This window comes from Vitis riparia, chromosome 2, assembly GCF_004353265.1.
Source record: "Vitis riparia cultivar Riparia Gloire de Montpellier isolate 1030 chromosome 2, EGFV_Vit.rip_1.0, whole genome shotgun sequence".
NCBI classification, from domain to species: Eukaryota; Viridiplantae; Streptophyta; class Magnoliopsida; order Vitales; family Vitaceae; genus Vitis; species Vitis riparia.
In genome coordinates this window covers 18,138,965-18,277,538 of record NC_048432.1, presented here as the reverse complement: position 1 = coordinate 18,277,538, position 138,574 = coordinate 18,138,965, and the positions used below count along the sequence as shown (strand labels likewise).

Below are 138,574 nucleotides of genomic sequence, written 5' to 3'. Positions count from 1 at the left end.
CTGAATGTATCTGCATTTGTCATTATTCAAAACTTTGTTTTCTTCGTTTGAACAATTACTTGGAGTATTCCATTCACTACCCCAGATTGGAAGACAAGACATGTAGTTATTATAATTAGATGAGATGTGCTTGGTTTGGCAAATTAGAGTGGCATGTGCATTTGGACCTTAAACCCCAAATACTATGTCTGGAATTCGACTATCGGGAGTCGAGTACAGGTTCTTGCCAATCCTATAGTTATATGCATATTCAACTAAGCTTTACTGAGAAGATGGGAAACCTGGCATAGTGTAAAATGAGTTTCTGGTGCAAAGTGCCACCTATTCTGTTACCACCTCCATCACTATCCTAAGAAATGCCATAGACCCATCCAAGCAGCTGAATTCTAATTCTGCAATTTTAAATTATCATATATATGTGTTTCTTAAAACTGGACAGATTACTGCTGACCAATCTTCTGAACCTCACGATCCACAGGAAAAATATTATGCCAGTTCCCCTACTGGATATCATTTTATTGGCACTGAGGTTTTCTGCTCTATTATCCTGATGGATACCCTTTGTTATATTCTTGTTCCAGAAAATTCCTCTGGTCATGGCTGGACGGAGACCTGGCGATGCTGAGATTGTTTATGCATCAACAACCAAAGCAGAAAAGGAGTTGAACTGGAAGTAAGTGCTACCTAAACCCTAATAATTGATTTTTTTTTTTTTAATGCAAAATTTCAGATACCTATATGATTATCACTGAGCAATAATGATCGCATAAAGTTTATCAAAACCCATGATCAAAACAGTCTGATTTTGGATATCTCTGGTCGATTGAATCTAATTGAGTTGCACTATAATTACAACTCACGAAATCCTGGTTTTTAAATTTCCAGAGGTTTGGCATCCATGTCTATGTTCTATAATGGAATGTGATGCTAGAAATGTAATGGCCAGTATTAAGGAAAATTCATCATAATATCCATTATTATGTTTATTTCAGATACAACTACTCGGTTCAGAGAAATTCTGATCCTTCAGTCTTAAGTTTTTATGGATCCCGAACCATACAGTAGCTGAACCTAATAACCATACAGTAGCTGAACCTAATAAGGTAGCACTTACAAGTTACAACCAATGAAGTAACCACACCAGATATAGAACATTCATATTTACCCTCTGACAGGAATAGAAGTTCAAAAGGAATATTGTATTACCTTTTTCAAATTAATCATTTAGATCTTACATTCACAAAAAATTAGTACGTAAGTCGAATGATGTTGTTGGAAAGTCTTGGTTGTACGTGTAACCATGTAACATGTGGGAAAAATATCAATGAACATGGAAATCATTCTTTTTGTGATGTCCCTGCAGGGCAAAGTACGGGATCAGTGAGATGTGTCGGGACCAGTGGAACTGGGCCAGCAAGAACCCATATGGCTACGAATCATCCCCAACAACAGACTAAAACATCTCTTATGTATTTCTATTCATGCTTATGTTGTATTCTAAGATTAGGGATGGATCGGTAGAAAGGTGGAAGAATCTGGGATACAAATGTGGTTGTTAGTTGTTACAGGGAAAATCTACTGAAACAGTCATACTGGAGTAGGGTACATTGGGATTCCTTGATGTTCCACCTTTTGTTAATGGTAATAATAATAATGGTTTCTTTTATATGGCTGCTCTTCATCAACGATATATTATATTAGCTCTGGGGGGAGTGGTAATCCTATTTAAAACCTTCAGAAGTAGCTACCTATGCGTACCGATCAAATAATCATGGAAGTTGACGTCCCTCCAGGTTTGTTCCTTTCCTATATTACCCTTTACCCACCTGAATTCTCAAATCTGTAGACGTCTTCTGAACTGATTTGGCAGAGGGCCCTGATTCTCTCACTAGAACTTATGTTTGTTTCTTACCAAATTTGAGGAAAAATGCAAAAGAAAAAAAAAGTAAAAAAAAAGAAAAAATGAAGACAAATAAAAAATAGAGTTAAAGATGATAAATTATTTTTATTTACTACTTTAAACTCATTTTATTTATTTTAACTCATCAATATAAAAATTAAATAATTTTAAAATACATAAATTTCTAACTAATTTTAATTATATTTACTTTTCTTTAGAATATTTTATAGGACAATAGAAAATCATTTTCCTTTACATTTTTTTTCTTTCCTTTGTACTTTCCAGGAACCAAACATAACCTAATTGTATTGAATCAATACCAATTCAACAATTCATCAATTAGGAATAGATTTGATTCTTTCACCTATTCAACAGTTGAACTCTTTAAAGAAACATATTTGGTTGCCAAAAAGAGGAGGAAAAAAAATAGAGAAAAAAAAAACCAGTGTTCTCTGTTTTTCTGTAATGGGTGCGATCCTAAATCCTGGGAGTTTAGGTTTATAGAAAAATCGATTGTTCAGCAAGGAAGCTAAATCACCTATACCACAACTTTTAGAAAAGTTGATAAACCGGGCCTCATACCTCAATATACGGGCTTCATACTCGCTCCCAAGTTCAGAAAGTCACAATGCATCATATATCTGATGTTTAGGATCATCGATTTGTCATATGACAAGCTTCCACTGAGCGATCGAAGAGAACACCGTCAGAAATAATACACTTTTATATCATCTTCAATATATATATATATAAACTGTGACATGTGATGACAATGAAAAATGTCACTCGGGTGGTAGGAAAAAAATGACAAATCAGCTATTGGAATTTGGTACACAAAATAAAGGTAAACCGATTATAAAGAATCACGCCACCAACTAAAGCCAAATTCCAAGTAAGATACATGGCTATCTACTTAGACCAAGCAACTGCGTCAATTTCAGCTTGAGCGCTTCTGTATAACTCGAGCCTCTTTGCCAGGGCAGTGCGTCTTGCCATGACTGCTGGATCCTCGTTCAATAATGATGCCAACTGCTTGGGCTGCAAGTATTTTTTTTTTTTCCCCTTTAAGTCAGTTGGCTACAAAGATTTAAGTTTCACCAGAAATATAAATTATAAAGATAGGAAAGGGAGATCCATTCTAACCTCCAGTTTACCCAACTCAGTAAAGAAATGGTCGAGTAGGCTGCGTTTGGCCTCACGCACTTGACAATAAACAATGGACTTTGGAATGGAGTTCCGAAGAGTGGCACACACCATATTGACGTAAGACAAAACTGTTGTTCCTGTTTGAATAATGGGAGAAAAAGAAAAGCTCAATATATATACCAAGGCTAAGTCATTGCAAAAGCTCGATACATATTCCAAGGCTATAAATGGGGAGTATCTATTACTTACCTATTCGCCTAAGATATGAGTCATTGTATCTATCAAAAATTGAATGCGTCGGGTTGCCGCCTTTCTCAATATCTTGAGGAAGCTTCCTGAAGAAATCAACTGTCAGGTAGCTGCACTCCATGTCGACTAGCTTAAGTGTTGCTTTCTTGCTTTCATCCCTCATCCTATCAAGTGAATCACAAGCTGCATTTGCAACCTCAATTCTGAGAGCAGGGTATTGCTTGAATTCCTGTAAATCAAGTAAGAGATAATTTATCTTACCAGCTCAAAAAACTGAGGAACAATATCCAATTGAATGGGAAGCAAAAGAAACCCAGTTCTAACTTCCAACAAAAGCAGCAGAAGTTTGTGATTTTCATTAGCCAAAAAGCAATTGCATGACAATCCTAACCAAAAAGATGGGCAAACGGTATCGATCTGCGGAACATAATGCATGCAGGTCTTCTGTTTGTGCATGTCTGCGTGTGTTTTGTCATCTTCATAAATGGACAGCCAAGTGAAGAAGGTAGCCAAAGTTGGACAAAATTTGAACCTAGGTTTATGGTACAATCACTGACAAACTTTACTAGCCGAACTAGCAGAAAAGACAAGGTGCCAGAAGATTTCATCCCTTGAGTTCAAGATTTTATTTTATTATTTATTGGGTAAAGTTTTGACTTCTAAAGTATGGATATGGGTGAGAATTCACATCATCTATTGGTTACTTCTTGGATTCCAAATATTCCCATGGTGTACAACGAGTCTGAAGTAGTATGCAATCCACATTCCTAATGTCCATAGAGTGCTTTTATGATGGTTGCCTACAACTTTTAATTGTTTCCCTAAACTTCCACCAATTACTTCACTCAAAATTTAGAAGAACACTAGAGCACAAACCAAGAGTAAATGGTGTTGCCCAGCCCCAAAACCCAATAAATAAATACAAAATGACGACATAAAAAACAGTAGAAAAGTTCAAATAAGTAAAATAAGTTTAAAAAAACATATAAAAATAATTTATAAACTTCAATTTTTTTTTTTTCCTTCACTTTTTCTTTCCTTCTACTTTTCCTCTCTATTTTCTCTCTCATTTTCCCTCAAATTTTCCAAGAATCAAACATAGCCTAAATGACTAAAGATTTTCTCCATAGCCATCAAGAATAGTCAGTGCTTAAAATGAAAATCACAACAAGTGTTGGCCCAAAACGAATAAACAAAAAACCAAAAGGAAAAAATAGAAAAAATAAAAATTTCGCATGGTCAGTAACGTACTGCAGTCTCACTGATAGCCTTGTTAACCATCTCCTTCAATATGGCGTGAACCTGGAATCATGTGAGTGAGAGAGAGAAGAATGATCAAATAGTGGTCTTTGCTTTGCATTACAAAAGAAGTGAGCACAAAGTAGTGTGATCCATGAAAAAAATCAAGATTTTCAAATAAAGTGATGCCTAAAATTTGAGAAAACAATATTAAGGGTAGCACTACTATACTTAATCCACCAAACCATCAGAATTGATCTGGGTTGACGTGGAGGGCTGTTAGCCAGCTAGCAGAGTTCAGGTTTTCTCAAGCTGGAAATTGAGTGCCCAGACCAACATTTCCTGCCATTATTCTCTACCTGGGGTCCATGCAAAAAATTGATTCAAGTACTGAAGGGAAAAAAATATAAGCATGCAGGTCTGGCCATTGGTGAGAACATTTGAACTGACTGCTCGATTTCAGAAAACTGATGCCAAAAACAGGGTATAGAAAGGGGTAACATGCTTCTATGGATCAAGGAAAATCCTTGAAAACTGTTAAAGTTGGCATCTGCAGATTGCTTGCAATCTATCTTCCATAGGGTTTAAACCAAGTTGTTGGTTGGACAAAAAATGGAACCATCTTGAAAAATCCATGTACATACAAAACACACAAGAAGATAAAAGGACGAGAGATATTATGAGGGGCATCAAATGTGTCAAACAACCTTCACATGGTTTGAAAGTAATTTCTAAAGGAATTTCTTACAAATTTTAAACCATACCGCATCAACAGCTGCCTCAGCAGGACCTCTGATGCTAACTATTGAAGATTCAATGAGTCGACGGTATCCTTGTTCAGGAGCTATTAAATGGGGTTGATATCCATCAGCTTCAGTAATGAGCTTTCGTACATTCTCCATTGAGAGTTGCTTATCAAATTGCAACCTTTTCAGAGCAGCAGGAAGTTGGTTATCAAAGACATGGTAAATTTTATCACCACCTGCGCGCCTGTGGATGGAAATGCACATATCAAAGAGGGATTCTTTTCAAACTAATAGGATAGATTTAGACCTGAGAGGTAAAATTGAACTCAGCTGGGCAGAGACATTTTGCATAATTATGAAAGGAAACCAAAGTGTGATACATACACGCCATCGAGATGCTCTTTGTATATCTGATCGAAGACACGAGAAATTTCCATGATCATGTATAACTTTCCCTGCATGTAAAAAGCAATCTATCACTAATAATTCTTGTAGAATTATTAATTGAGGGTAATCAGATAACAAAGTGCCCCACAAAAAAGAAATTAAAAAAAAAATGGAAGCATATTTGGTCAGTTTGATCCTTACAAGGCAATTACAGGTTGTGATTGATGAACTATGCTTAAAAAGGAAAACACAAAAAGAGTACACTTACTCCAGCATCAGCAGCAATAGGCTTTCCAAGGCGACTCAGTTCAGCTTCAAGTTCAACTATTGTTTTGTTGATAAGGGATTGGATGCTTGGGATCCTTGACTTGATTACATTTTCCAGATGCTGAAAAATTTATCATTATATGTAAGTAATAATAGCAATAGGAACAACAGAAAAAATAGCAAATTACGATTTTGATCCACACTAATTGAAAAAAATATATACAAATAGTGCCACATATTTGTTTGCATACCTTTGAAAGCATCTTTCCTAGATGCTCAGAACCCATTCTGTGAGCAAGATGCTTATATTCTGGGGTATTAGCAAAATACTCACGCTCTCTACGCCGAGCAGCAATCATGTCAACACTCTTGTTAATATCTGCTTGGGAACGGTTCACAACACCAATCCAAGGAAATTGCAGCCGATAAGATTTTCCTTCCAGTATCTACCCAATTCAAAAAATATGATTCAGAAAAGTGTGTACCAATACTGAACACTTTTGATGTACCAACTCTTATCTAAACCCTCTATGTATTAATGCAATATAAGGAAATACATGAACCATATGCTGTCATATTCCTACAGAGGAGCAAGAGAGTGGCAGATTTCTTTTCACTTTAGTTTCTAAAACTTGGGGTAATATATATACATACATACACACACATACACACATATATATAGGGAAATATGAAAGAACGGCTCATTGGAGAGAAGAATCAGAAGGAATTTAGTTCTCAAATAAAATGCCAGAGAGCAGTTTTTCTCTCACAAAAACATTTCCTAGGGAAACCAAAGCAATCTTCTCAACATTTGGTTGAAAAGCAGTTTCCTGAAAATTTATTATTTGTTCACTATCAAAACAAGAAAGTAAGTGGGCTTACATCAACTGCATCAGTACCCTTATCCATAAGATCAATCTTTGTCAGGACCCCAAATGTCCTCTCCCCTGAAAAGTCAATACCAATTGAACTGAGAATCAAACAACTAAAACATCAAATATGCTCATAACTGGGAAAAACAATATTGTCAGAGTGCACTCGTTAAGTTCAAAAGTTGAAAATTACTTTCAAAATATGTAACATGTAATAACAACCAGTGGTTGAATTTGAGACTTTCATCAAGAGGAAATCTCTTCTTGGTAAAAAGATAATAACCAAGATTAAAGCCCAGGAAAAAAAAAAAATGCAAGGTAGACAATAGGATATGCATCTGTCATGCCTAGAAGAAGAGATACCAAATGTTACCTTTAGGATCTACTTCACGGGAAATTTTAATGGCATCTGATGTGGCAAGATCTTGATTGGCCGGTGATATTGCTAGAATAATACAGTTAGGCTGCACAAAAAAGCTTACTTGAGCAAATAAAAGAATGCAAAATTAAAAAATTTCATCTATGTATAAATAATAGAAAACCATAGACTGAAATTCAGTAGGAAACTAAGTTACCTGAAAAATGGACCAGCAGAAAAGAAAGTCATTACACCGCATTGACTAGAATAATTTTTTTATATATAGAAAAGAATATTTTGTGCAACATTAAGAGTCCATTTGACAATGATTTTAGGAAATGCTTCTAACCTTTCTAACACTTGAAAAGTTTTATCAAAAGAATTGTTTTCAAGTGCTAGAAAGGCTAAAAAACAAGCTTTATGCTTCTAACCTCCTATAACCTTTATGATTCAAATAATTAATTGCTCCAAATTCAACTCCAAAGAATACTAATCCTAACTTAATTCTTAATTCCAACTAATTGGAAATTCATCCTCATCACGAGCCCTTAACGTTTGGGGTTTCCTTTGGAATTAATCTCTCATTGTGTTCCTAGTTATCTTAAAATAAGTGGTGCATTCCAAAAGAATATGAACTGTTACTTCCCTAAAAAATTTTAAAAATGAAGTCAAAACAATTTTCCATCTCTTGGTAAAATTGCTACACCAGAAAATTTAATTGTCTCCACTGTTAGAGCTGCAACTTGGGTCGGTCCAACCTGAGGTTTGGGTTGGCATGAGCAAGGTTTGAATACGGCAGGGTCAGGGGGGGATGTGGGTTTGAATTTTTGGCAACCTTGAAAACCTGCATATTATTATTTATCTATTATTTTTAAATTATATTATGATTATTATCTATTATTTTATTTACAATTTTTTTTTTTTTTTTATAGGTAAAGAAAAGATCTATTGAAAAGAGATGCCAAAAGAGCGACTCAAGGTCTACAATACCTATACACCCACCGCCAAACCGGCCAAAAAGAACAAGAAAATGAGCGCCCAATCGGGTCAAAAAACAACCTTAACCAGAGCCCACCCAATAACAAAAACTAACTAAAGTTAGAGGGTGATCGGCTATAAATAACTTTGTCTTTGACCAAAGAGAAAAAACAAAAAGGTATTTGAGTCTCTGGATCGAAAGCACATCATCATTAAAGGTCAATCTATTTCTCGCCTTCCAAACTGTCCAAAAGATGTATAGAGGAGCTGCTCTCCACACCTTACGCTTTTTGCCCACAAAAAAACCATGCTAACTAAGGAGAATCTCTCTAACTGGAGAAGGTAGCACCCAAGACACCCCAACCAATGTAAAGAACAAATTCCACAAGACCCTTGTTTTAGTATAGTGAAAAAGCAGGTGGTTTATAATCTCTTCCTTCTCATGGCACAAAAAGCATCTATTTGCCAAGGTCCACCCTCTTTTTTGAATTAAGTCCAAAGTTAAAGCTTTGCCCCACATAGCCTCCCAAGCAAAGAAGCTAATCTTAGGTTGCACCCACAAGCTCCAAATGCAATTTGAAGGAAACAAAGAAAAGCTGCCCAGCTCTAGAGCATTGTAAAGGGATTTGACCGAGAATTTCCCACTCTTTGTTTCAGTCCAAAACACCACATCATCACATACTTTCTTCCCATGCAGCCGCCTCAAGAAGCTTTCCGCCTCCTCAACCTCCCAATCATTAAAGGATATTGAGAAACAAAGGTTCCAACCTCCCTCAGCCAAGGGGTCCCAAAAATCCACCACCCACACCTCCTTATCAATAGCTAAATCAAACAAGGTTGGGAATGACACACTCAAAGGAGAATCCCCACACCACCTATCCCTCCAAAATCTCACCTCCGCCCATTACCTACAGAGAAAAAAATCCTAGTACCCACAATGTCCCAATCCATCCTTATCCATTAGCTAAGATAGGTCAACCACAAAATGAAAAATATAAAAAAGATAAGGAATAAACTCTAACATTTTTCACCTTTTAATTATCCAAGGCTATGGTTTATCACTCTTTAATTATCTAATTGGTTTATCATTTTTGTTTAATTGTTAAAATATTTTAGAATGTTGAAATTTGAGTTTGTGCATTGTCATTTATGACAAAATAATAACTAACAAACATAATTTCAGGTTTTGAGACATTTAACTTTTAACCTTTTATTCTATAATATAGTTTATGCGGAATAAACTTTAAAATAATTATTTTATTGAGTGACCCACAAGATTGACACAGTTGAACATAATGATAGTGGATTTGACACGTGTTAGACTTCTAACCCACCTAAGTTGCAGCCCAATCCACTCTCGATGCTTACATAAGTAATATGATGTTAAAATAAACAATAACATTCCATTTTCAACAGCATCTGAGAATGAGGAAAACAGATACATAAGGGGAGAAAAGAAAATTAAGGCAAGGGAAGGGAGGAGGAGAAATCCTTTGAGACATATCTACTTATTTATTCATAGTTTTGGACGCCTAGAGGGTAAAGTTTCCCATCTATGGGAATTCAGATGGTGGAAAATAACTTGTTAAATAAATAGATCATTCCCAAAGCACTAAATTTTGAATTACCTTTTCAATGAATGAGCGAACCATATTCTCAATATCCTGCACAACACTGTCAGGTTGACCCTCTACATTGCCCAAGGTAAGTCGTCAGTGTCATGTTAAATGATATGAATACAAAATCACAAAGAGACAGAGTGTGAAATATGAATGACATGCCAAACCAGTGGAAGACTTATAGCTTACCAACAGCAACTTTAGTAAGCCCAGGAAGATCAATCAGTGTCAAGTTGACAACTGCCAAGTTAAAAAAGTAAATCATGAGAAAATTGAGAAATCATAAGAAAAGAATAACAAATTTAACAACTACAATAGTATATGTGTGAGATGCCGATTTTAAAATGAAGAAATGTTTGTCAAAATTTGACATGAAGATTTTAAAATGAGGAACTGTTTGACACGAGGGAGATGATTTTAAATTGAAGATGCGGGCCAAGGAAAATTTGAATGGGGAAAAGGGTATGTGTGGTGCATAAGGCTGTGTGAGTTAATTAAATGTCTTCCTCATTAGCAGAGCATAATAGCATTTTTATTCAAACATTGAGATTGCACTGTGGAAAAATAAAGACAATGCTTCAAAAATGGGGGCCAGTAACTGTCAAGAAAATCCAAATTCATAAATTCACAAAAATACAAGTTCATTTCTAAAATTTACCCCCTGCTATCAATCCATGGCCTCTTTCCTACTAAAAAGAAAAATAGAATGCTAAATAGGATAAAGACATGAAGTAAAACACATCATTGTTATAAAAGTGAGATCAATAGGGCATTAGCTACACAAGATCCACATCCATAAATTCTTACCATTAGGAGAATATATACTAAGATGAATCGGAACGCTAGAGATTTGCTTGGTGCGACCAGTCTCTCTATCAGTTTCATCCGAAATCTCTTTCCTCACAGCAGCTACACAAACATAGTTCAGATCAAAGTGTGTATTAGAACTAATATGGATTCGTGCACTAGTAAGTAAAACACACCAGAGCATCATCTTATGTAGAAATCATGATAACACACAAAATATCATGTGACTAAAAGATGCAATAATATATGGTGGAAAAAATGTTAAGGTAAAATCTGCTCAATACTGTCATGCACATAAGAGAAGGTTGCATGGCAATATAGCACTTTTTCAAACTATAAAGAATCCAAACAAATCAAAAATTGGGATAAAGGCAAGTAACTCTACCAAAATCAGTGAACCTTCTCCTTGGGAGGTGAAGGAACTCAGCATATTCTCTGCCTTCATCAATCTTATGAAGCTGCAAGACAAGAGGGCGCCGAGTGACAATCCCTGCATATATATGTGCATTTATCATTTTCTCAACTTTTGAGAATAAAAATTGCAGTGAACAAGTAAAGCCAGAACCATATATTGCCCTTAATTACCAGATCCACGAGGCAAGAAATCCTTTCCAACAATGCTCTCCAACACTGAAGACTTTCCTGAGCTCTACAATACACGACAGAGACGCATGAGGATTGAGGAAAAACATATTGAAATGAAATGTACTCAACAGATCCTCAAGATTTTGACCATCTAAGTTCCACCGAAGATCTACAAAGCACAGAAGAAAAGCATAAACCTAGGTTTACAACTTGATTCTTAATCCACTTCGATCACCTAATAGAACACATATTATAACTCCAATCTACACGAAAGCATTAGTTGAAATCACATCAACTATGTTCGGTTGCCAAGATAAACACAGGTAAAGGAATCGACGGCCTTATTTTTCCCTATCTCAAAAATCAAACTCAGCACAACTCAACTAAGTCACTGTCCAAGACTCACGCGATTTGCTGATTCAATACTTTCCTTCCGTTTCTGAGCAACCAAACAGATCAAAAAAACAAATCCACAACAAGAGAAGAGAAAACGAGCTGACCTGGCCTCCGACCACCGCAATCGCCGGCAACGAGTCCCACAGAGTCGGCAATGCGCTCTCATCGCCGTGGTCACCAAGAGCCGTACAAGCTCTCTGTATCTTGTTCACCAAAGAGATCAAATTCTCCATCTCCGATCGGTAACGGCGAAAACGTCCTCAGGTCGAGCTCCGACCACCTCTCACCGAAGATCGGAGATCTGCGGTGCCGACAAGAGATAGAGAGAGTTGAGGTGAGAGAAAAGAGAGAGAGAGAAAGGCGGTGGGTGAAGCAAACCACTTATTGGGTTTTATTATATTTGTGGCTCAAGCTTTGGACAAAGAGATCTCAACAAATAAGTAAATAACAAAGACTGCAACGCCGGTGTTTTTTCTAGCGACGAGGATGTGATCCAGACTTTCGAGTTCAAAAGTCACTTTCCAGCACTAAGGACCTGTTTGGCCTGTGGGAAAAATTTGCAATTATACGTTTTTAGAAAAATTTGCCCGGAAAGGTCAAACAAGGGGGAAATTTTTTTAAATTTATGCACTTTTGAAAATTTATTTTAAAAATTTTTGGGAATCAAAAAAACATTTTTAACTTTAATTTTTTTTTTTTACCATAAAACAAATAATAAAAATAAAAATAAAAAGTTATCAGACATGATTTTCAAAATTTTTAATTATAATAAAAACCAAATTTAAAGAATAAAATTTCAATCAAACGAATCTAAATATTTTGGACGTATGCATCCTTAATCAAACATTTCATATATTAACATAAATTTATAAAGTTGTAGGATTTTTAAATTTTGAAATTAATTTTTAAAAAATCAAGTTTATTTGGATAATTAATAGTGTGGGGCCTTCAATGGCTTCGTTTTTAACGTTAAATGTGGGGTTTTGTAACATTAGGGCATGGAAGCTTTGTTTTGATGACAACGTTCTTTAACACATGCAGAGTCCAATAGTCTTGTGTTTGTCTTTGAAGAAAACGAAACCCTTCATAAATTTTAGTTCAGACAAAAATGAAGAAAGTTAAAACATGGAGAATGATTTTCAATTTCAGAACAAAATTTGAAATAAAATAATGTTTGACAATTTCATAATTTTTAAGAATAATTTTAAATCATTTTTAGGTGTTTTTTTATAAAACTTTACTAAAAACAAATAAAAGTGCAAATAGGTCAATAAATTTTTACACTCTTAAATAAAATAATTTTTTTTAAACATGTTACCCATATTTAATAAAATGAAATTTTGTTTAAAAAATTAAATTGTTTTTATTTTATTTTTAATATTTTAAATAAATTTTATATGTAAATGTTTTTATATAATTATTTTTAAAAATTAATTATTAAAAAACAAATAAAAATAATTCGAAAATGTCATTTAAAAAATCATATTTTCTATTTTAGAAATAATTTTTTAATTATCAAACATATTTTTCTATTTTTCTTATTTTTTTTAGAAAACAAAAATCCAAACGGTTTTCAAACATGCCCCAGATATTTGAATATGCTCTTAAAATTCAGTCTTCCATTTATTAATGCCTCAAATTCTACATATGCAAGTATCCAAACGGAGCCTTGAGGTTTACGGGTCTAGGACCTTCAAATTTTGAATTTAAGACTCTAATCACTCAGGGACCACTATCTTGAGAATTTGGAATAAAGGCACTAAAGCTTTAAAATTATAGAGTGTGGGATGGGCAGGGGAATTTGTCAGCCAAATTCAACTTTCATCATTTACCTCAAAAGCTTTATTGGGTCTTTATGGTTTAAACCATTCTTGTGGTTTTAGTATTGGAATAGAGATGCGTTCACCACTTCTCTCAACACTCCTGGCATGTCTTCCTGGGTTTGGAGTTTTTGCATTTAATTATACAAGTTGCAAAGTGCTAGTACTGTGGCTCAAATTCTAAGCCCATGGCTCCAGGATCTTCTGGCTCCACCCTAACAGGGTCCACACATTCAAGGGCCTCAGTCCCGGCACCACCCATAGGCCTCAGCCCCACCAGGGGCTTAAGAATGCGGGCACCGACAAAGGTTGGAGTAAGTTTGATACCGGTTTTGAAAGTAGCATTCCTAATTAATTTTTAACAATTATTCTCTACTAGAATCTTCACCATTACATTACTAAAAATTGGTAACTATGAAAGTAGACCAATCATATATACTGGTTTTGGGCTAAAATAGCTCTCCTATAAAGAAAAAAAAAAAATCAATATTAGGCACTTTGACCAATTGATTCGAATTTGGTTTTATCAAATTTCATATTTAATGATAGAACGAAAGTATGAAAAAAAAATATCAATTTTATTTATAATTTCATGAAAGGTTTATAATTAAAGATAAAGTGTTGATATTTAATAAGTTTTTGAGATAGAATATCGGGTTTTTAATATGAGAAAATAAAGCGTAAAACACATCAAAGATTGAGGGTAAAATTTATTTAATCGTAAAAGTTATATATTAAATATTTCTTCAAATTTTCGAAGAGCTTGATGGGGCGACTTCTTGTCGCGGCTGATTTCCATCCATGGGCGCTATGTTGTACTGTTCCTCGTCACTGCCCCTGAACCCTATTTTGGAAGTTTCATGATCGCATATTTTAAAAGGGAAAGACCTAAAATTAAGATATGACAAAAAAAATCTCAATGCATATCTTAGAGATTATTTCTCAACTGAAATTAAAAATACAGGTTTTAATAATAAGAAAATCTATATATTTAAACTTAGTGTAGTATTACTTCAAATAAATAAATTTTGAAAAAATATCAATTAATCATTATTTTATTTATCAATAAATTAATAATTTTAAAATAATAAAGTTACATGAATAAAACAAGGCAATACAAAAACCAAATCATATAAAAGTGAAACTCCATTTGTTAAATGTGATTTCAATCAAAAAATGAAACTATATTTGGTAAATATAAATTTAATTAAAAAATGAAGTTATGTTTGTTAAATGTGGTTTCAACGTAAAATAATAATAATAAAAATAATAAATAAATAAGGTAACTCTTCTATGACCGCAAAAAAATTACTTTGAACATTAATTTGTCAAACCATATCACTTTGTAATTACATCTTGTTGGTTTGTATCTCAATCTTATTCTTTTATACTTTGGCTTCATTTGTTTGAACTTTACCCCTATCTCGTATATTTGTATCCCAATGCAACGTTAAAAATGGCAAGTTCAGCAGCTATGGAATTTAAAACTAAAAAACAGGATATTTTTTCTATAAGAGCACCTTGTATTTACATGAGATGCAAACGTTCACCACTCATTCTTTGTGTTTTTAGATGTTTCCTTAATTCTATAGGAAAAAACTTCGAAATAAAAAACGGAAAAAGGGAAAAACATTTTCGATTCAAAATTTATTCAGTATATAAACAAATAGTTTTGTAACTAAAAAAAAAAAAATCCTTAAAACACATTTTTAAGAACAAATTCAAGATATGTCTTAATATTTTTTTTTGTAAAGCATTCTAAAATATGAAGAATGCTTTGACAACTTTTATGTTTGTCCGTAGGCATAATGGCATATTCACAAAGAATAAACCTAGAAAATTGTTTTTCATGTTTGTTCTTAAATAGAAGTTTGTTCCTCCGAAAACTGCTTTTTAAGAATTGTCTTGAAGAAAGGTTTCCGGCTGCTGTTTTTTTATCTCCTTTTGTCCACTTCAGCCAGAAGAATAAAAGCCCAGTTTTATTGAGTTATGGGATCAGAAGACTCCCTAAACGCAGATTGAAGCATCATTGCTCCATCACACACCGCAAAAGGGACGATAAACACAGCCTGATGCACTTGAAAAGAAGTTGTCATAAAAGTAAATGGGTGGGTAACAGGCTTTACAGGAGACCAGCCCTTAAATGCCACTTGAATTGGAGAACTCAGCGCAGCATTACCGGGCTTCTATATCCAGAAGTATATCATCACATTATAAGTTGTTTGACATGGTTGCAGAGCCCTAATCTAAGCATGAATAAAAATACATGGATTAGAGGTGGATTAGAGGTGTCCAGCCTTTAGTCTTGTGTTGGGGACGATTCGTAGCCATAGGGGTTCTTGCTGGCCCAATTCCATTGGTCCCGACACATCTCGCTGATGCCATACTTGGTCCTGCAGGGACATCACACAAATTGAAGTGACATAAGACTCATTTTCATGTATGGTTACAACCAAGATTTTCAAACAAAATCTTTCCACTTATGTTCTAATTCTTTTTTTTTTGTGTGTGTAAGATCCAAATGTTCAATTCGAGAGAGGTTATAAAACTATACTCCTTTTGAAGTCCTGCTACTGTTAGAGGGTTCTATCATATTCCATCAACAACATGAAAGGGCAATAGAATATATCTGGAGTGGAAGTTGGCCAACTTTTCAATTGGCAAATAGGAGGTTTCCAAGTCCATACTCAAGTACTTATTACTAGTTGAAATTGCTATCTTATTAGTTCAGCTACTCTAGTGGTTTTGGGATCTGTAAAGCATTCTGATTGATGGTCAGAATTTCATTGAACTGAGCAGTTGCATCTGAGATGAACATAATACTGGCCATTACATTTATTACTAGCATCACTTTCCATTATTAAAAGAGACGTGGATGCTAAGCGTGTGAAAATTTCTAAACCATTATTTCTCAAGTTGTGATCATGGTGCAATTCAATTAGATCCTCTCAACCAGTAATATAAAAAATAAGACTTCTAATTATGAGTTTGGGAAACTATATAGCTATGTTTGGATCCCGAAAAGTACTAAGGAAAAAAAATATTAAAAAAAATGATTTTCTCATATTTAGTTTTATAATGGAAAATACAAAAGAAACTCAAAATATAATTAAAATTAGTAAGAAGCTTATATATTTTTAAATTATTTAATCTTTATATAAAGGAGTTAAATAAGTGAAATAACTTCAAATAAGATTGAAGTAATAAAAATAATATATTGACTTTAAATCTATTTTTTATTTTTATTTCCTTCTACTTTTCCTCTTTACTTTCTTTCCCTCACATTTTCCCTCAAGCTTTATGGGAACTAGCCTATGTGATCACCCATTTAATTTATTTGTTAAGTGACAATCATATAGGTATCTGAAATTTTGCATTAAAAAATAAATAAATAAAATTCTATCATTAGCACGTAGGTTAGCACTTACTTCCAGTTTAACTCTTTTTCTGCTTTGGCTGTTGATGCATAAACAATCTCAGCATCACCAGCTCTCCGTCCAGCCATGACTAGAGGAATTTTCTGGAACAAGGAACATCAGGATAGGTGAGAAGAAAGGCTCAGTGCCAATTAAATGATATTCAGAAGAAACTTGGCATAGTATTTTTCCTAGGGACTGAGGTTCAGAAGATTGGTCAGCACTCATATATTAAGAAACAAATATATCTGATAATTTCAAAATTGCAGAATTGGAATATTCTGCTGCTATGGAATTTCTTTGGATGGTGATGGAAGTGGTAATGGAATAGGTGGCACTTTGTACCAGAATTTCATTTTACTTTGTGCCAGGTTTCCCATCTTCTCAGAACTTCATATTTTGGTGCACAATAAACATTCCCTCTCCTGAGCTTAGTGAAGCTCAATTGAATAAGCATATAAAATTTAGGATTGGGAAGAACCCATACACTACTACTCCTGATAGTCAAACTCCAGACATAGTATTTGGGGTTCAAGGCCCAAATCCACATGCCAGTCTAATTCGCCAAACAAGGGACATCTCAAGTGATTATAATAGTTACATGTCTTATCTTTCAATCTGGGATAGTGAATGGAGTACTCCAAGCAATCACTCAATTGAGGAAAACAGGGTTCTGAATAATTATGATAATGGACAACATTTAGTAATCTGGAGAACCACAACATATATTCAACTTAGAAATAAAAAATTCTTAGAAAAAGGTTCAATCTTTTCTTTGGGAGTTGGAAAACCAGAAAAGAGGAATTAAAATAGGAAATGTTAAACTGTTCAACACCTTTCCAGATGCCTTCTCAAATGCTGCAACCATCTCCAAAACCGATGTTCCTTTTCCTGTTCCCAAGTTGTACACTTCACAGCCTGCAGTTAGATATCAAATGAAAAACAATGTTTACAAGTTTAAGCAGTTAGATATCAAATGAAAATCAATGTTGACAAGTTTTACTTCCATTTGCTCAAGTAATTTATAGCAGTGTTGTCACTTAAGACTGTGTCTCCTGCATCTGCTATTAATAAAAATTCTTACCTCTAAAGGAGTTAAAATTATTTTCACTTTTGCAGTGACTTTCTCACAATTGTACTTTTCACAGACATGGTCCTTTATGGGATTGCATAACTCTCATATATGCAGTCATTTAGCAAATTGGAAGCAAATCAAAGAAGCAAATTTGATATTTTCACATGAAACCAATCATGGACAAAGAACAATTTCAGAATACTGACCTATTTCTGAGTTGAATAGCTTGCGCAAAGCTGCAATGTGCCCATCTGCCAAATCAACAACATGGATGTAATCACGTACCTGAAAGTGAAAATAGGTAAGCATCAACACATTATTAACATCAAAACCTAGGTCACAAGCAGAAAACTAGAATGCAATATAATTCCTATATCACCTAAGCCTCCAACTTCCATTCTAAGAGGGTGATCAATACACACTGTTGAAACTACCATAAACCACATAGAAAACAGTGTATAAGACCTGATACATAATGACAACAGAGAACAGAAGGCAATGAAGAAAAGACATATATTTGTGTGTGTGTGTGTGTATAGAGAGATAGATAGAGAGAAGAAAAGGAAACCACAGCCATGTTTGCGTCCAGTTACTATTTTTATATTATACATTGTCTAGGACTTGGGAAAAAACCCATTACTCAATACAACCAGGTGATTCCGATTCCTGAATACTTCTCATCATTTTCACACTGGCTCTTTGAATAACGCTTCCCCTTGTCCAAACATTCAAAGCACATTTCCACATCACATTTAATAGTTCACAATATTTACTACATAAGCAAATCTAGACACACATGCAAATAACCAAAGAGATGAATAACGTAACATGCTGACAATGCAAAACATACCCCGGTACCATCCTTTGTTGAATAGTCACTTCCAAAAACTGTAAGTGCAGGTCGCCTGCCAACAGCAACTTGCTGCACAAAGGGCATAAGGTTGTTTGGGATTCCACGAGGATCCTCACCAATATGGCCACTAGGATGTGCACCAACTGGGTTGAAGTATCTCAGCAACACTATTTTCCATTCAGAATCTGAACGGTAAATATCACGGCATATATCTTCAATAACAAGCTGAAAGGATCAACCTCATCAGTTGTTAGAACAGATGCTAATAAAGAAGAAACAGATTGTAAAGGTTCTAACCATTCCTTTATGTGCAATCTGTTTCTTTAGTATGCCTGAACCGAAACTATTGCCTCTGTTCATTGCCCAAAGCATACCTTGGTTCGTCCATATGGATTTGCAGCACATAGCGGGAACTCTTCTGTACATGGAACCTCCTTTGGCCAACCATAAACAGTAGCTGATGATGAAAAAACAAGCTGAAATATTGAGAAATTAGAAATCAGTGAAGACATTTGAACAGAGTTGCATATAAACAGTAACATCACAAGAAACATGCTAAAAAAAAGGCATGCATCTCTCAATCAGCTTCACATAATAGTCGGAGGGCTTTTATGTTGGTAAATGAATAATCTCATACTGATATCAATTGTTAGCTGCAAAAAAACAGTTCATTGATAGTGTGCATGGTCTATTAGAAGGCAGAGTACAAGTTCTGTAAATTAGAAAAATAGCTGAGACATTACATGTGTCTACTCAACAAGAAGCAAGAGTTATGAAAACAACGCATTATGAATATGAATAGAGCAGCAGTGCCAGAGATAATACAAGCTTTTTGCATCCATGGGCAGCCATGACTTCCAATAAAGTAATTGTGCCAATAAGGTTGTTATCATAGTAAAGCAATGGTTTTTGCACACTTTCACCAACTGCCTTCAACCCAGCAAAGTGAATGACAGCATCAAAACTGCAGTGGAAACAAGGTGGCCAAAGTAAGAAAGAGTTATAAAACATAAAATTGAGCAAGAAGCACAAATTTCTACATGTAACATCAAATCTATTCTTCAGTCTGTATACTTGTTCTTGTGGCGTAATCTCATTCATACTGGATCATCAATAAAACCTCTGTCCTCCCATCTTAATATTTTGAATAAAAAATGGAGAGTTAGATGGATATGCAAACAATGCATTAGACATTTGCACTTGATGGTTCGCATGCCATAAAGATCAGCATATCCAGCTAAAAGATTTTGATGTCACAGATAGCAAAAATGTCACAGCTAAAAGATTTCCAAAGCATGAGAGGACCTAAGCATTAAGATCGATCCCATCCTCAAAGAAAACCTATTCAAAATATTCAGGGATGAACAATTTGGAGGGTATATCCAATTTAATCTCTACTGTATATGGTGCAAAGCAGGAGCTTCTACCAAAAAAAAAAATGCTTACTTTGTTGAGGCAAAAAGTTGTTCAAGCGCTTGTTTGTCCCTTAGATCCAACTGCATGTGAAAGCACAATTTCCAGATAAGGCCATCAAACAACAAACAAAATCTGATTCTAGTTAAATGAATCGCTTATACAACACAATTTGCCTCTACATCGAAACTTAAAAAGTGAAATTTGTATTAAAAGCATGCCATATTTCAAAAGCTCAACTTCATCGATAATTTTCCAACAGACTACTCAAATGAAAGAAACGTCGTTTTAATACACTAAACAAAATAACACTTATATCAACTAAGAAGAACAAAAACTCACGCCTTGAAGCACCAATTGAATCAACGAAATCAGAGGGGGGCAGAAATTGAAAATGAAAAAAAAAAAAAAAAAAAGACAAGAAAACCCGCAAAAAAAAACCCCTCAAAAAGCACCTAATACCCAAAAATTTCAAAATGATGAACATTTTCACTTTTCAACTTTTTCTTTTTGACAGGTAACATATTCACTCTTAAAATTGCCGCGGCACACTCAACAAAACTCAAATTGTAAGCGCACACAAAATCAGAAACAAAAAGGAAACCCAAAAGGCGATCAAAATTTTCAAATTGATGAACAAACTCACTAACGCCCAAGGCTCAAAAACTTCAAATTGACGCAACACACTCAACAAAGCTCGAATTGAGGCAAAATAAAATTAAAAAAAAAAATCGTGAGGGCTGAACCTTGTGGAAGACGAGGTTGTCGCCGAACTCAGCAGCGAGTTCTTTAACGCGGTGAATGGCGATTTCGGAGGAGTTGTCGAGGTTGTCAACGACGACCGCCCTGAATCCGCCCAACAGAAGTTGAAGAACGGTGTGGCTGCCAATGTATCCGGCACCGCCGGTGATCAGAATGGTTTTCGCCATTATCGCCGAGTCCGAACACTGAGAGAAACAGAGAAAACTCCAGAAATAATAAATATTATAAAAACAAAACAAAGTTGGAATGGAAGAGGGAAAATAGGGCACTTATAGAAGCCTTCCTCTCCGCTGATATTTAAAGATTCGGATATGGTGAATTGACAGAACTAACCCTGATTAGCGCCAGGTCACGAGATTGGTGAGATCAAAGCCGTTGATTTTAATTGAGATCACGTGGAATATTCTGTTGGCTTTTTCAAAAAGGGGCGGTGGAAGAAGGTTACGTGGAAGTTGGAACCACGAAAAAGGGTTTATTTTTGGATGATAACGGAAGAAAGTTTGGTGTTATTGCCTTATTGGTGAGGAAGAGCTGTTACGACTTTGAACGCTTAGGGCTTTGTAACGAGTGTTTTACACTTGTCTTCAGCTACTTAGGAATTGTTTGGTTAGGTGGTTTAGGTAGAACCTCTGTCGTTCATCTTGTTTCTTTAAAAACAAACTACTCCCCCACTCCACCCCACCCCCACCCCTACCAAAAAAAATTGCATCATCTCAGACTATATTATTAATTTATCAAAAGCACCTAAAAGCATTATCAGTATCTGGATTCAAAAATTATTTTTTTGATTCATATAGAATAAAAATATATTTGAAAACCTAAAATATTTTAATTTGTTTTTAACATTTAAAAATAAATAAATTTTATGTTTAGTGTTTTTATTTTTTAATAATTTTATATATTTTTTAAAAAGGCAAGTAGTGATTTTAATGCATCATTACCTAATTAGGCATATAAAATCAATTCAATGAAAAGTAGGCTAAAAGTTAGTGTGGGCCTTGGAATATTTATATAGTGACTAAATAGAAAAGATTGATAAAGAAGTTACGTGAAGCATTTAAAATTATGAAGAATTTCAAATAAAGCTACAGTGCTTTTATTAGTAGATTCGTATTGACAAACGACTGAAAACTTATTTTTATAATGTTTTCGATGTAATAATCATATAGCAAAAAATTATTTTTTTTTATAGTGTTTTAAATCAATTTGAATGATTTTTTTATTTTAAAAATAGTTTTAAAAGATTTATTAGATTTTAAGTTTTTATACAAAAATGATATTAAAATTTATTTTTTAATTCTTTTTAAAATTAGTAAAAACATGTTTAATAGTAATTTTAAAAAATATTTTTAATATTTATAATATTTAAAAAAACTATCATTTAAATATTAAAAACGTTTTTTAAAATCACTTTCAAATGAAATATAAATCTCTTAATGATACGTGAGGTCCAATATTTCTATATCTCTTAATTACGTGAGGTCCGACTATAGATGGAGTGAATTCAGGTGATCTTAATAATGAAGGGGGACAATAGAATAGAATATTACACTGCAACAACGCACCAAAAGAAGGAACAAAATCAAAAACTAAAAAAGTTATTCGACGTGAATATTTAATAATTAAATTCACGACTATGGTGGAGGAGAATAGGAAGAGAATATGGGGCACGAGGGCACGATAGGACAGAGCCGTGATGCGAATGTGTCAGTGATCATGATTCCATGGGCCAAAGCCAATTATATGACTATGAATCCTAAACTTGATCTTGGGCCTACTCCGTTTTGGATTGCTTCACACACTGGTCACGTGAGCGACATCTAATTGCCATAGGGCTGAAATTTGGGCCCAAAAATCTCAAGTAATCGACTATCCTCGGGAATGCACTTCTGACATCACGGAACTCCTTCAGCTGCTTCGTGACATATCAGGGTTTGTTTGATGTCTGTTTTGAAAAACAATCTTTTGTTTTCAAAAAGCGTTTCACAAAAAAAAATGTTTTTATTCTTAAAACCAAAAAAAAAAACAAAAACAAAAACTACTTTCAAAAAATATTTTTTAATTATTTTCCATTTATTTAAAAAAATTTGCTTAAAAAGTAATTCTACATATAAGAAGAATGGTTGTACAAATATGTTTTAAAAATTACTTTTAAAACATAAAAAATAAATTAAAAATATTTTAAATTTTTATATTTATTATATAAAATATTAGATAACAGTTTTTTTAAATTAGCTTCTAAAATTATTTTTGAGGATAGGATCTTCGATTTCTTTTACATTTTTTTTAATATTTGTATAATTAGGAATAAGTTGGGGCGGTTGATTCTAGCCTATATAGAGAAACAAATATTGTCGTTGAAGAATTTCCCACACCTTCTATTGATAGAAACTATATGTTATATAGAGAGTGATTGAGAAACTAGTTTAGGAAACATATGCTAAATCTATGCTACTATTACAATATACAACTATATAATTTAAATTTAGAAACAACACCTAATATAGAATTGAACGACAAAATATTTGGCATGATTTTAGGCTAGGCATGCCCTGTTTTGGTTTGAGTTGGATCTACACATACTTCCCTTATAACCTAATGGTCTATGATATAAATTAGAGAAGATTAAAATGAAAGTAATTTATTTTCTTAATTTATAATTAAAAATATCCTAAACAAGTTATTAAGGTATCATTTAAAATATATTTTTTTTCGGTTTTTTTGTTAGTAATCAAAATTAAAATTAAATTCATAATTTTAAAATGGTAATTTTGGTATGATAAAATTTTGTATTTTATATCAAAAAAATGTTCTACATAAACTAAAAAGAGGTTCTAGAAAATACATATTAAACTATTCTTTACAATAAATTTTTTTTTGATAAAGTTATGCGTATATATGAAAAAGCTATTATTAAGTTTAAAATAAAAATTTTGATTTTTTAAAGGTTAATCCAAATTAGTGAGCTAAAAGTTTTAATTAAACCTCGTTTTCCTTCAAAGTATACAATATGATTATGTATTTTTACGTGATAAAAAGAATCATATAAACATAAATAAAATTTTTGGATTTCCTAAGAAAATATAAGGTTTTATTTGGTAATTATTTGCAAAATTGGTTTTGGAAAACCGTTTTCAATAACAATTTTTTAAAACTGTTCTCTAATATTTTGTAAAACAAAAATTTGTTTGAAAATTTAATGTATTTTTAATATTTTTATAATGTTTTAAAAATATTTTTTTACACCTAATGTTTTATTTTTAATCATTTTTAATGTTTGTATAATCATTTTAAAAAATAACTCTAAAAAAATAAGTGAAAATAATTTGAGTTTGTTTGATAACCGTTTTTTAAAACAAAAAAAAAAACTGAAAAATACGCAATTATAAACTGTTTTATGTTATTAAAAAAAAGAGTATTTTTAGATAATATCTTTTAATTGTTTTTATTTATTTTTTAAAAATTGTTTTAAAATAATTATTATACAAACATGTATAATGATTAAAAATAAAACTCTAAATATAAAAATTATTTTTAAAACTTATTTAAAAATATTAAAAATAAACTAAAAACATTTCAGGTTCAAATAAATTATTGTTTTATAAAATATTATATAACCGTTGTTAAAAATTGTTTTTAAAAACAATTAATAAATAGAACTTTTGCTTTTTGTTTTTAAAAACAAAAAATAAAAAATAGTTTTATAGTTACTAAACTTACTATAATAGTTGTCAAATATAGCTTAAGGCCTTCCTCTATTTTTTTCTATATCAAATATTGGGCTCTAAGACTATTTCCATTTACAAATTCATGTCTCAAAATTTGTGTTTTAATTTTTTTTTTCTTTTCTCTAAATCTTTCAATTCCAAACATAGTGTTGAACTCATTCTAGGATTATCACAACAAATAAGATGTTGGGAAAATATATCATAATAATTAAGAAAAACCCTGAAATAAAATTACCTTATTCTCCTCTCTCATGGGTGGCTTATGCTGGGGACACATGAAAAGCTTCTTCAGACACTCCATGAACCCAGTCAAGCATTCCGTGAACGAAATGAGAAATCGCCCTGCTTTCACCATTAAGAAAATAATAACCAAACATCTTCAGTAAAAAAAAACAGAAACCCAAAAATTAAAAGCTTTCATTCTTTCAAACTCTCGTGTACTCACCACAAAGACAAAGTTGAGAGGAATGGTTGAGGCTCGAAGAAGCCATGCAGCTGCAGTGCTATGTGGAAGTGAAATGAAGAGGATCGAGGAGGAAGGGGATTAGGGAGAGATGGGAAAGGAGAATATGAAAATGTGAGGGATTCTCGATTCTTGGCTTGGGAAAGGATGTGAAAGAGAAGGAAAGAGGAGAAGGCAAAAGGTGGGAGAAGAATGAAAAATAAATATGTTAATGATGGTGTGTTGGCATAAGCAAGAATAACTTTGAAGACGGAGAAGGAATGCAGAGAGTGAAACGATGAAGAGAAATACAAGCTAATTTTGGCCATTGCGAGGGTTCTTCTATTTTGCAATTAGATTGTTTTCAATTTGTTTTATATTTTTTTTTTTTATCTAATAACGAGCAACAAAAATGAAAAGAAACGTGCAAATTGTGAAAAAGTGGGTTTGTCCATGACGTTCGATAAATCGCACTTTGATATCATATTAAATTATCAATTTTTTTAAAAATTTAAATTTATAATTCAGACTCGATATACATATCACGCTATAAATTTGAACCTTTAAAACGAAAATACGTGAAATTAAGAAAATATAAAAAAAATGAGATAGTATTTATGAAGATACAAAATGATAGGAGTTTTTTCACCACGTGATGTTTTGGATTGGATGGAACTTTAGGGGTATTGAAAAGACTATGGTACCGATACCAAACTTTTGCCCTCATAGTAGTCGTCTTTCTCGATAGGGATGTAACTACTGGCCCAAAACCACTAGACCCAAACCCTGGGTTTGGCCCATTTTACACATCACAAACAGGTTCAAAGAGGGTCGTACTCTTCTGGGCCAGTTGACCGATAGGCCCAGTTTCTGCAACTTCCACCAAACCCAAACGGCCCGGCCTGGCTACCTTGGGTCCTCCTTCGAGAACAACGTGAGAGGAGAGAAACACCCGAACATCAGATAAAACCAAAACGACGTCACTTTGTGACGTTTCACGAACTTTTTCTCTTTCGAAACGAACGAAGCTTTCGTGGTTTAGATTGAAAATGAAAACAACAATTTTGATTTTTCATCTTCCACTCCAAATTGATTCTGAAAAGCTTTAACAAACATCTCAGATCTGTTCTTCACGTAGTTTCCCGAAGGTACATTATTTCAATTTTGTATATATATATATATTCTAATTTTATTTTATTTTGTTTCGAATCCAACCCAGTTCATAAACCCATAAACTGGTGATTATAATCAGTAAAATGGCGGATTCTGGGTTGTCATTCTATGTCTTGATCCGAACCCTTCTACGATTAGGATCTTGAAACTGTTGACTTGACTGTGTTGTTTTGGAGTTTGTCCATTAGCTTTTGGATTAGAGTATTTTTAATTATTGTAAATAGAAAATTCATAAAATAATGCCCACCAACCTTCAAGAGGCTTCTACCAAACAAGTCTTTGCGCTTTTTTTATCATCATTTTTTTTTTTCCTGTGAAGAATAGATCAAACGATTTGTGTTGTTCTTTGGGAGGTTTGGTTTTGATTTTTGTCTTTGGTGCATATCCTTTATCTACTTTGCCGAACTAAGGTAGAGTTTTCACTGTGAATTTGTTTTTTGTTTTTTTAATCTTTTGTTGGATTGATGAGAAATTGTGTGAAATGAGAAGAAGACTTGGAATCTTGTAATGGGTTGAAGTTGGATTGGCTATTCTTGGTGAGATTCCACGCTTTTATTTGTCTTTTTGTGTGATTTTTCAGTAATTAAACGGGGAATAAAGGGGAAAAAAGGATGGGTTGTTTTGGAACTAGGTATCTCTTGTCAAATTCCTTCATGTTTGGTTCAAAGTGCTGCTTTAATTCAATGACACGAGTCCAAATGCTAGAGGTGTTTGATCAGTGGGTCTGTATGGTGGTCGAATGATCCAGCTATCAGGTTCTAAGTTTAAGGATCAGGGCAGTTTGGGAAACTGCAAAATTGGCACTAATCATGATTTTGTGTTGGTAGATGTGGATAAGCATATATTTGTTCCAATTTCGGAACAACCAGATTTTTTGAAAAACCCAAAATGAGCTAAGCCCCACTCTATTGGTATACTCTGAATATGTTTGGGAACCAGGTCACATAGTCCTCTAGTAGTTCTTCAATTGCATCTGCTATGTCACAATTTTAATTGGATGTAATCAAAACTGAGCTTTATGAGAGCATGTATGAATCTTTTATGAATTTTAGTTTAGTTCTGCATAGCATCACTTGGATTATTCACCTGGCCTTGTATGCACATTTGTTTATGAACTGTCATCACTTGTTTTGTCATAACTTAATCCACATTTAGGTAGTTGGCAAAGCAACATAGTATCAGGCATTCTCAGTGGGTTGCAGATGGTATATGTCATGCCGTTGTCATCATTTTCTGATGAAGATATGGTACAGTTTCAATATAGGTGCATTTATTGTTTTATTTTTCATCTAAATAATCTTGGTAACTTGGTGTCAACATTGAAAATTTGTGTATTTGCCTCTTTTTTTTATGGATTATCCTGCATCTGGAATCTCTTTATTTTGCTTTCATTTTTTCTTTCTTTTCTTGGTACTGGGAGTGTAATGCTCTTATAATGACTATACTTTGGAGAGTTCTGTTTTTATAATAAGTCATAGTAAAACCTCCCTGGAGGACAAAAGTGCACCAGAGAATGGCCATGGTATTGAACAATGCACAAATCTCTCTTCATTTTGCTTTCTTTTTTAAGCTATACAAGCATGAAGCATGAGAACTAGCAAGTGTTGGGAGTGCACTCTGAAAAGTGATTTGGGGGTTGGACCTCTTAAAATGATGAAGAAGATGATGGTGTTAGATTTTAATTTCAATAAAAGAAAAGGAACAATTAGATTTAATAAATGCAGTTAAATGTTTTTATAAAGGTCTGAAACCTAAGAAAAAAACGGTTGTTTTTATGTTTCTGGAATTTTTTTTATAATCGCAATTTTTTTTTTCGGGGTAAAATCGAGTTGGTTTACTAATAACCACTTACTGGCTTTTCATTATCCTTCTTTGCAGAACGGTTTCCAAATATATCAAGAAGAAAGAAATTAAGGAAATATATGGTGTAATGCCATCTGAGAGGGAAAATTTCAACCTTTCAGGACCGTTACACCTGACTACTGTTGACTGGTAAGATCTTCTACCCCATTCTTTCCCTTTCCATGCTGAAGGAGAGTTTCATCAAGATAGAATGTAGGGCATGTATGTATTTAATTTTCCTCAGGCAGCAAGCCCTTTGGAGGTGGGGACGTGGAGGTTCTAGGTTCAGTTCCATGCATCCACCAATTATAAAAATGCCTGTAAAGAATCTTTGTTAAATGTTGAACTTGTGCAAGGAAATTAAGACTTGTATCTTGGAATAATAACTAATCCTTGTATAAATGATTTATATTTGAGCTTTTCCGAAGGGTGCTTTATGTTTTACTTTCGTATTGACAAGAGGATGACATAATAAACCTTATATGTTACCCAATGTAGGAAGAATACGCACCATCAAAGATCTGTGGCTGCGAGTTTGGTTCAGGGTGTCTACATTCTAGAGCGGGACCGCCAGGAAAAACGTCAAGGGTCCCAAGCTCTTGCCCCTCCTTGGTGGGAGTTCTTTCAATTTCAGATAGTTCGCCAGCTTGTGGATGATGCTGATTCCTGTATTTTTGGTGCCATCTATAAATTCACACCCCAAGCGTCACCTAGTACTCTCTCAACAAATGAAAGTCCACATTATGTCATTGCCTTCCGTGGCACCATTAGGAAGCCACATTCTGTCTCACAGGACTTGAAGTTGGACCTCCAGCTCCTCCAAAATGGACTTCACCGGACATCTCGTTTTGAGATTGCAATGCAGGCTGTCCGGAACATGGTGGCTGCAACCCAAGAAAATAATATCTGGTTAGCTGGCCATTCCCTGGGTTCAGCCATGGCAATGCTTGCTGGAAAGAATATGGCTAAGATGGGCATTTTTCTTGAAGCTTTTCTCTTTAATCCACCATACGTCTCAGCCCCAATTGAGAGAATTAAGGATAAAAAAGTGAAACAAGGGATCAGAATTGCAAGCAGTTTGATCACAGCAGGACTAGCTGTTGCTGTGAAAGGTACCCACCAAAGGAACCGGTTTGAAGATCAATTTGTGGCTTTGTCTACTTGGGTTCCATCTTTGTTTGTTAATCCAGCTGATCACATCTGCTCTGAATATATCGGGTATTTCAAACACAGGAAAAAAATGAAGGACATTGGAGCAGGAGGCATTGAGAGGTTGGCTACCCAGAACTCAATCCATGGTCTATTTATGACTGCAATGGGAAAGGAGTCAGAACCACCACTTCACCTCATTCCTTCAGCAGTTCTAACAATTAATTCAATTCCTTCCCCAGATTTCAAACATGCCCATGGAATTCACCAGTGGTGGGGACCTGAACTTTACTTGAAATCCAAACTTTACAAATACAGTTAAATTTTTGGTACAGCTACTGAGACTCTCTTTTTTTTTTTTTTTCTGTTTGTCATTGGAAAAATGCTTTTTTTTTTTTTTGGTTCTCCATGTGAAGGATGATAGTATGGTATTAGCATATGATCAATGTATTTTCCGACCAACCAAACACTCCTTCCATTTAGTTTGCTGAAGGAAATGTCATTTTGCTGGTTGTTAGCTTGTATATTTGCGTATTGACTCCAAAACTAGCATTGATCTCTCAGCTGTTGGAATCCATGTATTGATTAAAGGAGTACTAGTACCCTATTTCTTGTAGCTTTCAGATTGGAGATTGGTAGAATTGCATTTTTGCTGTAAAGAACAGAAAACAGTTCTTTAACTTATGAAGCATGTTTGACAAATTTTTGACTGAACTGTTTTCTTTCTTTCTTTCTTTCTTTGTTTTTTCTTTTTTTTTTTAGAATTTGTTCAAATTTGAAATGTTTTTCAACGTTTTTTTAGCGGAAATAATTAAAAATATGAAGAATATTTTGGGAAATTTTGTCTTTTACGTAAGTATATAATGCTCTCTCCAAGAGTGAGCCAAAAACTATTTTTCATATATGGCATCCTATTGTAATTCAATGGTCTATAGTTTCAATCTCCAAAGCCCTTTTGGTGTGATTCATTTCATTTAGCAATGGACTAGAGGTCTGAATTTGAGATTTTTTCTCTCTCTCTCTTGTATTTTAGAGGTGTGAGGCTAAGGAACAGACTCTTATCCTCTAGGAGAAATGGTTTGCTTGTTCAATATTGGTTGAGATGATGTTGCAAAAGTGCTTAAAACTAGGAATCTAAACAGCTCATAAGCTGAATGCTTTTCTATACTTTTTCCTCTACGCTTACCCCACCAATCAACAAAAGCACTTTTGCCTGTTGCCACCAACACCCCACTTCCACTTGCTTTTCAACAACTACAAAACCTATTTGCTTTGCTTGCTGAATCTTCTGCCTTTTCATACCAAAATCCCAAATATTATTTTATAGTTTACTAAAAGTGGATTACATATAGGATATTCATCTTGTTCCCAGAATCCTATAGGCCATGTGGAATAATTTAGTTTCAAATACTCTCTTTCTGCAAACAAGAGGAATAATCACAGTTTGCAGTTAGTACCATCTAATTGGGTTTTGTAGCTTCATCTAAAAAAGTAGGATAATTCTATACCCATTTGGGGATTTTTGATTTAAATAATATTAGTTTTAAAAAATATTTTTAAAAACACCATTTTATAAAATATTTTAAAAAATATAACACTCTTAAAATCATTTTTTTCAAAAAATGATTTTCTAACTTTATAAGAGTACATATTCTTACAAAGAATATATATGAGCTATTTGTTTTTTAATTGAGAATTTGACTTTTTCTATCTAACTTATTAATAGGTTTAATTTAATTATATTGGTTAAATATCAACTTTTTATTTTTGACTTAATAGAAAAAGTCAAATATTTTATTTTTTTATTTAATAAAAAAATATAATGTAAATAAAAATATAAAAAAATTAAATCAGGATATAAAAAAGTAAAATTAAAATAAAATAAAAAATGATATCAAAATAATGTAGGGATGATAAAAAAAAAAATTGAATACTACTTAATCTAAAACACAGAGAAATAAAATTTGCTTATCATATCATATGACATTTTTTTTACTGATACCCAAAAAAAAAAAAAAAAAAGGGAAGAAAAACCTGAAAGGTAGGTAGGGTGGGTGGATGAGAAAATTCAGTCTACAGTGAGTCAGGAATCATTCCTCAGGCTCTAAGAGCTCCATTTTCATAGACTCTGATCTGTTCTAGAGAGTGACATTGATCGATTAAAACTTTGGAAAAAGTTAACCTCTTAAATTTTTTTTATTAGAAATTGACTTTTATATCTTGTCATGACCCGCTGTTTAGGGCGGATATTGTTGGGATTTTTCTAAAAAATTATTTAAAAATAAATATAAAAATATAACGCTTTTGATTAGTTATTACTCTCTCCTATTAATTTTAATAGGTTTGAAGCTGTTCTTTTAGAATTATTTTTTATTTTTTAGAACAAAAAAACATGAAAAATATATTTAGTAACTAAAAATTGTATTTTATTTTTTATTTTTAAAAACAAAATAATAAAAAACAAATTGTTTTTAGATAATATCTTTTAATTATTTTTTTTATTATGTTTTGATGAGTGATTTAAGAAATAATTACATAAATATATAGAATAATTTAAAAAAACATCGGATAAAAAATTTATTTTTAAAATATATTTAAAAATATTAAAAATAAGTTAAAAACATTTTAGGTTTTCAAATGTATTTTTATTATAAAAAAAAGGTAAAAAATGGTTTTTAAAAACTATTTTTCAGAATTATTTTGAAAATAGACATCAAACAAACTCTAAACTTCTCTTTCAAAGAAAATAAGTTTATTTTTTAGGTTGGATTAATTTTACTCACCATTTTAGCTAAATATAATTAGCTTTTATTAGTTTGAAAATTCCTTCAATACTTCTCTTATTTTAAATTAGAGGGGAGATAAATGAGAATATCATATAAAAAAATAAATAAAAATATTTAATGAAATTTTAAATTAATGAAGATTAAGTATATTTAATCAAAATCACAAGTGAATGAAATTAACTCTTTCAAGTTTGATTAAGGTACTGAATGATGCTTTTTCGATTTCATCACTTGAAGTCACATCCATTAGGAATTTAGGAGCAACTTATATAGCATAACAATTTGTGCATTTTTCTTATATTAAACCCATTTAAAAAGTATATATATATATGATAAACTTATATTTTGAAAGGATGGGTTCCATGTAGAACTCAATTTGACATAAATTCCAATGATTTATAATTATTTTTTTAATAAAATATTTTAAATTTGTTGTACTTGCACAAAATCAAAGCCCATTCAATTGAGTTGCATAATGTTAATGGACTCCGATGTCATGTCACCACCACCACCTGCTTAGCACAAATATCCATCATGTAACAACACATTAGGACCACACTTTCAAGTATAGATGTCGTCGTCCATTTTGATTTCATCGAACCCCACAAAATTTTCAAACTTGTCTCACCTATTTGAAACGTCACCCCTAAATAACACACAAGGTCACATGTGTTTCTTCAAGGAAGACGAACCAATTTTAGGATTTTAACTCCTCTTCTTCTATTTACAAATATGCCAAAAAAAAAAAAAAAAAAATACCCTCTTCACCAATGGGTGTTTCTTAGGGAGAATGGTAGAGTGTGAAATGAAATAAGTGAGGCCAAGTAGTGGGGGTAAATTAGAGTGTAAAAAGTCTCAAATGGAGCTTTCCCATTCCCACCAAGTCAATAAAGCTAGCCCCAATCCCAAGGGCATTGGCCCCATCTCCACTCAAGATCCCCACACACACAGCGGGAGTGAAGAGGAAGAAGATGGACATTGAAGAAGACAGACGCCATGTTCCACCTCGTGTCAGATCCCACATGATCCAGATTCCATTGCCTTCCACTCTCCACTAAACGGTGTCGTTTTGGACCATGACACATGAAATTAAACCCCGCCTTTTTAAAAAAATTATTTTTTTAATTGTACTTTTCCACCGCGGCGTCTAATTATGTATCTGAATTCATGGCTTTTTGAATGCTTTTGAAAACTTTTGGTGTCTTTTTCCAAGTACCCAAATGGATGAGCTTCAATGCTCAAAATGCATGTGAGGGTAGAAAGTGAATCTCAGTTTGGGAAAAAAAAATGGAACACAACATTAATAATTAATTCAAAAATTAATTTTTACACTTGTGGATCCAAATTGGGCATCAGAATTCCACACCCAAATCACAAAAAATAAAATAAAATAAAAATTAAACTAGCAGTGAAACCCTAAAACAGATCCATCACTCACAGCAATGGAAACCCTACAAACAGCTCTGGCATCCACATGGTGCGTGAAGAAGTGCAGAACCCTAACCCTACCCGCCATTTCCATCCTCGACTCAATCTCCAAATTGGGTCCGATTCTGAACCCTCCGAGGCCGTCGGTGATCGTGGGTCCCACGGACTCCGGCACCGCCCCCAATGGGAAGGACTCCACCGCGAAGGTGGCAGCCATGTACTGGGTCCGGCCGGAGCCGATCTTCCCGGCGGGAATGAACATGAAGCCCACTTGATTCCCACCGTAGAGCAGCTGAAGCGTGCTGTCGTAATGCGAGAACTCCGCCTTGTTAGGGTTCTTCACCGACACGTACTGCGAGAATGTGAAGTTGACGGTGCCATTGGAGATTGCGAAGCTCGGAAGCTGCACTGCATTCACTGAAATTATGGGTTCTTTGGGCTTGAACACAGAGAAGAAGACGATCAACACAACGATGATGATGAAAATCAAGAATATTGTGGCCACAACGCATGAAGCTAGATTCGTACGGCCAGAGGGTGGCCTCTGTGGTTTGACCATTGCTGAGCTGCTCGACTGAGCAGAGAGAGGGGACTGAGAAGATAGATAAGAGTAAGAGTAAGGGGTTAATAATTGGAGCGTTTGGATGCCGGGATGTGGGCCATATAAGGGGGAAAACCGGAAAAGGGCAGGAAAAGAGAAAGCGAAAGGAGGTGTCTTGGGGACAAAGGTTTGAAAGTGATTGCCAGTTTCCTTTTTTCTGTCTTATTTTTTATTTTTTTCTTTCCTTTATTTATTTATTTTTTCTCAAATTCCTTTATTTATTTTGGTTTTTGATTATGAGGGCACTTGGTGGGACAGCTTCTTTTGGAAAAAGGATCTAGGCTTCTATAGTTCCACCACTCATAACTCATAAGGTGGTGGGTCCACCCATGGAAATAGAAAAATGAAATTTACCAATATATATATATATATATATATATATATTTAAAACATATTTAAAAATATTAAAAATAGGTTAAAAAATATTTCAAATTTTCAAAAACATTTTTATTTTTCGAAACAGTTTTCAAAAAAACTATTTTAAAAAATAGTTACAATCCATATTTCCATTTTTGCTATTTTCACATAAAATAATAACTAATTGATTCATAATTGGAACTCCATCCATCAACTCCTCGATTTGTCATTTTTGCTATTATAATAATAATAACGATAATAATTACAACATGTGTGTTAAATTCAAAGTCAAAATAATCTTTAAAAGTTAAAAACAATTTTTAAAGTTATTTTAAATAGAATTCTAATACTATGGTCTACATTTTCCAATTTTCTATTTTTTTTTCAAATTACTTGTGAAAGCTTTTTTAAAGAAAAAAAAATAAAGGAAAGATTGAGAAGAAAAACGCCAATTTTTATTTTTATTTTTTTCAAATTATCTGTGAAAGCTATTCTAAAGAAAATAAATAAATAAAGAAAAGATAGAGAAGAAAAACAAATGTTAGGGAATTAATTCAAACTTTTACCGTTAAACCATACCCAATCATACCCATAATAATGTGATTATTATATATAAATTGACCTTTGTCGAACAAATGAATGAACACAATTAAATAGAATTAGAAAAGAATAATGAAAATTAAAGTATGTGGGTCTTAATGAGAAGGGTTATTTTATTAAAAGGAATATTAAAAACTCAATTATAAAAATTTAACCTTTTAACCATTTTTTCTTGATTTTTTTTTTATAAAATTACCCTTATTTTTTATCGTAAAAATAACAATTTCTTTTAATAAATACTTGAAATAATTAAGAACATTTTTGTTAAAAATAAATTATTTTTTAAATAAAAATATTTAAAATTTAAATTTATAAATATAAAAATTATTTCATCTCTTTTAACTAATTAATTTCTAATAAATAAAAAAAGAGTATCATTTAAAATCAGGGAATTTTGAATATTCTTAAGTTATAAGGTAAACAAGCATTGTGCAAGAATTCATGATACTTATATTTTTATTTAATTAAAATATTTAAAAATATGAAAAATATATGTAAGTAACATTTTCACAAACATAAAATCAATCATTGCTCATTCACCTGAAAAGTAAAAGTTAAAGGCTGGGAGGGCCCAAACCCTTAAAATAAATAAAAAATAAATAAAATAGAAAAGTAAAAAAGTATGTTTAATTACGGGAATTTTCTTGCATACTTTTTAAAATTTATTTTTCTATTTTTTTCTTCTATATATATATATATATATATATATAAGAAGTATTAAAAAAAATGCATAGATGATTTTATTTCTATAAGAAACCAAAATAAGAAAATCTAAGGCATATGCTTAGCAACATTTTTCTCAAATATTAGTTTTCCAAAATAGTTGTTAAAAAGAATGTTAGTTTTTTATGTTTGAGAACTCAAATATTATAAATAGTTTTCTAGCATATTTTTCAGCAAAGCGTAGGGGCTAGTTTTGAAAAATACAAGGAAATATATATATAAATTAAAGTAAATTAATTATTTTTATATATTTCTTTAAACTTATTTAAGTTATTTTCCTCCCATATATAATAATTAAATAATTTATAACTTTTATAGTTTTCATGATAAATCAAACATAAAAATAAAATAAAATTCCTTTCCTTATACTTTTCAAGCCAAACTATTTTAATATCAATTTCCAAAGGGATTTTTTTTAAAAAAAAAAATTGACTTCAGGTCTTGACAGTAATTGTAGAAAGCAATTTTTAAAATTTTGATAAATCACTTGTCTGACAAACTTGTTTAAACAAAATAAATAAATAAATAAACATTACAAATAATTTTTAATAAAGCCTATTTATTTGTAATGTGTCTCAAACAAACACCTGACAGGTGATAAAATCACTTGTTTTGGCATATAAAACCTTTTTTTTTTTTTTAATAATAATAATAATAAATAAAAAACATCTGTCAAACATGTTTTCTAAATCTTCTTGAAAAACAAGCCCGTTCTTTTTTTTCCCCTACTTTTTCTACCTCTTCAAGTTTGGCTTCATCTTTTCCTTTACCAGTCAGTGCAGTCACAACCTTTCCTGTCTTTTTTCCGAAAGTGCATTCGTGATAGGAAAATCAAATCTCCTTCAAAACCATTTTTGAAATATGTACATGATATCTTTAGGCTTCTCTTTGAGCTCTATAATTGTAACCCCCAAGTTTTTTTAGGGGTAATTTAGGAAATTACTAATAATTAATTAATTATTTATTTATTTTAATAAAATAGAAGAAGGGTGAAAAGGTAATTTTACGAATAATACCTGTGGACCCCGCATTTCGGCTTATGCGTTTTCCACTCGAATGGCGAGCTCGATTTTTATTTGAAAAATTGATTTTATTGATTAGGAAAAATGACTTGGAGTCGCCACTTATTTTTGTTTTATTTTTTAAAAGGGTAAACAAAATAAGAAAAAAAAACCCTAAGTGTAACTCCTTATTTTGGAAAAGGTGGTCTGTGAAAAACCGGATCGGGTTCGGAAGTCAGGTTACTTATCGGGAAGGTACGGTACAGACCGTAGCACCCCTTTAAGTCCCTAAAGTCGGGTCTCTACTAATAAAATGAAGCAATCATGGCAATTGATGAAGAAATCAATGAATACTCAGAGTGATCATGCACACGTGAGAATCTAAACATGCATACCGAAAATGACCAGAGTGGGGAGGGATGCGTACCTGGGCCACGATCCGCCATGCGCTATCAATAGAGAGGTTAGTGCACAATTTAGGGATAATTTCTAGCATGCATGTCAGAGAGCAAGATAAATCAATCATGTATCATAATCAAATCGATCTATTAGCCAATCAATCGATCAGTCACATATGTGGGGGCCCCACCAAAGCCCGTTTATTTTACATGAATTAATCCCATAAATTCTGTTATTCGGAATTACGGAAAATTCGTTCACGCTTATTAAAATCAAGAGGAGCAGAAGATTGTTTGAAGACCAGAATGGAATTAAAGCTATTTGAGAGTAAATCGGATTTTTTGAAATTCATTTGAAAAATTGGAGTCTCGAAGGTTATTTAAAGAAAATTAGGATTTTAGAGTTTATTTGAAGATCAGACTTTCAGGAATTAAATGTGAGAATGAGAATTTTTAGAAATTAAATTTGAACGAGGTTGGAAACTTGAAAATGATTTGAGAGTTCGAGATTTTAAATGAGGGGATAAGCGGATGAGTGAATAAATAAAGGAATGAAATAACGATGGTGAAATAATAAAGTTTAGGTAAATAATTACGAAAGATGGAATTTTAGAGATTTGAAGATGTGAATTTAAAGATTGAAAACTTAAGAATTTATTTAGAAATGAGATCTTTGGTATATGAATAACTAAATAAGTAAGTGGATGGGATAACATTAATAACGAGAATAATCATTAAACGGAGATATATGGACGGTGGAGTTTTTGAGATTGGAAATTAGATTTGGAAGTCGGATTCCGATGAATTAAACTTTAACGATTAGAATAAACAGATAATATGGAATAATAATGCTAATTAACGGAAACAATATTTTAAACGAATAGAAAAGGAGCAATGGAATTTTAAGATTGAAAATTAAGTTAGGACGTTGAATTTTTGAATGAATAAAAGGATAGGGGATAAGAATTCTAGTTAACGAAAATAACATTAAGGCGAATAATAGAATTTCTAAGGTTGAAAGTTAAATTGAGATTTTTGGAAGATTGGACTTTAAATAACTAAATAAATACGAGATTAAAATTCTAATTGATGAAAATAAGATTTAAATGAATATTTGAAGAATTAAATTAAGACATGAGATTTTTTTTTTGAAGGATTAGACTAGATAGATTGAGATTTTTTTAAGAGAAATAAATAGACAAGTATGGAATAACGCTGCTAATTAATCAAAACGATATTGGAACGGATGAAAGTGAATAGTGAGATCTATGAAATTAAAAATTAAAAATTGAAAATTTGAGTTTAAATGATTGAAATTTATTATTATTATTATTGTTATTTAAAAAAAATGAATAAGTAAATACAAAATAATAGTAATAATATGCAAGGTCTAAAATTAAATTCGGAAATGTGGGATTTTCGGAAAATTAAATTTAAAAATTTGGATTCTTGGAGAATTAAAGTTAAAATTAGAATCTTAAAAAAAGTTATTTTGAGGATAGAACTTTGAAGGATTAAATTTAAAGATTGAGTTTCAAGAATTTGAAGTGAATAAGAAAAATAAATAAATAAATAAATAAATAAAACATGAATAAGTGAATAAATTTAGAGCTTCAAAATCTTAGGGGATTTTTAAGGATAGTTTGGGAATATGCAAGACAATCAGGGAGAGTTTTTTTTTTTTAAAAGAAAAAGGAAAGATTTTAAAATGCATAGTTCCTTCACGTGTCAATAAACCCATTTCTCTTTTCTTTTATCAACCAGTCCATGCATTGCTGTAGCCCATTTTATGCCTCTTATCCATTTCTACCCTTTGCCTCACGCACGTGGTCTTCTCTGCCCTACTCTCATCTGGCAGAGATGGAGATGGGGTCGCATCCAGCCGTGCTAGAGTCTCTAAGCGCCTGGGCCTTCATGATTCTCTCCATGTTAGCAGTCCACCCATACTCTCCTGTCATCAAACAGCAAGGAGAATCCACCACCCGGTCAGATACAACCACCTTCTCTGCCCTCTTTGGTTGCTGAGACCAGCTTCTTTCCCTCAAATTCCTTCAACTGACCAATAGCATTCACCATGTCGGATCTATGTCAATAACAAGAACACCCAAGGCATGAGGTTTGATGAGAGAGAACACGAAGGAGGGTAGTGGGGGAATGAATATTTGATGTGGTGAAGAAAGGGAAAAGGTAATGGAAAAGAAAGTGAAGGGAAGTGGATTCGGTGTAGAGAGAGAGAGAAAGTGTGGTGGATGAAAAGTGAGATGGGTATCAATGGAATTGATAACACATATGGGTATAGAGAACGGGTATTCACGAGGGCATCATGGGAGATGGCCATGCATGTGGGGCTGAATTTAAGGACGTGGAGGGTTTGCATGGATGCATGTAGGATGGATATGGAAACAAATGGGTGAGAAAGGCATGAGTTGGAGATGGTGGGTATGGAGGGTAGTAATGAGCAGGTTAGTGAGAGAAACAGGTATTGGTGGTGGGTATGATGATGGGTTTTGATAGGTATGAAAGAATGGCTTTGGAAGGGTGGCCGGGTTTGCATGGTTCTCATGCACATGGATGGGTGAATTTGGAACTTTAAGGAAGGCTATGGACGACTTTTGGGGGTCATGCATGATGAGAGAAATAAGGTATGGGTAGGGTGGAGCATGAAAGGTACGTAGTGCAGAGAGGAGGGCATGGTGAAATCACTGTTCTGGTGATGGCGAAGGCGCTTCGCCGTCGGCGGCTTGTCGTTCGAGGGCAGCTTTGCTTGCTTTATTTCTTTCTCAATTCCTCAGCGAACCCACTTTTTACCATGTGGAACCTGTGGCCTCCATAGTTCCAGCCTGTACTTCTTATGTTTGCAAAGAATGACGAGCTTCTTATGCCTAAGAGTACCGATGACAAGTAGCTTCATATACCATTTCTTCTCAAACCTCAGGCAGCCCCAACAGGTGATTCACACATTTAAAGAGAAAAGAATGTATGGAAATAGAAATAGCAGAGGGTAAAACACGGTAAATCCCAAGAAACGAACGAGAAATACCAAATAACAAATATATTGAGCCTCATTTCAAATGGGAATCCATGGGCTACGAACAGGGGAATGACAGAGAATGTAAATATGATTCAGATGCTTCCATATGCATAATATCCTTAAATGAAATCACAAAGAACAAAAACATAAGAGAGCAACAGAATCATTGCATCCAAGTAGTGAATGAAAGATAAAGACAACCAGGAGAATGCATGAAGAATAATGTAAATAGAAAATAGGAATGGAAAACCCACAATGCTCTCACCCGGGTGTACTCCTTCTCAATAAAAACAATTCAGAAAACCCAAGAGTTCATCCTCTGTTCCTTTGCTCTTCGTTTTCTCTATAAAGACCCTTTTTCCTCCGTTCAAAACTCCTTCTCGTCTTCCTCAAAAACCCGGCCTTTTGTTTGTATCTTCTTTAGCAAGCCATCCTCGGCTCCACTGCTCCCCTCGTCAGCAAGGATGGGCTCTCTGACCACTAGCACGGCCGACGTCTCTGCCCCTTTATGCAGCTCGTCTCCTCTGTCGGGAAGGGGTCCCCCCACTTGCCTAGGGTGCTGCCAGCTGCTAGTGATAAGGAGACACTCTTCCAATGTTATTATTAAAAAAACTAAAGTCCCCGGCTCTTGAAAATGGGTCTACAATACCCTATGTATAAATTAGAATTTTATTCTTTCTGTTCTTTTCTTTTCTGAGAGTTAGATTTCAGAGTTTGAAGAACAGATCTTTATAGGTAAGATTCTAACCCCTAGATTAATATTTTAAATTCAATAGTTAATTTCAAACACATTAGATATTTTTTGGAACATCCAAATCTAGGTTAAGGTTTGTTTATTTAACTTTTAGAACAAAATGTTTGAAAATTTGCAAGTATAGGTTGATTTGTTGACGAAGATAGGAAAATTTCAAAAATTTCAATGGAATAGAAAAATAAATAAAAAATTTAAAATGAAAAAAAAATTAGAGGAAGAAAAGAAATTTTAGATTTATATAATAAATAAATAATTTGTTTGGGGAGACTTTAGACTGAAAGGAAAATAAATAAATAATAGGAAGAATTACATGATTTCTGGACTTTGGAGGGCTGATATAGATACTTGTATTTATTGTATTGAGACATTGTAGTTGTGTGCACGTTGCTGGATGAAAAAAAAAAAAAAAAAAAAGAACCGTGTCAAGATTAAGAAGGAAAAAAAAAAAAAAAAAAAAAAAGGCAGTGTGCATTGGATGGAAGGAAGGCCTTGGAAAAAAAAAAAAACAAAATATACATAAAAATAAATAATGAATCATCATAATAATGATGATAGCAATGGGAAGTACCTGTTTTGCTTTATTGGTTTTGTTTGTACCGAGACAAGTGGGTAATGGTTTGAGTGGCTATTAAATTTGATAATTAATAAAATAATAATATTTAGTTTTAAATTAATAAATAAGATAATAGTAATAATGGTTTATTGTAATAAATAGAATGAGAGATTTAGTAAAAAAAAAAATTATATAGAATTTTTATAAAGAAATAAAATTGCAATTTAATTAAATTAGTAATGTGTTATTAGAAACAAATTGGGAATTTGTTAATTTTATTTAAATAAGGAATAATTTAGTTAAATGAAAGATAAATAGTAATAGTTATTTTTCTTATGTTATATTAGATGAAGAGTAGATTTTCCAGAATTATTTTTCTCCCAAGTTTTCGAGGACTTCTTTTGAGGTAAGAGAAATTAATGCAGTTATTATTATTATTTTTGAAACAAATTTTTATATACATCTTTGGAAATATTTTGAATTAATATTCGTTTTATGCATGGATCAACTGTGTTTTGTATGAAGAGTATGTTAGAACTTTATATTTTGTTTACAATAGAGAAATGTGGAGATATTATGTTTTGTAAATTCGAATAATTGAAATAAGTGTTTGGCTCTGATTTATTTGGCCCTTGTCAATAGGATATAATAGTTGACTTTTACATTTCTTGGTAGAGAATGTAATTGATTTGGACCCCGACTTGTAGGGGTCTGGTTAGAGTTTATTAGTACTAGTAGTATTTGGTTCCGTCCACCTTAAAGGAACAATTTGAGGCTAGCCACCTATTTGAAAAGTCTCACTTAACTGGGCACTATTTGATGTTTGATGACCAGAGAAAATAAATTATTTGAATGTTGTGATTGAATTTGATATGAAAATGTTTGAATCAGAATTGAAAGTATACAGTTAAAAGTTTTGAATGTATTGGCAAAATTGACTCAAAGGTTTATGAAAATAATTAGTTATAATGTTCCTTATTTTGCAAGTGATTTTGAAATGTTTGATCCATGGATTGCATTAATGTTCCTTATTGGGCTTTGAACTCATTCTTTTGTTGATAATTTTTCAGGTATCCTTAGTTCGAGTGAGGAGTGATGGCTAGGTCGGGGAATGGTCATCATTAGGATTTTTTTTTTTTTTTTTTTTTTTTTTTTTTTTTTTTTGCTTAGTAAGTTAATTTTGGACATTGTTAGCTTATAAGTTATGTTCATTTGGATTATTTGGTTTTTGGAAGCTATTTAGATTTGAACTTACAATTTTTTTATGATAGCTTGAAGTTGAGATTTGGAGATTATGAAAATTTGTTAGCACTTAATTTGTTAAGTTTGCAATCTATTTAGATAATGGATTTTGGTTGATGGATGCTTAGTTTTAAAGTTAAGTTTGAAGATTTTAGAATTTTGTTCCGCTACTCTGAACAAGTATTTGGTAATTGGTTACTTCCAATTACAATTTGATTGTTTGGGTTAGGTTACACTTTAAACCTTCGTGTTTGAGGTGTGAAATGACCGTCACGCCCTTGGAGTGGGTCTTGGGGCGTGACAGAGTGGTATCAGAGCAATAGGTTGTGATCTTGATGGGAACTTGTTTAGTTTACCTTTGGGAATAGATGAGTGACGCATTAGTTTAAGTTTCAACTTCATCTAGTCTGATTCCTTTTATTCCTTACAATTCTGATTTGCTTATTTGACTTCTTAGTGACTAATTTAGTTATACCTGCTGCTTTATAAGACACCATACCACCAAGGAGACCTGCATTTTCCCAAAATAGTCAGGCTAATGATAATATACCTCCTCTACCTGAGGCTTTGCCCTCTATGAGTACTGAAGGGCTTTATAGATATTTAGGGACTTTGGCTGGCTTGGTTGAGCGTCAAGCTAGAGCTATTGGAAGTAATGGTCAAGGACAATCCTCATCTACTAGGGGTAGTTCCTTTGACGACTTTAAGAAGTTTGGTCCCCTTTATTTTTCTGGTATTTCAGATCCAACAAAGGCAGAGGCTTGGATTATGAAGATAGAGAAATTCTTTGATGTTATTGATTGTTCTGAGGAGCAAAAAGCCTCTTATGTAGCATTTATGCTAGACAAAGAGGTAGACCATTGGTGGCTCATAACTAAGAGGCTTTTGGAGGATCAGTGACCTATTGTTTGGAGTCAGTTTAGGGAGGCTTTTTATAAGAAGTACTTTCCTGACAGTGTTCAACGACAAAAAGTGGGAGAGTTTGTCTGTTTGGAAAAGAGGAATTTGACTGTGGCCTATATGAGGCTAAGTTTACCGAACTATCACATTTTTCCCCACAGTTGATTGCTACAGAGGAGGAAAAAACAGTAAAGTTTCAAGATGGACTAAAACCTTATCTGAAGAATAAGATATCAATTCTGAAGCTTAGTGTTTATTCAGAGGTGGTAGACAAAGCCCTTATTGCAGAGAAGGATAATGAAGAGCTTCACCAGTATAGGGAACAACAAAGGAAGAGAAATAGAAATGATGGTATTCATGGTAACCAAACACATAAAAGGTCTGCTCCAAGTAGAAATCAGAATAAAGGAAAAATAGCACAAAATTTAGATGGGATTTGTCTTACTTGTGGCAAGAAGCATGGAGGTAGACCATGCTATAGAGAGACAGAAGCTTGCTTTGGTTGTGGAAAATAGGGACATATGGTTCTGGATTGTCCAGAGAGTAGGAAGTTTGTATTTGGAAAGCTTAAGGAGGATAATAAAAAGGATAGATAGAAGCCCAGGGCTCAAGGGCGGGTATTTTCTATGACTCATAGAGATGCTCAGGCTACGTCTGATGTAGTGATAGGTACTCTTCGAATTCACACCTTATTTGCTAGAACCTTAATTGATCCTGGTTCAACGCACTCTTTTGTTTCTGTATCTTTTGCTGGTTTGTTGGGTATACCGATTGATAACATGAACTTTGATTTATTTGTTGCTACTCCTTTGGGAGATTTTGTTGTGGTTAATAAAATACTTAGAGATTGTTGTGTGATGATTGGGTATAGAGAGATGATAGTTGATTCAGTGCTTCTTGAGCTCCAGGATTTTGATGTGATTTTGGGGATGGATTGGTTAGCTTCATACCATGCATCTGTTGATTGTTTTGGGAAAAGAGTGACGTTTAGCATTCCTGGTCAGCCTGATTTTAGTTTTGAGGGGAAGCATGTGGACAAACCACTGCGCATGATCTCAGCCTTGCGAGCTAGTTCTTTGCTCATAAAAGGTTGTCAAGGCTTTTTAGCTTACGTTGTGAATAAGGAACATGATTTAAAGTTGGAAGACATACCCATTGTAAAGGACTATCTTGATGTCTTTCCAGAGGATCTACCTGGCTTGCCACCAGAGAAGGAGATGGAGTTCACCATTGATTTGGCACCAAGGACAGCTCCTATCTCTAAGACCTCTTATAGGATGGCACCTATGGAGCTTAAGGAGTTGAAGATTCAACTTTAGGAGTTGCTAGATAAAGGCTTCATTAGGCCTAGTGTTTCACCTTGGGGAGCTCCTGTTTTATCTATAAAGAAAAAAGATGGATCTATGAGACTCTACATTGATTATAGAAAGTTGAATAAGGTGACGGTTAGGAACATTCCTCGGATTGATGATTTGTTTGATCAACTTCAGGGTGCATGTGTGTTCTCTAAAATTGATCTTCGGTCTGGTTATCATTAGTTAAGGGTTAGAAGTGAAGATGTACCTAAGATTTCTTTTTGAACTAGATATGGGCATTATGAGTTTTTGGTTATGCCTTTTGGTTTGACTAACTTACCTGTTGCTTTTATGGATTTAATGAATAGGGTATTCAAGCCCTATCTAGATCAGTTTGTGGTGGTTTTTATATATGATATTTTGGTGTACTCGAAGAATAGGGAGGAGCATGAACGCCATTTGAGTATTGTATTGTAGACTCTCAAAGATAAGTAATTGTATGCTAAACTAAAGAAATGTGAGTTCTGGTTAGATAAAGTCTCTTTCCTTGGGCATGTGGTGACCAAGGATGACATCTCTATTGACCCTGGAAAGGTAGATGTTGTGTCAAATTGGAGGAAACCTAATATTGCGACCGAGATTCGAAGTTTCTTAGGATTGGTTGGTTATTATAGGTGGTTTATTGAGGGGTTCTCTAAGATCGCCCTACCTTTGACCCGGTTGACTCAGAAAGAGGTTAAGTTTGAGTGGTCTAATGATTGTGAACGTGGTTTCCAAGAGTTAAAGAATAGATTAGTGACAGCCTCTATTTTGACTATCCCTTCAAGCTCAGGAGGGTTTGTGGTGTATAATGATGTCTCTCATCAAGGTTTGGGTTGTGTTCTTATGCAACATGGGAAAATTGTAGCTTATACTTCTAGGCAGTTGAAGTCTTATGAACAAAATTATCCTACTCATGATTTGGAGTTAGCTGTATTGGTTTTTGCACTTAAGATTTGGAGACATTTTCTTTTTGGTGAAACTTATGAGATATTCATAGATCATAAGAGCTTGAAGTATTTATTTTCCTAAAAGGAGTTGAACATGAGACAGAGGAGGTGGATTGAACTACTTAAAGACTATGACTGCATTATTCAATATCACCCAGGGAAAGCGAATATTGTGGCTGACACCTTAAACAGGAAATCTGTTGGCTCCTTAGCAGTTATTAGAGGTTGTCAAAGGCAATTATTGGGAGATTTGAGGAGTATGCAAGTCCATATAAGAGTTTTGGACTCGGGAGCTCTTGTGGCGAACTTTAAAGTGCAACCAGACTTAGTTTGGAGAATTAAGGCCCTACAAAAGAATGATTTGAATTTAGTGCAACTTGTGGAAGAGGTTAAAAACGGCAGTAAGCCTGACTTTGTTTTATCAGATGATGGGATTTTGAGGTTTAGGACTAGACTTTGTGTCCCAAATGATGGAGACTTAAGGAGAGAGCTTTTGGATAAAGCTCATTATTCTAGGCTTGTGATCCACCTAGGAGGGACAAAGATGTACAAAGATTTGAGACAAAATTATTGGTGGTCAGGTATGAAGTGAGATATTGCACAATTTGTGACTCAATCTTTGGTGTGTCAACAAGTGAAAGTTGAGCATCAACGACCAGTAGGGTTTTTGCAACCACTTTCTATTCTCGAGTGGAAATGAGAACATATTTCTATGGATTTTGTGACTGGGTTACCAAGGACCTTAGGGGGCAATAATGCAATTTGGGTGATTGTTGATTGATTGACAAAGTCTGCTCATTTTCTACCTATGAAAGTTAATTTTTCTATGGATCATTTTGCTTTTCTTTATATTAAGGAGATTGTGAGAATGCATGGTGTACCTGTTTCTATAGTATCTGACAGAGATCGTCGTTTCACTTCCAGATTTTGGCATAGTTTACAGAAAGCATTAGGTACTAAGTTGAGTTTTAGTACTGTTTTTCATCCGCAGACTGATGGTCAATTAGAGAGGGTAATTCAAGTCTTGGAAGATTTGTTGAGAGCTTGTGCTTTGGACCTAAAAGGTAATTGGGATGATTATTTGCCCCTAGTAGAGTTTGCCTATAATAATAGCTTTCAAGCTAACATTGGGATGACACCTTTTGAGGCATTGTATGGTAGGAGATGTTGATCTCCTGTTTGTTGGGATGATGTTGGAGAGAAGAAACTTTTGGGGCCTGAACTTGTGCAGTTGACTGTTGAAAATGTCTCTTTAATTAAGGAAAGATTGAAAGTAGCACAAAGTAGACAGAAGAGTTATGCTTATAATCGCAGATGAGATTTGGAGTTTGAGGTGGGTGATCATGTTTTCTTGAAAGTTTCACCTATGAAGTCTATAATGAGATTTAGAAGAAAATGGAAACTCAATCCTCGTTTTGTGGGACCATTTGAGGTATTAGAAAGAGTAGACACTTTGGCTTATAAATTGGCCTTGCCCCCAAGTCTATCTAAGATTCATAATGTATTCCATGTTTCGACATTGAGAAAATATATTTATGATCCCTCTCATGTTGTGGAGTTGGAGCCTATTCAAATTTCTGAGGACTTGACCTATGAAGAGGTACCCGTCCAAATTGTGGATGTGATGGATAAGGTACTACAACATGTTATTGTCAAGTTGGTAAAGGTCTAGTGGAGCAATCATAGTATTCGAGAGGCCACTTGGGAGTTAGAAGAAGAAATGAGAGAAAAACATCCTCAATTATTTCAAGACTCAGGTATGTCAAGTTTAGAGGACTAAACTTTTGTTAAGGATGGGAGGATGTAACGCCCAAGTTTTTTTAGGGATAATTTAGGAAATTGCTAATAGTAATTAATTAATTATTTATTTATTTTAATAAAATGGAAGAATGGTGAAAAGGTAATTTTACGAATAATACCCTATGTATAAATTAGAATTTTGTTCTTCCTATTTTTTTCTGAATCACATTCTTGTTCGCAGAGAGTTCCTGAGAACGTAAGATTGGAGTTGGATTTCAAGGTTTGAAGAACAGATCTCTATAGGTAAGATTCTAACCCCTAGATTAATATGTTAAATTCATTAGTTAATTTCAAACACATTAGATATTTTTGGAAAATCCAAATCTAGGTTAGGGTTTGTTTATTTAACTTTTAGATCAAAATGTTTGAAAATTTGCAAGTATAGGTTGATTTATTGATGAAAATAGGAAAATTTCAAAAATTTCAATGGAATAGAAAAATAAATAAATAAATTTAAAATGAAAAAAAAAATCAGAGGAAGAAAAGAAATTTTAGATTTATATAATAAATAAATAAGTCGTTCGTGGAGGCTTTAGATTGAAAGGTAAATAAATAAATAATATGAAGAATTACATGATTTCTGGACTTTGGAGGGCTGATATAGATACTTGTATTTATTGTATTGAGACATTGTGGTTGTATGCACGTTGCTGGAAGAAAAAAAAAAAAAAAACAGTGTTAGGGTCAAGAAAAAAAAAAAAAAGAGGCAGTGTGCATTGGATGGAAGGAAGGCCTTGGAAAAAAAAAACAAAATATATATAAAAATTATTAGGAATTTGAGGCTAATCCAACCTATGGTAATCACCCTAGAGGGGGGGGGGGAGAGAGAGAGAGTGAATAGGGTGATGGTTTCTTTTCGCAAATTTAAACAAGTAAATGCAAGAGACACTTATATGCAAGTATATAACAATCAATATATAGATAATTGCATATAAATTAAAGAGTAGGGAAGAGAGAATGCAAACACAAGAGTTTATAGTGGTTCGGCGCAACCCGGCCTACATCCACTCTTCTCTAGCTTTAATCCTGAGCTTGAGGTTCCACTAATTCAAGGCTTCCAAACCAAGCCTTCAAGCAATACAATTGGATTATGGTTCCAATTCACCATCTTGGACTTTTGACTCCAAGCACCCATTACACTTCTCAAGAGATATCCCACTCTTGAACAACCCCTCAAGTGATACCCCACACTTGAGAAACTTCATCTCAAAGATTTACAAATGAATGATCTCTCAAAAATCCTAACACAAGAACTTTAAACTCAAATGATACAAGAAAAACTAGGATTGAATGGTGCACTAAAGATATGCAAGTTTTGAAATAATGGTGCACTAAAAAATACTCTTCCAAGGCTTAAATATAATCAAGAAACATTTGGAAAAGTTAAACTCTTGAAACAATGAAGATTGGAGCATTTTTATAGAAGAAAAAAGCCAAACTAGCCGTTGGGGGTTCGACCGGTTAACTAGCCGTTAACATTTAATACTTGGCAAGTGACCGTTGGGCCTCAACCAGACCTTAACCGGACCTCGACCGGATCTTAACTGGACCTCGATCGGACCTTAACCGGATCTCGATAGAACCTCAACCAGTTGAGGTTTAACCTTGACCAGGAAGACAAGGCAACTGGGAGAGAGATAAACTTTTTGGCCTCCCTCAACCAGTGCTCAACCGGACGAGCACAACCGATCGACTGGTTGAACCGGTTGAGCCATTTTTTGGCTAAACACCCAACCTTTTTCAACTTAAAACCTTTTAACACAAGTTTGAAAATCATTTAACACAAGGTTTTAGTTGAAAACATGAAATCATCTAATTCTTAAGATATTTAAAATAATATTACTCTTGGATGATTTTGGTGCATAAGTAAAGAATGAAATGCATGAAAGTCTTAGTGTACCAACAACCTTACAAAAAGATCTTATGAAGCTTTGGTCTTGAAAAACTCTTCTCTTTGAGGTGGTCTTCTTTTTCATGATTTCTTCTTGACTTAATTTGTCTTTGTGATTGCCACTTTGGAAATCGTCTTGCCTAATCACACTTGAAATATGATCATTAATTCTAAACCTTGTTTTGTTATCATCAAAATCAAGATTAACCAAACCTTGGTTTCACTAATGAATCATCATAATAATGATGATAGCAATGAGAAGTACCTGCTTTGCTTTATTGGTTTTGTGTGTACCGAGATAAGTGGGTAATGGTTTGGGTGTCTATGAAATTTGATAATTAATAAAATAATAGTATTTAGTTTTAAATTAATAAATAAGATAATAGTAATAATGGTTTATTGTAATAAATAGAATGAAAGATTTAGTATAAAAAAAATTATATAGAATTTTTATAATGAAATAAAATTGCAATTTAATTAAATTAGTAATGTGTTATTAGAAACAAATTGGGAATTTATTAATTTTATTTAAATAAGGAATAAATTAGTTAAATAAAAGATAAATAGTAATAGTTATTTCTCTTATGTTATATTAGGTGAAGAGTAGATTTTCCAGAATTATTTTTCTCCCAAGTTTTCGAGGACTTCTTTTGAGGTAAGAGAAATTAATGTAGTTATTATCATTTTTTTGAAACAAATTTTTATATACATCTTTGGAAATATTTTGAATTAATATTCGTTTTATGCATGGATCAAATATGTTTTGTATGAAGAGTATGTTAGAACTTTATATTTTGTTTACAACAGAGAAATGTGGAGATATTATGTTTTGCAAATTCGAATAATTGAAATAAGTGTTTGGTTTTGGTTTGATTGGTTCTTGTCAACGGGATATAATAGTTGACTTATAAATTTTTGACCCTTGTCAACGGGATATAATAGTTGACTTTTACATTTCTTGGTGGAGAATGTAATTGATTTGGACCCAACCTCTAAGGGTTTGGTTAGAGGTTATTAGTACTAGTAGTGTTTGGTTCCGTCCACCTTAAATGAACAATTTGAGGCTAGCCACCTATTTGACAAATCTCATCTAATTGGACACTATTTGATGTTTGATGACCAGAGAAAGTAAATGATTTGAATGTTTTGATTGAATATGATATGAAAATGTTTGAATCAGAATTGAAAGTGTATAGTTAAAAATTTTAAATGTATTGGCAAAATTGACTCAAAGGTTTATGAAAATAATTAGCTATAATGTTCCCTATTTTGCAAATGATTTTGAAATGTTTGATTCACGGATTGCATTAATGTTCCTTATTGGGCTTTGAGCTCATTCTTTTGTTGATAATTTTTTAGGTATCCTTAGTTCGGGCGAGGAGTGATGACTAGGTCAGGGAATGGTCATCATTAAGATTTTTTTTTTTTTTGCTTAGGAAGTTAATTTTGGACATTGTTAGCTTATAAGTTATATTCATTTTGATTATTTGGTTTTTGGAAGCTATTTAGATTTGAACTTACAATTTTTTTATGATAGCTTGAATTTGAGATTTGGAGATTATGAAAATTTGTTAGCACTTGATTTGTTGAGTTTGCAATCTATTTTGATAATGGATTTTGGTTGATGAATGGTTAGTTTTAAAGTTAAGTTTGAAGATTTTAGAATTTTGTTCCGCTACTCTGAACAAGTATTTGGTAATTGGTTACTTCCAATTACAATATGATTGTTTGGGTCAGGTTACACTTTAAACCTTCGGGTTTGAGGTGTGAAATGACCGTCACGCCCTTGGAGTGGGTCTTGGGGCATGACAGTAATATCATAGACAATCCTACATACATGAAAACCGAACAGAACGGATATTATTCATAAGCTTAATCCTCTGTTCAACTTCTTAATAGTCTCAACAATGGAAAGAACAGAAGTGAAAAAAAGCCAAGGCTTTACCAGTGTTGGTCAGAAGCCATTGGCATTTCATACAACTCAGCGGTCCACCCAAAAAATGGACTGGCCGTTTCAACTCTACATACATATATATGGTTATATACCTATAATATAAACCCCATGACAATTATTTCATAAGCTTGTCAAGTCGGGTATCAATCAGCTGGGAGATGGTCTCAAGAAATGCAGCTTCACTCATTCCAGGAAGCAAGGAATCCTGGGCTTCCTGAACAATCTCCTCAATGACAGATTCCTTGTTCAAGGTTACTCTGGACATGATGCTTCCAATTACAAAAGGAGTAAGACCCCTCTGTGCACCTTTCTTCAGAAGCATGGTGGAGATGCGAAGCGTGCGGGCACATTCAAGGGAAAGCTCCCAACCACAGAATTTCAGAAGCGCGATATCTTGCTCAGCATCCAGTGAGTTTATGTAGTCAATGGTGTCCAGGGAGAAAGGCTGGCGGGCTTGTGGCCAGTAAAGCCAATCAAAAGTGCAATCTTCAAACTGCAAAGAGGGCAACAATGTGAGTGTAAAGAGTCAAAATAGATCTGAAAGGTTGTGTCTTATGCAACCAATACTGAAACTTTGGTGTGGTAAGACATTAGGCCCTCCAGCCATAAAGGCTAACATGCCTCAACGTAAGACATGGTGTCCAAAATCCAAGTTCAAAACCGGGTTTTCACAACAGATGCAATGCCTTTGAAAAATTGAACCTCAACCCTTTTGACAGAAAAGCCTTCAGGTTGTAGACAGAAAAGTTGTTTGAAATATGGGATTTGTACCAAGACTTGATATGACAAATAGCTCTTACATGAGTCGATTTTTACTACCCAATATTTTTTTTCTGCTTTTCCCAACTAGTAGGCCACAGCTTAATAGCATTTCATCAATCAAGATCAGTTTCCATAGGTCCAAAAGAAGCATTCCATGGCGAGTATAATTGTGAAAACAAGATAATATTTGCTTGTTAATGAATGAACTATAAAGAATAGAAAGAAGAAAAGACTCACATTCTCAGGCAAGCAATATCCGTGATCAATTGGAATAAGCACAATCTGGCCATCTTTACCCTCTTTGTTCACCAGAATATTCCCAGCATGCCTATCTGTATTCGCCATTCTTATATCAAAAACACTAATCTTATGGACCTCCTCTACAGGGAAAGCCCCAGGGCCCATGTCCTCGCAACTTCCATGGCTGTTCATGAACTTCTGCAATGATCCAATCTTGACCTTCTCTTCTGAGCACTCATACCCTTCTGGATGGTTAAATCCTTTGTGCAAGCACTGAACCATTACAGTAGGTGGAACACCTGCAAAGCCAATCTCTTCATCTGAAAACAATCGAGGCCCACTCTTTGGATGATCCAGTACGTATGCTGCAACTTCCCTCACTGCTCCTTCTCCTACTCTTGTCCCCCTTTTCAATCCTTCACCATTTGAGGATGCAGGCAACCCTCTAGGATTATTAACAGCCATGGGCTCCTCATCCATGGGCTTGAAAACAGAAACATACTTGAGACCCAACGAATCTTGCATGAAATAAGTTCCTCCAGTTCCCTCAGACGATAAGATTGGGTGGTTCCCACTGTCCAATCCATCAAATGTGGAGTTGATCAAATCCCAAATGAATGAAGGGAACTTGAGCTTCGGATTAACAATGATAGGTTCCAACCAGAAATCTCTATCTGGTGGCTCCTTCTCCACAACCTGAAGCTGCTCCTCAGATCGATTCTCTCCTTCATTGGCTCCATCTCTTGTCCCTTCATTTCTATCTTCTGCAACAACTGATAGCTCAAAATCTTTGTCAACAGGCTTAGCTCTGACCTTAGCCGATTTCTGAACCAACAGATGAATGATAGGATCACTGGTACAGATATCATCAATGAGAACCTGGTCATCCAGCTTATTTCCATTGCAGAAAAATTCATGATCCTCAAGATCAACAAAGCATTTCCTGGTTTTTACAATTCGTTGCTTGAGGTACCCAACATTACTATATCTATCCACACGAAACTCGAATTCCTTCCCACATGTGGTTCTAACGGTGATGGCCAGGAGATCTGATAGCTTAAGAACCAAATGCAGAACATTCCCACTGGTGACACCGTAATCCCTAACAAGAGAATCGTTTCTTGCTAACTCTCTTCCCCCAAAAACTAGCTTCTGTTTCTTCACTACAAACCCTTGACATATCTGGATCCTAAGTTTCACTGACGCTATCGAATCGGACTCCAAAACACGCAGAGGAATCACAGAACCGGCGACAGTGAGATAAACTAGGATTGATTCGCTGGAGCAAGGCTCTGGTTGGCCATGGAAAAAACCCGGTGAATGTACCGATTCACCGCGAATGGGACTCGATGCAACAGCAGCCACAGACATTTTTCTCAGAGCCCAGAAACCCTGAACCTTCTTTTGCCTAATTCAAATTACAAGCTTCAGTACCCATCAATCAATAGGTATGAATGATTCAATACAACAAGACCATTAACAATCAAATCCACTGAATCCTTCAAACCCAAATACACAGAACATCAAAGATACAAAGCTATACACAAATCAAAAGTTGGAAAAAGGCGAAAATCTAAAATTCCCAACAAAGGAATTACAATTCCAAAGATTCAACAACTCAAACTCTCAAAAACCTCCAACAGCCTCAGGAATCGAATTGCATCACTCAAATCAACCACAATCCAGATATCAAATTCACAAATTTCAGCTCCCGGGGCTTCCAAACCTATGAAAATATGTGCATTAAGGGTTTCAGAGAGTGAGATGAACTGGGAAATTTTGATAACCTAGAGAAATGGAAATGGAGAGTGGATTCTTACCAAAAGGGGAAGAATCAGAGGCCAACGAGTGAAGGATAAGAACTTATATTGGAGAACAAGAAAATGAAAGAGAGGTGCTGCAGAGATGGCAATTGATTGGCGATGAATCGAACCGATTTTCCACTTTTTCCAAAATTAGGCTCGTTTTGGTCACCGATTCACAGGTGCGATCTTCGGCGAGTTTTTCTCCTCCGGGTTGAACGTCGGTGACTGAGCGAGGACGGACTTTTAGCCGTTGGTTTGGGTCTGTGTATTTGCTTTGACTTGGCTACTCTGACGGAAATTCATTTCATTTTAAAAACGATGACGTTAACGGTCAAATAAACCGCCGTTTGCTGGTAAAAGGAAAGAAATTGAAGTTGCCTCCCAGGCTCCCACCAGTACGCTCAGAAACTTGCAAGAAGCTTCTATTCTATGTACGAAAATACCCCTCACCATACTTTTTGTTTAATTTTTTAACTGGAGAAATAGAATAAAAGAAAGAAAAAAAAGAAATATTACACGTCGTTATAAAATTAATTTACTAATTAAATAAAATAAGAAACTTACTTGAACCGTCTATGATATTTCCTAGAATAAAAATCTATTTCATAAATTGAAATATTTTTTTATCCATTTTCACCAAAGTTATATTTGATTTTCTAAAAATATTAAGAAAAAATATATATTTAAAAAATAAATTTCTCATATTTAATTATATTAAATTAAATTTATTATAAAGTTATATATTTTTAAAATTATTTAATTTTTATATTTAATAATTAAAATAAATAAAACAAATTTGAAGCAAGTCGATACTATACTCTCTTTTTTCTTCTTTTTTTTCTTCAAGAACTTTTAAAAGTGATTTTTGTTTTCGATATTCACCAAAAAAAAAAAATTATTAATTAACGATTCAGATTTGATGGTTTACTTTCAATGGTGGAAATTGAAAGTACCATGGCTTATTAAAAAAGTACCCTGGATTTTCCCAAAAGGCAAAGGGTATTATGGTTATTTCAATGAATATTGCCGTTGGTTAATTTACCTTGTACAAAGCTATTATTTTATTCTCCCGAGCGCTTATAGTTATAGGTTGCCAGGACGTAAGTGATGATGTTTCCGTCAATTGTCACATATCGCATATTTCTCTTCTTCCATGCGGGTGGATTTTAGCATAGCCCTAAAATACCTATTTATTAATTTCATTTTTTCCCATTTGTCTTTTTCCAACATTTTCTTAATATTGAAATATGTTTGGTCCTCATCAAGTATTAAGAAAATAAAAATATATATATTAAAAAAATAATTTTTTCATATTTAATTTCATTATAAAAAATAAAAAGAAAGTGAAATATAAATAAAATTAATTAGAAATATATGAATTTTAAAATTATTTAATCTTTGAAAAAATAAATGAAATAAATTTAAAAAATGGTATAAAAATAATTTAATAATTTTAAATTCATTTTTTATTTTTTCTCTTTATTTTCTTTCCCTCAAAATTTAATATAACTTAAAAGTTTTATTTATAAGTCAAAATATAACTTTTTTGAAAATAATAATTCAATCTTTTTGTAATTAAATATTAAAGTAAACATTATTACATAGATAATTTAAATTTATATAAAAAAAATTCTTAATTATATTCTACATGAAATACTCCACCATGGATAAACCCTTTTGTACTACAAAATATATTACAAGCTTATTTTTATTAATGACATAAATCATTGAAATTTTTATTTTTTAAAATTAATTCTAATTAAGATGATATTTTTTTTTCTAAAATCAAAATGATAGATTCAAATTTATTTGAAATATGAATAAAAATTGATAATAAAAAAAAATGTCATTTAGACTTCATATTTCAAATATATATATATATATATATATATATATATATATTCATACAATACATCTTAATTTAAAATTTAATGCAAAGGGTATTTCAAACATCTTAAAAATTTTATATTTCAAATATTTTTTTTAGAATTAAAAAATTAAAAAAATAATAATCTAATGCAAAAGGGTATTGGCCTTCACAAAACCATGTGAGGACCGATTATTCTTGTCCCCTCAATCTAATTTTTTAGGTGTATTATTGTGTCTCGAAAGCACTACAATCTTTCAAATCTCTCTTCCTTTCCCATTGAGAATTTAAATTCATCAAAATTAAATTAAATTTATTGATTAAAATAATCATTTAATTACAAATTGATATTTCCAAGTAAGATTTGCAATTTGGAAGGAAGGTTCACATGCATTGAATTAGGCTATATGATAAAAATGGAATGACTTGAGAACCCATTAAGAAAACCCCAAATAAAGAAAACAAAGGTGGGTTAGAGTTTCCAAATATACTAAATGGAAAGGTGCATTATGAAAAAAGGAATTGTGATGTGTGGGGGCTAAGTTCTTTAGGTGTTCCCCCTTTAGTGGTTACATTATTTTGTGGATCAATTTTTTTGATAAATTCAATTCATTCTAATTATAGAGTAAAGGACAAGGGACTTTATTCTCATTGCCACTATGATGGGTTTTGCATGTGGGTTTGGACCCCCTCCCCTCCCCACCCCTCTCCCACACCCCACAACCTAGGTCTTCAAATGGGTTCATTGTTGACACATGGATTACCATTTTTAATGTGTTTATAATTTTTTTTCTCTAAATTAGAAAAAACATTTTTGAACTTGTCTGCGATTTTTTTGGTTTGATGACAAGATTGTAGTTTTAGGTCGTTGGCTTGATTCATTCATATCGAAAGTATTTCAAATTCCTAGTTTTAACTACATTCATTTTTTGCTTTTTCTAGATAAATTATATATCCATATTCCTTTTATCTTTTTCCTATTATTACTTCTTTGATGTGAAATGAGCATAACAAAATTTACGAAAAATACTTTTCGTTAAGTGAATTTATATTTCGTATTTCCCATTTCAAGATTATCCTATACCGTTTAATTAAATATATATATTTTTATATTTTTTGACATACTAAAATATTTTTTTATTTTTTTTAAGATAGCATTATTATTATTATTATTATTTACATAGAATGCGATTAGGGGTTATCATCAAGTGTACATAGATAAGAATTTTAGACCACACAAGTGTCATAGAATTAAAAATAAAATAAAATTCTAATTGAATTTATTCTATGCTTTTGTTATTGCAAAGATGCCTAAATACTTATCATAAGTTGAGTTCTTGATTAATAACAAAGTGATACGTGACTAAGCTTGTCTTGTCAACATGATATATGATATATCTACTTTTTCTAAAGATTCAAATTCTTTTTAAAATATATATTCTTTTTGTATACCCACCTTATATTTTTATGGGAATTTGTTCACTTTATATTTGTGGGAATTTTATGTCAAATAATTAATAGTATGGTTGGAATCATGTCTATGTTATAAGTTATAACAAGTCATAAGAGGGAAATTAAAAGCAATGTTGAAAATTTTTAAGCAGAAAAATATTATATAGTATATTATGAGTCTTTTTAAATATTTTAGATTTATTAATTTTTTTCTGAAAATAATTTGTTTTCAAATTTTAAATAATTTATTTATTTTATCTTCTATTCACTCATTACTTATTTCTCAATTTTTTTACTAAATAAAAAAATCAAAATATTTGATTTTTTTTTCTGAATGCTATAAAATTATTGGTTTTTCTTTATTTTTTAATACTTAATAAAAATAAAATATTAAAAAACAAACGACTTAATAAGTAATACTATTAAACATTTTAAGTTCTATTGAGAATTAAGTAAAAAAAAATAATTAAATTGAACGTATTGACAACAAATTTACTTTAATTATATTGGTTAATATTTATTTTTATTTGAATATAAAAAGTTAAATATTTTGCAAACAAACACCACTTCTAAACTAAGTATATTTGGTTCCACTTCTAATTTCAAGCTTTTAATTTTTATAAATTAAATTCTAAAATAGTTTTGAAAATAATGTCTAGTAATAATTTTTTACTTTAATAGAAAGTAAAAATATTTTAAAAAATAAAAATAAATGAAACATCGGGTCACATCTCTTATGAAGTAACCATCAAATGTGAGATATATTACTTGATGTGAATACATGTATACTATATTAATTTTAGAAATGAGATAAAGGTTTCTAATCTTCAAGAATAGGTCCGTGAGTTCCATAAGTTCATAAACATAAAGTGTTTGAAGGATTAGTCAATTAATCTCTATTTTGTGTGAATCTGATCGGCATGATTGAAGGTATAATATTTGAATTTCATTTTATTACTTGTAATTTTGTAGATTTTATATTAGTATCTAGTGGTAATATTTTACTTTAATAGAAAATAAAAATATTTTTAAAAGTATTTGAATCCTAAATTTCCTTACACAAATTTCAAAATAAAAAATTAACACCAGATCTCATAGAATTTTTTCTTCTTTATCAAATGAAAAAGTTTGTCCCAAATTAAAAAAATAAAAAATAAAAATTTCCTTTTACTTAATTCTGTCTAATTATTACACACGTCTTTATTTTATTCTAAAATAAAAATAAAAATGTAATTTTATAAACAATAAAATTATAATTAAAAAAATATTAAAATAAAATTGATATTAGTTTTCATAATTTATTTGGAGTAAAATCCACTCGATAGTCATTTAATCCACTTTATTAACATGACCCCCCCGTAACTCCGGAGGAACCTTTTCCTAACTCTTTTTTACACGTGGCGAAAAGTCCGCTCAATCGGGGACGCTCTTGTATGCCGTTACCAGACATTACCGTTATGGCCGGCCAACAGTGGACACGTGGTGTTCTTTGATAGGTGTTGACACGTGAGCTTTGGTTCACAATGGTCAAAAGTCCACCGTCCTATGTTTTCAAATTAAAGAGACGGGACAGCATGTGGGTCCTACAGAAATTTTAAAATACGCTCGACCTCTGGAAGGATTCAGTGCGTCCGGTCATCAGGCCAGTAAATGATCGCCACGTTGAAATATTTTGACGTGGTCATCTGTTATTGGATTAATTTTTTGAGAAAGTGTGGTAGCTTTATTTTGACGTTGAATATTTTGACGTGGAGGCATTGGATTCAAACGATGAGACTTTCAATGTCTTGATGCATTGATACCAAATTGGTTCGGTCCTTCCAAGTTCCAACAAGAGGGGCTTTTGAAAAAATGCGCACTTTAAAAATAAATATTTTTTAAAATAAAGTTAATTTTCCTCGTATACCCTTTAGATTTGGCTAAATGCACTGATTTTTCATTGATTTGAAATTTTATTAAACACTCCCCTACCCTTCTCATTTAATTTTAAATATATTCATAAATAAATAAATATCATAACTTTTATGAATTTTTTTTATAATTAGTTTTTTTTTTATATATATTTTAACAATAGGAAATAAAATTTTTAAGTTAATTTTTTTAATTTAATTATATACATAATCAAAATTTGAATTAGCCCAATTTTTTTTAAAAAAATTGGAAGTCATCCAAATTCATTTATTTTAATTTCAAATGTATCAAAGAGGTTGAATGGAATAGTTTTCTACTAAGAAGTTCAAACAACTTATATAAGATAAAAAGAAAATAAATAATTGTTTTTTTATAAAAACAAATAATAATACTCTAAATAAAGGTGACAAAGTCCACTATGACGTTAACATGACTTGAACTTAATACATTTTTCACAAGTTTGAATTAAGATCTTATTTGGGTCATAGTCATGCTAACTGCTATGATATGTTTAATAAACAAATCGTTTTCGGTCGTAACTTATAAAATACAAATTTGACTTGAACCAACTTATTTAACCATTATATTAATTAATTGCATTATAATAGTAACTTATTTAACTTGTATTTCACTCATAATGATGTCAAGTTTTAAAATTAATCATGTTAGCCCAAGGGTTCTCCTAATCGGGTTTTGATGATAACAAATCATAGTTAAGTGATTAATTGGTTTAATAATTAAGAATCTCAGGTATAAACTCGAAAATTCATCAAAGGACCAAATAGATACAAGATCGAGACGTTTGGAAGACTTGTGATCATAGAAAACTAATGTAAGATGAATGCATGAGTGCGCTTAGGATTTTCACACGTTTCATGCATCTTAGAAAACTCGGTTTATTCTTTAAAACTTCGATTTCATTAAAACCTGAGTTTTTAACTAATGTACCTTAGGCAAAATGTTTTATAATTGGCTTAATAATTTACCTAAAGACCTTGCCTAAGTGTTAGAAAAGAAATGAATTAAAAAAATAGGTTTTCGGGGCCAAAAAGGTTCAATCGGTCAAGGTTATGGCAAACCGGCTCAACCGATTGAGGAACCAGTCGACTGATTGACCTCGTCCAATCGAGGACTGGTTGACGATGCACAAAAAAGTTTTACTCTCTCCCAGTAGCCTTCTTTTCCCGGTTGAGGTGATTCTTTTACCAGTCGAGGACTGGTCGAGGTCCGGTTGAGCCAACGGTAACCTGTTATGCATTAAATGCTCCAACGGCTAGTGAACCGGTCGATCCCTAGCTCGATCGGACAAGGTTACCTTTTACTGTTTTTGACTTCCGAGCTTAGAAACCTATAAATTGAGAGTTTCATTTCATTTTTTGAGAAGAGAACATTTGCATTCAATAGCCTACCTACCTGTTCTTGATAAAAAAAAACTCTCATTTCTTTCATAGTGCATTAAATCACCACTTGCATATCCTTTAGTGCACTCTTGTGTGTCATCCTAGCTTTGTCTTGTATTTGAGCTATCCTTAAGCTAAGTTGAGGGATCATTTCTTGTAAAAATCTGAGTGTCAAAGCCTTCAAAAGGTTTGAATCTTGAAGAGATTGTGTAAGAGCTCATTGGAGCCGTAATCCAAGTGTAAGAAGATTGAAAACTTGGTTGAAGTTTCAAGTTAGTGGAACCCTCAGTCGGTTAGGAGATTGAGGAGAGTGGACGTAGGTAAGGAAGTGCCGAACTACTATAAACCCGAGTTTGAATTCTCTAAACTCTATCTTTTTATTTTGCTTATATTGTGTTTGAATTTGTTGTGATTGAAAAGATTTTAAAAACCCAATTCACCCCCCCTTTTGGGTGTTTTTCTTAACTAAGTATAACCTTTGTTTTCTCAAATCATATTGACTTAAATAAGACCCGATTCGACTTAATTATTAAATGGATTAATGGTTTATATAGATTATATTTTCAATGATGTTTTAACCCAATTATTATTAACAATATATTCAAATTCATCTATTTAATTGAATATATGAGTTTTGACACAAAAAATATAACCCCAACACCATCTCCTACCCCATTTTCTAACACAAAGAACTTAACACTTATGTCGTGTTTGATACATGAGAACGATGAATGAGAATGAATTTTTTTTTCTGCTCCTATTTCTTCTTGAATAGGAATAGATTTGATGAATTCAATTATTGCGTTGATATGCATATAGGAATGTAAAATTGAAATGATTAATTGTTTCCATTTCTATGTTAAGTAACAACAAAAATGAAAACAAAAAAAAAATGATAATAATATTTATACATATAATTTAAAATAATATTTTATTTTTATTTTAAAAAATGCTCTCACATTGACATTGTACACACTTTAAAACAATTTGTTATTTTCATTTGAAAAAATAACATCTTTGAGAGTTTCTTTTGCTAAATTAAAAGGAAAAAAAAAACTATTTGGGTTTGTGATTTAAAAATAAAACTATTTTTAAAAATTAATATCATTTTTTGGTTGTTGTTTTTGAGAAACCATTTTTAAAAATAGAGTAATAAGTTTAATAATTTTAAAAAATAGTAAATTAATAATTTTAAATTATTATTATTATTATTTAAAAAATAATAATTAATTATGCTTTTTATAAAATGTTAATATTTATATTTTTATAATTCTATAAAAATATAATTTATGATTTTATTATAATATTACTATTTATATTTTATCAAAAACTATTTTTTATTTATTTATAATTATAAAATTATTTTTATTTTTAATAAGACTTGAATTAAATTTATTTTATATTATATAAATTGAATTTACAATTTGTCTTTTACAAAATCAAATGAAACATTATTTTTACAAATAATTTACCCAAATATGTTTTTTGATTTTTTAATTTTTAAAAATCACTTTTAAAAATAACTTGCACATAATCAAAATAGGATGAATTGAAATTCCAATGTGACACGAAATGACCATTCCCACTCCTCATTCCCACTCCTCAAACATAACCTCCCGTCTAAAAAAGAAGTACCTTTCCTGCTTTATCAGGGTGCCATTTGTTAAATTCCCTTTACTATCACTATTTCCGCTAGCCGGGGAATGACGGAATGCCATGCTTGACCCTGCAATCTTCATACCCGGTGTCATAGCCAACGTCTTTGCCTTCCTCAACTTGTGCTTTCAGTTGTTCTATGTACCCTTCCCGGAGCTAAGGCAGGGCGCCATATTGTTCCTTCCCAAAGTTTCCGGACATCACTTTTAAGACGACCTCTTTCCTTTCGCTTTTCATTTTCCCCGATTACTGCGAAAGATTTCTCTCGGAGGTCTGCGTTTTTTTCAGGGTAGCTAGGCTTCCTCTGCCTCCTTCGCTTCTGTCATCTTTTCAAGCTCTTGGGTTTTATCATTAATAACCTTGTCCTTGTCGAGGCAAATAGAATCACGGCCTTCTAATTTGGACACTAGACCTGAAAGTAAAGAAGCGGAATCGGGAGCTATCAAATGCTTAGGAGTTACCATATTTGTAGCCCCTTTTAAGTCCAGTGGTCATGGCGGGTACAGGAATATCTATAAGCCTGTTTCGATCTTCTGGGTTGAGACTTAAAGGCCCAGCAACTGCACACTCAAAGGACATTCCGACAATCGATTCAAAAATTCTAATGACATGCCTTAAAACATTGGGGAAAGCAACCCCCAAAGCGGCCATTGCCCTCAGCTTGCCTCGACCTCGACTTCATTGCTTAATGGCAGTTCTCTTTCATTGAGTGTCATGGGGTTGGCGGCATCATGAAAGGGAGGTTCAAAGATCCCAACCCTTCTACTGGAGCTGGGTCTTCCCAAATCTTCCGGCGTTGCCCTCCATTTACTTCTTCTTGGGAGGTTGTCGGGGCGCTGGACCAGAACCGGTAGCAGATGTTTCTCCATCTGAATTAAGCCCATATTAGATTGGACTGGGGCGTGGGGAACTTGGGAAGCACTTCTTCTTTTGTGATTGGTGAAGAGTGTTGGAAAGGTTTCTCAAACCCCTATTTAAAATATACTATTTATGGATTAAGAAAAGTTAATGGAAATATTTTATATTTAGAGAGAAAAAAAGCTATGAGAGAGATAAAATAAAGATGTGAGGAAGAACAAAAGACACTACTAGATCGAAAGGGCTCACTAAGGTGTAGATACGAAGAAAAATGAAAAACACTTGCTGGAGTAAAAAAGTTTATGATTCATGGTGGAGATACAAAGAAATCCGATAATTACATTTTTTTTTGTCATTTGTAATATTCTCTATTATATAATGAAATATTTTTTTTTCTTCTTTGAAGGTAGGCATGATTGATCGAACTACTTTAAAATTTCGTGTATTGTTTGTGTGGTTTGCTTTATTTTTGTGTTCATTTAATATGTTTGCATTGACGATTTAAGTGGTATTAGAGCTAGGTTGAAGATGTCTAGAGAGTCTTGGGTGAAGATGCTTAGAAACCTTGATTGAAGATCTCCCAAATAATCTTATATGAAGATTTCATGGAAAGCAAAGGGAATAGAGTATTGAAGAAGATTACAAAAAGAATTTTAATCGAAAGTGAAGTCAATTTTTCTATTATCAATAATATATGAAACAAGAAGATAGTGGCGTGTGACAAGAATGTGGTGCATGAAAGGAAGAGGGACACAAAGAGAGTGATACACACAAATAAATGATAGATTATAAAGAGATGGAAGGTTATCTCCATAAAATTTGATTTAGGGTGAAGATTGCTAAGAAAGTGTCTTTTATATATATATATATATATATATATTATAAAAGGAATATTATATATAATATTTTCTAACTTTATAATGTATAATTATATTTCTTATACTATAAGGAAAATTAGTGGAAATATCTTTATAAATATTCTTGGTGACAAGAGAAAAAAGTTTTAAAAGAGATGAGATAAAGAATCAAAGATCTTAAGAAGAGCGAGAAACACTAAGTGGCACAAGAGGGCTCACATAGAGTAAAAGACAATTTAATATGTTTACATTGACACTGTTATTAACATGGATGGTCGATTTCAATTTCTAACACCAAAATCAAATGAGAGAAATAATTGATTTTTGAGATCCAAAAAGTTGCTTATTCCCCAAGGGGCATCATTTCGCCCCTCACCATTTTCATCACGCATGTGTGGAGTGTAGCATAAGGATATACTTGCCTTAACTATCTTGCTCGTATATATCAAAATCTTAATATTTGATTTAAATATTAAAATTTAAGTGATACGATCATATCAAAAATAAATAGAATTGAAATATAAAACACTGTTGAATTGATACCTATTGAATTCCGTATCTTAATCTTTGAATATATATAATGAGTTTATACAAATAAATCGTATCAATTGCAAATAAATGGACCAAATACAAAAGAATTGAATTAAAATACAAGGTACTAAAATAAACTTAAAATACATATCAATGCAATAAAAAAAATGCATACATGACACAATGTAAGGAGTCTCACTCTTCGGTAGTACCAATTTGATGTAGTATCGAGGCTAAGTACGAAACAGTTTTTATAATGGTAATATAAAGAATTTACGCTGACCTTATCGCAATTTCAAGGGTGTTTTTGGACTTTTTCCGCAAGTTCAACAGTATATCTTACCCGCCAAATTCAGTTTTTTTTTTTTTTTCTCTCTCTCTGTTCTCTCTCTGCAATGTTGATCAACTCTGCCATATTCCTCCACTGCATTCTGGTTTCCACCATGTTTCTTCAACCAAAAGCTCGGAAACACCCTCAAGAACTCGAAGATCTCTTCTCGAACTCCAATGCCAATGCCCCTCCAGTGCCTCCTCGATCATCAGCTTCTTCGTCATTGGTGACTTCTCCTTCAGCCTCAGCTTCTTCTTCTCCTCTGGTTCCAGCCTTCTTCATCATTGGTGACTCCTCTGTGGACTGCGGCAACAACAACTTCCTCGGCACCTTGGCTCGCGCGGATCACCTTCCGTATGGAAGAGATTTTGACACCCACAAGCCCACCGGGAGGTTCTGCAATGGAAGAATCCCAGTTGATTATCTTGGTATTTTGAGCTTTCTTGATTCTGTTTGGTTGCTGGGAAAATGGATGTGCTTTTGGGCTTCTTCTTTTTTTTTCTTCTTCTTCTTCTTTTTTTCAAGTTTTCTTGGGTCCCTAATGGTGATTTTCTTGATTTTCTTTGGCTGCTGAGAAAATCGAGAAAACTGAATGGACTACTGGGTTTTCTATGGTTCTTCTTGTTTTGATTCCTATTAGCAGTTAAGTGGAGATTTAATTTAATTTAATATTCAATCTTAATTTCCTTGGTTTCCTGCATTTTCTCAGCAACCAAATGGAGCATACATGTTTCTTGTTCTGATTTTAATTAGTCTTGATTGTGCCTTCTTGATTGGAAATTGTTGATCGGGCTGTGTCTATTCAGCCAAACTTGAATTTCGCTTGAATTCCCAATTCTTAGAAATCTGGGGTACATGGGATTTGAATTCCATTCTAAGTTACCGACAGTTACACGATCAAACAGAGAAATGGGAATTGGGATTTTCCAATTCTAAACCCTCGATTCCCACCTAGAGCATACACATTCTTCACCTTTTGTTCTGATGAAATTAAATTTGGTGTAACCTTTTCTCATTACACTCTCTGTTTTGAATCCATTTCTCAGCATTACGCCTTGGTCTTCCTTTTGTACCAAGTTATCTGGGGCAATCTGGAATGGTAGAAGATATGATTCATGGAGTGAATTATGCCTCTGCTGGTGCTGGAATCATTTTCTCGAGCGGATCAGAACTGGTAGGCTTTAATATGTGAAACAACTCTGCATAAAAATCCCGAAATTGATGACCTCCGATTAGAACCATGTCAGTTTTCAATCTAAATATGCTGTTCTGGGCTATGTAATTTTGATATCATTGTCCCTACAGGGTCAGCACATGTCCTTCACACAGCAGATTGAGCAGGTTACAGACACATTTCAGCAGTTCATACTGAGCCTGGGAGAGGCTGCAGCGAACGACCTAATCTCGAATTCGTTGTTCTACATCTCAATCGGAATCAATGACTACATACATTACTATCTGCTCAATATGTCGAATGTTCAAAATCTTTACCTGCCATGGAGTTTCAACCAGTTCTTGGCAACCACAGTAAAGCAAGAAATCATGGTGCATATATACATATCATTTACTCATATAGCTTAATCATATCCATAAAACAGGCTAGAGGATGATAATTTTCCTGGAAAATCTCTAATTCATTGATGTTGATGGTATCCAGAACTTGTACAATGCGAATGTTCGAAAAGTGGTGGTGATGGGGTTGGCACCTATAGGCTGTTCTCCCTACTACCTGTGGCTGTATGGAAGCCAGAATGGGGAGTGTGTGAAGGAGATCAACGATATGATAATGGAGTTCAACTTTGTGATGAGATACATGCTTGAGGAACTTGGTGAGGAGCTCCATGACGCCAACATCATCTTCTGTGATGTGTTTGAAGGTTCAATGGATATACTAAAGAACTACAAGCGCTATGGTGAGATCATTTAAGCTTTTACCTTCATTTTTTGGGTAGGATCCTTGTCTCATGCCATGAGTTCTGATCTCCACCTCCAGGTTTCAATTTCACTGCAGATGCCTGCTGTGGACTAGGCAGGTACCGGGGCTGGATCATGTGCCTTTCACCAGAAATGGCCTGCAGCAACGCCTCAAATCATATCTGGTGGGACCAGTTCCATCCAACCGATGTAGTGAACGCCATCCTGGCAGACAATGTGTGGTCCAGCCTGCACACTGGGATGTGCTATCCCTCAAACTTGCAGGACATGTTGGTGGTCAAGGCCAGATGAATCGATGGAGAAGCTTCTCAGCAAGGGCCAAATGCTTATTGCCCCATTAAGTATTTGATCTTCAGATTTTCCTATCTGATAACTTGAACCTCTGCAATTTTTATTAGCAAGAGTAGAATGTATAATACTCATGGATAGATCACTTACATTGTGAAATACAATGGTTTAGTTCATTGATCTTTGTCATAGATAAAATAACGGTACATAAATCTCTTTATTCTTGTGTAATCAAGTGTTATCCCAAGTTGTTAATCTTCAGGGTCTGATCTCAGCACAAAACTGGGAAATGAAGTTCCAATATCCCTGCAACAATGAAATTCCATCAGGTGTGTGTTTTACCTCTAAAATCGTCTATATCAAGTTTCATTTTCGATAGTTTTGAGTTCAGTGAGGATAAGAGTGAATTACTTCAAATATGGGATGGTCATGTTCTTTAGTATGGATGGATTCCGAGAAATGAATTCATTCCACTCTTCTGGATCAATCTTTCCATCTCCTTTTGTATCTACTTCACTGAAAGTCTTTACAGATACAAAGCAAAAGTAATGCAGTCAACCATTATATGATCATACTATAACTTCTAAAGGCTCTATCGTCCAGTAATGCGAACCTTATCAATAATGGCTTCAACAAGGTCATCAGAAAGGATCAAGTCTGACTCATTCAGGAAGGCGAAAACCATCTCCCTGACCTAAAACCGAGTAAATTCAAAAGAATGAGCACTTCATTTGGGGTAAAACTCATCTGCTTTCTTTTTGGTGATTAGTCCATAATAAGCAATCTTTACCTCCTCATGTTCGATGAAGCCTGTCTGTCCTGTATTGTATAATTGAAATGCAACTGTCATACAAGGATCAAAGCGTTAAGCCAATTATAAGACAAACACGAACTGCACTGGGGTTAAGGGAACTTCATACAAGCAATTTTTTCTTCTTGGGGAGCATCTGGGTGGAAAATGCTCAAAGACCGGATGAATTCTCCAAACTCTATCATCCCATCATGTTTCAAGTCGAACAGATTGAAGATCTTTAGAAGCAGAATCAAACCAATATCTTGTTATTATAAGGAAAAATCAAATGGGATTACAGTGTTTAATTTAATGGTGTTCCAATTTTTGGTTCTTTTCTCTCAAATGAATATCAAGTATAGAGACAGAAGCTGACCCTATCTGCAAGAAGACTCTGCTTCTTGCTGTTCCTGAATAAGCCAAGCCGAAACTCATCCTGAAAAACCAAAACCCAAATTCAGAATAATTACTGCAGAAACCATATCAAGTTACTTTAATCTGTAAACAAATCCACTGAGTTGATAGTAGAGGTTCATCCTACTTCTTGGTTTAATACATTTACTAAATGGGTAATGGGAGTGATAAAATGGAAGTTACTTTGCTGATAAGCCCATCATCAACCACAGAACTGCTTAATTTCCTGAACAGCTCATACAACGCTTCCACATCTGCCACTTTAACTGCAAGTACAAAAGGCAGTTCATGGAATAAAAGAACATTAGCAGCCAAAAAATAACCACAAAATTGATCCAAGTAGAACCTGAATGGATCAAAGAAGGTCCAATTTAAACCCAAAAAGCAAGTTAAATGACAAAGAAAATGAAGCTTACAGCAAGTTTGAGCAGCAAGAATCACTGCGCTTTTGCGTTCCTGCCGCTGCTTCATACAAGCACAGCCCATCAAGAACACTTCTCTATATATGTTAGTAACTTAATCCTATGGTTTTCCTTTATATATATATATATTTGTACTAGGGTTGTATGAATCTAAACCACATTGAGTCATTTAAAAAGGAAAGGGTTAATAGTGAAGTTGGCTGCCCAAAAAGAGGATTCCTGAGAGTTACTTTTTTCCCAGAGAATCTTTAGATTTACCACTAAGCTTTCTATCTTCAATGAATAACCTATTTGTAATAGAGACTGGCACGATCGAATTCAACATTTTGTTCGTTTGGGCTTGATTGATTTTCTTTCTTTTCTTGCTTTTTTCCCCTGTTAAACCGAGGTTTTGAACCCTTCGAAGAGCATTCTCTCTTGTAGAGTTTGTTATAAATGAAAGTAATCTTTTAATATGAAAGTTAAGTGTACTCACTCCCATTTTGGATTTAGAGGATCATGAAGAACTCATAGTATATAAGATCTTTACGGATTTAAAGTAGTTTCAGTTTGAATTCAGGCATGATGCTGGTATGCTACCAAACCCAATGGGTGGAACAAAGGATCAAAGCTGTGGGGATGTTATTCTTTCCCATAAGTATCAAAACTTGATATCACCTATAAGTGTAGTAGTTCTACAAGCAAAGCGTGTTGTCCATTTCCACCAACAATGGATGGGGCTTCTTCTTGGCCTGATAAATCCTGATGAAAGATGACAACAAATTCCTTTAGAACTGTGAGGATTATCGTCCATTTGAGTCTGGAATCTGGTGCTTTCTTCTTTGATGGGAGGATGCTAGAGAGGGAATTATTCCATACAAAGAGCTTACCTTTGAAAGTAAAGTTCTCTTGAAACACTGCTTTTTAACAAGAAAAGCCAGTCAAACTTGACATTTTTCTGGTTGTAAACCAATCTCTAGGGAGGATATGTGACCATGTTCTATGGATTTTAAAAATATTTTCAGGTACTCTGGCATTTCACTTTTGGCTGGGAATTGCATCACTGGTTAAAGAATATAGGCCAAAGATGATATACCGTACACATGATTCAGAATTAAATAAGCTAAAGTTGGGACTGGTTCTATCTAAGGAATGTATGCTGTCTGCAAGCTGATGAAGCCTTGAGAATAATATCATACTCAGCTTGTTGGAAACGTGCCTTAGGTTGCTACAGTTCTGGGCAAACAAAAAATTGCTGAATAATTGGTCGATAGACCAAGTCTTTAGGAAATATTTTCTGCATATATATATATATTGGCTTGATATTAGGAATTGGTTAGACATGGCTTGAAATTAGCAAATTCTTTTGACTTTCTGTTATGTTTCAGCTCTATATAAAGAGCAATACAGTGAATAAAAATATACTTCCAGATTCCAAGTGTTTTTTTTTTTATTGAAAAAGTTTTGTTTTTCCTTTGCTATCATAAAATTTCTGCCCTGTTCTTGTGTCATATATCAACAATTTGGTATCAGAGCAATTCTTCTTGAGGGATCTATGAGTTGAGTGAAACCAGAAATGGAAACTGAAACAACTTTCTCCCATGTTGCGCCATCGATTTTTGATGGTGATAACTATCAAGCTTGGGCTGTTAGAATGACAGTCCATCTTGAAGCATTAGATCTTTGGGAAGTTATAGAGGAAGACTATGATGTTCTCCCATTGTCGGCGAACCCTACGATGACTCAGCTTAAGACCCACAAAGAGAGGAAGACCAAGAAGTCCAAAGCTAAAGCCTACTTATTCTCTGTTGTTTCAAGCACTATATTTACAAGAATCATGGACCTGGAGTCAGCAAAATATATTTGGGACTACCTCAAAAAGGAATACCAAGGCAATGAAAGAACCAAAAATATGCAAGTACTCAACTTGATTAGGGAGTTTGAAATGCTGAAAATGAAGGAGACAGAAACCATCAAAGACTACTCTGACAAGTTGTTGGGCATAGTAAACAAGGTGAGGTTGCTTGGTAAGGACTTCTCTAATGAAGGAATTGTGCAAAAAATTCTTGTTACTCTGCCTGAAAAGTATGAGTCTAAAATTTCTTCATTAGAAGAATCTAAGGATTTGTCAAGTATATCCTTGGCAAAATTGGTGAATGCATTGCAGGCATAAGAGCAAAGGAGAATGATAAGAAAAGAAGAATCGATGGAAGGTGCTCTTCAAGCAAAGGCAGAAAATTCAAGAGGAGGCAAGGACAAGAAAAACAACAATAAGAATAACAACAAGAAGACTAACAACAACAACAAAAACAAGGATGGAACCTATCCACCTTGCCCACACTGCAAAAAGACAAATCACCCACAAAGGAAGTGTTGGTGGAGGCCTAATGTCAAGTGCAGGAAATGTGGTCAGATTGGACACATGGAGCGGATTTGCAAGTCACAACAACATGAAGAGGCAAAAGCTTCTACTGAGCAACATCAAGAAGAGCAACTTTTTGTTGCAACATTTGTTGCAACATGCTTCACAACAAGAACAGCTCTAGTGATTCCTGGTTGATTGATAGTGGTTGCACAAACCACATGACCAATGATCAAGAGCTCTTTAAGGAGCTTGATAAAACTATCATCTCCAAAGTAAAAATTGGAAATGGTGAATTTATTTCAGTTAAGGGTAAATGAACCGTGGCTATAGAAAGCTTAATAGGTTTGAAGTATATTACTGATGTTCTATATGCGCCTGACATTGATCAAAACCTGCTTAGTGTTGGACAACTGATTGAAAAAAGTTTCAAAGTCATATTTGAAGACAAATGGTGCATGATCAAAGACGCGAAAGGTAGAGATGTATTCAAAGTGAAAATGAGAGCAAAAAGTTTTGTTCTAAATTTAATAGAGGATGAGCAAATAGCATTTTCAAGCACTGTTAGCAATGCAGAATTATGGCACAAAAGGCTCGGGCATTTTCACCATGTTGGACTTCTATATATGCAGAAACATAATTTGGTGAAAGGTGTGCCATTGCTGGAAGACAAGCTAGCTGATTGTGTGGCTTGTCAATATGGCAAGCAAACTAGAAGACTCTTCCCTCAAACAACATGGAGAGCAATGCACAAGCTGCAACTGGTACACACAGATGTTGGAGGACCTCAAAAAACACCATCTTTAAATGGTAGTAAGTACTACATTGCATTTATTGATGATTATACCAGATTTTGTTGGATTTATTTCCTCAAATCCAAATCTAAGGTTGCTAATGTATTTTGGAAATATAAAGCATGGTGGAGAATCAAAGCAATTGCAGGATGTAGAAGATAAGGTCAGATAATGGGAAAGAATACACAAATGAATTTTTTATAAGTTCTATGAAGAAGCCGGTATTGAGTACCAACTCACAGCACCTTACACTCCACAACAGAATGAAGTAAGTGAGAAAAAAAATCGAAGTATTATGGAGATGACAAGGTGTATGCTACATGAGAAGGAGTTGCCAAAGAAATTGTGGGCAGAGGCTGCAAACACTGCAGTTTTTTTGCTGAATAGGTTGCCAACTAGAGTTTTGCAGAAAAAAAACTCCATTTGAAGCCTGGTTTGGTTATAAACCAGATTTGCAGAATCTAAGAACTTTTGGTTGTCTCTGTTTTTCTTATGTGCCACAGCTGAAAAGAGACAAACTTGATAAGAAGGCAGAACCAAGAGTTTTCATTGGATATAGCAACTCTTCCAAGGCTTACAGAATTTTCCAACCACAAAATGGAAAAATTCTTATAAGTAGAGATGTCAAGTTCATGGAGGATAAACAATGGAACTAGGAGGAGTCAATAAAGATGCAACTACTAGAGGTTCCGCAATACTTTGATGAAGACATAGATGATGTCCCAGTTAGAGGTACAAGGTCCTTATCTGATGTTTATGAAAGAAGCAATGTTGTTGTTTTTTAGCCTGCAGAATTTGAAGAGGCAGAGAAGGATGACAAGTGGATTGAAGCAATGAAAGAGGAGCTTAGAATGATTGAAAAGAATGACACCTAGGAGTTGGTGGACAGACCTTAACACAGAAAGGTCATTGGAGTCAAATGGGTTTATAGAACCAAACTTAATGCAGATGGTTCTGTAAATAAATACAAAGCTAGATTAGTTGTGAAGGGGTATAGTCAAGTGTTTGGAGTGGATTTCTCAAAAACTTTTGCTCCAGTAGCACACTTGAATACAATTAGAATGTTGCTTGCTTTGACAGCACAAAAGGGATGGAAGACTTACCAGTTGGATGTAAAATATGCTTTTTTAAATGGTTATCTTCAAGAGGAAATTTATGTAGAGCATCCCGAGGGATTCCAAGTCAAGGGACAGGAGGAGAAGGTCTACTTGTTGAAGAAGGCCTTATATGGTCTTAAACAGACTCCCAGGGCCTGGTACAACAGGATTGATGAACATCTTCAAAGTCTTGAATTTGTTAAAAGTCCAAGGGAAGCTACATTATATGTAAAAGGAACAGATGCTAACTTAATTGTAGTTTCTGTTTATGTTGATGATCTGCTTGTAACAGGTAGCAATGAGAAACTGGTAGAAGAGTTTAAAGTTGAAATGCTCGAAGTATTTGAGATGACAGACCTTGGCTTGATGTCCTACTTTCTAGGTATGGAGGTGAAGCAAGATCATGATGGAGTCTTCATAAGCCAAAAGAAGTATGCAAAGGAAATACTTAACAAATTTCACATGGAAGATTGCAAAAGAACCAGCACACCAATGAATCAGAAGGAGAAATTTAGCAAAGATGATGGAGCAGAAAAAGTGGATGAAAGCCAATACAGGAGCCTGATTGGTTGCTTGATGTATCTTACAGCCACCAAACCAGACATAATGTTTTCAGTAAGCTTGCTTTCAAGATTCATGCATTGTGCCAGTGAAGTGCATTTTCAAGCTGCCAAAAGGATTGTAAGATATATCAAAGCCACAACAAATTATGGCATTAAATATTCTTGCTATCAGAATTTTAAACTTCATGGTTATTCTGATAGTGATTGGGCAGGTTCTATTGATGACATGAGAAGTATAACAGGATTTTGTTTCAGCTTTGGATCCGGAATTTTTTCATGGTCCTCAAAGAAGCAAGATGTGATAGCTCAAAGCACAGCAGAAGCAAAATATGTAGCAGCCAATGCTACTATAAATTAAGCAATTTGGATCAGAAAAATACTTGCGGATCTATACATAAAGCAAAATGAGCCAACACAGATTCATGTAGATAACCAAGCTGCAATTGCAATTTCAAATGGTTATGTTTTTCATGGCAAGACTAAGCATTTCAAGATCAAGTTGTATCACTTAAGAGAAGAACAAAAGGATGGTGAAGTTAAACTGCTTTATTGCAAGACTGAGGATCAAATTGCAGATGTGTTAACCAAGGCTCTACCAAAAGCTAGATTTGAAACCTTAAGAAGCAAAATAGGCCTCTGCAACTACTAAGGCAAGGAGGAGTGTTGGAAACGTGCCTTAGGTTGCTACAGTTCTGGGCAAACAAAAAATTGCTGAATAATTGGTCAATAGACCCGGTCTTTAGGAAATATTTTCTGCATATATATATATATATATATATATATATATATATATATATATATATATATATATTTGGCTTGATATTAGGAATTGGTTAAACATGGCTTGAAATTAGCAAATTCTCTTAACTTTTTGTTATGTTTTAGCTCTATGTAAAGAGCAATGCAGTGAATAAAAATATACTTCCAGATACCAAGTTTTTTTTCTTTATTGAAAAAGTTTTGTTTTTCCTTTCCTGTCATAAAATTTCTGCCCTGTTCTTATGTCATATATCAACACAGCTAAAAGAAGTGTCCTATCAGAGTGCAGGGGAGGATTGAGAAAAAAGGCAGGCTCTGCCTTCTGGGTTTTTCCAGAACTTTCTAGATGATGGTACCGTAGAGAAAATGTAGTTTGGTTGAATCTCATTGAATTTTAAGGAGATGGGCAGCTACTGTTTTTGTTTATTCCTGATTCTGGTTGAACTAAGAGATCTATTCAGCAAGGAGATGCAGAAAACTATCACAAATAAGCTAGATTGGAGGAGAGATGGATTCAAATAATGCACAATCAATTTACAAAACCAGGTTTATGTTGTTAGTATATTGCAGCCTACATAGTGAAACATTGAAACGTACTATTGTTGAAAATAGAAAGACATAATCACCAAAAATATAAGATCAACAAAAGGAACAGAAGTACGCTATTTATTTATTTTCTGATAGACGAAGTACACTACTTATCAGCCTGATCTTATTTGTAACTACATTTTTAGGCTCTTCTATCATCACTGATCCACTCTAAAGTTATACTTCTCAACAGTGAATGCCTCTAAATGTGTTCAGCACCTTCGGTGACAGAGATGGATGAAGTCCAGGTCTCTTAGGCTACAATATCTGAATCTTGTACCTCAGAGTTCAGCACAAAGCTGGGAAATGCTAGAGTTATCTGCCTGGAAAAAATGAGCGGCAAAGTTGAAGTTCAACAAACCAGTACCACATACTTGGCATTGTACTTTAGATGAGAAATGAACCAAAAGAATTTCAAATTGGAAGGTTTGATATGCTCGTTGAAGAAGATAGGGCTGAAACAGGTGGATTCAGGAGTCATGTCAGGCTGAAAAGTGCTTGATATGAACCTGCACCCCCTGTTTCTCTTCAACCTTCCAAGCCGAATCAAAATAAAAACTACTTCAGTGTAGTAATAGCAGTTGGAGTAGTTTTTAAACAGTTCAAATCTAGATGTTTCTAATTGTAATTCATCTATGTATGGTAGGCAACTCAGGAAAAAAAACTGATGGGTAGATGTAAAACTATTGTTAATGATAAAACTCAGGACTCACTTTAAGTATGGAAGAGTCATGTTTCTTAGGATTGATGGATTCCGGGCTACAAATTCCTTCCACTCTTCTTTATCAATCTTCCCATCTCCTTTCAAATCTGCCTCTGCCATTGTCTATATAGATACAAACAAAAATTAACATCTAGACAGAATAACAATTGAAATAGTCCACATGGCTATGAATATTGTATTCACCACCTTATCCACGATTGATTCAACAACGTCTTCTGAAATTTCCAGATCCGATTCATTAAGAATAGCTGAAACCATCTCTGTCAACTTCCGTTGTCATAATTAATTCACAATGCAGGTTGCAAAAAAAATAAAACAAAAAACAAAAAACAGAATCAGATTTCCAGGAAAATAAATAAATAAAAATCCATAATTGGACTACTTATACCATGGAAAATTGAAAACATAAGGGCAAAAGCAAAATTGCTATGGCATTCACCTCTTCATGCTCAATGTAGCCAGTCTGCCTTAGATCATACAATTTAAATGCAACTGCAAAGAGATTTTCAGCAAGTTAGTCTTCACAAAAGCATTTGGTTTGCAGTGGATAGGAGCTTATTACATACATATAATTCCATCTTAATTTGAAACAAGAAAAATGCATAGATAAGATTGTAAGAGAAAGTTGATCATGAAGTTATTCACTATTGCAAAATTGGTCTTACATTCCATTTTGTCTTCGCTGGGAGAATTTGGGTGAAAAATGCTTAATGATCGAACAAATTCTCCAAATTCAATGACCCCATTATGCTTAATATCAAAAAGATCAAACACCTGCAATAAATTGCCACGACATAACACAAACGATGACATTGGTCCTCAGCTCCTTGAGAATTTGAAATGTTTAAACCAAAAACATTATAACCAAAATGAGGATGACAGATAACTAGCCATGATAGGTCAGTGGACTGCAGACTTGATCATCATTTGTCAAAGCCTGAATCAACCTGACATGACTTGAATTTTCTGCCTGTGCTTTAAATGAATTTCCAAAATCTATCTTTCAGAGATTGACACACTCCAACTTAATCAAAGTACAAATTTTTACTGTGTTATTGCGGCTGCCAATCTCGAAAAAGGTTGAACAGCTTAAAGGAACTCAATAAAAGCTACCCAACTCCTTGGTCACTACAGGAAGTTTTATCTAAAAAATAGCCATGAACTTACAGTTAAGCAGAACATATGAATTCAATCCAAAAATACATACCCTGTCTGCAAAGAGATTCTGCTTGCTTCTGTTCCTGAAAAGAGCAAGCTGAAATTCTTCCTGATTGGAAAAATGTTAAAAGAAATTAGCATAAACGAATAAGACATCTCAAAACTCAGTCAAAGAAATAAAAGCCTAATCGACTTTAAACTAAGAACAGATCCTAAAGTTGAGATCACATATTGAGACATGAAAGCTAACTCCTCATAAAGAAAACCAACCTTGTGTATGAAACCATCATCAATTATGGAACTGCTTAGTTTCTTGAATAGATCGTATAATGCCTCAACCTCATTTACAGTAACTGAAAGACAAGTGAAAAGTTCCTTAGATTTTGACACGTTAGCTCTAAAGATTAGGATAAACCGAAAAATCTGCACAGCCACAAATCAAATGTAAAAATAATTAAACAGAATAAAATATAGAAGTGTGACATCAGTTAGACACACAATGCTTGGAAGCTAGAATATTTGGATATGTGAAGGAATATCAATTAGGGGATCAGTACTGCCTTTCCTTGAATTGTGCTTTTTATTTGCAAAGTTGACAATTGACCTGATAAACTTCTTATGCTCACACTGCTGGGTAGCTATATGAAGGTTCAGCTTTATTGGAGCCTACCATTGAACAAGATGGTCTCTTCACACCCACCATGCTCACCCAAATTCAAGATTATCAGAGATTGGCAGTGGTCCAATTCATAGACATTTAATTGTTCATAAAAAATAAAAAATAAAAATAAATGAATTCAAATAGCTGGTTGGATCAACTTTTAATTTGTCCACTTACAAGGTGTTTCAGAAGCAAGAGTAGTGGGGTCCTCGTACCCAGGATGCTGCTTAGCCTTCTTCAAGCAAAAGCAACGTGTAAAAGCAAACATAGTTCTGATACAAGATTATGCCCCGGTCATTTACGCCAAAATTGCTATTTAAAGTTAAAGCTTATCAGTTCTCATATCGAATGGGAAAGAACAGGATGCATCCAAAGAAAAACTAACACATATGCTTGAAGCTTCCTCAAAACAATTCCCCAACTCAATTTCAACAACCCCTTGAAATACCATCACCTCAATCATGTTTTGCATAACAATTTGATCGTATCTGAATTCCATAAAATGAAACGAGTCGGTATTAACATGCCCTCTCTAGATCTCTTTTATTAAACCACTACTTGCCCCAAAAGCTTAAGTTGTTATAAAATGGACCAGAAATTGAAATCAAACAATCATTCTCACTCTCTTGCTGCCCCAATCCCAAAAATAAAAGAGTGGTGGGGGGAACAAACATAAGATAACTTCAAACTAAGTTTTGGAAAAACCGAAACTCCGATACCATGTTAAACAACCAATTGGTAAAAAGCTTAAACTGTTTGATAATATGCCAACCCCAACAGTGTATATGAAACTAACATCTGTCACTCTCTCATGATCAATTAGTAAAGAACCCAGTTTGGATCAAATCAAACTGTACAAGCCCATAATTTCAATTACTCAATTGTCCAGATGGGTATTGATTCATCTCAATAGTTAAGCTTCCACAACAAAAGTCAACCGATTTAACAGCAACATGTTTCAATGAAATCAGAACCCAACTACCAAAAACAAAACAAAACGGGAACCCATTTCAAGTAATTTTCAGCATTTTCCTTTACTTCCATCACTTCAAATTGTTATGAAAATCAAAAAAAGAAATCAGGGTCCTCAAACCCATAACCATATACTCATGAACATGTTAAAAAGAAAAAAAAAAAAAAAACTCTTATTCAAATGCAAAAATATCAGGCTTAATGAGCTGAAAAGGAAGAGTCACCTGTGAATGTTAATGACTCTCCTCCTCCTCCTTCTTCTTCTTCTTCTTCTTCTGTTCTCTTCTGTGATGACCAGCTTTTAAATCTTCAATAGATTTCCTGTTCCAATGTCACCTTCCACAGTGGTTTCAACGGCACCCTTTTGCTCTGCTGTTGCCGCGTCCTCCGCGACCCCTGCAATCCACCAATCACAGCAGCTGATCTGGCATCGCGACGCAGCATAACGACACGTGAACCCTTGGCGTGGCGAAGAATCAATGGTTGAAAACGTCGGCCCTGACCTGTCTTCACATCTCTCGGTTTTCATTTTTCTCTTCTTCAACGAGTCTTTGCTCCACCACCGCCGAACCGGATCTAGGGGATTACTCCCCTGCCACGTGGAACTTGACCTTTGGATAATTAATTAATTAATTTTAAATTTCTTATTTTAATTTTTTTAAAATCACTGTGTGGAATCAGTGGATATTCCCACGTCTTTCTGACAAAATCAATTATTATAAGGCTTAGTATATATATACATTAAATCATTTCTTTTTTAAAATTCCATTAGGTAACACCCTATAAATGTATAAATTTTATTTTTTAAAAAATAAAATTTAATTTTTAGAAAATTGTTAAACATTTCTATCTAATTTTTTTAATCTAAAATCTCTCTAAATAATAAATTTTATAAACAAAATAAATTTATAAAGGTATTAATTGATGAAATTTAAAATCAATGATTAGGTGCATTTACACCCAATTTTAAAAGCTTTAATGAAATTAATCCTATATATATATATATTAAGTGGACAAACGTGGTTTTTATTATAATGAGATTTCTTGGATGTTACCTAAATTAAGTATCGGGAAGTGGAGTTGGGAGATTTCTAATATCATGCGAATCTCTAAATTTAGGTATTATGGTATGTGATATAATCAAAGCAACCACTTTTTATGGGAGGCTTTGATCATCAAAAGAGGATCCACTTTCTAGTCTTCACCTTATAAAAACATCCATGATAAAATATTGATAATGGAACCCTCTAATATAATCTTAAGAAACCCATTTAATCGAAAGTAAAAATTCAATTAAAAAAATAACAATTTAATGAAAAATAAAATAAAAATTTTGCACTTTTAAGTATTTTTAGGCATTTATGTTTAAAAAGATATTTTATAGCATCATGACAATTATATGCATATATTTATTCTATAATAAAAAAGTAGATATCAAATTAAAAGGAATTAATTATTTTAATTTTTTTATATTATTATTTAATAAACAATCATACATTATTATTTGCCAAGCTAGTGAATGAGTTCAAATTTCCAAAAATTTTAAGATTATTAATAAACAAACATACCTTATTAATTATTTGACAATATTTGTAAAAAATAAAAAATAAAGAAATAAAAAATTATTAATTTTCTTTGAATAAAAGTTCTTAAAAATAATATTTTCTAAACTTTTAAAAAATTAAAATAATAATCTTATTTAGGATTGTAACTTAGGTGTGTTGATAACTAATTTAAGTTCAAATTGAATTAAGAAATTATCAACTTGAATTTAATTCGATTAAAATTTTAATTTAAAGTGTTGAATTCTAATTCAATCTAATCTCATTTTTTTTTTATAATATAGTTGGGATTAGGGTTAATAAAAAATTGGTGCAAGTGGTATGGGCAGAGGACGTGTGTCTACGATAGGATAGGAGCCAGGGGAAAGAACATGAAGTTGTGATGAAATTGCAAAAATAGGTCAACTAGTGAATAATGCTTTGAACATGTGTTGTGACGGTTTTGTAAATATTCAAAGAAAATAAGGATAAAAATGGTAAAAAAATTACAACAAAATTTGCATTCTGGCTTTTATAGTATAAAAATATAATTTATAAATCTATAAAAGTATTAAATCAAGTTTGGAACGCTTGTCTCGAGTGCCAGGCTTGATTTTGTTCATCGGGCCTGGCCCTACCCAAGTTATGCCGGGCCCAGGGCCCCGGACGTCCATGGAATGAGCTAAAAGAGCTTCTGGGATCCGGCCCAACAACTTGCCGGTATAAAATATAAAGTTTGATAAATTTACAATAATATTTGCTCTATGTTAATAATTAATAACATGCTATTACCTATTTATTTATTAGGTAAAATTTATTAAACACGAAAATTAAACTTATGTTTTTTAGTTTTTAGTTTTTTTTTTTTTTTAGGCAATTTGAGAATAATTCGGTAAAATTGAATTTGATATGATTTTAAAAATTAGATGGTAATAACTAATAAGAATCTCTGGAATTTGCTTTTTCCTTTTTCTAAAAAATAAAAAATAAAATCTAATGTACAAGTGGCTATAGCGGGCGCGCCTTTAATGTTTACCTAAGGTACAACTTGGATTTTTCTAACGGAGAACGCGTTTTTTTTTTCTCACAAAAGCTTCCAAACACGGCCTTATGAATCTGAAACCGCGATTGCAAATCGACGTTGCCCTTTTTCTTCTTCTTCGTTGTCCCCATCACAGACAGAAATGGCGGTCACTCTTAGTTGCGGGAAATCTCCTTTCTAAATTGCCTAATTGCACTATTCTTTTCTCATTATTTATCCCTTGGAATTTCTCAGTTTCTTGATCTTGATCAGATGAATCTTCAAAATCAGAGTCTCTGACACTCCCAGAGGTGAAGGAGCAGAAATTAAAACATCTCTGGAAATCAAAACCCGGGTACAAAATTGAATTTTTTTTTTACCCCAGTTGTTCAATAAATTTTCTTGAGATGTCTTGTGATTGATAAGCTCATGTGTAGAATGTGACATGAATTTGTTTTGTATGTGTTATTTTGCAGATTCTAATTTTTGGGAGGAATTGGTTGTAGGATTGACACAATGGAAGTGGAAGTATTTACAAATGACATGGCTGAGGATGATAGTTATGAAGTAGATGAGGATATTGTAAGTGTTAATTCCCATTTTTCATGAAGCATGCCGTGTATTCTTTCAACCATAATGGCATTCAAAATCTTGATGTTGTTTATGGTGATATGGTGAAACTTCAAGTGCTTGCAAGCTGGATTTGATGTTTGGAGATACGGGGACCTGTCTTTGGTTATTTATGATTAGTCTAATTTGATAATGTTTGTGTGAGTATCATGAGGGTCTAGCGAGAATTTGGATTGCCAACTTCTGTTTATACAACAATTGGATTCTCAGTGAATTTTTCAATATTGAAAATTTTGGCTTTGTTTGGTGGCAATTTGGGAGTACTTTCTTGCCTTCGGAAGCAACTTGAAAGCAATAGAAGTACCTTAGGGAATGAAATGTTTCACTAGCCATGAACTTTTTGGGTGTAATTTAGTCTCATTTGGGTTAATGGTGTTTTGTGAACAAAGAAATGAGTGTGTGAATTCAATCTTTGCTTGAGAAATCATAAGAGGGACTGATCGTCTGTCATCCAGTCTAGGCCCTTGTTCTGAAACTAATTTTGTCAAAAACAATGGAAGTTTGGGGCTTTGGATTTGACTAAGATAATTGTACTATTTATTACTGTTTTAACTTTATATTTTATAATATGCAGGATGCTTCGGGTTTGGAGGGTGAAAAATGTGGGATATGCATGGATATCATCATTGATAGGGGGGTTTTGGATTGCTGCCAGCACTGGTATACGTCTTTAAAATTTTCTAGTGTGGCTATCTTTCTTTTGGAAATACTTCCTGTTTCACCCACCTTTTTCCTCATAAACATTATTCAGAAGTATTCGATCATTTTGATTCTAGTTTAGTTTCTTCACTACCAATGCTGTGTTAATGTGAAAAGGCATGAATTTTTCACATGTTGAGGTGTGATTTTCGGTGAAAATGTCTAGAAAATGCTTGAGCTGAATGCAACTTTCAGTAGATGACTTGAGTTAATCATGTGGATTTCAGGTTCTGTTTTGCATGCATTGACAACTGGGCTACGATCACGAACCTTTGCCCACTTTGCCAGACTGAATTTCAATTGATCACATGTGTTCCAGTGAGTGATGCAAATCTGTAGGAGCAGCATTTTTATATTTTATTGTAGTAATTCTTTAGTATTATGTTATTCTTGTTTCATTGGTACATTTCTATGAAAATTTTGCTTAGCCTTTATACTTTCCTGCAATAACTTTGAGTGTCTGTTCTTGATAAAAATTTCTGCTAACTTTGTTTTTGAAATTCTCTTGAACACGTTAAATGCAAGGCCACAACTGAATCATATTTATGAATTTCATTTGATTATTAAGGTTTATGATACTATCGGAACTAGCAAGGTGGATGAAGATTCATTTCCCAGGTATTTCTTTGTTTATGTACTGTCTCTTTAGCTGTTAGTTCCACCTAATTGGGGGCTTTGTACTACTTCATGATATTACTTTTTTCCTTTTATAGGCATTCTCTATGATACACTTACTAGTATAACATTCACAATTCTCATACTTTTACTTCATTCACTGCTTTCTTGTAGTTATAGCAGACCCTTTTTTTGTTAGTTGGTTGCTTGACTTCAGCATGGGACAGAGTTGTTGCATTTATGAAAGTTAATGTAGCCTCAGAATCCACTTATCACGACTGCAGCTCTGCAGTCTGCCCATTGATAAAAAATAATATCCCTAGCAAGACGTTTACATCTGCAGAAATTATAGTGATTAAATTAATGATTCACTATGCTTGTGTCCTCAGCAGGTAATTAATGTTTTCCTTTTCTTTTTTACCTATGCAGAGACGATGATTGGTCCATTGAAGGGAAGAATAACACTCTCTCGTTTCCATCATACTATATTGATGAAAATGTAATTATATTTAATGCTTGACCTTGCTATGGTTCTTAGGGAAAATTACTGAATGTCCATGAGGTTTCTGGACAGTGAGCTCTCATAAGCTTTTTGGAGAAACGCTGACCATCCCTGCTAGTTTTAATTAAATTGTAAAAAATTGTAAATATATCCTTTTTTCTATGAGATGAGTTCATTCTCTCGAAGAGAATTGTTGCACCAAAGCTAGTAGTCAGGTTACACATGTTGATACTGGTAGCAAAATTATTGTATGCAGGGGGGTCATCCATGTGTGGTTTCTGCTGTAATGCTCCTCTCCAGCTGTGGTCTAGATTTGGTTCTATAGATGAGATATAATACTCAAGGTATTTTGTATATACTAGGGAAATATTAGAATAATTATTGCCCAATCAATTGATGATAATTAGAGAGGAAACAGTTGTTTTATACTTTGAGATGGTATCATCCCTCTATTGACAGAAACAAACAAGAAAAATAATGAAGGGAAGAACATATGGGGTGGTCAATGTTTTTTCAGAAAATCTGGGGATACTTCTTATTTCCCAAGGTTCTATTACCAGATTTCATTTTGGTCTTTGGATCTTTACATTTCTATTTTTTTCACTATCTAAATATTATTTACTTTATTTTTTTCTGTAGGCAGTTATCTGTCTGGATGGTGATGGCTGCAAAATTCGAAGTGGATCTGCAACAATTACAGAAGATTCCAATCTTGATACATCAATTGCTTGCGATTCATGTGATATATGGTAAAGTTTAATTTCTTTAATTAGCCTTGTAAGGTGCTATGTAGGGATTTAGGCATACTAATGATGATTATTTTACATGAGTTAACAAAAACAACTTATCATGCTCATCCTTTTGTTGAAAGTGAGCTAGTGTTTTTGAAATACAGCATTCGGCATTTGCATGGAATTGATAGATCAAATTGAGCTAAATTAAGAATTTATTGGCATTGTTTTTGTCCTGAATATTCTCAGATGGGCCTTGTCCAGAACAAGGGTTCATTTCTTCGATAGAAGTAGTTCTTCTCTTGTTGATCCTTGACTTGTATGGAGACAGGTATCATGCGTTCTGTGTGGGATTTGATCCTGAAGGCACTTCTGAGGATTCATGGTTATGCCCAAGGTAATTTAGAAAGGAAGTTCGCTTTGTTGGTCACTACTGTATGGTTGGCTTCTTTGCTGTGTAAATTTTGTGGATTTTTTTTTTTAAACTGCAGTGACATTTTTCTATATATGTGCATGCGTCTTATTTGTGCAGAGTTCAGGATCTCTTACTGTAGAGAATTGAAGGAGAATAAGGGTTAATGTAGTTCTGTTTAACAGAAATATGCCTTACAGACAGACTATGGCTTCGTGTGGCAGCTTTTTTTATTGCTTAAAAGCTCCTTTTTATGTTAAATGTGTTTTGTAACATGTCTGGTTACACGAATCACACTTTAAAGTGGAAGGGATTTGGGGCTTCAAAGTTAATTTCAGTAAAGACGGGGAAGAGATGCTTTATCAAAGAGCTCATAGGAAGTGATTTCTTTTTCTTTTTTATGTTTTCAAACATATTAAATAGCAATCTCTTTTTCGCACTGATCTTTTCAGAAAAGTACTCCACTGCAATTACAGTTGTGCGAAACAGGCTCTATGTGCAAGGGATTCTGCTTTGTGCTATCCACCTGATGTACCTGAGCAACCAAAAAAAAAATAAAAAATAAAAACAAAAGGAAGAAAAAAAAGAAGTAAAGTCCGTAATTATTCTACTCCTGTCATTTGGATGACACTCTGACTAAGCTGGGGCCAAATCAGTGTGGCTTCTATACCCTCATTTGCATGTGTTCAGCCTATGTAACTGATGTGTGCTTTTGATTGATAAAAACCTTCATATTTTTGAGAATTCTAGGTCTTTCATGTTAATTTTCTAACTTTTTTCTATGTTGTTTTGGTGTAGATGTGCAGTCGCTGGAATGCCAGGAAAATCTGTTGTGTCTGGTTTAGGAGATGGTAATAGTGAATGTTTGCTGGAAGATGGTTTTTCTAGAAAGCTGTCTGTATCTGTTGCTGATGCTGGCGAGACGGCTCTTGTTGTTTCGATGGTCGAAGGAAATCAATGGATGGAAGAATCAAGTGAGGACTTTTTATCAAACCTGGAAGACTGCAATGACTGGAAATTTGAATCTTATTTGATTTCTGATGCTAACTGTTTGGAGTCTCCAACACCATCTGCTGAGAGAGATAACATGCATCCAAACTTGGAAGCACAGGAACTTGAACTTTCTCTATCACGAGACACATCCTTCAGTTTACCTTCTAATTCATCAGTTCTTAATGATTTGAAGACAAACTCTGCCAATAAAATAGTGAATGAACCAAGTGGCTTTGATGGGTTGAGAATTTCTTCAACTAAATTGTTGGATGGATCTTGCTCTGAAAACAAACCATCTGAAAGTGAATCCAGTATAGGGCTTCATCTTGGTTTATCTGTGGGCTCCTTTTTGTCTGGTAATTTTGCAAGTTGTAATATTTTGTGCATTTGCTTAAACTTGAAGACATATAGTTATGATAGCCACAATTAAAAATTCTTATATCTTTGCGTGTACGGGTTCATCTCATTATAATCCGCTATAATATGTTTCTAGTTGAGAGCACAAAAGACGGAGGAACTGATGACGAGAACATAAAAGACACAGGAACTGATGAGGTCGTGGCTGCTGATGTGCACCAGCAACACCCTTCAGAAGAATCTCCATTATCAGGTATGGAAATGGGTGGTCCAAGACAGTTTTCTTTTTCTCCTTCCATCAACCATTCTGTGTCTGGAGGATAGAAGCAAATGTTATTCATCGTATTAGTTGTGCACGGTTCTGATGAGACAAGTCAATTTCCATATCTCATCTCATTACTTGTTTGTGGAATTTTTTTTCAGCTGACAAGATCATTGCTCATGCTAATGAGGATATGAAAATTGCTGGTGTAAAGAGAAAGCATACAGATTACAGGTCACCATTCGGTCAATCTCTCTTTTAGTTTCATTTTTCTATTAGTTTTGAGCAATTAATGATCATAACTATTTGTTCAGATTTTGCTATTGTTATTGCTATTGATATCTCTACTATGATATTACAATTTGCAGTATCAATAGCAGTGATTTTCTCGATGCACACTGTATGTAGGGTAGTAGTCTACTTACACTCCTAGGATAGAAGAAACGGTATTAGTCCTGTAAACTAGTCAGTCAGATCATTTGCCTTTGTTGCAATTTCCTGAGCCAATATCAGTATTTTATTGAAACGAAAAAAATATATTCCTAACCTTTTTCCAATTCTTTCTGTTCCTGATATGTATTAGTGATGGTGTCCAAACAAGTGCTGGGAATGGGAAAGTTAAAGCTGAGATTGGAACTGAAGTTTCTGCAAAGAAAGTTAGAGCTGAAGGGAAGATTCAGATGGCTCCTATAGAGAAGCAAGCTAATGGACAACATGTTTCAGTTGATGCCCAAAAAGGTCACAGTACTGTTGAAGTTTCCACAGGAGATGAGTTAAGACATAATCGGAAAAGAAAGGAAGTCACCTCTGATATAATGAGTATAGTTCAGGGGACAGATCGTAGACCTCTGAAGGGGCTTGCTGAAAAATCCGATGGAGATAGAGAAAATGCTACTGGCTTGAGAGTGAAAAAGATCATGAAGAGAGCTTCTGAGGACAAGGAATCAGCTGTGCTGGTTCAGAAGTTAAGAAAAGAAATAAGAGAAGCTGTACGAAGCAAATCCTCAATAGAGCTTGGGACAAATCTGTTTGATCCAAAACTTCTCACTGCCTTCAGGGCTGCCATAGCAGGACCCATAACTGAAACCACTGCCAGAAAGTTATCGCCTTCAGCTCTTAAGGTGAAGAAGTCAATGTTGCAGAAGGGAAAAATACGTGAGAATCTGACAAAGAAAATTTATGCAACATCCAAAGGAAAACGTAGGCGAGCATGGGACCGTGACCTTGAAGTCGAATTTTGGAAGCATCGTTGCATGAGAGCTACTAAACCTGAAAAGATTGAGACATTGAAGTCAGTTCTTGACCTCCTAAGAACTTCAGAGTGCATAGATCCAGAGCAAGGGTCTGAATCTCAGACCACAAATCCCATTCTTTCTCGGTTGTATCTGGCAGATACATCTGTTTTCCCACGAAAAGACGATATAAAGCCTTTGGCAGCTCTTAAAGCTAGTGGTAATCCTGAACAAAATAAAGAACATGCTTCAATGGAAAAAGTTTCTAAACCAGCTCTTCATAGTCCTGCTGTCAAAGCTCCAGAAACCTGTAAGATTCCATCAAAGGTTGGTTTTTCCCCCTATGATCATAAAGGGAATAAGAGTAATGCTTCAAGCTTAAAGGATGCTACTGCCCATGGTAAACCACATCCAGGAAAACGCCCAGAAGGGTCATCAATTCCTCTTTCTGTTGCTTCCAAGGTTAATTCCCAAAAGGAGGCAGGTGTTAAATCTGATGATATAAAGACTGATAAAAGGAAATGGGCCCTAGAGGTTCTTGCAAGAAAAAATGCCGCTGCTAGCAAGAATACGACACAGGAAAAACAGGAGGACAATGCCCTGCTTAAAGGAAATTACCCCTTACTAGTATGTAGAGATTTTTTTTTATCTCAAAATGGTCCTAAATGCATCACCTTATTCTGTTTGATATTCTGCAATTGAATTGATTCTTTTATTTGGTTGATATTGAGCAGACTCAACTACCAAGAGATATGAGACCGGTATTGGCACCCAGTCAGCATAATAAAATCCCTGCATCAGTAAGGCAGGTATGTTTGCTGTGCTTGTCTCTCGCCTTCTGTGTTGGTAATTTTTCTTTAGCTTGTTTTGCAGATTGAAAGGAATTCAGGTACAAAAATGGAATTCAGACAACCCCCTGAATTCCACTTTTCTTTCAGCATCCATTCCTATCATCATGTCCACCATCACACTTCCACCACTACCACCACCAATGTAGAGTCTGAAATTCTTCTACTACACAATCTTCTCTTGTTGAGAAATTTGAAATTTCTCGACATCTGGTAGCACAATATCAGGTTACTTGCTATGTTGTTGCTTCTGTTGCTGTGTGCTTGTGTATTTTCCCTTTCTTTTATCTTCTTTCTTTCTTTCCTTTTTTGTCATGCCATTGAGTTACCATGTACTGGGATCAGTTTTACATTGATTTTTTTTGTCATACAGACTCAGCTTTACCGCCTGACAGAGCACTTCTTGAGGAAAGCAAATCTCCCTGTCATTCGCAGAACAGCAGAGACAGAGCTAGCTGTTGCAGATGCTGTTAATATTGAAAGAGAGGTTGCCAATAGATCAAACAGCAAGCTAGTATATGTGAATCTATGTTCCCAGGAGCTATTACATCGTTCAGATGGCAGCAAATCTAGTAGAGCCTTGGAATCAGATTCAGATTGCAGCAAATCTAGTAGAGCCATTGAATCAGGTCCCTTGCCTCCTGCTGAATCTACCAACAGATCAGAACCAGCTATTAATGAACTTTCTACTGATCCTGAGATTGAAGAAGCTCTGAGAACTGCAGGCCTTTTGTCTGATTCCCCTCCCAACAGCCCACTTCAGGAAATTAAAGATCTCAATGATGAAGATGATCCCTCAAAGGACAACAGAGAGGAAGGACCTGATAATGTATTTGAAATGGATTCTCACCCGGAACTGGATATATATGGTGATTTTGAGTATGATTTGGAAGACGAAGAGTATATTGGTGCTACTGCTCTAAAGGCCTCTAAGGTACAGGAAGAAGGGGAGTCAAAAATGAAAGTGGTGTTCTCCACTCTAAACTCTGATAGATCAAACGATGTTCTGAATTTGGAAGAGCATGTGAAAGTGGGAATTGCTGAAGCACCAAAGAATTCTCCTTCCTCACTCAAGCATCATTCTGATACATGCATCAGAAGCTCAACCATGGAGGGTGGAACAGATCATTCATGTCTTCCTCCAGAATCCTTTCTTGGTGAAGGAGGAAAAGAGCCTTCTCTTGAAGAATGTGAAGAATTATATGGCCCAGACAAAGAACCGCTCATACAAAGGTTTCCAGAAAAGGCCACAGAGCTATATGGACTGTTTCATACTGAAGCTTTAGCCAAGAACACAGTTCCTGGAAAGAATGAAAACTATGGAGAAGATCAAGCAGTAAAAGGTGGAGAGAATTCACCCAATCCTTCTCAAACAGGTGAAAACGGCCGGAAGGAGAAATCTAACACTGACACCAATAAGCAGACTGATAGCAGCAGTTCTTCTGTGCATGGGAAGGTACTAGATGATCCATTTCTCATCATGTCACATTTTCTCATAATTCGCTTGAAAGATAATCCATTTTTGTTTTGTCATATGGCATCGTCAAACATTTCTGTTGATCAGTCCTAAACTCTCTGCAGGTGGAAGCCTATATCAAAGAGCACATCAGGCCCTTGTGCAAGAGTGGCGTGATCACAGTTGAGCAATATAGGTGGGCTGTGGGAAAAACAACTGAAAAAGTTATGAAATACCATGCCAAGGCCAAGAATGCTAATTTCCTAATTAAGGAGGGTGAAAAGGTGAAGAAACTTGCAGAGCAATATGTAGAGGCAGCACAGAAGTAAAAGAAGCACCAACTACACCCAAAGGCAGTCTTTTGATATTTTCCCAATTCTCTAGAGCTTCTGCTGCCTCTTGTTCCCTAGATATATATAAACCTTGGTGTTTTTGTAGATTTAGTGTAGCATCCAAACCAAACCAACATGGATGCTGATACAATCGTTGTAAAGATCAGGTGTCTAAAGAAGTGTTTTGACTCAAAATTCGGTAACAAAACCAGGTGATTGTATTCCTGATTGTATACTGTATCATGAAATGTAATGAATGAGAGCTTCATAAATGTACATAGCTGCTTAAGATCCACCCACCAACAGAAGATGATTAGAGATAGTAAATTTGTAGTTGAAAGATTCAGCTAACTATACCAGACAATAGTGCTGGAATATATACCGGGTGTATGCTGGTAATTTTTGTCCTGGCTAGGCTAGATGGAGTCTTATCCATGAAAGTACCACATGAGCAGTGGCAGCTAATTGAAACAGCCCCATCATATCCTCATGGAAACAGCTGAATTGTTTGAGGGATGCAAAACCAATTTATTACAAATTAAATTCACTTAATTAACTGTTTAAGATCCACATGAGATTCATTCACATATGGAGTGTTGGAAATCCTAAAAAAAGTAATGGAATATTCCCTGGAAGTCTTTTGGATAACTGTAGAATGGGCAGTGTGTACCACACAACATAGAGAAGAAAAGAAAGGAAAAGACTTTATTAGACATTTGTAGGTTCAAACCTGTATTAGTGATGCATTTTGGGCTCCCACTATTCGTCATCCACAGTAACAACACAAATGATACTTGGCATGCATATAACACACAGAGAGAAGAAAATAAATGAAAATAGCCAACAACCAAGAGACTGGAGCATGCACGATCCCAAATATCTCAACTACAAAGATTGGGTATGCACACCCCTGCATCTGGATTTTGTTGTTCCTTCCATATTCGTCCTGTGACCCGAAGCTTCAGCTCCTTCCTGTCCCCACCAGAGAAAAAAAGTGCCATGTTGCGCTGGATTATGAGGCCATCGTGGCTGTCCCTGACCTTTTTGTGGCTGTCCCGGATACTTCGTGGGGTTCCCTCCCATATTAGTTTTCTACCATTTGCACCCACTTCTAGGCTGTAACTGAAGTTCCGGGCCTCAATCTCATCACCCATGAACCGAAGGAATGCCATGTAAACTGGGGCCATTCCTAGCTGGAATGCTTCAAAATGCAGGCAGAAGTACTGACCGAAACAGTTAAAGACCTGACCAATTAGAAATAAAGAAAACAAAAAAGGAAAAAATGAGCATTCAAGGAAAACATATTCAGCATAGGAAATTCATAGAAGCCATAAATCAATCATAGCAAATTTTCTCAACTAAAGTGCATGCATGTCAGTACAGTTCTTCTCATTTGAAGCCACTGTTGTATCATGTCCTTTTTTTTTTTTTTTTTTTTTTTTTTTGCCCTTTTTCCTTTTTCATTTTCCATTGAGGAAATAACTTCAAGCACCGAACAAAACCTGTATACTTCATTTATCATCAGCATGATAGTAAAATCATAAAATTATTTTATCATGTTGAATAAAATTGAGAGTGAAACTCTATGCTTCATTCTCCAAAAATACTTTGCTTCTCTGCAGCCCAATTCCACCATGCTACTACAGGACCTAAAACATTTCCTCAAGCTATCAAAGGAACAAGAAAGCTCTTCTCACCATGCTATTGAACAGTCTTGAAAGCAAAATGTAGATAGACCAAGACAAAACTTAAGAAATGAGACAACACTTACTGTCAGCATCCAGGTTGCATTCTCTACTTCACGGGGATTAGACTTGACATAACGGTGATTGAATGTGCAGCCAGTGTGCATGTCTACCTTGTGGTCATCCCTAAGATGGGAAACTAGGAAAGGAATATCCCCAACAACAGCACACTCAGATCCAGCATATGGACAGTTGTATGGTCTGAAGTTACATTGAGCCTCATGCTTGAGTTTACTGTAGTAAGGAAAGATTTCTGGGCATCCCAAGGAGCAATATTTACAAGGAAGTTCAAGAGACTCAGCCACCTTCTCCAATGCTAGACACCTGATATCTCCAAGCTCTTGGCGGCAAGTGGGGCACCGATTGTGGACCCTTGATTTGCAGGTGGAACACAACGTGTGCCCATTGTGGCACTGAAAAAAATGCCAAGTTATTACAAGTAGCAATTAATTTCCAGCCAAATAGGAATTAGTAGGCATATACTATATGTACTAAAGAAAATAAAAAATAGAAATAAATAACAAATTATATAAGAAGCACCGACATTATATAGAAATAAAAATAGAAATAAATCAGAGATTTATTTTTTCTTTTTCCTGATTGGCAAACAAAGAGTATATATTAACAAGCACTAATCAAAAAAGGAGAGAGGACCCCTGGTACACCATAGGGAAATTTGTAATGGCTTTCATTTTGAAAGTGATAACTAGTTCATAGGCATATAAGAATAAATATATATTAAAAACACCAATAAAAAAAGCCGAGCACAATACACTAGAAGCATACATATGAGAACAAAAAGAAGCAAGCTGCAACCACAACCCCAATCTAGAAAAGCTCAACCACTTAACAAAATCTATTAAGGATAGTGGACGAGCTTGACTATCAACTATAAGATACCCCTAAGACCATATGTCTTGACTAGATATAAGGGAGTCCTTTAGAGATTTGTTAGTGTGTTGCACGCCTTTGAAGGTTTTTCGATTGCGTTCCTTCTAGATTGTCCAAAAAAGCTAAAGAGGATTTGTTCTCTAAGCTTTTCTTCTATTCTTGCCCACAAAGCTCCCATTCCAACCAGATAACAAATCCTTCACTAAATATGAAAAAACCCACGAAATGCCAAATAAAGAGAATAGAAAGTGTCATAACTCTCTAACTTTCCTACAATGGATGAGTAGATGGTCTACTGATTCTTCTTCATCTTTACACATACAACAATAACTTGCCAAAAACCATCCTCTCCTTTTAAGTTGATTCTTTTGACGTTTTCCATGCAAAAAAATAAAATAAAATAAAATAAAATACATGAATAAATAAATAAATAAGAAATAAATAAAGGCACATCCCTTTGAAAGAGCCCAAGAGCCCCAAACTAACTTTGAGGGGAATAAAACTTCACCTTCAAATTCTAAGGCGGATTAAAAGGACTTCATAGAGCATTCCCCACTTTTGCTAGCCTACCAAACCCTTTAATTCTCTTTTCTGCTACTTCTTCCTAGCACGTGTAACTTCTGAAGAAACGTCTCAACATTATCTATTTCTCAATCTTGAAAATGTCTTAAGAAGCATGAGTTCCCATCTATGGACCCCAAAACTGGCCTTAGCACCATTTTTATTTTAAATTTTCAAGCCCACTTTTATCCTTAGTTTTGGCTCATTCCATTTGAATTTTAGCCCATTTTTCAGGCAAAATCTCAAGTTTGTAGCTTCATTAGCAATTACAACCGCATCTAGGATTTGTCTCCCTTCCACAAACACATTTTGAGACTCCAACACCACTTTCCCAGTCACTTTCTTGAATCGATTAACCAATGCTTTAGCTAAAATTTTTGTACAAATTTCCCACAAGGCTAACAGGTCTAAACTCTATAAATCTTTGGCTCGACCTTTTTTTTTTGGGAATCAAAACCACAAAAGTACTGTTTAGACTATTCTGAAAGGTGCACCTTGCAGAAAATCTCCAAACAAAGGTTCACATCCTTCAAGAAGATGCCTAGCAAAAAATCAGAAGGGGAAGTCAAAGATGTAATGTAAGGAGAAGAAGCAAATGATATCATATTGAACAATGTAACTTAAACCAACCACCTTAATGTTTAAAAAGTCCACAATAATATCTTCACTGTAAAGCTAAGGTAAATGCTATGGTTTTCTGATAAGACTTTGGATCATAATGAGTTTGGATATACAAATGACAATGAGAGTTTGGGAATACTCAGAACGGTAATTCATGTCCTCATTTTCCAAGGTAATGGAGAAATTTGTGTAAGGACCACCACTAACCCTTAGGAAGGAATACGAAATTCCTTGGAGTTGCCATGATGCTCCATAGTCCAATCCAAAGAATAAAGTGCTATTTACAGTGAAATGAACCTTACATGAAAAAAATCAAGGAAACTCAAATGAGATAGAATAGTATATATAAGAATAACTGTGAAAAACTATTCTATTACCAAGGAAAAAGTTTCTATTTACTCGTAGTTTCAAAATGACATAGACACTGTCTCACTCCAGTGCTGTCCATGCATGGAATAAGTCAAATTAATCCATCAATTGAAGATAAGAATCCAACCATAGAAATGAGGCATGCAGATGACCTCAAAATTTTTTACTCAGATCCCTGGAAAGTTCCAATTCAAACCTAAAAGGCTTAAACCATTCATATTTGCCTTTTTGATCTACCTTGCAAAACCTATTGACCCTCTATCTTTGCTAAAGAGGGGAAAACACTGCCCTCCCTATACCTATCATGTTGCTCAGAAGTTCGATCCAATTGTGAACAAGTCTATTCCACTTCAGTGGTTAGTTTCTGCATCCTAGGTTTCCCTTAAAGGTCTCCACCTCAATATTCAAGGATTAGTTTGTTCACTTTCAATGCTATTTTATTTAAGATTATTCATCGACTAACACATGTTGAGAACAATTTTTGGGCAGATTATTCTTGTTCAGAGGGTGCTCTCTGTTTCTCAATAAGAAAAATGTTTTCAGGAACACTATCAGCAGATCAGCATTTATAAAATTTAAGCACAAAACAAGAGAATCTGTCATCTTCATTCCAAATAAAACCCGAAACATTCCCAACTGGAGTAAGTTTAAGCTCATTATTGGCTCTTATAATTGTAGTTGTTTCCATCATTCTAGTTACTCTACACTTAAGGGTGGGTGACTGTACAATGAATATGAATCAATTATGATAAAATTCTAATTTGATAATGCCTTTAAAATCCCATAGACTTCCACTCTACAAGTAGGCAACTTGCCACTAAACCTAAAGTGACTATTAATATCGATGAACATTTTGATCATTTTGATCTCCCAAACTAATGAATCTAATCAAAACTTAAACTATTGGCAATTATCGACCGGTTAATATGATTCACGACCACATATGAATTCTCAATAAAAATAAGCATCCCATGATTAGCAAATATGCAACAATCAAAAAATCATTTTAACTCATAATCACAACTGAACATTGAACCCAACCCAGCAACAAATCCCAATCCAAACCACCAAATCAACAACTCCATACCAATAAATGCCCTCATCCTTCATTTGTTCCCACAAAATTGAACTTGATTTGGACTTTGAATTCCATGAAATTCAGAAATCTTGCATATTTCTTTTGTTGCCAAAGTTCTGCCAGTTTTAGGGGTTTATGTAATCCCAATTCAATTCGAAACCCATCACTAAGAATGAAAATCCAAGAAAACCCCTCCAATCCCAGTTCCAGAAAACCGAACCCCACCAACAAAATCCGCCAAAAATATAAATATATATCAAAACCAAAAAAAACAACCCACCAACAAAATCTCTCAAAACCGAAGAACCCACCAACGAAAACGAAAGAAACAACCAACCTGGTGAATTGGAGGGTACATGGAATTAGTACAAACTGGGCACTCGAGGAGTTCGTGGACGCTGGTGGCCGGAGAGATCGCCGGAGACACCACATTGCTATGGGGCTTGGAGGACGACGAGAACTGATGGTGGTGGTGGTGGATCTCTTCCTCATAGATCCCATCTGTAGACGACACGCATTCAATGCTATCAATTTCCATCACTGCCAAAAATTGAATCAGAAACTGACCCAAATTGAGGCTCCCCTTCCCCCTTATTGGCCTTTTCTGCTTTGTTTTTTTATGAATTTTTGGCCTCTGTGTAATCTAGTTGAAGCCTTCCACAAGTGAAGAGTGGTAATAGGGAAGGAGTAGAAGAAGAAGCAAGGGAGAGAAGATGCTTTTCTTGGCTGGGTTTGCTGGGAAAGACACAGGGGTCATCGTCGTAGTTGCCAAAAATACCATTATCCTATTCTGCCAAGGCACTTCCCACTCACTACAAGGACCCCATATGCCCTCCCTCATGTTAAAATTTCAATATATTCCTACAAAATGAATTTTTATTTTTATTTTTAGAAATTATTTTTTCATTTCTAGACTATCCTAATAATCCTAATAATTTTTTAGAGAGAGAGAGAGAGAGATTAATTGAATGAATCCAATCCATAATTTTTCGTTTTTTATTCTTCATGGATTTTTCTTTCTTTCTTTTTCTTGTTTTTTGTGGGTGGGGGTTGGATTTGCTTTTCTTCATTGATTATATATATATGTTAAATTTTTTTTTTACATGTTTCACAAAATTTATTTGAAAATGTACTTTTAATTAATTTCTTAATATTTGATTTTTTTTTCATGATAAAACAAATAGAAAATTAAAAAAAAAAACCCTTTTATATAATACTTTTATAAACCCAACAAATTATAAAATTTATGAATGCAAATTCATTGAAAATTTCTTGATACTTTTCGTGATCCAAACGAAACGTTGGAATTACCAAATAAAAATAAAAATAGAATCAATATTTTTCAACGCAAATAATAATATCTTTGTGAATTGGAACTCTAATAATAACATTTTCAACAAATTCAATCATTTGAATCATATTATTGGAATAAATAAATTATTAAGTGAAACTATCATATCTTTTTTACTAATTTTTTGTGGCATTTTTAGTTTCTCCTTATTAGTATGATTTAAAATAGGTGGTGGAGTGTCCTTTTCATGATGATTAATTAGTTGGAGAATTTATTCCAAGAGTGGGTTTAGAGAAAGATAAGGCTACTATTTTTCTTTGGAAAAAAAAAAAGAAAGAAAGAAATAATGGGGAAGATTTGTGTTTTTTGAGAGAGAGAGAGAGAGAGAGAGAGAGAGAGAGAGAGAGAGGGGGGGGGGGGGAGGGGGTTTAAGGTATGAGTCTTAAGAGTTATAATATAGCTTAATCATTGATATTGGTGGCCTAACATTTAAGAATGTGACAAAGAGTTGGTCAAAATAAAATTTGGATGTTTGTTTTACTTCTTTACCCACTCTATTTTTTATTTGTCAAAAAAAAAATTGAAATTGAGTCTACAATTATTTTTATTACAATCAATAAAAATATGCTTTTTATTTGAATATTTTTACATAAATCAATGAAAAATATTTAATAATTTCATTATGACCCTAGGTTTTCTTAGCTAATAAGCTTCCAATTATGAAGGTCAATGGGTGATGCTCCATCCTACTTCAATCAATTTTCTTTTAATAAAAAAAATGTATGCAAAATTTGATGACATGGCACTGTGTTTATAAGGCAAGATGAAGACTTTCATTATCATTTTTATTTTATTTATTTATTTATTTATTCATTCATTCATTTTTGGTGCTTGAATTGGTTTACAAATGGGTCAAAATAGGAATGAGACAAATTTCCTTAGTTGGATATGGCGTTGGGTCATAAATCAAGTGAGAGAAAGAGAGAGAGAGAAGGGGGGTTTAAGGTATGAGTCTTAAGAGTTTATAATATAGCTCAATCATTGGTATTGGTGGCCTAACATTTAAGAATGTGACAAAGAGTCGGTCAAAATAAAATTTTGATGTTTGTTTTACTTCTCTACCCACTCTATTTTTTATTTGTTAAAAATTAATTGAAATTGAGTCTACAATGATTTTTATTACAATCAATAAAAATGTGCTTTTTATTTGAATATTTTTACATAAATCAATGAAAAATATTTAATAATTTCATTATGACCCTAGGTTTTCTTAGCTAATAAGCTTCCAATTATGAAGGCCAATGGGTTATGCTCCATCCTACTTCAATCAATTTTATTTATTTTTTTAATAAAAAAATGTATGCAAAATTTGATGACATGGCACTATGTTTATAAGGCAAGATGAAGACTTTCATTATCATTTTTATTTTATTTTATTTATTTATTCATTCATTTTTGGTGCTTGAATTGGTTTGCAAATGGGTCAAAATGGGAATGAGACAAATTTCCTTAGTTGGATATGGAGTTGGTCGTGGTGATGGGCGCGAAAATGGTCAAGTCATGATATGGCATTGAGCCTATCCAATTTTTGAAAGTCATGTCACCTTTGAATCATTTAATATAAATTTATATATTATGAATTAAAAATAATTATATTTAAAATTTAAAAAAAAGTACAATAATAAGTTAAGATTGAGAAGATAAAGAAATACAATAATAAGTTAGGATTGAAAAGGATGCACCACGAGAACTTTAGGTCAAATTGGTATTTTTCCCAAACAAAATATACATTTAAATGTTCTTTTCAAACTAGTCATTTTCTTTATATACTATAAAGAAAAAATAAAATACGAAAGGGAAAGAAATTAATTTAAACAAAAGTTTCAAAATATACCTAAATCATATATTTTATTTGGTTGAAAATGTCATTTTGATCCCAAATTCATACTAAAATATGTAAGTTTTTGTTGAATCAGTATTTGAAAGGTAATGTAATAGCGATTAGGATAATGAAAGTGTTATAAAAAATCGAGTATTCTTCTATGTTCTCCATTTTTTTTTTCTTCTTCTAAAGTTCTTTCTTGGAAATAAGAAAATATATATTAAAAAAAATTACAATTGAATCAAAGTTAAAGAAGAGCTGACCTAATTTGATGATGTAGAACATTGTCCTCAAAATGCTCCCTATATGCAATGTTAATGAATAATAGTCGCTTCAAGATACAATTCCAATCGCTGGCTCGTAACAATGTCTCCTTTTATGACCATGTGGAGAACCTATCCAGAATATTGTTGCCCAATAAGTGAAAAACCCAAAAGAAAAGAAGATCGTTGTGTAATATTTCTGCATTGTGTGTTTTTTTTCATAAAAATGAAAGGCCTTTTAAAAATAAAAAGATTACGTCTTAGTTATCTTAAAATGGTAAACTCAATAAAATCTCATGAATATCAATAAACTCATAAAATCTCACGGAATGTTGCAAAAGTAAAAGTCACTTGCCTTTTACTTAAGCAATAATAAAAGGTATAATACCAAGATTTTAATCTCTTCCTCTTTTATAGAAGGAAATTATAATGTTATATTTTAAATAAAATCTTATATAAAGTAAATTCAAGATGTTTTCCTAGCAATAAATGAAGTATTTAGGTAAGAGATGTATAAGGAAACAGTTGTTTGGACATAATTTCCTTTGTTTGATTGTCTTAGGCGATCGTTCATCACACTAACCATTGATGATAAAAAGGTGTAGTATGTAATCCAATGTTTGCAAAGCTTAATCAATTGACATAGGCAATCAACCGATAGCTTGATCGATTGAGCTAGGTCAGTGGTTAGTGTCAAAATATGGTCAATCAATTAAACCATATCTTTTTTTCTTCAAAAGATTTAAAATTTTGACAAGTTTAAGTTCAAAAACAATAAAATTATCTAACTATTCAACTCATAAAACACTTTGAAAAACCTTTTCAAAAATAACTTTGATCAAGTTCAATGTTTTTATCCCTTAAATTAATTTTCGTCTAACTTTTAAAAGAAAAAAAAAACAATTTAAGATCATTATAGATGAATATATAAGGTGCTTTCACATAAATGAAATGTTGTGGAATCCTATTATATCAATTCCACCTTACATGAAAAGGTCTTAAGGAGTATTTATTGTGTCGATATCCTTGTGATATTTTCTTGATCCTCAATTTGGTATCGACTTGTTTAATTTTCTTAAATAATAGATATTATCAACTACTTTAACCTTGTTTCGTAATTATCAAAATATCACTAAGGCAAATCTTAGGCTAGCAAATTTATTAAACAAAAAACTTATGCTCTTCCCCAACCTTACCTCCCAGTTCACTTGGACATTTATAAATATCATCAAATAAAATGTAAATAACGTGAATTAATACCATAAAAATGATCAATAATTTTGATACTATAATATTATAACGACCTACCTTCTCTTGTATATATAACATATTTTTAGCGCTAAGAGCTAATATCTATGTAGTTAAAGGGAACCACTTTCTCTTGTGTTTATAATATATATTTAGGTTGATAGTTGTTTGTATAGTTTAAAGGAACATGATAAAAACAAACACAAAAAACAAAGACAAATATTTTATGATTTATATCTCTTGTAATTTATAATTATTGATTATTGGATAATTTTTTTATATTTATCATCATATAGATATTTTATAAATTTTATAAAAGTAATTAATTGATATAAATTTTTTTTAAATACATATATAAAAATTTTAAATGTATTTTAACTTTAGACCGTTTAAAACTTCATTGCAATAAAACTAAATCAATTCCCATATAATCCATAGTCTAAATTGAATCAAATCAAATAAGTTTTATTTTGATGAATTTTTCATTATCAAAACATTAATTTTTTTTTCCTTCGATCATAAATGAAGCACGGCTTTTTGGACCCTTGCGGAAGATGGTGGGTACTTTCCTCCATAAATGGTAGGAAACCAGCAAGTGATTCACATGGCTGACAGTAATGTCTTGGAAGGATGGTTTCCAATTCCATGGCTTAAAATTTTCCATAATTGCGAATGGCTGAGACTTTAAGCCACTGATTTTAATTTTACTCCCGAAAAGGGAATTAATCACGGAGACTTGGAGCCAAGCAGCCGCTGTTTGTTTCTCGAGAATAGCTTTTGCATTAGCCGTTGAACACTCTCCACATAGAAGGCAGAATTGAAGTGGAAATTTTTGGTCATCCAAATCCGAAGTCCACGCGATTCACAAATGGTGGGAAGCGGTTTCCGCGTGATTGGGAGTAATTGGCCACACAACGACCCAAACAGACCGATTTCTGAGGGAAGTCCTGAGATGAACCAGTGAGGCTTTTGTCTGACCTGACCCTTCAGATTCTCAATCCCTCTCTTTCTCTCTCTCTTCGTCCTCTTATTCACTCTACGTAAGAGAGATGAAGAAACCTCGAAATGGCTCCATAAATACAAAATTTTGTGGCAACAGTGAGAATAGGAAGAGCTTCTTCGAACTCTCTTTGTCTCTGATCTTCTCACTGTGGTGCCTTGTGTTCTTGTTCTACTCTAAGCGTGGCCTCAGCCATGGAAATGGAGGTAAGTGGAATCCTATGCATTTTTTCTGGGTTTTTATTTTTTTCTCAGCCATTTTGTTTTTCGGTTTTCGTATCTGTGTTTGTTCTATTTTATTTTATTTTTTCTGGATTTGGAGCTGATCTTTTGAGTTTCGTTGGGGTGTTCGTTTTCCCCTTGCATATACCTACTTTGTTTTTCTGCATTTTGAGCTGACCTTCTCGTTTCTGTGGGTTTTTTCTAGTTCTTTTTCTTGCCCATTTCTCAGTTTGGATTTTTTGAAAACCCATTTCCCCCTTTTGTGAGTTGTCTTTTTCTTGCTTATATTCCTAATTTTTTTTCTCTGGCAAAACCATTTCTCGCTTTAAAGGGTTCAATTTTCTTGAGAAATGAACATTCGGTAAGATTTGGACTTTCTAGGCAATCAAACAGAGCATAAAGAAAGTCCCATTTTAGTTACTTTTGGGTTGACTTTAAGGGGTTTTAATTTTTAACTGCAATATTTTGTATCTTATTCATGAATTTCAACTTCAATCTGCCATTAATCATTTTCCAAAAGATAAATTTCTTTTTTCAGTAAATATAAGTTGCTTGTGTTTGAGGCTTTTATGATATGGGACCATGCCTTTGTTCTTGTTGCAATATTTCATTTACTATCATGTATAAAAGTGTACCAGCTTTTTTATTTGCTGTGTTTGGTTACTGAGAAAATGCAGTGAGAAGTAAGGGAAATTCAATTTGGACTTATGCCAGGCCATTTTGTTCAAAAGGATAATAAAACTAAGCCCAATAGTTGGAGAAATTCAGATGACTAAATAGAAAAGATGCTTTAGTCACGCAATGTTGCTGTTTATTTAGTTATTTATTCCTTATATTGGACTGATCTGTGTATTTTCTTTCAGCAAATTCACATCCTGACAACAGAAGCATGCCTTATTCTACTGTTTGCAATGGTGAACTTTGCAACAGTGCATACTCATATGTTGCAAATGGAAGCAGTAATCATATGAATGGGACACTGCTAGAGTTTAATATTTCTATGCACAGAAATGAATCCGCCATTCCTCGTGACTCTGAAAATCCGGAGTTCTCACTTAAGGAGGCAAGTAGCTTAGAGGAATTAGTCTGGAGTATTCTAGGTTACACTGCTTTAGTCTGTGAAGTACAGCTACAGCCACTAGAAGAACAGAAGAAACATATAGCAGAACAAATACCCAGTGAAAGAACTCACTCCACTTATATAAATCTTGATGAGTTTCGAAACACAACAAGGCAGGAAAGAAGCTGGAGCATGCCTAGTCAGCTTGTGAATATTACCCACCACCTTGAGCCTGATGGAACAGAGTATAACTATGCCTCTGTATCGAAAGGTGCAAAGGTGGTGGCTCATAACAAGGAAGCAAAAGGAGCAAGTAACATATTGGGGAAGGATCATGATAAATACCTGAGAAATGCTTGTTCTGTTGGCGAGAAGTTTGTTGTGGTTGAACTTGCTGAGGAAACGTTGGTTGATGCAATCAAAATTGCGAATTTTGAACATTATTCATCAAATGTAAAGGAATTTACGTTGTCTGGTAGTTTAAGTTATCCAACTGAAAAATGGTTCCTACTGGGTAATTTTGTTGCAGCAAATGTCAAGCATGCTCAAAGCTTTAAGTTGCCTGAACCGAAATGGGTTAGGTACTTGAAACTGAATTTAATCACTCATTATGGATCTGAATTTTACTGTATACTGAGTGTTTTCGAGGTGTATGGAGTTGATGCAATCGAGCGGATGCTAGAAGATCTCATTGTGGCTAATGAAGACCCCACTCCAGGGAAATTTGTGAATCCTAATTCAAGTTCAATGCCTTCTTCAGAACCAATTGACAGGAAAATTAAAGGTGAATTGCAAATTGGGGTTGGTAAAGGTACAGAGAACACTGGTGATGCACCAATTGCTAGAGTAGGCATGATGAAGGATCCAGCGGCCATGCATAAGATTCCTGACCCTGTAGTGGAAGTTAGACAGATGCCAACTGGTAGAATACCTGGTGACACTGTTCTCAAGATCTTGATGCAGAAAGTGAGGTCACTTGAGCTGAACTTGTCTGTGTTGGAGGAGTATATCAAAGAACTGAACCGAAGAGAGGGGAACGTTTTGCCAGAGCTTGATAAAGAGCTATCTAGAATCTCGTTGCTTTTGGAGAAGAGCAGAGCAGAAATAAAGGATCTCTTGGAATGGAAGGAGATTACGGTACTTGTGTGACTGCTGAATTTTATCAAAGGAAAGGATCTTTCTATGCATACATAACCCTTTGGCGTTTTTTTCTCTTACAGGAGAAAGGAATTACGGATCTTGAATCATGGAAAACTGCTGTCTCATCTCAAGTGCAGGAATTGGCCAGAGAAAATGACATGTTAAGGTAAGGGCTATGCCTATCTTATCACCAAATTTCCTCTATCCCTTATTCCTTTTTCAAATGGATGCTCTTTTGGATTGGTTTAAGTTGCCAGGCACTTTTTACTCTGCCTATTACTTGAGTGGACTGTTCAAATAGCCAGTTTTAGATGAGTTTAGCCCCAAAACTGCACAAATAAAGCCCCTTGAGAGTTGAGCTTGTTGAACATATAGAATAGAAGTAGAAAGTAGGGAAAGAATTATTCTGATTGGTGGTGGTATACTCCAATGACTTTTGTTTGTCCGAGAGGCAACCGGCGATCAAAATCCCATTTGTCATGGGATCAACACATTTTGTTATGGAAACTTCATGTAGTTAGAATGGAATTATCCTACACTTCGAAAAATATCAAGGAACATTCATATTGTGTGGATGTTTTAATATATTTGTAGCTATAAAAGAATGTATCATATTGTTATATTTTATGTTTCTAACTTCTGCTACACAAGGAATTGAACTTCAAATTCGGGAAATTCCAGGAGTCCAATACTTCATTTGGTGTTTGGGAAAAGTAAATGTAGAAATGGTATTTGGCGGTGGTCTCCTTTTTATTATTCATCCAATGTTTTACAATCCTTCAAAGATACGAAGCTTTGTCCCAAAATTCAACAGCATGGACACACTAGCAACATCCTGGTTCTGTTTTCCATTGAAACAAACACAGTCCAAGTCTTGGTAGGAAATTGATTTATTTCTTGTTGTTAACTTTTCTTTTCCTTCAAGTTATGGTTATCTAAAGAGATTCCATTAAAGCTTTTTTGAGTTGAAATGAGTGTTCGATTTTTGTATATCTTGATGGTATTTCAAGATCTTCACACATATATACTCATTAGATTTTCTTTCACTTAGGTAATCTATCAATTTTGAAAATCTAACTGTTGAGTTTCCTGGAGGAAGTTCTTTTCCATTACTGTTTCTTTCCTTTATGATTGTACATTCTACCTATTTGTTATTCAACTTGTGCCGCTGCTTCTTACATTTAGGGCTTCCTAGCTGTCAAGTTTTGAGGGTCCAAATCACTTCCATACATTTTCTGCATTTAGGGACTAGAGCTTCTGCAGAAGTTAAGAGCAAGGGTTAAGACTGCGTTCAGGAGTGTTTTTTTATTTGAAGTGCTTTCTCTTTGAAGTATTTTTTGGACAACTATAAGTGCTTTTCCAGGACTTTCCATTGTAGGTGACAGCACAGTACCTTCATGGACGATAGGTTGAGAAAACTATTCTTATTTTTGAGTTTCTAAATATAATTTTATTCTTTAAAACAGTTAAGAACGGTTCTCAAAAGCTGCTTTTTCATAATGATTTTCTCGACAAATTCTAGACTAGGGTTTGATATCAGCTTTTCCCGGAGCCATTCTCTGGCAATGTTGTTTCTCATGCCACCATACAGAATCCTCTGCCATATCCATATAGTTGTTTCTTATGGGCTTCATTCATTTCACTTACCTTTTCCTTTTTGTTGCCACAGGCTGGATGTTAAGAAGGTAGTAACCGAGCAGAGTAGTCTGGAGAACAAAGAACTGGCCGTTGTTGCAGTAAGCTTCTCCATTGCATGTGTAGCAGTTCTGAAGCTGGTTTCAGACCGGGTTTTGACACTTTTTGGGGCGGCTCAGTCCGGCGAGGTTGGCCGGAAAAGTAGAGGTTGGGTTTTGATACTTGTTAGCAGCAGCATGATGATATTCATCACCTTTCTTTGTAGTTAGCTTCTCCCTTTTTACCATTTTGTAGCCATAGAAAACCAGAGCCATTGTTGTCATCTAGCCTATATATGTAATTGTAGCTTTTGTAGAAAATTAAAAATTTTGCAGAAATTCATATTTGTTGTTTGAAAATAATTTTTAATTGTTTTTACTTTTAGTTAAATTTTGTTTGAAAACTCAAATGTGAAAGGAGTTTTATTGGCTTATAGGTATCTAAAGGAAAAAAATAAGGGTATTTTGGAAGTTGCTTTTTGAAAAAGCATTTTTTCATTTTCAAATATAAAAAATATGAAAACACATTTGACAAATGGAAAACAAAAAGAGTTTTTAAAAATATAAAACACAAAACCTATTTCAGTTATACCAATGGTTGAAAATTTGATAATTGTTTTGAAAAATAGTTTTTAAAGATTGTTATTATGAAATATTTTTAACTCCTTGTGGCTTATTTTTAATCATTCTCTATAAACTGTTGTAAAAAATAAAAGAAAACAAATCAAATAAAAAAATTTAAAGATATTATCTTAAAACACTATTTTTTGTTTTTAAAAGTAAAAACCAATTTTTTTTTGTTTTCTCATTATTAAATATGTATGTTTTTATTTTTTTGTTTTGTGTAACGAAAAAACTATTGTAAAAAAAAATTACCAAATATAGTTTATTCTTCCCTTTTCATAATCTTATTTTATATATATATAAAAGGAATATTGAATATCTTTAGAAGAAATACAATCTTATTCTATACATGAAAAATGAATATCTTTAAAAGAAATACATATGCTGAACAATATTTAAATTAAGTATTGATATTTCATATTTGAGTGACCATTTTGTAAAGCTAAGAAATAATTACTCTATAATAAAATTAAAGTTGAAAAAAAGAAAAAGAAAAGAGAGAGAGAGAGAGAGAGAGAGATTTAGAGGTGATGGCACATGAAAAATGTGCATGAGTAAAGGGTCTGACTCAAAAATGGTAAATTTAATATATTTTTTTTCTAATTTTCTTAATAGGTTTGGATGTAAAATTTTGAAAATTATAATATAAGGTATTAATTTAAATAATATAGATATAGGAAAATATTTCTAACCTAAATAAATTGATAATTATTATAATGATTTGTATTCGTGTAAATATTACATGTTTTGAGTATACAGGGACTCTTACGATTTTATAATAAGTTTTTCTTACTTATATAGACGTGTTTTAAATGTGTGAAATTTATTTTAAGCATAGAGTGGATAATATTTACATGATTGGATGTAGATAGTTATAATTATGATAAAATTATTATTATCTATTATGAAATAAAATTTTTTAAAAAATAACTCATGTTTTATAGTTATAATCTTATTTTATTTTTATTATAAGAAATAAATTAAAATATAAAGGAAGGAAGAAATTAAATTCAATAATCAATAATCAATAATTAATAAATAAAAAGTACATCTTCAAACACATGACAATAGAGGGAAAGGGAGAGGCCCTTCTATGGCGCCATTATACGACGTCGTTGGAATGCTTCATCAGCTCGGCACAATTTGCCTCCTGTACGACGTCGTTTCCTAAACACGATATCACGAAATTACCCCGAAGATTTGGTTGAAAGACGACGTCGTCTGAATATGTTCGTCGACTCAGCCGCCCTCCGTACGACGTCGTTTGAGGAAAACGATATCACGAAATTACCCGGAAACTTTTGGTTTATTTCGAATTTGACCCAGTACACCTTCCAGATTCGACACAAGCACATTCAGTTACAACTATGATTTACAACTAGTCCCCCCTTCTCTCTCTCCCTCTCTCTCTCTCTCTCTTTCTCTGTGGAATGCGAATTCGAATGAGAAGAGAGTCTTTCTAGGGTTTCGAAACGGAGAAGCGACTGCAAGGCCCTACTTCTACGGCGACGGAGCAGTGCTGATATCGTGTACTCGCGTGGCACTAGATTCCTAGGGTTTCATGTTCTGCGACGTTTTGATGTCTTATGAATGGAGATTGCCTCTAGCTTTGCAGGCGATTTCTCATTTTTGCAGTTTTTAGTAGCGCTAGTGGTGTCCGGACTCTGTTTGGTGTGCGCTCTGTTCGCCGTCCGATTTTCTCCGGCGTCGTTTGGCCGGAAATCGAGATCAGTGGAATCGGACGGGGGCGGGAGTGGGGGTTCATTGAGAAAGGCGTGTTCTTGTGCTTGTTTGTGTAGGAGTGCGGAGTCAGGACCGGCGACGGCGGCTGCGGCGGCGTACTTGAACGGTGGTGCAGAGGAGATGCTAGATAGGGCTCTGGTGGTATCGGAGCGGCAGACGGGGGCCTCGATGATGGAGCAGTTGGTGCCGGAGATTACGACTCATGCGCTGAGTTACTTGGATTATCCGAGTCTGTGCCGGCTTTCGATGACCAATTCGTTAATGCGGAAGGCTGCGAATGATGATAATGCATGGAAAGCGCTCTATCACAAGGTGATTTCTTTGTTCTTTGCCATGCATGTTTGTATTTTGAACTTATTTATGTTTGTTTCTGTTGAATTTCGAGTTTCTTGTGGTTTTATTCAACTAATTTATCTGCAATCATCTCACTCCAAGATTTGAAGCGCTTGTAATCTTGATTCTTTTTTCTTTGGTTGTTGAGAAACTGAGGAAAAAGAATGCATATTCCTTCTTTTTTTGCTTTGATAGGCTGTGGAAAAGGAAATTTTGAATCTCGGATTTTTAATATTTGGAGCCTGAAGAGACAAATTCCTCTGTAAAACTAGGCTAATTCAACAATTTGGTTTGGTCGAACCATTATACCAAAGCCACTTCTTATATCTGTTTACTTAATTTATTATAAGAAGGAATTTTTTTTAGCAAAATAATTTTGGAGATTTAGTTTCATTCCAGGATTCTTTGGGAAAGGTTCATTTTGTCAATTGTCATGTATGTCAGTGTAATATAGGACTTATTGATATGTTTCTTTGGTCTTGTGGGTTGGATTATTGTAAGGCAAATTGGGGCTGTGTTTGCACTTTTAGATTTAAGATCAGTGTTTGTAGAGGGGGAAGAGAGAGTATGTGTAGTTTCGGATAGATTGGTGATGTAGGGAGGAGCATTTTAAAATTTTCCTCTATTTAGTTCCCAATTCTGCTTATAAAATGCTCTTTTCCTCCAATATTTCACCCGTTTTCTAGTTTATAGTCTTAAACCTGTTGCTTTAGTAGGGGTGTGATTAATTGGGAAATAATTGTGGGTTGATTTACTTTAGGTTCTCCATGGATTCCATGTGTGAGTTGCTGTCATCAGTCATCCACATGTAAGAGTGTTTCTATGCTAAACCTTTTTTTAGTTCAGTACCATTGGTAAATCAGTGTTTCCCAAACAAGTCTGAAACCATTTTTGTCCTAAAATTTCCTTAGTGTTAAGGTATTAATTAGGGGAGGTAGTTTTTTCTCTCTCTCCCTTCGTTTTACTTAGGGATGGTGCCCTTTGTATACGATTTACCTACTTTGGTGTGCTTTTTGTTAGGCATTGTTAATAATATTTTTGTATTCCCATTAAAAATAAAAAAATCCTTAATATATATGCTTTTTCAAGATAGATTCTTCATAGAAGTTTAGTAAAAATGAAGTTGCTCAACCTTTTTGTTTAAAAAAAATATATTGTTCTTGGTAAGCCTTAGATTGGAGACAGCGGTTCTTTTCTCATCTGTTGCTCCTTGTTGTTGGGTGGTATGATCCTCATTCTGTGCTTGATATGAAGTTCAGTATTTTGTTTGGTTTTCCCTTGACAGCCTTTTGGTAGGATGAAATCTTAAGGCTTTTGGTCCCTAAGGAAAATTATTTTAGCAGCTCTCCTTTGCTTTGCGCTGGTTCATATGGAGAAAAGATTCAAGACTTTTGGAGCTACTGCCCAACTGATTTAGCCTCTGTTTTCTATATTCCCTATAAAACAATTTGGGCTTTTCTGTTTCATATATGAGGTCTTATCTTTCTTTTTGTGTCTTGTACCTCATCGTGTTCTTTCTGATAAAGGAAGGGGGAAAGAGGGAGGGGTGTTGTTTCGGTTTTGATTTTCATTCTGTCTGTGGGGTGTTGGATTGTTTAGGTTTTAACTTGTCCTTGTTCTCTAGTTTTATAGGCTATTTAACATGTTTAAATTTAGAGCTTGTTCTGAAGTGATCCTGTTGTGCTTCAGAACTTTGTCATTCTACTTACACTCCTTGTCATGTCATTTTTTTGTTATACATAGAATTTTCTTTATTCATTTACCAAGCCACCATACTACTAGAAAATTGGTGTAATGTTTTATCCATTTGAAAAAAAATAAATTAATTTCTAGTCTTATAGAGAGATTAGCAATTAGATTTCCTTCATTCATGGTTCTTTCTCTATATGACCCACTATTATGAGTTATCTTCTAGATTTTCTTCTGTGCATGTATAAACCTTTTCTATATTTTGTTTTTAGGATTTCACATTGGAACAAGACAGTGTGACACCAACCAATGGATGGAAGGCTTACTATGCAGCTACAAGAGCCATTGTGAATATCAATGCGGAATTCTTTAACATCATCAGAGAAAGATCAATTACATCGATGAGTCGTCTTTGGTTTAATGCAGATTATGTGAAGTGTGTTCACGCCTCAGGAGAGCTTTTCACAGGGTATAACACTTTTATACTATTAATTTAATGAGGCAGATTATATCTATTTCTCGGTAGTAAAGTATATTACGCGATGCAAAAATACTTGACTTGATTGTGTCCATCAAAAAGAAACTTACCTAGAGTACTTTCCATCTTTCTCAATTACTGTTCTTGGTTAGGCCTGTTTGGGTAGTTACAGTGGATTATTGGGTACTGATTATATCTTTGAGTTTATACATCAAGACTGCATGGTACTTGCCACTATATCAGACAAATGTGTTTCATGTGCTCTTAAACATGATGTGCAATCAATCAGAAATTGTTGATTTACTAGACCTTAGGTGGGTTTTTATCCTTACACTTGATGAGAAGTTTACTTAACAACCACTGATTAAGGCCCCTCGCCCTACGGCGGTTAGCTTTTCCTACATACACTCACACATCCGTGTATGGTCAAATAAGGAATATGATGGGATGGCATCAATTTTTCTTAAGTGACCCGACTAACTTTTGAAAATAGAGTGCGGATATAATTAACATTTAAGGTTGTACTTGTGCTCTGGGGTCGCCCAAGGTCACAACATAACATGTATTGCGAGAATGCTTATCGTAAAGTAAGCCTCCATTCTCTATTTAAGTCCATGTTGAAGTTGTCTCAGAGTAATCTCTCTCTTTCTTCAGGTACAATGCAGTAATAGAGAGCTGGCAGCTTGCCTTCAACTGGGACCAAGGTGTCGACTTCCAGGTACGGGATGTAAGGGCTCGGGTGCTTACAGACATGGCTTGGGTCACAATGAAAACCTTCGTTGACATGGAAACTGGGCCATTTAACGTAACAAATGTTTTTGAGTTCCATAATGGCCGGTGGTTTATGGTGCACCATCATAGCTCTGTGCTCATTGATGGAGAGGTGGATCAACAGATTGTGAATGGGTAGAAGAAAGAAAAAGTGAAAAAAAAAAGAAAAGAAAAAAAGTTGGGGGGGAAGAGGAAAAGAGCCAATAACAATATGATGATTAAAAAGAACAATAATAGTTACAAAAAGCATAGTACTATTTGTTGTTAGGAGTGAGTCACCCAGAAATATCTCTTATCATTTCTTTGGAAGAATCCCTTGTAGTCCCTCCAACCTCCAGTTTTGGCTGCTTTGTGGTAAAAAGAGGGTGCCTTTTTCTTATCGATTTTTTTGTAAATTTTGTTTTCGTCTTTTGTATTTTTCTCCCTTTTTTTTTCTTTTTTTTTTTTTTCTTTTTATAATTTTTTTCCAATTTTTTTATAATTTATTTCATTTCATTGGTACATAGTACACACATACATGTGAATGGGACAATGAAAGTAAAGCGGAAGGCCTCTGATTGACTGTGGGCTTAGTTTTGGCAGGGCCACAGCCGTAGGAAAAATACCCATGGGCCTCTATTGCAGCACCTATGAAAATTTCAATCCATTGGATATTCCATCTTTGTGGAAAATGATATTTTTGTTGAATCACATCTTTCTAATGGACAAATGGTATGGGTGAGTGTTAATGATTTTGTTTTTATTTAATTATTTTTATTTTAATGAATTAAAATTAAAAAATATTATAATTATTTTATTTTGAACTAAACTATTTCTAAAATATAATTTTTGAACATCATTGTAATTATTATTTCTGTTTTTATTTTTTTCTATTATCAAATATATGGAGTTAAATTCTATCTCAAATAAGACTATAGCGTTAGTTACTACTCCAAACTGATGGGGTTGTTTGGATTTTTGAGGATAGGTGTTGTCCATGCAATCAGAATCCAGTGTGATATTTTGACACTTTTGTAATCTATGTTGGGAAGTATTATTTTTATTATTTTTTTGTGTCAGTTCTAATAATTACCAAAAATCAAAATAATCAAAGGTGTTGTCCTGTCTGTTCCTAGCTCATAATAGAAAAAAAACTGCTTAGGTGTCAGCTTTCGTAGTCATGATGTTACAAAAGCTAAGCAATTACCTATATATTTGGCAACATTAATAAAAAGATTTCTTCCTTTTTTTGCCTTTTTGAAAAAAAATATTAACTTTGGTGTTTGTTTTTTTACTTAATTCTAAATAAAACGTTAATACTTAATAGTGTTAAATATTAGGTTGTTTGTTTTTTTAGTATTTTATTTCTATTAAGTATTAAAAAGTAAAAAAAAATTAATATGTTATTTTTTTATTTAGAAAAAACTACATATTTTGATTTTTTTTAATTTAGTAAAAAGTTCATAATAAGTCATAAAAAAGTAGAAAAATAAACAACTTAAATTTTAAAAATAAATTGTTTTCAGCAAAGGCCCAAAAAATAAACATCATCTTACTCTTTCTCAAAAACAATTGCTCATTCTGCACTTTCCACTCCCTATAGTTTGGTCTTAAGAAATTAAATCATTACTTCACTTGGCCCACAAATAGGTTGAAAATGGTCTAAATGTTAAAAACATGGAATATTATATAAAAAAGAATGCATTAACTTAGTTGGACAATGATAATATGTCATCATGCTTGTAGTATATTATTTAGAAGCTTTTTGGGTCATTCAAGAAATCTTCTTTCTCGTACAAAATATCTTGTCATGCAAGAGGCATGTCATAATTTGTATAAGAAGTGAGAACCAATTGGCTTTTGAATCGAACATCACATCTTCATATTAGAAGTTTTGATCGGATTTGTCTTCCCTAAATTCCAAATGTATGTGGAATAGAAGCTTTGATTGATCATATGATCTACTTTCAACATATGATGATATTGTCATAAAGGAATGATGTATTGATGCGACATTGTGGAAAACATTTCCATCTCGCTTATAATGATCAACATGTTAGCAAAGTCAATCTCAATTTTCTTTGAGTTGACCATAATATTTTTTGAGATAACATATGAGTTTGTTAAGAAAAAGAAAAAATATGTATTTAATGTTTAGCATCAATTTGGACAAATAACCTTCTCAGATAATCCACAACGTGAATAGATGGCTTAAGTAGAAAAATCATATACTTCTCATATTTTAGCTCTAACAACTTTAGTCTTAGTCATATCTTGGGCTTAAGTCATTTAATGTAATACAAAAAGAATCTTAATTGATTAATTAACCCCACAGGATTCCAGTTAATTAATTATAATTCAATCTAGATATACAGTTCATTAATATCTGTGTTATGCAATCTTGTATAGTTATCAAAACATCTTTATGCACATAAGTGAACAAAAAACCAATTCAATTCTTATAAACTATGTTAAAACTTACATGCTCATTTTCATTTCATAACCTTCCCCTTATAGCCCATAGTATCTATAAAGCATTTTAATAACCATCTTTGTTCTATAAGAAAACTAATTTCATAAGAAAAATATCAAAATCACATTATTTACTGCATACTTGGATGATTCCAAGATATATGCTACCAAAAAAATTTCTGAGTAGATGGTTAAAGAAAAAAATTTGCATGGTAAATAGTTAAAATAAAAAAATAAAAATTGCCTAATAAATGATTAAAGTGAAAGGTGAAAATTTGTCTTGTGGATAGTTATGTCAAAAAATTTCCATCTTTGTCGATGAAGGTGAAAATTTGCCTTATTGATACTTATTGATAACTAAGGTAAAAAATCGCCTGAAATAATAGGAATTGCCTTATTGATGGTAGATGTTAGCAATTGTCTTGCTCATAGTTATGCTTAAAAAAATGCCTTCATTGTTAAGGCAAAATATAGTCTTATTGATGTAAGACAAAAAGTACTTTTTGTTATGGATAGAAAATAATCTTATTGTTTGTTAAGACTAAAAGTTATCCTTGGTGCAAATGTCGAGAAAAGGAATGGGTAGGAGTAAAGGTCTTTGTCGATCAATAAGTTTTTCTTATCATAAAAAAAAAATAAAAAATCATTATGCTTTCCGAGAAAACTAATCATTTTTCAAATAAAATGTCTTTTGATTAGAAGATTTGACTAATCTCACTCCACTAGATGATATCTAAGAAGATTATAAACTCATGAAATTGACTTAATTAACTCATGTTCTAAAAACAAGTTAGTGATATACTTTTAGTGGTGTCACGTAACTTGTTAGGTCACTAATATGATAATTACTTAATATATGGATCTATGATCTAGAAAGTCAATTATATATAATTTTATAAATAATGTAATAAATAAAAGAAAAAAGTGAGAAATTTTTTTATATGTAATAGATAATATTTTTCAATGAATTATTATTATATAATTTCCTATGTGAAAAATTTTTTTGAGATGGTCTCAACTCAATTTTCAATTTGATTTTATTTGAGTTAACTCAGTGATTAAAATTTAAGCTGAATTCAAAAAATTACCCTTACTTATTAAATGCGTAAGGGACGAGCCCTAAACGTAGAGGGTTCCATGGTCTAGTGGTCAGGACATTGGACTCTGAATCCAGTAACCCGAGTTCAAATCTCGGTGGAACCTCAGCTTTTTGGTCATTTAAATTTTTATCATTATTTCCCTTCTCTCCTTTCATTATCCGCTTCTCATTCTCCAGAGTCCAGAGACGAGAGCGGGAATGATAACCACCACCACCACAATCGTCGCAATTCCGCCAACTCACTCCGCCGCTAACCCATGGTGGCGCGGCCCATCATCAACCATCATTAGGTTTCCGCCATCTAAGCTGAGGCCTCTCTCTTCTTCTCCTTCCACTTCTGTCTCTGTTGTTGAAGAAGGAGAAGAAGAAGCGCCTCCTCTTCCTTCTGATGCAGCAGCTCCTCTCCAATCCCAAGATCCTCCTCTCGGGTACCCCTTCTTCCCCGTTTTCTACTCAACTATTCTTATATTCAACCTCCTCTATTCAGTTTCTGAATAAAATTATGTTATATTTGTATTTAATGCTTTGTATTTGCTGAATAAAATTAAAAGAGAATTGGAATCAACAAGATCTTTATTAGGCAATTTTTTTTTGGTAAATGGGTGTATGTCATAGATGACTTTTTTTTTTTTTCCTTCTGTTTGTCAATTTGGATGAGCAATAGAAGGGGTTAGAAGATTACACGTTGAGGGAAAATTGATAGGGGTGAGAAGACACAAATCAGGCTATGGGTGGCACTGAGGAGAATTGGTTAGATGTGCAAAAGTTGAAGAGGCTAAAATGGGTTGGAGAGAAAAGATTTGAATTCCCGTTGATGTATATTTTTGGATGATTACGTTCTTTCTTTATGTTAACTTCATTTGGATGATTAAACTCTTTCTTTTTGTTGAGTGGATTGCTGATGTGAATGAGAGAAATGCTTATTTCTACTTTTATAAACAAAGCTTGACAGCAGGGGGTTGTAAGGCCTGTGAATAAAATATCGACAATAGGAAAATGAGAGGTGGTCATATGGTAAGGTTCCATGGTCTAGTGGTGAGGACATTGGACTCTGAATCCAGTAACCCGAGTTCAAATCTCGGTGGAACCTTCATTTTTTTTATAACCACTACCACCACAATCTTCGCAATTCTGCCACCTCACTCCGCCACTAACCCATGGTGGTGTGGCCCATTATCAACAATCATTAGGTTTCCGCCATCTAAGCCCAGGCCTCTCTCTTCTTCTTCTTCTTCTTCCACATCTGTCTCTGTTGTTGAAGAAGGAGAAGAAGGGGAGGCCCCCTTCTTCTAGTGCAGTAGCTCTTCTCCAATCCCAAGATCCTCTTTTCGGGTATCCCCTTCTTCCCCCTTTTCTACTCAACTATTCTTATATTCAACCTCCTTTATTCAGTTTCTGAATAAAATTCTGTGTTGTATTTATATTTAATGCTTACTATTTGCTGAATAAAATTAATGAGAATTGGAATTAACAAGATGTTAATTGGGCTTTTTATTTTTTGGGTAAGTGGGTGTATGTCATAAATGATTTTTTTTTTTTTTTCTCTTGTTTTCAAGTTAGATGAGCAATAGAAGGGTTAGAAAGATCATATTACATATTACACTATTTGGGAAAATTCTAAGAGAGTGAATCTTTGGATAAAGTTGAGGGAAAAGTGATAGGGGTGAGGAGACAGAAATCAAGCTACGGGTGGCACTGAGGAGAATTGGCAAGATGTGCAAAAGTTGAAGAGGCTAAAATGGGTTGGAGAGAAAAGATTGGAATTACCGTAGTTTAACTGATTATGTACTTTTTGTCGGTCTGGATTTGCAGAATTTTTATGCTGGTCAATGAATTATTTGTTTGAGGATTGAATGAAGGGATTTGTTGAAGGATAAGTTCATATACATCATGACTTGTTTGAATTTTGATGGAATTTCAAATGCTTCTGTTTGAATCCTGTTTGAGGAAAATGGGTTTCTTTGTGGATTAGTAACTTTGTCCTCATAATTATTGTTTTACTGAATGGGTTCTTGTAACATCGTCGAACTTTTATAATGTGTAAAGTGTGATTAAAGGGTCAAAGCTTAACCCTAATTGATATTCATCCACGTAAATATATAGTACATCAAGCAAACCTAATTAAGGGAAAACCGTGAGTTTAGGAAACAATCCTAAACAATGCCGTGAGTTTAGGAAACAATCCTAAACAATAGCAACTACTTTCCTAGAATATATCATAATATCTCAACACCCTCCCTCAAGTTGGAGCATGAGGTTCAAAAATGCCCAACTTGGCAAGAAGATAATCAAATTGTTTCTTTCCAAGAGCCTTTGTAAAAATATCCGCCAATTGTGTAACAGTAGGAACATATGATGAAGCAATCAAACCATCTGTTATCGCATCCCGAACAAAGTGACAATCAACCTTAATGTGTTTGGTGCGTTCATGAAATACTGGATTTTTGGCCATATGAAGGGCTGACTGACTATCACAAAAGAGCGTGATTGCCTTTGGGTGGTGCACACCCAAGCTCAGAAGCAACCCCTTCAACCATTTGAGCTCACAAGTAACTGCTGCCATAGCTCGGTATTCCGCTTCTGCAGACGAGCGGGAAACTGTGTGTTGCTTCTTTGTCTTCCAAGAAATAGGAGATTGCCCAAGAACACAAGCCATCCGGACAAAGAGCGTCTAGTGACTGGACATGCTGCCCAATCAGAATCACACCAACCCTGTAGGGACAGATCACTATCTGCACGTAACAAGATACCCTAACCCGGAGTACCTTTCAAATAACGAATGACTCTCAAAGCCGCCTCCCAATGCTCAATTCTAGGCTCCTGCATAAATTGAGATAATATATGAATTGAGTAGGCCAAATCTGGACGGGTCACTGCCAGATAAATGAGTCGACCTACTAATCTGCGATAGGACTCAGGGTTCGACAAGAGCTCCCCATTTGCGAGTCCTAATCTGTGATTTTGCTCGATCGGGAAGCCACACGGCTTGACTCCCAGTAATCCGGCCTCCGATACAATGTCAAGTGTGTACTTGCGTTGACACAAGAACAAACCAGCCGAACTCCTGGCCACCTCGATTCCAAGGAAATACTTCAAAACACCAAGATCTTTCATCTTAAAACAATCACTGAGATAGGTTTTAAAGGTCTTAAGTGCAGCGGAATCATTCCCAGAGATAATAAGATCGTCGACATACACTAGCACATTTATTTGAACATTGCCCTTAGTGTAAGTAAAAAGAGAATAATCAGAGTAGGATTGTAAGAAACCATATCCTTTAAGAGCCGTGACCAACTTGGCAAACCAACATCTCGGAGCCTGTTTCAACCCATAAAGTGATTTCCGTAACCTGCAAACCAAGTTCGGATCGGAACGCTCAAATCCTGGGGGTAGCTTCATATACACTTCCTCCTCAAGATCTCCATGCAAAAAGGCATTGTGAACATCCATCTGATGAAGTTCCCAATTTTTCGAAGCCGCAATAGCCAAGAAAGCATGCACCGTAGTCATTTTGGCAACTGGAGAAAATGTCTCATGATAATCAATACCGGCTTCTTGATGATTCCCCAAAACTACTAATCTGGATTTGAGCCTTTCAATATCACCGTTTGAGAAGTACTTGGTTCTGTAAACCCACTGACTTCCCAAAGCACGCTTACCCTTTGGAAGAGGTTCAAGAGTCCACGTACCATTTTCCTCCAAAGCCCGAATCTCCTCATGCATTGACTTTTGCCAACCGACATCTTTCATAGTTTCTTTAAATGACTTAGGATCATTGCTCGAAATAATAGCTGCAAGAAACTTTCGATAATGTACAGAAAAATTGTCACAATTTATATAATGTGCTATGGGATAAGGAGTACCTGAGGGATGTTGTGGAGACGGAGTGGCGGGAGATGGACTTTCAGCAACCACCGTATGAGTAACAAAATCTCGTAATAGAACCGAAGGAAATTTATCCCTCATTCCCTTTCCCATAGGAGCAGACTGCCCATTGCTTGTATTGTCAAGCCCAAGTGAATCAAGCCCAACAGTGGGAACAACTTCCGGCCCAGGTGAAAGAGGCGCTGAAGAAGCCTGATCTTGGTGGGCTTGGGGTTCAGGTTGGATGAGGTTGGGATTTTGTGTTTGGGCTTGTGGGTTAGGCAAATCAACATCATCATCGACAAAATCAGCAAAATCACTATCAATTTCAACATTTACCGTAGGCACAATGTTTTCCGGAATAATATTCACAGCACCCAGGTTACCAAACGGAAAAACATCCTCAAAAAACTTGACATCACGAGAAACAAATAATTCCTTGGTGTCCAAATCAAACAACTTCCACCCCTTCTTTCCAAACGGGTAACCCAAAAACACACATTTTCTACTTCTACTTGCAAATTTGTCACCTTTGGATTTTTGATCATGAGCAAAACTAAGACAACCAAAGGTGTGAATTGCTGCATATGAAGGAGGGGTGCCAAATAGGATTTCAAATGGTGTTTTATTGTGTAACAAAGGAGAGGGAGTGCGGTTTATTAAGTGAGCAGTGGCAAGAACACTTTCGCCCCAAAAATAAATAGGCAAATTTGCTTGAAAGCGTAATGCCCTCCCCACATTTAAAATATGCTTGTGTTTTCTCTCAACCCTCCCATTTTGTTGCGGAGTTCCCACACAAGAAGTTTGGAATAAAATGCCAGTTGCAGAAAAATAGTCAAGTAGGCATTTAAATTCCGTACCATTATCACTTTGAACAACTTTCACTGTTTGAGAAAATTGTCGATCTACCATTGCAATAAAAGACATAAACATCCGAAAAACTTCTGTTTTATCGACCAACAAATAAATCCACACAGCTCTTGAGAAATCATCAACAATAGTTAAAAAATAACGAGCTCCACAAGAAGAGACATGTTTATAAGAGCCCCACAAATCACAATGTATTTTCTCAAAAATTCTAGTTGCCTTATTGTCACTTAAAGGAAATTTGTCTCTAGGATGCTTAGCACGAAAACATATTTCACAAGCTTTGTTTAAACTACCCTTAAGATTGCGAACTGGAGGAAGTAACTTCACTACTTTCTCTGAAGGATGTCCCATCCTTTTGTGCCACAACTCCAAAGTGGATGCTGCGTTGTGGACAGAAACATGTTGTACTGAATCACCTTCAGCTCCACCGAAGTAGTAAAGTCCATCTCGCCTAACTCCCGTTCCAATCAGCTCCCTGGTGTGGTCCTGTATAGCACACATATAAGAGTTAAATTGGACAATACAATGTAAGTCATCAGTCAATTGTGAAACCGAAAGTAAATTGCAATTGAGTTTCGGCACATAAAGAACGTTTTTAAGAGTGATGTTATTCGACAAACGAACGGAACCGGATTGGGTCGCAACAACAGATTCACCATTAGGAAGGCCAACCGGACACTCAAACAACGCTATAGTATCAAATAACCAAGATAAATCACCGGTCACGTGATGAGTTGCCCCGATGTCAATGATCCATGACCTCGTGTCAAACTTACCATTCAACCTGTCATCCGGAACTTGAGCATTACCAATTAAGCCCGCAAGAGCTTTCCATTGTTCGGGTGTGAAGAGTTGATCGGTAGAACTTTTAGTAGAGGATGCTCCAAACTGTGCTACTTGCCGCGTTAGCACGAGCTGAACCACGCCCACGACCAGCCTGCTGACGACTACGTCTAGCACCCCCATCAGCCTTGTTTTGATCCAACCACCCCTTAGGATAACCCACTATTTCATAACAATTATTTTTGTCATGGCCATGCTTGTGACAGTGAGGACAAGCAACGAGGGACCAACAAGTTGAAGTCTCATGCCCCGTCTTCTTGCAGTGGCTACACACAGGCCTCTCCGTTTGTCCTCGTCCTCTTCCAGCACCTGTACGGACAGCAAAGCCAAGAACCTCTGCTGGCTTGTCTTCTGTGACTGCCTTGGCGAGCCGCACACGCTCATCTTGTATCACCAGTTGGTACGCTCGATCAAGCGAAGGCAAGGGATCTTGAGAAAGGATATTGGTTCGTAATTGGGCGTACAGATCAGTGTTGAGTCCCATCAAGAAGTCATGTAATTTTCCTTGTTCACGTCTTGCTTGGTGCAATGATGCGGCAGTACAAGACGAACAACAAGTGCAAGAAATTAGCGGTTCATGCTTAAATAATTCCTCCCATAATACATTCAATTTGTCATAGTAAGTTGTAACAGACATAGATTTCGGTTGCTCACACTTAGCAATTGAAGTCTTTAACTGTTGAATTCTTGGGCCATTAACCATAGCATATCGTTGCTTAAGATGCTCCCATAAGCGTTTTGCATCACGAAATTTAGATAGGGTACTCTTTACCTCGGGATCGATTGTGTTTGTAATCCAAGAAACCAACATTGCATTGACGGTGTTCCAATCAGATTGGGTATATGGAGGTTGTGGTCTGGTGATAGTGCCTTCCAAAAATTCGAACTTGCAGCGTGCCTCCAATGCCAACTGAATATCGGAAGCCCAATCATCGTAATTGTCGCCGCGTAAGCGAGTGGGAGTGATGAAGTCGCCTGGTCGGTCTCCTGTGCCGAGAAAAAAAGGTGAATTCATCTCCCTTTTAGGTGGCGGCAATGGTGGTTGTTCATCGTCGTCGGCCATTGTTTTATTGTGTGTGCATGTCAGGGCTCTGATACCATGTAAAGTGTGATTAAAGGGTCAAAGCTTAACCCTAATTGATATTCATCCACGTAAATATATAGTACATCAAGCAAACCTAATTAAGGGAAAACCGTGAGTTTAGGAAACAATCCTAAACAATGCCGTGAGTTTAGGAAACAATCCTAAACAATAGCAACTACTTTCCTAGAATATATCATAATATCTCAACATAATGCGATTGATATGAATTTGGTATCATTGATGTATATTTATGGATGATTACATTCTTTCTTTATGTTAACTTCATTTGGATGATTAAAATCTTCCTTTCTGTTGTGAATGAGAGAAATGCTTATTTCTACTTTTATAAACAAACTTGTTTGGAAGGCCTGTGAATAAAATATCGACAAATAGGAAAATGAGAAGAGGGCATACTGTAGGTTCCATGGTCTAGTGGTCAGGACATTGGACTCTGAATCCAGTAACCCGAGTTCAAATCTCGGTGGAACCTCATTTTATTTTTTATTTCCTCTTCCTCTCTGACTATCACACTTGTCTCAATTTCAAGACCACACATCAGCAGTAACTCATGGTGGCACCACCATTGACAACTCAGCTACCATGGATGACCCGATGACCTATTGACAACACAGCTACCATGGATGACCCGATGACCGTCATTAGGTTTCCACCATTATCAGTATCACATTTGTCTCGCCGACAACACCTCACATGGGATGTAACTTATAGTAGCACCCCCATTGACAACCCTCATCATATTTCTACCATTATTAGCATCTAAGTTTAGGCCTCTCTGTTCTTCTCCCTGTTCTTACATTGGCAGTAACTTATAGTGGCACCCCCAATTGACAACCCTCATCATATTTCTACCATTATTAGCATCTAAGTTTAGGCCTCTGTTCTTCTCCCTGTTCTTACATTGGCAGTAACTTATAGCAGCACCCCATTGACAACCCTCATCAGATTTCTACCATTATCAGCATCTAAGCTTAGGCCTCCCTGTTCTTCTCCATGTTCCTCTTCTGTTTCTGCTGTTGAGGCAGAAGATGAGCCTCTCTGTTCTTTTGCAGCTTCCAGTCTAATCTGAAATCCACTTCTCTGATATGCTTCCCCATTTCATCGCCTAATTTTGTGTCATCTGATTTTGTTCCTAATTAATTTTCTGATATTTGACCAACTTTACCAAATTCTTGGATGCTATAATTTAACAATTCCATTTTAAAAAAAGATTTGGAGAAGAGCTTATGGATTTCTGAATGAATGGATGAATTATTTTTCTGGATTTGAATGATTTGCACTTAAATGCTTCATGGCAATCTTATGAATGGGTCAATCTCACATAAAACTGGATGTTGTTTATGAATTTAATGCTTTAATGAACTAAAATTGAAAGGATTTAAACTGCCTAATTGAAAATTGAAACAAAATTGGAAATGTGGACAAGATTTTAAGATTGAATTGGTTCACTAGACCATTACTGGGGAGTTTTTTTTTGGGTAAAGGATAGTATATAATAGATGATTGCATATGGTTGCATATGGTCGTTATTGAATTTAATGCTTTAATTTGTTGAACTAAAACTGAAAGGATTTAAACTGCCTAATTGGAAATTGAAACAAAATTAGAAATGTTGACAAGATTTTAAGATTGAATGTGTTCATTAGACCATCATTGGGGAGTGTTTTTATGGTAAAGGATGCTATATAAGAGATGATTGCATATGGTTGGATTAGCAATAGAAGGTAGGAAAGATCATATTAGAGATGACTCTGTTTGGAGAATTACTAAGAGGTAGTGAGCAACCAATAAAATTAAGGGAAAACTGATATGGGTGAGGAAACAGGAGTCACTAGGAAGAATTGGTTTATTATGCAAGTTGAAGAGGCTTAAATGAGTGGGAAAAATAGATTTATTCCCATATTTTAGCGGAATATGTGGCTTTTGCTAGTCTAGGTTGTGGATTTTTTGTGTGTTACTTGTTGAAGATTGAATGATGGGACTTACTGTAGGGTAAGAACATGTACACCATGCTTTTTTTGGGTGGAAATTGAAATGCTTCTGATTGAATCCTGTCTAAGCAAAATGAGGTTCTTTGTGGATTGTGCTCATAATTATCATTTTACTGGATAAGGTTTCATAATATCCTTGAACTTGTATGATGAGATTAACATAAATTTTATATTGATTGATGTATATTTTTGTTGATTCAATTTTTATCTTTCTGTTGCTTTCATTGCACATGGATTGCTGGTGTGAATGAGAAAAATGCTCATTTCGGCTTTCATAGACAAACTTGTCTGTAGGTGCTGTAAGGCTTGTAAATAAACTATGGACCAGTAGGAAAATTTGAGATAATCATATACTGTAAGGTTCCATGGTCTAGTGGTCAGGACATTGAACTCTGAATTCAGTAACCCGAGTTCAAATCTTGGTGGAACCTTGTTTTGTTTTCATTTTTCCTCTCTCCATCTGCTACACTTGTCCCAGTTACAACACTACACATCAGCAGGAACTTATGGTGGCACCACCCATCAACCGCTTTCCTTAGATTTTCATCCATATTAGCATCTATTCTCAAGCCTCTCTCTTCTTCTGTTTCTGTTATAGAAGCAGAATCAGGTCCTTTTCCATCTGATATTGCTCCCTTCCTATTTGAAGCCTTGTTTCTTGGGTCTAATTGTCTAATAAATTATTATGATATTTTACCAACTTTACCAAATCTGGAATTTTATGTCTTAATTGGTTTAAAAAGGAAAGAGAAGCCCCCTTGAAATGAGAAAAAAAAAGGTGACGGGGCATAAGGCACTCAAAACCCAAGTGACCTTTCTCCTTTGGTCAAGTAATTGGCAAAGAAGATGCTTTCAAATACTAGGGGGTTCTGGCCTTTCCTCTTCCACCAAAGGTGCCCTTTCCTTCATCCCTTGTTTCAATCAAGGGGGGAAAGTGAGGAAGAAGCATATGTAGAAATAGAAAGAACTTCTGGAGAGAAGGGAACCAATTCTAGGTTTCAACCACTTTTATTCATCATTCTTTTTCTGTCCTTTTACAGTTAATCAAACTGCACTTGGTTGAGGCAAAAATGGAATTGAGAGTTCCAACAATTTGGAAGCATTGTTCAGGATGAATTATTCAAACATGGTGAACCAATATTCTGGAAAGACCATTATGGGGAGTATTTTTCATAAAGAAGTGTGTATTATAGATGTCTATAGGGGGCTAGATTAGCCAGAAGACTTGGCAAGCTCAGATTAGGGATAGGTATGTTTGGGCAAATTCTGAGTCACTGAAAATTTGATAAAATGAAAAGAAAGCCGATATGGGTGAATAAAGAAGATTAAGGCCATGGGTGGAAACTGGGTTTAGATTCTCATCTTTTAACAGAATATGTGGTTTCTGTCGGTTTTGAATTTGCGAAAATTTTAATTTTGCTGATGGATATAAGAGGCATTTTGTCATGGGATCTTGTGGACTTTTTATCCACTGAGTTATTTCTCAGGAGTGAATGTAAGTCCAAATACATCATCCTTTTTGAATTTAGACGGGACTTGAAATGCTTTTGCTTGAATCTTGTGTAAGGAAACTGAGATTCTTCATTGACTAGTGCTAATAATTACTGTTTTATCTGCTTAGTTCTCATAAGATCTTTGGACTTGAACCTAAGGAGACAGATTTGAATTCAAATAGCTGGAATGCCTTCATATTTTGTATGATTAAATTCTTTCTGTTTGTTATCTTCGTTTTCAATCAGATTGCTGACATGATAGAGAAAGAAAACTCATTTTCTGCTTCTTTTAACCAACCTGTCTACAGGGGTTGTAAGGCATGTGGGAGAGAGGAGATGGAGAAGGGGTGTAATGGTGAGGGAAGGATCCAAGGTGGGATTGGTACAGTTCCAGGGTTTGGTTGGTGGCCAATAAAGGCTTACAGGCCTTGCCCTGGATTTGTGGCATCCGGTGGTAGGTATAGACGCCGTGGGCAAAGCATGGATGAGGTTGCCTTTGGAAGGGGGGGAAAAGGAGCATCCATGGCAAGCGACGAGGATGTACAATCAAGGTAGAACTTAGAGGCATTTTTTTATTCCATAGCCCTTCTCTGGCTTGAATATTAAGTATCTCATGCATTCTCCTCAACTCTTCCAGGCAGAAAAAGAAAAGACCCAAGGAGATTTAAAAGGTAGGTGCATTGTGCTGGGATGCACAATGCACAGACTGTGTGGAGCCAGTTGCTGTAATGGAGGTTGATTTATATCCAACCCATGTATCATAGGCTCCATCTGCTACTTTAATCCACCAAAAAAATTTAGAAAGAATTTCAATCTTTCAAATGTATTCAGGTGGGTTTGTGCCATGTTTCTGTAATACTTCTCAAAATCTCCAGTCTTTCCTGCCTTCTTCTATTTGCTACTGAAGCTTCCAGGCCTATCTTCAAAGAAACCCAAAAAGGTCCAAGGAAAAAAAAAGATCAATTTTTGATATATCACTGCGACTAGGAAGGACATTTGGGCCCTGTCCCCACTTATAATGTCTCTATTTTTTCAGATGCTAAAATCAAGTTTTAATTGTTGAATCCATATGTGTTCAATTCTTTTAATTATTAAATTATTTTTTAAAAAATGTAACTAAAGTGTTTTAAATTAATATAATTTTTTTTTTGTAAATTTTAAAAAATAATTTTTTTAGGAAAAAAATCAGAAGCAACCAAGAAGAAAAATATATATGAAAAATTCTAGCGGTCCAATGAAAATCTAACAGGTGGCCTCGTTCATCTCTGCCCAAAGTGTCTCATGACCGTCTGATGCCGATCAAGATGCCTCTCTGATTTTCGAAAGGCCAATGGTATTTGTCCAGGTGGAACTCACAAGGTATGCAGAAGTTCTCTGTTCTCTTTTTCTTTCCTCGGACCTCGACTGGAATCAGAAAACACACAAAGTTTCACTGTTTTTTGCTTCCAAAAATAAAAGTTTCTGCGAGAAAATGGAACCAGAAACCAGACGCAGAATCGAGAAAACAGTGCTCGAGATCCTCAAAAGCGCGGACATGGACGAGATGACCGAGTTCAAAGTTCGAAAACTAGCTTCCGACAAACTTGGAATCAACCTCTCCGCCCCGGACTATAAGCGCTTCGTCCGCCAGGTCGTCGAGACCTTCCTTCAGTCCACCGAAGAACCTGGACGGGAACCGGAACCGGAACCGGAATCGGAACCGGAACCCGATCGGAAGAAGGCAAACACCGAAGCAGCTGAACGAGAACCGACAGAAGAGGAGGAGGAAGAGGGGGTGGAGGAGGATCGAGGAAAGAGTAGTGGTGTTAAGGAGTACGATGATGACGGCGATCTCATTATCTGTAGGGTGAGTTATCGAGTTTTTAATGCTTTCTTTGAAATGGATTTGGTTTGTTTGTGTTTTGAGGACTGGTTTTGGAGAGTGAGTAAACCCTAACCTTTGAGGTATCGTGATTTATTTTTTTTCATGTTATTTTGTTTTTAAGAGGTTGTGGAGCTTAGCCGGGTTGAGCTGGACTGGTTGCGTGTGGTTTTGCACGGCTATGGACTTAGGATTAGGCTTTGTTTGGGTTTGGAGAAAAGTGAGGAAAACGGAAACTGAAATTTTGTTGTTCATTTCTTTACATTGCTATAGACTTGATGTTAGGGTCTGTTTAATTTCCGAGAAAAATGAGGAAACAAAAATTGAAGAAATGTTTGTGTGATGTTAATCATGTTACATGGCTGCAGGCTTAGCCTTAGGCTCGGATTGGTTGCCGGGAAAACTGAGGGAAATGGAAAATGAAATGTTATTGTGCATTATCTTACATTATATAATTCAATGTTAGGGTCTGTTTAGTTTCTAAGAGAACTGAAGAAAACGAAAAGTAATATATCAATGACTCAATAGTTCTATAGGGTTCAGCTGAGGGGAGGGTTTGTTGTTCTCGGTTCTCAAGGTTCCTATCTTTCCTATATTTTCTTTGAACCAAATAGAGCCATTTTAAATTTGTTTTTAATTTTTATTTTTATTTTTTAATCTTCTAATGATTGGATTCCTGTTATTTATACGTGGTTATACAGCTATCTGATAGGAGAAGGGTGACAATTCAAGATTTCAGAGGGAAAACGCTGGTTTCAATCAGAGAATTCTATAGAAAAGATGGCAAAGAGCTTCCTTCCTCTAAAGGTAATTAATATGGAAACTTTACTTCCCTTATGTTTGTCGGCTTCTGTATATGTTTTGTTGTGCTTATAGCCTCAATGCACACGTAAAACAAATTTTAGATTATTTTTAGTTCTCGGAAAATTTGAGTGAAAATGCAATGGTAAGAAAATAGAGCGGAAAAAAAGAAGGAAAGAAAAAAAAAAGATTTAAAATTAATAAATTATTTTTATTTGCCACTTCGAACTTCTTTTACTTATTTTAACTCATCGATATAAAGATTAAATAAGTTAAAAATTTATAAGTTTTTAACTAGTTTTAATTATATTTTATTTTCTTTGGTATTTCCCATCGGATGATCAAATATGAGAAAATTATTTTCCTTAACATTTTTTTTTCTTTAGTACTTTTGGAGGACCAAATATAACCTTAATGAATTCATTGATAGGGGAAAGTGAAAATTTGAAGTTAAATAAGAAAAAAGGAATTGGAAGATGAGGTTTTGGATCTATAAATAGAAATTTGGTTTGGTGATTCATTAGAAAGAATATGCTGGTTGTGAAATTTCACATCTATATGCTTTGTTAATCTGGTTTAACGTTTGCTTGTGCTTTCTAAACATTTACATAAAATCCCACTTTTTCATGTCAAGACCCTTGAAATTTTACTTGATGTTTTAGTTGAATTCATACGTGTTCTTGTTTAGCCCTCTCTTAGAGTAGTCAAAGTATTGCTTGATGAAATGAAATTGTGATGCTTACATTTTGATGATTTAGAGCCCAAGTCTGTGCAATAATCAAATTTAAACCTTATTTAGCTCAATTGAGGCATTGAATCTTGGTGGTTGTGTGTGAAAGGGAGGGAGGTATTGCTATGCCTAATGTTGGTGACAAGTCATGCCTGCTATTGCTTCCATAGGCTCACACTTGAACCTAGGGTGCTTTGTTGGCCTGCTCTCATGGCTTTGTTTACTCTACATGGCTAGTTAGTTCTGCATGGTGGTGTGAGAGTCCTTTTTTATTTTCCTATTTTCTTTCACAGGTTTGATTTTCCGCTGGTTCAACTCAGCAAGGCTTGAAATCCAACTAGTTATGTAGGCTCTACATATTCCATTTGCGTTGCACTCAATTTAGGGTTCTTTCCCTGTTGGATCACGTGCCTTGAGATTTTGTACTTAGTTTAAAATACATCCTCAGTGTATCCAAGAGTCAGATTGCCCCTCTCACTGAGTATGCTTTTGTGTAGAGATTGAGCCAGCTCTGAAAAGGGAAAGAGGTAGTTATGGTTAAGCGTGATTGAGAAATTGGGGTTAGTTGTCCTTGGCTGTGAGTTAAAGAGACTGATATAACTGTCACTTGATTATTCCTTATGTAAATGGATTACTGAAAATTTTTGCAATTGGGAAGGGAACAACCCAAGAAGTAGGTGAGCTTCCCATTCTAGTATATTTAATAACTTTGTTGTGTTTTAACTTTTATGTTTTAAGACATCCGGCCCATATGCCTCGATGTGTAAATAGCGTATTTCATCCTCTCATATAGAAGAGAACCGCTAGGCTATTGCAAACGTTCTCCAATTGTGAGACTTCAACCGCCCTCCCCCAGGTCAACCTCATCAAAATATCTTGAACGGTCTGTGCAAGATAGGGTCATCTTGTTGGTTAACCCTTTCATTTTGCCTACACTGTCAGTCTTATGTGTGTATATAATACTTAAATGGGTTTATCTCTACTTCACATTTGCTCATCCACTCTATGCTTGATTCGATAGCATCCATTTGCACAAGGCTAAGAAGAAATGTACCCACATACACATGCTTCTTGTTTTCTCTTCCTCTAGCCCATATCTAATTGTATGTGTTCCAAGTTTTTCCTTCTTATCCAATAGTAACAGGCATTTTGTGTTCTCAGGAATAAGCTTGACAGCAGAACAGTGGTCAGCCTTCAAGAAGAATGTACCCGCAATAGAGGAAGCCATCCAAAAGATGGAGTCAAGGTTGATGTGAGAACATCATGTTTGGGGCCGCCTAGAGCTCTGATATTTTGAACCTTGACTCATGGTTTAACAATCTGATCTGGGTCTGACAGCTTATTATTCCATCTCTGGATGTCAGCAGATTTTCCTGTAGATCTGCTGCCATGATTTTTGGTCACTGCAGACGAACCCATGGGAGTCAATGTGGACTATCTTGAAACAGTATATGCTTTTCGATTTGGTATTGTGTATGGTATATTATATCGGAAGTTTTTTATATAGTAAAAAATTAAAAAACGCATTTTTTATTTTTCTTTTAATTTATAATTTATGGAACATATATATTATTTTATTTTTCTCTCAATTTATAAATTGTCGACATTTTAAATAGTAAATATAATAATTTTTAAAAAGAAACAATATAAAAAATAGTTAAAAGGAACATTATAGGGTTATATCTCGAATTGTATCCTATCATCTATGCATTATAAGATATACCAGACGAACGTCGAAAATGAGAACACACTCCCAAAATTGTTTAGTCGTACGAAAACAAATGGAAGGGCCTCATTATTTCGGATACTTCTAGCCCAAAAATCAAATGAGGCCTGACCCTGTTTAGGATTTTGGGCTTTGGCCCAAACGCTGCATACCACCATTCTCATAGTCTCGGAAGTCACTAGCTGTTAACGTGCGAATTTTCTATCCACTTCTCCCGAATGCTCTGTCCACGTGGCAATCTGCTAGACCTCCACCTGGTTAATCCAAACACCACATTTCAATCTAAGGCTAACAACGAAATACCACAATTCTAAAATTAGATAGACCCACGTCTCAAAGCCACACGATTTTCCTCCTGTCCCACTCGCACACGTGCTGCACTTCCCACACGTGTGTCGTTTCATAAAAAGGCTACACCTCACCCATATCTTCAAATCAGAAATCAGAAAAAAGAAAAAAAGAGAATAAAAGAAAAAAAATATGGGGTGTTCTTCTTCAAAGCGAATCGAGGCCACAGTGGATGTCTACCGTCCTGCGCCGGCGAGTTTCGCTGTATTCGACATCAACACCATCGAAGAGCCGTGGCTCAAGGTGGACCATGCGCCGGAGCACCACCAAGAAAAGCCCACGCACTTGCCGCCTCTCATACTGGAGAAGCTCAACGCCTTGGAGGAGGGGCCTCGTTCGTGGGACGAAGTCAGTAGAGCTCTTGAAGACCTCAAGCCCACGCTCCACTCCCCTGCACCCGCTGTAACCGATGCCGACAAGCCCCCTCAGCCTCAGCCTCAACCCCCAGCGCAAGATAGCCCCACCCTCAAGCCTCAAGCTACCCGGAAGAGCCTCTCCTTCCACACGGTGGCAGAACTCGACACCAAGCTATCTTCGAAGTCGACAGAGTCGACGAAGACTGAATTGAAGAAGACCGAGTCGATGAGGATTAGCTCGAAGAAACCCGAGTCACGGGATGCGGCAGCTGCGAAGGTGGCGCCGGCGGTGGTAGTGTCTGAGGGGATGAGGCCGGTGAAGGACAACATGTTCATACTGAGAGACAGACAGGAGAGAGAAAGAGAAGGAAAATCGGCGAACTTTGATAAAATGATGAGCAGGAGGGACCCACTGAGCGAGTACCCGGAGAAATGCCCTCCGGGCGGCGCCGACTCTCTCGTCCTCTACACGACGTCGTTGGGAGGCGTGAGGAGGACGTACGAGGACTGCAACCGCCTGAGATCGGTGCTGGAGAGCCACAGGGTGGTGTTCGACGAGCGTGACGTGTCCCTGCACGGCGAGTTCTTGAAGGAGCTGAGAGAGCTCCTGGGAGAAGAAGCGAGCGTGCCGAGGCTCTTTGTAAAGGGTAGGTACGTGGGGGGCGTGGAGGAGGTGGTGGAGCTGAACGAGTGGGGACGACTGGGAAAACTGCTGAACTGCGCGAAAGTGGAGAGAGGAGTAGGGAGGCAAGGGTGTGAAGGGTGCGGAGGAGCAAGGTTCGTGCCATGCCTGGAATGTGGAGGAAGCTGTAAAGTGATGGTGGGGGAGACGAAGGAGAGGTGCTCCGAGTGCAATGAAAATGGGTTAGTGCAGTGTCCAGCTTGTCTCTGAGACTTACCAGTACCCACCCCCCTATTTGTTCAATCACACAATTGGATGCATGGGTGTATGCAGTATATGAAACCTAGTTGCTTTTGCCTGTAATATCAAAATATGTGTAGTTGAAATTCCATATGATTTGTGAGAGATGGTACTGCAACTGTTATATGTTAATTTTCTTGCCACGATTCAAATTAGAGAAAAGCAAAAGAAAATACTTAGATTTAACGATTTAACGCGGTTTGACAAATTATCTATGTCCACTGGAACATGAAGAAAAACTTTCACTATACTACCATTAAGTATTAAAATTCTAAAAATACCCATGAATCGTACCGTAGGGACATTGCCCTGCACCCCCAACCTATCGTTTGTGCTGTAATTCCACTTCAGTATTTATCAATTTTTATTCATATACGTCTTTCATTCAATATCAGCCACATACAATAACATTCTATATATCATACAAAAACAAGTGAAAAAAAAAAAAAATGACCTCTCTCTCTCTCTCAAAGTGTTTTGAAAGTTTTTTTTTAAAAAAAAAATAAATAAAATTATAAAAAAAATATTTTGAAAACTTTATGGGCGTGTTTGGTACACAGGGAATAGGGAGTGGGAATAGACATCTCATTCATTTTCTCCCTTATTCCTATGTTTGGATAAATGTTAAGAAGACGGAAATGAAATAAAAAATTATTCCGAAAGAAATCAAATCCAACTTATGAGTTGAATTTGCATTCATTAAAAGTAGGTGGTTTTTTGATTCATTAAACCTATTTGATAATATAAAATAACCTAAATTACTATTTTACCCTCTTATCTTGTTCTTCAAACCCGATTATCTTCTTTGTAAAGGTAGAGATCCATTCATCATCCACTTCTTATCTTCTTTGCAAAGCTAGAGACCCACTCATCATCCAATTCTCTGCAATAAGTGATTCTTCCAAATTGAATCAATTAAACCTTCCACGATATTTAAAAAAAAAAAAACTCAATTTCTAATTTATAGGGTTTTGGATGTTCATTTTGATTGTTGGATTTAGGATTCGTCATTGTTTGCTGCAACTAGGTTATGAAAACTCCCTTCTACATCTTCGATCAGGTTTACCTTATTTTTTCTTTTTTCTTCTACTTCTTTATATGTGTTTATTCTTCTCTATAAATCGATTAATTTTTTTTTATTAATTTATGTTTGGAATCTTTGATGTTTTTTTATCTTGTATTAATGGAAACTGGAGAGAAAAATTGAAATGGTTGGAAAAAGATTTTTCGATTTCACGTGTTTACAATATTGAAAATTTTTAATGGTTAGGAAAAAAATAAAAAGAAAAAAACAAACAAAAGCAAAACTTTTGGTTTTTTTTCCCCTTTGTTTATTATTATCGGCGTCTTCCTTTCCTAGTTAAAGTTATGAATTCTTTTATTTCCTCTTTTGAAAATAAGAAAAACATTTGCTAGCTTTGAAAATTTAAATATTATATTAAATAATTTTTTTTTGAAAAATATAATTTTATAACTACTTAAGCATGACAAATTATTCAAATTTTTAATAAAAATAATAATTGAATATTTGTACATTAGGGTTATATGATTTTTTATGGTTAATTTTTTATTTATTGAGTGTATATATAATTTTTAGTCTTATTATTTAATAACAAAAAATCTCTCAAATTTTATTTTTTTAAAATAAAAGTAAAACTAAAAAAAATATTTTAAATTATATGTAAGGATATTATTGTAAATTTATTTCTTTTTCATTTCCATTCCTATTATTATCAAACATCGGAATGGAAACAAATAATCATTCCAATCTTGCATTCCTAAGTTCATCCAAATGCTAGAAATGAAATCATCAAATTCATTCCATTTCACTAAGAAATAGAAAAGGAAACAAAATATTATTTTCATTCCTTATTCCGACGTACCAAACACCCCCTATACGTATATAAATGAATGGAAAATAATTAAAAAAATTATATTTAAATTTATAATTTTCTTGGCCAAGAATAAATTTAAAAATTGTTTTGCATACTGAATTATTATAGAGATGGTTTTGAGCCATGGAAACGTTCACAATAGACAATTTGATAAGTCCACAGAGTGTATGGATTTGACGTAAGGTCCCCTCTAACACACATGCCAAACATACCCTTAAATATTCTCTATGTTTTATCATCTGTCTCCTTAGTAGATGGGCCGCATGAATGGGCTTTTGAAAATGATGGGCTTTTCGTTGATTTTGGTTTACTACTATTAAGCCCAATACTGAGTGATTTGAGGATGATTGAAATATGATGCCCCTTATTCACATGAACAAGGGATTTGTCTTATTAATGATCATATGATTGATTTCTAATTGCAAGGTATGTAAAAAATAAACAAAATTGAAATTCAAAAGGGAAAAGTCAAAAATGGGAGTAGGCATTCCAACAACTTTCAGTGTGAATTCAGATGTCTTATAGACATTCAAATGTGGCTGTTGGGGACGATGAAAGGTCTCTTCTAGGTTCTAATGCCCACTATGGACCATTTCAACTTTCAAGCATTTTGTTACCTGGTTTTGTAATTCTTGGGTTCTAAAATGGACTTTTTGGTAATTTTCTCTCTCCTAAATTTGCTTTTAATAAACTACCTAGAATTTTCATATGGAAACCTAGGTGATGTCCCATTTTTTAATTTTTTTTATTAAATAGAAAAAATTAAAATATTTATCATTTTTTTAATGCTAAAAATGAATCAAATATAACTAAAATGAAACTATTGATTTTTTTTCCTTAATACTTAATAAAAACAAAATGTTAAAAAAATAAAACAATTTAATACTAAACACCGTTTAATCTTAACTTTTATTTAAAATTAAGTAAAAAAATAAACACCACATTAGTTTTTAAACTTTTACGATGAAGCATATATTGTAATAATACTTATTTCTTTATCCTAAAATTTGTAACTCTCAAAATTCTTTCAAGAGTTTATCTTGGATATCTTTTAAGTAAAAAGATGTGACCTATAAAATTTGGATAATCTATTAAGAAACATGACATGTTGCATTGAATTTTGTTTTTTAAAATTATGATTTTAATTTTGACTTCTATTAATCAATATAATAAAGAAACTTATTTTTATTAAAAAGGTAGAACCTTTATCACTTGGGATGTAACTGCTGTGAAGTCTATGGCCTTGCTAGTGCCAAACCAATTGCATTCTAAATCTTTAGAAGTATGACATTTAACTTAAGAAGCATGGTAAGAGTGTGTGTGCGAGTGTTTTTAAAGAGACACTTTTAGTGATGGGCACTTTTAGTGGCCAATCCCTCGGTCTCATGAGCTTGTGGAGTGAGAAGAGGGAGCCTCGTGCGCTTAGGGGCCTAAGCCTATTCGGGTGACTTGTCCGCAGTCCGCACGAACCCCTTTGCCTTATTATTTTGGTCGTTTCAGACCCTATTTAATTTTTGCTTCGTTTGGCCTTTAATGGCCTGTGAGTATTTAAGAGATTTTTGCGTATAAATTGAGAACCCCTCTGAGCCTCTCATCATCAAGCTCTCTCGCTCTTTCCTTGCTCAGCCTATCTCTCTCCCAAACTGCTCTCCTCTGCTCTATTTAAAAAGCATTGCAAGTTATCCTTTCCTAACTGTGATTGTAGCTGTAGTGCGGACCCCCTCCCCCCCATGACACGTGGCACGCACCGCTGTCCGGATCAACTCTATCCGTACCCCCAAGAGGACACATGGTGCACACCTCTATCCGGGTTCCCCAGGTAGGGATGGCAATGGGGCGGGTCTTTTCGGGTACCCGCCCCGCCCCGCCCCGCCCCTAATGGGACGGGATATTATTTTACTAAACGGGTCCGGGATGGGTTTGAGATTTTTTTTCATACTCGGGCCGGGTTCGGGGCGGGTTCGGGTATTGCCCCGTCACTCCCCGCCCCGCCCCGCCCCTCCCCGCCCCTGATTATATTTTATGTTTACCAATGATTTTCTACTCAAATAGGAATCCAACAGTTCTTTTTCTGGAGAAGAGTTAATTAACACCTAAAGAACAGTCTAGAAACTATTAATAATTATATAGTGCACATGGTGTCTACAAATTATCATATTGAATTCTCAGGTGCCAAACACATGGATTATGCAATGATAAAGAAAAGAAGCAGGAAAAAAAAAAAAGCGCCTTACTATGGAATTATCTCTACTGCATTTGCTTTTGATTCCACATCCATTAGAAAAAGGGAAAAATCTTAATGCTAAAATTGATTAATCATGGGGAAAAAATTAATGGGAAATTCAAATTAATGAATTAATTAAAGATTTAAAAAAAAATTAGGGTTTGAGAAAAGGGGAAAAAAGGGAAATAGATGAGGATGAGGAAGTGAGGGAGGGGCTGACCTCCGATGGCGATGTAGGGGATGCAGTGCTGGCCTCCGATGTAGACGACGTTGGAAACGACGCCGTATAGGGGTTTTCCGACCATGGGGAGATTGACAGAGTTCTGGAGGAGTTGGAGGGTGGAAGGAGCGGCGTTAAGGCCGTCCTTGAGGAAGAAGTTGATGGCAGTCCATGGGAAGCACCTGAACCCCTGCACACAGAACCCTAGCCCCAGCAGTCCCCTGATCATGGGAGCCTCCGATGTAGACGGCGCCAGAAACGACGCCGTATAGGGGTTTTCCAACCATGGGGAGATTGGCGAAGTTCTGGAGGAGCTGGAGGGTGGAAGGAGCGGCGTTAAGGCTATCCTTAGGAAGAAGTTGATGGCAGTCCATGGGAAGCACCTGAACCCCTGCACACAGAACCCTAGCCCCAACAGTCCCCTGATCATGGGGATGTATATAAAGTTAAACGGGGCGGGTATGGGAATGTATCATACCCGTCCACCCCGGCCCGCCCCGCCCCGCCCCGTTTAATTTTTTAAATGGGATGGGGATGGGAATTGCTTCAAATAAACGGGGCGGGGTTGGGAGGGGGCCGACCAGCCCCGAACCCGCCCCATTGCCATCCCTGCCCCCAGGGAGGGCACACGACACTCTTAAATATCATACCCGGACGATACTTTATCATATCCGGACCTATTATTCGGATCATTGACTGTAACAAGCAAGTCTTGCTGAGTTATCCCCGACAGCCTGCCACAACCCACGTTCTGCTGCCTGTAGAGCGAAAGGACAGGAGCGATGACAAGTCACCTCCCACAATCTCTGACAGCCGCCTGCAGGGTGATGATGACCCTGTCACTACCTTGAGGACATCATGACAAGCCAAAAAGTCTTCCCACCATTAAAGAGGGGAGCAAAGCTTCTAACGTTATATAAAAGGGTCTTCACACAAAGAAGAAGGTAAGCGAGAGATCCCAAGAAAAGGGCAATAGCTTGATCTTTTGAGCCATGACTAACAAAACCATCGGAGGGTGTATCCGGACATCTTTTGCAGGATTGACTGAGCTAGAACTCCTTCTTGGTTGATAGCACGCATCCACTTGGCAGCAGCAGGGATCCCTGGGACACGAGGTATCAACAGTGCCCATATATAGCAGCCCTTATATACAGTCTTCTTATACTATGATTGCAAGTCTCTTATTGCATTAGTCTCTCCTTTTTTACTATGCTTTGTTGCAGCCTCCCGGTCATATCCCGACCCTTTGTTGCATCCCAATTACAACACCTTCATCCTTTCCTCCGGAGGAATATCTTTAGAGTTCAAGCTGTATGTACTATTCTCTGTTGAAGGTGTGCACCAAAAATAAGGTTATTGACTGTTGAATCCTGGAGGTTAGCTGCCGGTTCCCTTTTGCACTGAGGTTGATACTTGAGGAGGGCAAATAAGAGCCTTGATTCGAACTTTTTTTCTTCCTGTTTTGTTGTTTTGGGTTTGGTCGATTCTAGCTTAGTTCCACTCTTTGAGACCTAATTTTCTAAGAAGAATAGGATGACAACTGCTCCATATATGAGATTCTTGAATATGAAAATAAGTGTACGAGTAAGAGGACATGCATGCTAATGCCCTAGTGGTTCCAATGCCAGGTCTCAATTGTAAAGCTCATATTCAATTTTCCCCACTCAAGCAATTATTATCAGTGGGTACTATCTTAACCTTTTGGGTCACGGTTGAGAATCTAACCATTCATTTATCTTCCATCTATTACATATGCAAATTTAAAAAAAAAAAAAAGATAGCCCATGAGACAAAGAAGAATTCTAGGCCTATTCAAAGACGATGATGGTGAGTCTACAATATAATAAAAGTCTTATCACGATATTAACCAAATATTTCATTAGTTTTGAAACAAGAAGTTACCTTCCAAGTGGAGGGTTTATTTGGCAGGCAAGAATGATCATCTGAAGTGTCAAGACCTCCAAAATGAATCCCAACAAACTGTCAAACACATGCTTTGAAGATTAAAAACTTTATATGTCTATGTAGTGATGTGGATCAAAACACTACATGCTGAAACCTAAAACCATGGTCTAAGTGACCCTAATTTTAAGCTTTCACACCATTTTCTAAGATATTGCTAAACAGTATGGTCAGCGTATCTGTTTAATGAATAATTGGATGGTTGGTTGAACAGAAAATTTCACATACAAGACTCATTCTTATACACTCATATATGTCTATGAATGATTGGATTGTTAGTTGAACTGAAAAATTCACGTACAAGACTCATTCTCATACGCTCCTTTTTGTATTCAAACACTTTGAAAAATTCACCGATCCAAGCCTATCGTCAAGGGGATCAAATGGCCTTTCACTTTCTTCAAACCGTGTGTGGCACTGTGGGCTGTCCACATCTTAATGATCAAAGGCCTATAAAGCTTTTAGAATATCAGCTTTGCCCTTTCGTGAGCCCAGTCAACAACACGCCAAGAGGACTCTAGAATTTGCAGGAGGTGAATACATCTTGAAAAAGATGGCACACCAGCCAGTAACTTCATGGTGTGAACACATTATTTTACTCCATTTCTGGAAGTGGTTGTTGGCTCTTTTATCTCATAAGACTAACCACCCATTATGCCATGTACCTCACTATTTTGAATGGTTGGTTAGATCTTTATTGGGTGTCCCCCTTTCCTAACCACTCCTCTTATTGTTAAATTTTGTCCACTTTGTCGATAAAGACACCCTGTTCCAGCAAATCGCTAATGGGTTCCCTTTGGAAT

The 138,574-nt window shown here is 34.7% G+C and overlaps 18 protein-coding genes and 4 non-coding genes across 32 annotated transcripts in view; 15 read left to right on the top strand and 7 right to left on the bottom strand.

The window, feature by feature from the left end:
- The window catches only part of LOC117928681 (UDP-glucose 4-epimerase GEPI48-like), a 5,131-nt gene extending 3,465 nt beyond the window's left edge, over window positions 1-1,666 (top strand). For both annotated transcript variants that reach the window (XM_034848666.1, XM_034848665.1), the window contains exons 8-9: window positions 582-673; window positions 1,364-1,666. In XM_034848666.1, the coding sequence (XP_034704557.1) occupies window positions 582-673; window positions 1,364-1,457 (186 nt within the window). In that variant the 3' untranslated portion in view covers window positions 1,458-1,666. The remainder of the gene's footprint in view (window positions 1-581; window positions 674-1,363) is intronic.
- Window positions 1,667-2,598: 932 nt separating this feature from the next.
- Window positions 2,599-12,037, bottom strand: LOC117933154 (dynamin-related protein 5A). The gene is made up of 16 exons (XM_034854550.1): window positions 11,654-12,037; window positions 11,154-11,217; window positions 10,954-11,058; window positions 10,569-10,670; window positions 9,951-10,001; window positions 9,771-9,832; window positions 7,180-7,270; window positions 6,817-6,881; window positions 6,186-6,380; window positions 5,936-6,055; window positions 5,665-5,735; window positions 5,299-5,524; window positions 4,547-4,597; window positions 3,296-3,524; window positions 3,044-3,183; window positions 2,599-2,938 (listed from the first exon to the last, which is right to left on the bottom strand). The coding sequence occupies exons 1-16, from the start codon at window positions 11,780-11,782 to the stop codon at window positions 2,810-2,812; spliced, it is 1,830 nt and encodes a 609-aa protein (XP_034710441.1). The 5' UTR covers window positions 11,783-12,037; the 3' UTR covers window positions 2,599-2,809.
- A 3,405-nt stretch (window positions 12,038-15,442) lies between these two features.
- Window positions 15,443-21,145, bottom strand: LOC117906473 (UDP-glucose 4-epimerase GEPI48). The gene is made up of 9 exons (XM_034819496.1): window positions 20,873-21,145; window positions 20,160-20,209; window positions 19,544-19,677; window positions 19,088-19,191; window positions 18,711-18,938; window positions 18,067-18,145; window positions 17,621-17,703; window positions 16,798-16,889; window positions 15,443-15,762 (listed from the first exon to the last, which is right to left on the bottom strand). Exons 1-9 carry the CDS (start codon window positions 21,053-21,055, stop codon window positions 15,669-15,671), a joined length of 1,047 nt encoding a protein of 348 aa, XP_034675387.1. The 5' UTR covers window positions 21,056-21,145; the 3' UTR covers window positions 15,443-15,668.
- A 4,914-nt stretch (window positions 21,146-26,059) lies between these two features.
- LOC117926732 (GDSL esterase/lipase At4g10955) lies at window positions 26,060-29,807 on the top strand. Of its 3 annotated transcripts, none has more exons than XM_034845995.1 (3): window positions 26,060-26,206; window positions 28,110-28,223; window positions 28,572-29,807. In XM_034845995.1, the coding sequence occupies exons 2-3, from the start codon at window positions 28,162-28,164 to the stop codon at window positions 29,542-29,544; spliced, it is 1,035 nt and encodes a 344-aa protein (XP_034701886.1). In that variant the 5' UTR covers window positions 26,060-26,206; window positions 28,110-28,161; the 3' UTR covers window positions 29,545-29,807. The 3 variants fall into 3 exon arrangements, with proteins under 3 accessions (XP_034701886.1, XP_034701893.1, XP_034701904.1); XM_034846002.1 differs by lacking the exon at window positions 26,060-26,206 and adding an exon at window positions 26,371-26,641; XM_034846013.1 differs by lacking the exon at window positions 26,060-26,206 and adding an exon at window positions 26,657-26,767.
- Window positions 29,808-33,281: 3,474 nt separating this feature from the next.
- LOC117904134 lies at window positions 33,282-34,081 on the bottom strand. Its single transcript, XM_034816652.1, has one exon. The coding sequence runs from the start codon at window positions 33,993-33,995 to the stop codon at window positions 33,411-33,413; it is 585 nt and encodes a 194-aa protein (XP_034672543.1). The 5' UTR covers window positions 33,996-34,081; the 3' UTR covers window positions 33,282-33,410.
- Window positions 34,082-51,405: 17,324 nt separating this feature from the next.
- Window positions 51,406-54,627, bottom strand: LOC117904599 (phosphatidylinositol 4-kinase gamma 2-like). Its single transcript, XM_034817287.1, has 3 exons — window positions 54,348-54,627; window positions 52,525-54,253; window positions 51,406-52,018 (listed from the first exon to the last, which is right to left on the bottom strand). Exons 2-3 carry the CDS (start codon window positions 53,896-53,898, stop codon window positions 51,641-51,643), a joined length of 1,752 nt encoding a protein of 583 aa, XP_034673178.1. The 5' UTR covers window positions 53,899-54,253; window positions 54,348-54,627; the 3' UTR covers window positions 51,406-51,640.
- A 10,632-nt stretch (window positions 54,628-65,259) lies between these two features.
- LOC117933815 (GDSL esterase/lipase 7) lies at window positions 65,260-67,447 on the top strand. Its single transcript, XM_034855368.1, has 5 exons — window positions 65,260-65,623; window positions 66,242-66,369; window positions 66,501-66,740; window positions 66,853-67,108; window positions 67,189-67,447. The coding sequence occupies exons 1-5, from the start codon at window positions 65,260-65,262 to the stop codon at window positions 67,419-67,421; spliced, it is 1,221 nt and encodes a 406-aa protein (XP_034711259.1). The 3' UTR covers window positions 67,422-67,447.
- On the bottom strand, window positions 66,013-69,339 carry LOC117933840 (calcineurin B-like protein 7). 3 transcript variants are annotated; one of them, XR_004654382.1, is made up of 9 exons: window positions 69,039-69,339; window positions 68,806-68,888; window positions 68,585-68,644; window positions 68,339-68,447; window positions 68,209-68,261; window positions 68,032-68,112; window positions 67,830-67,942; window positions 67,131-67,724; window positions 66,013-66,394 (listed from the first exon to the last, which is right to left on the bottom strand). XR_004654382.1 is itself a non-coding variant. In XM_034855399.1 (8 exons), exons 1-8 carry the CDS (start codon window positions 69,106-69,108, stop codon window positions 67,670-67,672), a joined length of 624 nt encoding a protein of 207 aa, XP_034711290.1. In that variant the 5' UTR covers window positions 69,109-69,339; the 3' UTR covers window positions 66,809-67,669. The 3 variants fall into 3 exon arrangements, 1 of the variants encoding a protein (XP_034711290.1); XR_004654381.1 differs by lacking the exon at window positions 66,013-66,394 and adding an exon at window positions 66,809-67,055; XM_034855399.1 differs by lacking the exon at window positions 66,013-66,394 and having other exon boundaries at window positions 66,809-67,724.
- Window positions 69,340-70,599: 1,260 nt separating this feature from the next.
- On the top strand, window positions 70,600-71,196 carry LOC117930892. Its single transcript, XM_034851676.1, has one exon. The coding sequence runs from the start codon at window positions 70,600-70,602 to the stop codon at window positions 71,194-71,196; it is 597 nt and encodes a 198-aa protein (XP_034707567.1).
- A 2,044-nt stretch (window positions 71,197-73,240) lies between these two features.
- On the top strand, window positions 73,241-74,197 carry LOC117930888 (uncharacterized mitochondrial protein AtMg00810-like). The gene has a single exon (XM_034851662.1). It carries the CDS (start codon window positions 73,241-73,243, stop codon window positions 74,195-74,197), a length of 957 nt encoding a protein of 318 aa, XP_034707553.1.
- An 894-nt stretch (window positions 74,198-75,091) lies between these two features.
- Window positions 75,092-79,187, bottom strand: LOC117933832 (calcineurin B-like protein 8). The gene is made up of 9 exons (XM_034855385.1): window positions 78,926-79,187; window positions 77,907-78,001; window positions 77,339-77,421; window positions 77,118-77,177; window positions 76,576-76,684; window positions 76,350-76,402; window positions 76,097-76,177; window positions 75,900-76,012; window positions 75,092-75,509 (listed from the first exon to the last, which is right to left on the bottom strand). Exons 2-9 carry the CDS (start codon window positions 77,995-77,997, stop codon window positions 75,440-75,442), a joined length of 660 nt encoding a protein of 219 aa, XP_034711276.1. The 5' UTR covers window positions 77,998-78,001; window positions 78,926-79,187; the 3' UTR covers window positions 75,092-75,439.
- A 2,178-nt stretch (window positions 79,188-81,365) lies between these two features.
- Window positions 81,366-90,709, top strand: LOC117933786 (uncharacterized protein At4g10930). Of its 5 annotated transcripts, none has more exons than XM_034855332.1 (15): window positions 81,366-81,618; window positions 81,770-81,845; window positions 82,468-82,553; window positions 82,820-82,910; window positions 83,161-83,210; window positions 83,637-83,706; window positions 84,349-84,458; window positions 84,772-84,837; window positions 85,651-86,201; window positions 86,339-86,455; window positions 86,626-86,698; window positions 87,048-88,323; window positions 88,431-88,505; window positions 88,918-90,000; window positions 90,126-90,709. In XM_034855332.1, exons 2-15 carry the CDS (start codon window positions 81,780-81,782, stop codon window positions 90,327-90,329), a joined length of 3,918 nt encoding a protein of 1,305 aa, XP_034711223.1. In that variant the 5' UTR covers window positions 81,366-81,618; window positions 81,770-81,779; the 3' UTR covers window positions 90,330-90,709. The 5 variants fall into 5 exon arrangements, with proteins under 5 accessions (XP_034711223.1, XP_034711215.1, XP_034711233.1 ...); XM_034855324.1 differs by having other exon boundaries at window positions 81,740-81,845; XM_034855342.1 differs by lacking the exons at window positions 81,366-81,618; window positions 81,770-81,845; window positions 82,468-82,553; ... (1 more) ...; window positions 83,161-83,210; window positions 83,637-83,706 and adding exons at window positions 83,982-84,053; window positions 84,169-84,256 and having other exon boundaries at window positions 84,353-84,458.
- Window positions 90,710-91,011: 302 nt separating this feature from the next.
- LOC117933824 (E3 ubiquitin-protein ligase SINAT5-like) lies at window positions 91,012-96,405 on the bottom strand. Its single transcript, XM_034855374.1, has 3 exons — window positions 95,935-96,405; window positions 92,104-92,490; window positions 91,012-91,576 (listed from the first exon to the last, which is right to left on the bottom strand). Exons 1-3 carry the CDS (start codon window positions 96,133-96,135, stop codon window positions 91,214-91,216), a joined length of 951 nt encoding a protein of 316 aa, XP_034711265.1. The 5' UTR covers window positions 96,136-96,405; the 3' UTR covers window positions 91,012-91,213.
- Window positions 96,406-100,892: 4,487 nt separating this feature from the next.
- LOC117927146 (SUN domain-containing protein 5) lies at window positions 100,893-105,730 on the top strand. The gene is made up of 4 exons (XM_034846565.1): window positions 100,893-101,487; window positions 102,366-103,699; window positions 103,783-103,868; window positions 105,372-105,730. The coding sequence occupies exons 1-4, from the start codon at window positions 101,331-101,333 to the stop codon at window positions 105,604-105,606; spliced, it is 1,812 nt and encodes a 603-aa protein (XP_034702456.1). The 5' UTR covers window positions 100,893-101,330; the 3' UTR covers window positions 105,607-105,730.
- Window positions 105,731-107,273: 1,543 nt separating this feature from the next.
- Window positions 107,274-111,398, top strand: LOC117927557 (F-box protein SKIP8). The gene is made up of 3 exons (XM_034847116.1): window positions 107,274-108,054; window positions 110,037-110,233; window positions 110,897-111,398. Exons 1-3 carry the CDS (start codon window positions 107,590-107,592, stop codon window positions 111,150-111,152), a joined length of 918 nt encoding a protein of 305 aa, XP_034703007.1. The 5' UTR covers window positions 107,274-107,589; the 3' UTR covers window positions 111,153-111,398.
- A 3,197-nt stretch (window positions 111,399-114,595) lies between these two features.
- TRNAQ-CUG lies at window positions 114,596-114,667 on the top strand. The gene has a single exon. It is a non-coding gene; the product is annotated as a tRNA-Gln (tRNA).
- A 46-nt stretch (window positions 114,668-114,713) lies between these two features.
- LOC117904169 lies at window positions 114,714-125,771 on the top strand. Its single transcript, XM_034816685.1, has 3 exons — window positions 114,714-114,991; window positions 125,035-125,277; window positions 125,364-125,771. The coding sequence occupies exons 1-3, from the start codon at window positions 114,762-114,764 to the stop codon at window positions 125,392-125,394; spliced, it is 504 nt and encodes a 167-aa protein (XP_034672576.1). The 5' UTR covers window positions 114,714-114,761; the 3' UTR covers window positions 125,395-125,771.
- Window positions 115,582-115,653, top strand: TRNAQ-CUG. Its single transcript has one exon. It is a non-coding gene; the product is annotated as a tRNA-Gln (tRNA).
- TRNAQ-CUG lies at window positions 121,643-121,714 on the top strand. Its single transcript has one exon. It is a non-coding gene; the product is annotated as a tRNA-Gln (tRNA).
- Window positions 123,593-123,664, top strand: TRNAQ-CUG. Its single transcript has one exon. It is a non-coding gene; the product is annotated as a tRNA-Gln (tRNA).
- A 128-nt stretch (window positions 125,772-125,899) lies between the features above and the next one.
- On the top strand, window positions 125,900-129,663 carry LOC117904158 (RNA polymerase II transcriptional coactivator KELP). 2 transcript variants are annotated; one of them, XM_034816676.1, is made up of 4 exons: window positions 125,900-126,085; window positions 126,185-126,572; window positions 127,289-127,394; window positions 129,280-129,663. In XM_034816676.1, the coding sequence occupies exons 1-4, from the start codon at window positions 126,057-126,059 to the stop codon at window positions 129,372-129,374; spliced, it is 618 nt and encodes a 205-aa protein (XP_034672567.1). In that variant the 5' UTR covers window positions 125,900-126,056; the 3' UTR covers window positions 129,375-129,663. The 2 variants fall into 2 exon arrangements, with proteins under 2 accessions (XP_034672567.1, XP_034672564.1); XM_034816673.1 differs by having other exon boundaries at window positions 125,900-126,572.
- A 613-nt stretch (window positions 129,664-130,276) lies between these two features.
- Window positions 130,277-131,614, top strand: LOC117926886. Its single transcript, XM_034846191.1, has one exon. The coding sequence runs from the start codon at window positions 130,325-130,327 to the stop codon at window positions 131,438-131,440; it is 1,116 nt and encodes a 371-aa protein (XP_034702082.1). The 5' UTR covers window positions 130,277-130,324; the 3' UTR covers window positions 131,441-131,614.
- The last annotated feature ends 6,960 nt before the right edge of the window (window positions 131,615-138,574 follow it).

What these genes read in the sequence shown, in the direction of transcription:
- LOC117933154 (XM_034854550.1), bottom strand. Translation starts at nt 11,782, where the DNA reads ATGGAGAATTTGATCTCTTTGGTGAACAAGATACAGAGAGCTTGTACG. An exon ending in GAGAAGGTTCACTGATTTTG is followed by an intron (nt 10,671 to 10,953) that starts GTAGAGTTACTT and finishes ATGTTTGTGTAG; the next exon opens with CTGCTGTGAGGAAAGAGATT. An exon ending in TTCGCTCATTCATTGAAAAG is followed by an intron (nt 7,271 to 9,770) that starts GTAATTCAAAAT and finishes TTTTTTGTGCAG; the next exon opens with CCTAACTGTATTATTCTAGC.
- LOC117906473 (XM_034819496.1), bottom strand. Translation starts at nt 21,055, where the DNA reads ATGGCGAAAACCATTCTGATCACCGGCGGTGCCGGATACATTGGCAGC. An exon ending in ACAACCTCGTCTTCCACAAG is followed by an intron (nt 20,210 to 20,872) that starts GTTCAGCCCTCA and finishes TTTCACATGCAG; the next exon opens with TTGGATCTAAGGGACAAACA. An exon ending in CAACTTTTTGCCTCAACAAA is followed by an intron (nt 19,678 to 20,159) that starts GTAAGCATTTTT and finishes TTTCCACTGCAG; the next exon opens with TTTTGATGCTGTCATTCACT.
- LOC117926732 (XM_034845995.1), top strand. Translation starts at nt 28,162, where the DNA reads ATGCCATCTGAGAGGGAAAATTTCAACCTTTCAGGACCGTTACACCTG. An exon ending in CACCTGACTACTGTTGACTG is followed by an intron (nt 28,224 to 28,571) that starts GTAAGATCTTCT and finishes TACCCAATGTAG; the next exon opens with GAAGAATACGCACCATCAAA.
- LOC117904134 (XM_034816652.1), bottom strand. Translation starts at nt 33,995, where the DNA reads ATGGTCAAACCACAGAGGCCACCCTCTGGCCGTACGAATCTAGCTTCA.
- LOC117904599 (XM_034817287.1), bottom strand. Translation starts at nt 53,898, where the DNA reads ATGTCTGTGGCTGCTGTTGCATCGAGTCCCATTCGCGGTGAATCGGTA. An exon ending in GATATTGCTTGCCTGAGAAT is followed by an intron (nt 52,019 to 52,524) that starts GTGAGTCTTTTC and finishes CCCTCTTTGCAG; the next exon opens with TTTGAAGATTGCACTTTTGA.
- LOC117933815 (XM_034855368.1), top strand. Translation starts at nt 65,260, where the DNA reads ATGTTGATCAACTCTGCCATATTCCTCCACTGCATTCTGGTTTCCACC. An exon ending in AATCCCAGTTGATTATCTTG is followed by an intron (nt 65,624 to 66,241) that starts GTATTTTGAGCT and finishes TCCATTTCTCAG; the next exon opens with CATTACGCCTTGGTCTTCCT. An exon ending in AAAGAACTACAAGCGCTATG is followed by an intron (nt 67,109 to 67,188) that starts GTGAGATCATTT and finishes CTCCACCTCCAG; the next exon opens with GTTTCAATTTCACTGCAGAT.
- LOC117933840 (XM_034855399.1), bottom strand. Translation starts at nt 69,108, where the DNA reads ATGGGCTGTGCTTGTATGAAGCAGCGGCAGGAACGCAAAAGCGCAGTG. An exon ending in ATGATGGGCTTATCAGCAAA is followed by an intron (nt 68,645 to 68,805) that starts GTAACTTCCATT and finishes TTGGTTTTTCAG; the next exon opens with GATGAGTTTCGGCTTGGCTT. An exon ending in ATGACCATCCCATATTTGAA is followed by an intron (nt 67,725 to 67,829) that starts GTAATTCACTCT and finishes TCATTGTTGCAG; the next exon opens with GGATATTGGAACTTCATTTC.
- LOC117930892 (XM_034851676.1), top strand. Translation starts at nt 70,600, where the DNA reads ATGGAAACTGAAACAACTTTCTCCCATGTTGCGCCATCGATTTTTGAT.
- LOC117930888 (XM_034851662.1), top strand. Translation starts at nt 73,241, where the DNA reads ATGTTGCTTGCTTTGACAGCACAAAAGGGATGGAAGACTTACCAGTTG.
- LOC117933832 (XM_034855385.1), bottom strand. Translation starts at nt 77,997, where the DNA reads ATGTTTGCTTTTACACGTTGCTTTTGCTTGAAGAAGGCTAAGCAGCAT. An exon ending in ATGATGGTTTCATACACAAG is followed by an intron (nt 77,178 to 77,338) that starts GTTGGTTTTCTT and finishes TTTTCCAATCAG; the next exon opens with GAAGAATTTCAGCTTGCTCT. An exon ending in GCTACATTGAGCATGAAGAG is followed by an intron (nt 76,178 to 76,349) that starts GTGAATGCCATA and finishes TGACAACGGAAG; the next exon opens with TTGACAGAGATGGTTTCAGC.
- LOC117933786 (XM_034855332.1), top strand. Translation starts at nt 81,780, where the DNA reads ATGGAAGTGGAAGTATTTACAAATGACATGGCTGAGGATGATAGTTAT. An exon ending in TGCGATTCATGTGATATATG is followed by an intron (nt 84,459 to 84,771) that starts GTAAAGTTTAAT and finishes GTATGGAGACAG; the next exon opens with GTATCATGCGTTCTGTGTGG. An exon ending in AGAAGAATCTCCATTATCAG is followed by an intron (nt 86,456 to 86,625) that starts GTATGGAAATGG and finishes ATTTTTTTTCAG; the next exon opens with CTGACAAGATCATTGCTCAT.
- LOC117933824 (XM_034855374.1), bottom strand. Translation starts at nt 96,135, where the DNA reads ATGGAAATTGATAGCATTGAATGCGTGTCGTCTACAGATGGGATCTAT. An exon ending in TGTACCCTCCAATTCACCAG is followed by an intron (nt 92,491 to 95,934) that starts GTTGGTTGTTTC and finishes CATTTTTTTCAG; the next exon opens with TGCCACAATGGGCACACGTT. An exon ending in ATGCAACCTGGATGCTGACA is followed by an intron (nt 91,577 to 92,103) that starts GTAAGTGTTGTC and finishes CTAATTGGTCAG; the next exon opens with GTCTTTAACTGTTTCGGTCA.
- LOC117927146 (XM_034846565.1), top strand. Translation starts at nt 101,331, where the DNA reads ATGAAGAAACCTCGAAATGGCTCCATAAATACAAAATTTTGTGGCAAC. An exon ending in CCTCAGCCATGGAAATGGAG is followed by an intron (nt 101,488 to 102,365) that starts GTAAGTGGAATC and finishes ATTTTCTTTCAG; the next exon opens with CAAATTCACATCCTGACAAC. An exon ending in TGGAATGGAAGGAGATTACG is followed by an intron (nt 103,700 to 103,782) that starts GTACTTGTGTGA and finishes TTTCTCTTACAG; the next exon opens with GAGAAAGGAATTACGGATCT.
- LOC117927557 (XM_034847116.1), top strand. Translation starts at nt 107,590, where the DNA reads ATGGAGATTGCCTCTAGCTTTGCAGGCGATTTCTCATTTTTGCAGTTT. An exon ending in GGAAAGCGCTCTATCACAAG is followed by an intron (nt 108,055 to 110,036) that starts GTGATTTCTTTG and finishes TTTTGTTTTTAG; the next exon opens with GATTTCACATTGGAACAAGA. An exon ending in TCAGGAGAGCTTTTCACAGG is followed by an intron (nt 110,234 to 110,896) that starts GTATAACACTTT and finishes CTCTTTCTTCAG; the next exon opens with GTACAATGCAGTAATAGAGA.
- LOC117904169 (XM_034816685.1), top strand. Translation starts at nt 114,762, where the DNA reads ATGATAACCACCACCACCACAATCGTCGCAATTCCGCCAACTCACTCC. An exon ending in TCCCAAGATCCTCCTCTCGG is followed by an intron (nt 114,992 to 125,034) that starts GTACCCCTTCTT and finishes ACCTGTCTACAG; the next exon opens with GGGTTGTAAGGCATGTGGGA. An exon ending in GACGAGGATGTACAATCAAG is followed by an intron (nt 125,278 to 125,363) that starts GTAGAACTTAGA and finishes CAACTCTTCCAG; the next exon opens with GCAGAAAAAGAAAAGACCCA.
- LOC117904158 (XM_034816673.1), top strand. Translation starts at nt 126,057, where the DNA reads ATGGTATTTGTCCAGGTGGAACTCACAAGGTATGCAGAAGTTCTCTGT. An exon ending in GCGATCTCATTATCTGTAGG is followed by an intron (nt 126,573 to 127,288) that starts GTGAGTTATCGA and finishes GTGGTTATACAG; the next exon opens with CTATCTGATAGGAGAAGGGT. An exon ending in AGAGCTTCCTTCCTCTAAAG is followed by an intron (nt 127,395 to 129,279) that starts GTAATTAATATG and finishes TTGTGTTCTCAG; the next exon opens with GAATAAGCTTGACAGCAGAA.
- LOC117926886 (XM_034846191.1), top strand. Translation starts at nt 130,325, where the DNA reads ATGGGGTGTTCTTCTTCAAAGCGAATCGAGGCCACAGTGGATGTCTAC.